The 121,474-nt window shown below is 45.7% G+C and overlaps 1 protein-coding gene across 4 annotated transcripts; it reads left to right on the plus strand.

The window, feature by feature from the left end:
- Positions 1-9,386: 9,386 nt before the first annotated feature.
- On the plus strand, positions 9,387-90,202 carry RCAN1 (regulator of calcineurin 1). Of its 4 annotated transcripts, none has more exons than XM_020284703.2 (4): positions 9,387-9,739; positions 83,151-83,324; positions 85,159-85,318; positions 88,395-90,202. In XM_020284703.2, exons 1-4 carry the CDS (start codon positions 9,497-9,499, stop codon positions 88,565-88,567), a joined length of 750 nt encoding a protein of 249 aa, XP_020140292.2. In that variant the 5' UTR covers positions 9,387-9,496; the 3' UTR covers positions 88,568-90,202. The 4 variants fall into 4 exon arrangements, with proteins under 4 accessions (XP_020140292.2, XP_020140294.1, XP_012638392.1 ...); XM_020284705.2 differs by lacking the exon at positions 9,387-9,739 and adding an exon at positions 10,090-10,258; XM_012782938.3 differs by lacking the exon at positions 9,387-9,739 and adding an exon at positions 80,281-80,562.
- The last annotated feature ends 31,272 nt before the right edge of the window (positions 90,203-121,474 follow it).

A 121,474-nucleotide genomic window follows, 5' to 3' on the forward strand; every position in this document is an offset into this window, starting at 1 on the left:
TTCCTGCTGCAGGAGCTGGACAGGAAGTTGTCCTGCGAGTGCACTAGGCCTCCTGATGGGTACTCAGGTGCCAGGTACTGTGGGTTGACACAGCTCCACACATCTTCTCTGCTTCCAGAATTTTGCTGTTATTGTAAATCCCAAATTTCCACGAAGAGGATTTGAAAATTATAGCCTCTAGTTTTTAACAGAGCCAGTCCACCCAGAAATGGACATGTGCCTTACAAAAACACCTGCTAAGGAATGGTAGGAAGGTGCTTCTTTTTATTACTATTATATATTTTTATTTTTTAGAGACAAAGTCTCAGGCTGTCACCCAGGCTGGAGTGCAGGGGCATGATCATAGCTCACTGAAGCATCAGACTCCTGAGCTCAAATGATCCTCCTGCCCCAGCCTCCCAAGTAGCTAAGACTGCAGGTGCACACCACCAGGCCTGGCTAATTTTTTTTTTTTAATTTGTGTAGTGCTGAGATCTTGCTGTGTTGCCCAGACTGGTCTTGAACTCCTGGCCTCAAATGATCCTCCTGCCTCAGTTTCTCAAAGTGCTGGGATCATAGGCATGAGCCACCGTACCCTGATGGAAGATATTTCTAAAGAAACAAGCAGAGATGAATGACAAGAAAGGGACACAGCTGGCACCTCTCTACTCTGGGCATGAGCAGGAGACAGCCAGGTTATGAGGTTTGAGCCGCGGCAGGTTTAAACTAGCTTAAACCTTATCCTGTGGGGTCCGGGTGACATTTAACAATGAGGAAGACAGTAACCACTTTCTCCCAGAAAATTGCACGATAAGAATACTTTGAAAGCAGAAGGTTGGAAAGATTTCTGTCATTAAATGATTTTATTGCCAAAAAATGATGTGCGACATCTATAAAAGGTCTCATATCTCACACTTTAAAACTTGGAAACAATTTTTCTGAGCTGTTAAAAAGCTTCCAAAGGGTTCTGTGGGTTTTAAAATCCATTGGTGAGACATAAAAACGACAACTTCCACTTACTTTGTAAGAACTACTCATAGATATCAAGAAGCGTGGACATTTGCTAACTGTAAGCTCAGCACGCAATGCCACACGTGGTTTGCCATGATTTTCCAAAGGGATGGAGCATGTTTAACTACATTACTAAGACATTGTTAGTAAGCAATTGAGGATAACACAAGATTTTTCGGAAAACAAAATCCTTTTGATTCTAGATAAATAAAGTATATTTTTTATTAATGTATTTAATACATATTTATTGAAAGCTCCCTCTATACCCAGGACACTCTAGGCTACACAGAGCAGTGATCAGGATAAAGATCTCATTGTTAGGTGGTTAAAGCTTGGGTTTTATAAGCAGGGACGCCCGAGTTCAGTCCTGCTTCCCCAACTTATTAGCTCTGTGACCATTAAGTCATTTAGCCTCTCAGACCCAATTTCCTCATTAGTAATATAATGATTCTGTTTCACATCTGACTGCACTATCGTGAGGAGCTGGTGGATGAAAAGCCCTCAGCAGACCAGGATATTTTTGAAATTGCCCTCACTGCCCTTCCATTCTAGAGGAGATAGGAATAAAAACTCAAGATACTTTCAAACTTGTGTTTATGTCTCTTTTCTTCTACTTTCAAAATTCCTATTTCTATTTAAGTTTTACAACATGCACAGAATATATTACGAACAAAGGGGGGAGACAGATAATTCATAAATAAATGTGTTTTTAATTGTGCATCACAGAATGTACACAATTTCATAATGTTATTACATATATTATCTGCCTATATTTCTACATTCATTATGATGTATGAACATATATTTATATACATATTATATAGCATACAGTGGATACTATAGATTATAATTATATTGTAGTATACATTATATTATATGTGATATATAAATATTATATTTGTTTACATCGATTAACATATATGCATATATTGTAATTATATGCAAATAGCATTACACACAGACACCTGTTATACATTTGCATGTTGCATGTGTATATTTACAAGTTATATACATAAACTATGCTCATACTACATTCGCGTGCATATGTAACACTCCTATATTTTTCTAATCCATTTGCTCTCCCACTTTCCCAGATTACTTCACATTTTCTTCTCTTTCCTTAAAGGCTCAATGTCGCCTTGCTTGCCCTCACGGCGGCTTCCTATTTCACTGGGGCGATCTAAGCAACAACAGGGAGCTCTGCCCAGCCCTCCCCCTCTATTCCATCACCCACCCGCCAGCACCCAGCTGGTGCACGGGGCTACCTTCTCCCAGTGGCGATGAATGGATTCGTTCCTCCACCGGGGCCGTCCTGTCCACTCACGCACAGGTGCCCTCCACGCCCTCCTGCACGGAGGTGGCTCCAGAACTCCCTCCCACCTGGTCACCAAGCCTCCCTCTCTGCTGGACCACCTCCATCCGCCCACAGGCCGGGCGCCTCTCCCCTCCATAAACAAGCTCACCCTCCCCTCACTGCGCTTTCCCAACCTCTGCGCTCCATTGCTCTGTCCCTGCTGCAGCACAGCTTCTTGAGACAGCTGCTGGAATTCATCTGCAGCAACTCCATCTCCAGTAATTGGAGAATTCATCTCCAATTCCCCTTAGTTTTTACTTCCCACAATTTCTCCAGAATTTCTCTTACCAAGGTCAGCAATGACCTTCCACACCTGGAAATCCAAACTCAGCTCTCCATCGTCCTTAAAACTGACCTTTCAGCAGCCCTGGACACGGGGGACCCTTCTTTCCTCAGGAAGCCCTTTCTGGCCTTGGCTTGCAGGATGCCCCCCGACCTGGTGGTTCTCTGCCCTCCCTCCCAGGAGGCCCTGCTGACTGATGTCTGAGCGCCACTGTGCCTCCCGTTCAGACCGCCACTCTCCTCATCTACAGCCACACTCACTCCCTAGAAATCTCAATGGCCTGGTGGCTTCAGATGCCATCTAGCACCGAATCTCCCACATATCTGACTCCAGACTTCTCTGAACTCCAGACCCTCTAGCCAGCGACGTCGATGACAATGCCACTTGTACCTGTAAGGGGTCTCTCTAGCCTGAATGGCCTCAAGGTGAGCTAATGACAGCTGCCCCAACTTGCTCCTCTTGCAGTCCACCGTACCCAGGTGAGCTCCTTCCTCATAGCCACTCAGGCCAAAGCCTCAGAGTCAGCCTCGACATCTCTTTTTCTCTAAGTATGGCAGAGAGAGTAATCGTCCCCCCAGAGATGTCCACATCCTCACCCCAGAACCTATGAATATGATGCCTTCCACGTACGGCAAAAGGGGCGTTGCAGAGGGGATTGGATTAAGGCTCTGGAGACCGGGAGATGGTCCTGGGTCATCCAGGTGGGCCCAGCGTAATAATCACAAGGGTCCTCAGCAGGGCAGGCAGGAGGGCCAGAGTCAGGGGAGCTGTGACGATGGAAGCAGAGGCCGATCGGTGACATGTGACTGTGAGCCAAGCCATGTGGTAGCCGCTAGACCCTGAACAAAGGCAAGGGAAGGGTCTCTCCTCAGAGTCTCCAAAGGGACCCAGCTCAGCTGACCCATTCTGACTTCTGCCTTCTGGGACTACACATCTGTGTTGTTTTAGCAGCTAAGTGTTCAGGAATGCATTGCAGCGTTCACAGGAAGCTCATACACCAAGGAAATCCTGTCGGCTGAGCCTTCAAAATATAGAAAGAACCTTACCGCTTCCTTACCACCTCGGGTCTTCCATCCCAACCCAAGTTCCCACCATTTCTCACTTGGATTATGGCAACAGCCTCCTGACCGGTCTCTGACTTCCACCCTAGTCCCCACGCGGGGCACTGCCCACACAGCTCCTGAGGGGGTCTCCCCGACAGTCCTGAGAAAGTTTGATCACGTCAGTTACTTTCTGCTCAAACCCTCCACTGACTCCCTGTCCCGATGAGGGTGAAGCCCAAAGTCCTTGCTGTGCCCTATGAAGCCCTATATACTCCGACCCTATCACGTCTCTGACCTCAACACTATTCACTGCCTTGGCCACTCGCCCAGCCCCAGAAGAAAGCATCACAGCCCCTGTAGTATCCCTTCAACAGGCTCAGCAGCTGCTGCCCCAGGGCCTTTGCACTTGCTCCTCTGCCAGGATGCTCTTTCTAGAAGTAGGCATGGCACTCTCTCCTTTCCCCATGGTCTTCCCTGGTTGCCCTAGCTGAAATCTGCTCCCCCACCCCACCCCTGCATTTCTAATCCCTCTCCTTTGCTTTATTTTTTGTTCCTTAATACTTATCACCATACATAACATCAACATCTACGTGTTGTATTTTATTTATTGTCCAGGTCTCCCCTCCACCTCATGACCACCACTAGAAAGTACACTCCGTGATGGCAGAGATTTTTGTCTGTTTTGGGCATTGTTATAGCTCCAGCATTTAGGCACTGCCTTGCACACAGCATCCCAATGAGAGTAGGAGTCCCCCAAGTCAAAGTCAGAATGACTGCTCTCACTTCGGCCGTCCTCCTGCCGAGTAGACAGCACTAAGTTGTCATTACTCAACACACCAGGCGCTGTTAGATGTTATTAGCAGCTAAGATGTAGCTCCTAGGCTATAGTGTAGAATCAAAGGAGGAACCCATCACAGCAGTGACAAACAATCCCTGAGGAGGGACCCAGGGAGAAGAAGTACTAAGGCCATCCTACCCCAACCCTTTAAAGGAAATCTCTCCTGTTGGAATAATCACGTTTTGAACAATAAAAGCTCACTGAAAATGCATGGGTACCTAACTTTCAGGAGTGGACACCAGTATGCTTATGTGCCCAGTCCCTACTTCTGATAGCCTTGAGATGGCCCCAAAACATAGCCTGGCTTCTGGACAAAATCACGGTCCAGCTCCCAGGCCCTCCCCAAGGCCAGGCTGTACTCCTGCCTTTGGCTTCCATGAGATGTCCTACATTTAAAATTAGTTTAAATTATTTCCTATTTAAACTGGTTTCAGAGGTTTTGGTTACTTACAATGAGAAGAATCCGAACTCACATAAAAGTCACACGAGTATCAATACACTTAAAAGGGAACTTAGAGGAATGTCAAACTCAGTGAACTTCTTTTCCAAACTTGGAAGGGCAAAGTAACCAAATTCCAATATTTTCCCCAAAACCAAATCTAGAATTGGTTTTCTGAATTAAAGAGTATAAGGCGACCATCAAAAATAGCAGGAATTTTTAAGAGTTTGTTTTAAAAATGAACTTTGAGTAGGGAAAAAAGGTTCCTTTCTCTAAAACAAACAAACAAAACAAGAACAACAACATACATGATATTTTCATTCATTTTTATAGGTGGTAACAAAATAGAAACTTTTGATTGAATTGTTTAAGGGGTTTATTCATTTGAGCAGCCTTTGGAACTGTTCACGCTTTGTGAAAGCAAACACGCAGAAAGTCAGCAATTTGCCTTCTACCTTAAATAAAATTTTTAAATGTCTATAATTTCTCAGAATGTGCAGAAATGCCTTTGGTTCAGTTAATAAGCTTTCAGCAAGTGCCTACTGCACGCAGCCCCCTTCAATTTCCAAACAAAATAGGAAGTAATTGAAAGTATCCTAGAGTCAAACTTTCCCACCTGGCAAATGAATAGGCTAGTGGTTTACCCACAGGCACATTTGCATGACTGGGCTGCAATTGATGTAAGAGACAGGTGCTAAGAACAAAAATAACCAAACGTGGCTTTCTGAGCACCTCTTCTCCTTTTATATTTGGAAATTGCAATGGCTGACATGAAGGACGTGTAAGGAGAGGAAATGAATGGGAGGTAGCAAGATATAGAAATTAAAATATGTGTCCCTACCTCATTTTTTTTAAAGAATTGCTGGGTGTGTGTGTGTGTGTGTGTGTGTGTGTGTGTGTGTGTGTGTGTGTGTGTGTGTGTTTACCTATTTTGGTTCCTCTCCCTTTTGGGTATCTAAGGATCTGGATCAAATCAGCTCCTTTAAGCCAATGAGAAGGGAAGGCTCTCTAGTAGATGTCAAAGCAGGAAACAGGACTAGCGCTTAGGTTCTGTTGCCACAGCGGGTAAGAGAGACACCGTTGTCAACAATCCCCGAGGGATGCCTGAGGAATTTGTACCTGTTTTACGGTGGCACAGCCTTTTAAAAGACTGCCCCCAAGTTTAGTTGATTTCACCCTTAGAAATGTCTGTGATCTACTCAAGGAGTATGTTTTGCTTAGTTTCTGCCTGTGGTGTTGGCAGCTCACAGATTCTCTTGCATTTTCCTCCTGGGAAGAGGCCGTTGATGGTGTTATCAGTGTCAGTGACAGCACAAGACAGAGCAGTCAGCTTTTCTTAAACTCAGAAGGCATGACGAAGGGGCAATTACAACACAATTTTATTTTCTAAGTGGCAAGAGGAATGTGGCATTGTATTACTGAATATGTCACCTGCAATACGGCAAGAGTCCTGGGCGCCCTGTTGTGGGCGGCATGATGGTAATGCCATTTATGGAGAGCTTTCTGCCATTTTGCTCTGATATTTTGAGAGTTCTCTATCTCCCAAGCACCATGCCCAGAGCTGGCCCGGCTCAGAGCGTGCACGGCTGTGCTGTAGGGGCCCAGCTCCCCTTAGGACCAGCATCTCTGCTCCTCGCTTTGAACCTCACGCATCTCTCACCTTCTGTTCTCAATCTCCTTACCTCTCTCTTTCCCCTTCTTGTCCCTTCCTCTCCTTTTCCTCTGCCTTATCTTCCCTCCTCTGTACTTTTTGCCACCACATTTCTTTGGTTCCTCCCCATGTTCCTGTTTCCTGCAGCCCCATGGGGTAGAGGCAGTGCTGGAACGAGATCCCAGTTGGGTCCTGCTTTGCCACTTGCTGCTTGTTTGCTTGTCATTCAATCTCTAGGAGCCTCAGTTCTAAGATTCTGCAGTAATAACACCTGCTGGTGAGGATGATGTGAGCTAGCTTACGAGTACACCTATTAACCATTTAAGAGCTACGCAGAAGAGACCAGTATTACTATAGGGGTCAAACAGATAAGTCAGAGGTCTGGTTGGTGAACTGAGAAATGTCACCCACTTGGCTGCCTGGGGGACACGGAGAAGGGAGAGAAGGAGCCTGCAGACATGAAGGGAATATTTGACTTGGCTTGTGTCTGAGTAATGACCAGCTCCGTTCCAAAGTCAATGACAGGTAACTTTTTGTCTTCACCGCTCCTCTCTTAACACAGTGGAGAAAAACCAGCTGTGAGGGTTTGCTCTGCCTGCATTTCGGGTTTCTGTTTTGCTAGTGCTTTCCTTTCCCTCAAACGATGTGTCCATCAGGCCCACTTTGCGTGCCATGCCGTAAGCGGCTTACAGTAAGCCGGCAATGAAAGAAAGAACTCAGAACAACACAGACCCACCCAGCAACGGGTTGGCTGGCCATTGTTTTTCCAAAACTGGTGCCTCATGCCTTTGTTACCCTTTTCAGAATGCCTGGCTGAGTTTACAGAGAGCTTGCAACTCTGCAGTGTCATCTACTTGCTGCATTTCATCCAATGTCTCTTGGCCTTTTTAAAAAATACCAACCTTATTGAGATATAATTCGCATGCCATTAAAATTCATCCTTTAAAGTAAAATTTAATGATTTCTAGTAGATTCAAAAAGTTTTGCAAGCATCATTACAATTAATTTTTGAACACTTTCTTCACCCCAAAAAGGAACCCTGTACTGTCTAGCAGTCACTCCCCACTCCTTCCTTTCACAGACTCTAGCAACCACTAGTCTACTTTCTGTCTCTATAGATTTGCCTATTCTGGACATTTCAGGTAAATGGAATAATATGTGGCCTTTTGTGACTGACTGCCTTCTTTCACTTAGCAAATTTTCAAAGTTCATCCATGTCGTGGCACGTATAAGCACTTCATCCTTTTCATGGCTGAATAATATTCCACTGGATATATATATATGTATATATATGGTTTATCCATTCATAAGCTGATGAATACTTGGGCTGTTTTAATTTTTTTGCTCTTATGAATATGATGCTATGTGTACAGATTTTTGTGTGGATGTATGTTTTCATTTTTCTTGAAGAAGAATTAGTGGGTCATGTGGTAACTTTACATTGAACTTTTTGAGGAACTGCCAAATTGTTTTCCAAAGTGGCTGCACCACTTTACATTCCCACCAGCAATGTACTATGGTTCCAATTTCTCCACATTCTCACATCACATTGTATTTTATGAGTTATCTCTGCAGAGATATTACTCCTCCTCCTGGATTTAAGCTCCTTAAAGGCACAAACTGCTCTCAGATTGTCATAATAACAACCATAGAACCTTGCACATGGAAAGTTCTCAATAAATCTCAGCTATTAGTTGGATATAATTTTTGTTATCATTAATTGCACTTCCAAACTAGAGGGTAAATCTACTTTAGGAGAAAATACAAGTCTAATTTCACAACCTCCAAAGAACCTATCACATAAACAGAGCTATCATTATTAAGTACTTACTTAATTCTAACCAGATATGATCTTGTTTTTAAGATGAGGAACCGAAATTCAGGTTATTCACCTGAATTTATTTGTCCAAGTAATTAGTAGCACAGCTGAAATTCAGACCTAAGTTTTCACTGTATCATACTGACCTTCACAAAGAAGTAATTCTATTTTGCAGGAAGAGAGAGAGAGATCTGTTCATTTGAAGTCCTCTGTTTTCCCTCTATAAATTCCCCAAAGGAAAAGACCAATGTCTTACTTCTTTTGTTATCTCCTACTGTACATAATACGTGGTGGTAATTCAAAATATTACTTCTTTATATGAATTTCGGACAATGGCATAATGACTAATAAGATAAAATATAAAAGTAAGGTATTGCCATCATGGACTAGTTCAATTCTTATTTGCGACTGTATCTCATAATATACGGTAAGCATCTAACCGTGTGCCAGTGGCCACAGAGCCACAGCCAGGACCAGATCTCGCTTAAATCCCCCAGAGTTGGCCCATGTGCCTCAAAACGTCACCTCATGGGAACCACAAAAGCTCTGCCTCTCCAGTTATAATCCCAAAGGTCCAATGGCCCACGACCCTGCCCGTCGCCCTTCAGATGGCACCAGCTGTCAGAAAAGCGGAACAGGCTTAAGAAGACTCTGCCCCTACACAACATGGCCGCTCTAAGGCTTCGGACTTCGGGCGGCAGAGGGAGGATCACGTGAAGAGAATCCTGTTTCTTTATTGGCCTTTTCTCCTGGAAGGGCGGGGTGCAATCACCCAACGAGGGCCGGCCTTAAAGGGACCACCGCTAGAAGCGCGGGTGGTGGGCCCCCGGGGCTGGGCGGGCGGGCGGCCGAGCGTGGTTTCTGCCCCGCCCTCGCGGAGCGGAGGCGGGCGAGCGCGGCGCTCGGAGGCCGGGTCGCGGGGAGCGGTGGGAGCGCCCGCCGCCGGCCGCCGCGCGATCGCGAGGAGGTTAACCGCGGAGCCGGCGGCCGCGGCGCGGGCTGGGGAGCGGGAGGCTCGGGCGCGCGGTCCCGGCGCAGCCGGCGGGGGCGCACGGGGACGCGCGGGCGCGAGCGCGGGGATGGAGGACGGCGGGGCCGGGCCCCGGCTCGGGGCGGCGGCGGAGGCGGCCGGGGCGCCGGCGCGGCCCGGGGTGACGCTGCGGCCCTTCATGCCGCTCTCGGGGGCGGCAGAGGCGGACGAGGGCGGCGGCGACTGGAGCTTCATCGACTGCGAGATGGAGGAGGTGGACCTGCAGGACCTGCCCAGCGCCACCATCGCCTGCCACCTGGACCCGCGCGTGTTCGTGGACGGCCTGTGCCGGGTGAGGGCCGGCGGGCGGGCGGGCGGCCGTCGGGCGGAGGGCGGACACTTGTTGCCCGCAGGAGGCGCGGGGCAGCGCCGGGTCGGCGGCAGGCGTGGCGGGGGGCGAGGCGGCGACGGCTGGGGACGCCGCGACCCCGGCCTCGGCCGCGCAGCCGAGCGCTGGCACGTCCCCGCGGTCCCGTGTCCCCGGCACCTCCGCGGAGCGCCCGCGACGGTGTCCGGCCCGCGTTGGGCAGGGCTCGTAACCGCTCCCAGCGACGCCCTGCCCCGTGTCCCTCGGGCGGGGGCGACGGAGCAGCGGACCCGCGGGGAGGAATTAGCACCGGAGCGGCCGGGGAGCTCGGACCATCCCCCTGGGCGGTCGCCGTCGCCCCGCTTTTACCCGCCGGAGGAGGGGTCGCCTCGTTCGTAGGGACGAGGACACAGACGGTGAGCGGCGACGTGACTCACTGTTCACAAACAGGGCGACGGTTCTGCATTCTCAATCTGCACTCCTGGAAGAAAAGCCAATGTTTGGGTGAGGATCTGTGGTTGCTCATTAGCCTGCGGTTGGCCAGTTTTGGTGGAATGGTGTTGGGGGAAGGGGACCGTCTTGTAGGCCTTTGGGGTGTTTAGTCAGGAATCTTGCTCCCTTGAAAGGTGTGGCATGCTGCCCATCGGACATGACATACACTCAGTATGTATAATTTTTTTTCGTCCCAAATCCACACAATTTAGACACTTTTGGAGGGTGAGGGGGCAGGTATGAGTAATCAATGATGGTGGTGGGGAGGAGGAATTTATTTCAGATCTGTAATTACCGTGCAGAATAAAATTTGGACAATGTAGGCGTTGCAGAATGAAACCTGTTTTTGAGAGATGCCCCATTAGGAGAGCAGCTGTCAAAAAAAAAAAAAAAGCAATGCTTTCAGTGCTTGGCTCTGGGTCTACTTAGACTGTCAAAGAACTGCAGTTGGAGGCTGCTGCCAATTGAACACCATTGTGGAACATAGCATGGTGTGCTTCAGTCTCATTTATATATAATGTATATACCCATTTACTTTCAGAAAGGAATTACAATGACTACATCTTTAGGTAAGCTTCCGGGCATGCTTTCTAGAGCAACAATTGTCAGGAACTTAGGCCTTACTGCTCTTACTCTAAAACGTTTTCTTCTCCATGTGGGCTAAATGCTAGCCAGCATTTCAGACCATTTTCCAAGGGTCCTAGTCTATCTTTCTGCTGGAGCAAGGTCAAGTCATGTAAAACTACACTTACTTGCTTGGGTATCTAGCAATTCATAGTTTTGAGTTCTTTCAGTGTTGGGGACAATCCCGAAATTGTGTTGTATGAAAATTTGCCTGTTTTGCTGGCTATTCATTTTAACAAATGTTTAGAGACTCTACTATGGGCCAGGCCTTGGTCCAGGCTCTGAAGCTACATCAGTGAATAAAATAGCATTCCTGCCTTCAGGGCTGACATTTTTGTTGGGGGGAAAAACAATAAACAAATATCAAATACATCGAAAGGTGTTGGGCTGTAGGAAGAAGTAAGACTTGGAGGGCTGTGGGAGGGACTGTGCAGATCTGGGAGGGGAGGAAGATTGCTATCTCTTACATCAGTGGCCCTGGAAGGTCTTACTGATAAGGTGATATTTGGAGCAGAGACAGTGGGCTGGCCCTGGTTCATTCATTCATTCATTCATTCTTTCTTTCTTTGCTATTGATTGAATGTTTACTATGTTCCAGGCACTATTTTAGGCCCAGAGGATAGAGTGGTGAACATAACAAGCTCCCTGCTTCTAAGGAGCTTAGGTTCTAATGGTTGAGGAGGAGATAGAAAATAGGAAAAATCAAGTGAACGAGGTCATTTCAGATCATGATAAATGTAATGGAGAGAATAACACAGGATAATAGAGAGTGACAGGGAGGGGGCTGGGTGGGAGCGGTCAGTTCCCAACAGGGACAGACACTATGGGATTCCAGAGGTCTTGTTGAAGAGCTGGTGACTTGGGGCAGGTGGAAGGGAATCAACAAGGGATGTCCAGGCCTGCAGCCTTGGGCAACAGCCAAAAGCTGGAGCTGGGAGAGGAAGTCATGTGGCAGGGACCCTATGAGAGGAGATGCCTGGGGAAGCCGTAGACTTGTAGGTACGGACTTGAGATATTAGGCCCTGGAGAAGGTGCAGGGAGAAAGACCCAGGCCTCTGGTCTCATTGGCAGAGCTCAGCTGGCAGCAGGGAGGAGGCAGGGGAGCTCAAGCCGTGGAGTCCATAGGTAGAGTCAGCCTCCCAGGGCCCAGAGAGGGATCTGGGGACTGTGTGGATGAGAGGAGTCAGCGTGGAGCCACTTTAGGTGGAGTGGCCTGGGAAGGCTTCTGCACAGCCTGGGCTGGGCCGGCAGGAGGAAGCTCCTTGGGGAGAGGTTTGTGTGGCCGGCATCCAGAGAGAAAGCAGATGCAAGAGTTCCAATGCGGGTGGACTCAGTTTATTTAAAGGGCACCAAAGAGTTGGCCAGGCAAGTGTTGACTGGGGGTGGGGGGGCGGGGGGTGTTAGGTGGGATGAGCAGTCAGGGAATATAGGAATGTTCCCAAGGAGGGCCTGGGGGCTGGAGAATGGCGTACGGAGAGAAGGTGGGTGGGCTGGAGAGGAAGCCGGGAGACCAGCTGGGCGGCAATTGCTACCGTCCAGGGGAGGTGGGGAGGCGATGGGACTAGGACAGTGGTGTTGGAGGTGGAGAAATGGACAGACTCACCTCCTCTCTGTGTGGAGGATAAGGAGCTTCAGAATGGGGGTGGGGCAGGGATTGTGCACGAGCTACCCATTCCTGGGGTCCTGTAAAATGTGCAATAGGTGAACACCCCAAAACCACCTGGGCTAAGCGAGTCCCAGTCCCCGAAGGCAAATAGCTCCGTGCGATAGGCAACACGAGAGCTAAAACCACATCAGGCCGTTGGTAAGCCTTCCAGCCAGTAGATCATTCCTCATTTAGCAAAGCCATCCCTCCGGGTAGGAGGATGTGCCTTCTGAGGTTTCAACCTAACAGCCTTAATATGAAGTCTGGTGTGTCACCTTTGGGTGATATAATGAAAATGGGAGTCTACTGTAGGTTAGTAGTATCCACCTTGACTAGACAGATCATTAACTGCAGTTCTGACAAAAGCCCCTGTGGTCTGGCCATCCCTTCTCCTCAGGCAATCTGTTGGAGGGACCCCTGGGAGAGAAAAGACCAGGTCAAACTTCTTTACTTATGTTCACATGATTCTGTAACCTTAGTCTTAAAGGAAAGAAAGAAATTTACCTGAACCACTCATTCTTTTGAGAATTGACATTGGAAGCTGTTTTGTAACTAGAACAGCTTGGTCTGATATGTAAGATTTGTGTTTGTTAGCTGGATCAGCATCAATATTGTAAAGAATTTATAATGAATATCTTAATTAAATGTTTATCTAAAAAATAAACTGTATCGTCATTAATTTAAAATAATATTAGAGAGATTCATGCTGTTTGTTATAAGTGAATGAAAACTTTTATTAAAATAATATTATTTTCTGTTTGCACAAATACTTGCTTGACATATTTCCTTACAGTACTGTTTTTGTGAGCCTTTTTTCTTTTCTTAGAAAAGCAAAGTAGTGCTTCGAACCAGTAATTACATGTGCTTTGGACTGCTGGCAATGGTTTGTTGGTTCCCTAGAATAAGAGTTTATTCAGTCATCACCAAGCTAACCAAGAATTTAGGAGTTCCCAAATAGTATTCTGTTAGTTTCCAAGCAGTAAATATAGTTGTTTATAGTATTGGAAGCTAAAACTCCTTTTTCAGTTGTCTGAAACATGAATGTATATTTGATTGATGGAGCTTTGCTCGAAGGCTAAGTCAAAATCCTAGAAAAATTTCCTCTCTTCTAGTGAATAAACTCACTTTTCTTTTTTTTTTTAAAAAAGTTCACTTAAGATTTGTGATAGATGCTTTCATGAATTTCTTTTAATAACAAAATGTTCTGATCAGCATCAAAGGAGTTTAAGCGACATCCTTCAATTCTTCATATCAGTGGAGTGCTGAGCATTGCTTCCAACCTTAGTCATACATTAGAATCTTTCAAAGTGATCTTTGAAAAATTCCCGTGCCCCTGCCACTCCAGCCCGATTCCAATCTCAGGAGCTGGGAATCGTCCGGAAACCTCCCCAGGTGATTCTAATTGTTATTTGAGACTGAGAACCACCGTCCTAGCTGGAAGGGGTTTTGCCGGACCAGGGACATCGTAATAGCCTGAAAGATAACTGAAAAATTGATAATCGGGTTCCCGTTCTAGCCAGGTAACTTACCTTGCTGTGCCGTCATTTCTTCGAGTTTGAAATGGGAGTCAGGCTCTCGGTCTGGAGGCTTCCTTCTCCTCGAGTGTTGTTTGACCTTGTAGGCTGAAAGCAGGCGTACTGGCCGTCAGCCGGACACATGAGATCAGAGCATTTTGCTTCAACCTGGGGCTGCTCGCTCCCCACCCAACGGACAGATCATGGCCTTAGCTTCCCAAACTGGTTTTTTGGTAGACAAGACATCATTCAACAGTAATTTGATGATTGAAATGTTTTCAAGACCTAAAGTGGCACAGCTGATGTATTAATACATAGTTTCCGCTCCTAAGGTTGTATATACTTGGCTGCATTTCTGCCTGTTCCCATTCTAAGTCAGTCTGTCGTAGCATATTGTGAAATGTGACATCCTAGCAGGAGAGTAACAGTTGGGTTCTATTCCACTGGAAAATCCAGGCAGTTTTAGGCCATTTTCACTTTTCACCCTAGTGTGAGGGTGAGGCATGTGGTTTTTCAGACTTAAATTATGAATCAAATTTTCCCTTAAATGATCTCTCCAGTATGGTATGGTTTAATTTATTTGGGAATGTTCAGAATGCTGTATGTTAAAAAAAAATTCTGCTTATGACATATGTTCAGAGTTTATTTGAGAAGTTATTCACTATTTCTCTAATTTTAGAATTTCTGACTTTTAAATAAATGTTTTTCACGCCCATAGGTTATTTTAACACCTCCCTCACCGCTCGCCCTGCTCCCTGACAAGTGTTTGGTTCCTTTTCAGCTCGATCTGCCACCACCATACATTGCTCAAAGCATTTTATCTTCCGCTGCAATAGCTTTAAGCGTTCCTGCCTGCAACTACAGACTTTTCAAGCCTCAGGACAATTACATAAGGGAACAAAAAAAAAAATAGGCTTTGTGCTAGAGCAGAGGCTGTTGGTTCCAGTGTTCATATTTCAGGCTATATTCTCCGTCTTTGTTTCTTTCCTTTTGAAAAAACATTTGATCTACTCTTTTTTGTGCATGTCACTGGGAGACCTGTTCACCCAGGTGTGTGAATGCGCCATTCCTGTTACAATAGTGATAATTGTGCATACATCAGTGTGCGTGGTGGATAGACCCCTCACTGTGAATTTTGTATGCAGAATCATTAGGACTCATTTTGAGGGCTGTGGGGGAGTGCCAGTCATTTGAAATACAGTTCAGTTGTGAGAGGGAATTTTTTCCTTTGTAAATACTAATCACCATCAAAACAGGGGGATGCTGACATTCAGTGAGACGGCTGATGACTGTGCTGTGTTCTCTGAGCACTGAGGGGCCATACCATCGCAATAGAAAGGAAAAATGGCTCTTCTGCCCTTCTTGGGAAAAACAGAAACATTTTCAAAATACAACATCAGGAGAATGCTCCTTAACGAAAACTTTGATATTGAGGAAAGGATTGATTGGCCTTACGTTGTGTAAATTTCAATCATTGTAGAAATCTTTTACTATATTTGATTTAGTTGGGGTAGGATGTTTTTATTTATTTCCCCCTTCAAAGATTGAATTGGGTTTCATATACCCATGTTCCCCATGGGGTCTGTACATGAAGAGGCAGTGCAGGGTGGTTAAGAGTGTGGGTCTCAAGCATACCTTTGCCACTTACGCTGTGTTATTGGGAAGCTTTTTACCTGGCCTGTGCCTTAGTTTCTCTGCCTGTGAAATGGGGCTGTTAATAGCACTTACACCTTATGATGCTCATAAAATACCTGTCAAAGTGATTGGGTCACAGTAAACATACAAGATAGGTTAGGGTAACTAACCCAACACTTAGTGCCTCGAAACAATACATGTTTATTATCTCACAGTTTCTGTGGGTCAGCAATCTGGGGGCCTCTTCGGCCTCGTGCCTCTGCCTGAAAGTTTCCCCCACGGCTGCAAGAAAGCGTCAGCTGTGGTCTCATCTGAAGGCTGGACTGAGGCAGACGTATCCGCTGCCAGGCTCACTCACGTGGCTGTGGCAGGATTGGATTTCTTGTGGTCTGTGGGACTGAGAACCTCAATGCTTTGGTGGCTGTTGGCTGGGGGCCTTCCTCAGTCCTTGTCACGTGGCCTCTCCACAGGGTGGCACACAGCGTGGCGGCTGGCTGCCCTCCGAGCAAGCAAGACGGGGTGGGATCCACAGTCTTTTTGTAACCTAGTCTTGAAGTGATAACCCATCACTTTTGCTGTGTTCTATTCGTTGGAAGCAAGTCAATAAGTGCAGATCACACTCAAGGGCAGGGCATGGCACAGGGGCGTGAATACCAGGAGGTGTGGATGCCCAAGGCCCACCTTACAGGCTGCCTACCACAGTTAGGTATTTATTAGCATATACTTTTTTCTTTTGTAAACTTTTTGGACTTCTCTGGAGCAGTTAAATGTTCAGAAATGTTCATTAAGATTTTTTTCCTAATCTGATTTTTTTTTTTTCACTTTAGCTTCGACTCCATAAAAGAATCCAGTTTTTGCCTCCACATGTTAACATAAAACAGCCCATTGATAGGATTATGGCCAGGTTATGAAGTTTTCGAAGTGTCAGAAGCTGTTTACCCACTGCATTTCTGAAGGAAGAGCTTGGGAAACTAAGCCTTTTGTGTAACATCTTAGAAAGGCCCAGTACTTTTCCTTTCATTGCTATTTTCAGCAGGTGCGGTCTGAAATTCCCACGTGCAATCATAATTAACACCATCGAGAGAAGTACTTGAGGTTGGCCTGGATTCAAAATCAAAAGACAAAAAATGTTATTTAATTCAGAAAGCTAATTTTGGATTTTTTCCCCCCTCGGCGTAACAATAGCTCGTCTCGCTTTACCACTGTGTTAATCTGCTCAGGCTGCGATAACAAAATACCAGAGACTAGGTGGCTGAAGCAAGGGAAATTTATCTCCTCGCAGTCCTGGAGTCTGGGGTCAGGGTGGCAGCGGGGTCAGGTCCTGGTGACGCTGCCTTCGCCGCTTGCAGGCTGCTGGCCACGCCCCTCGCCTTTCTCCTTAGTGTGGAGACAGCTTTCAGGTCTCTCTTCTTGCAAGGACGCTAATCCCGTTGGGTTAGGGCCCCACCCTTATAGCCTCGTTTAACCTGATTACTTCCTGAGAGGCCCCATCTTCAAATAAAGCCACAGTGTGTAGGAGGGTGGTTCAGGCTTCAGCGTTTGAATTTGGGGTGGACACAAGCATTCAGTCTATAATAATCACCTTCATATTTTTTTGTGAATCTTTGTGCTTTATTTTAAAAATAATAAAATAGCTTCTATTCATTAACATGAAGTGCCTTATTTTGTATCGTAAGTACCCTATTTGTGTAATGCATATCATTTTACCCTTACCAGAATCTATGAAATAGGAATCTGAAGCCAAATAACCCATCCCAGGCCACACAGCTAGTAAGTGTTGGTCCCAAGATTCAAAACCAGTTTCAGCTAGCTCCAAAGCCTGTGCTACCTGTCATTGTACAGTGCGGCATTAATGCACATGAATTTTTCACATACCTTTCATATCTCATTTAAATCCTAGGACAGCTCTTTGGAGAAAGTATTTTTATCCACAGGAAACCGAGGTTCACCCAAGTTACAACTCTTCATTATTCTTCCAGTCGTGTATTCATATCCAATGAATATCTGGTATCATAGACACAGTGGCAGCCCAGATGTGCTGGTGGAAGGCAGTGGCTGGACACTGGAGCCAAGTAGATCTGGCTTTGAATCCTGGCTCCATCACTTCACTCATTCATTCACTTCATTCATTCATCTATTCAACAAATATTTATTGGGTGCCAGCTGTGCTCTGAGCACTGTGCTATTTGCAAGACCAGCTGAGGACCCCAGATTGGCAGTTGGCCTCCCCAGTGTGAGGAGGGCACAGCCCCAGACCATCCTTGGCAAATGACAGACACCATCTCTACCTTTATGGAAATTCACAGTCTAGCAGGGAAGACCCAAAATTAACTTTTTTGGTATCGTTTAATATCAATGTAAATATAACTAAAAGGCTTAGTTGAGCGATAATTAGCTGTATGTCCTTGGGCAAATTATCCAACCTTTCCAGACCTCAGTTACTTCATCTGTGAGTTGGGCAGGTTGAGTCAGGTAGTTTCTGTGAGGTCATTTTTGGCCTTGTTCTCTTCTGTCAGTGGGACACCGCCCGTTTGCCCCTTGTTTCGCACGCCCCCACTGGTTAAATCGGACTTTTCCAAGTAGGAATTTGCCCAAAAAGCATTTATCCACTGTGATTCCCTCCCACCCAGCTTCTCTGCCATCCCACCCGTGTCCTGCATTGGTGAGTGGGAGGCTTGTGGCCGGAGGAGGTAAGTTTCAGCCATTCAAACCCTGTACCTTTAATTGATCTCAGCAGTTCACATAGGACTGATCTGAGATGCCCCCGTGTGTCAGAGATGGTTCAAATGACCCCAGCGCCTGGGGTCCTTCCCACCAGCCCTCTGGTTTCTACATGACTCATTCAATCATGTGTCAAATAATTTCCTCCCCTGTCCCATCCTCGTCCAAACAAGGAGGACGTCTAGAGTGGAAGCCAGTAGATCGGAGGTGGGTGGTAACAGTACACGGGGAAGGCAATCCCCAGGCTGCTGTTAGGGGGCTGCCCAAGAGCTGCTCCGGTTTGAGGACGGGACAGAGACAGAACTGTGTGCTGAGCCCTAGACTGATGCTGTTCACAGACCAGCAGTCGCCACCAGGGGGAAGTAACTTCATGTATGATTTGCTATGGAGCCTGCTTTATTTCAGGCATCAAAGACTGAACGTGCACTTAGAGAAGGGAGAAGTCGCGCCTTGTGCTGCAAAGAAGTTATTATAAAGACAAGTTTGTAATTGAAACTTTAAAGGAAAGCGACACCCTCACACATACACAGCAGAAAACCATGCAAGTGAGGAAGCCACTTTCCAAGTGGGCCTTTTCCCTGCTATGGGGTGACGCTGCCCTTCTTGGTTAGAATCTTACAAAGTAGGGGAGCCGTGTTCACCTACGGGGGAGAGTTTTTAAAGCAAAGACCCTCTGCTCCAACTCTGCCTCGGTACAAGTTTGTAAAATTTTCTGCCTCATACTCAGATTTCTTGCGACTTATTTGGAATATGACTCAAATTATCAGCGTAAAGAAATACAAAGAGAACTCACTCATTATGAGCAGGCTTCAGATATTAGGTTACTAAGCAGATTGCTTTGAAAAGGAAAAGCTTGTGCTGGCAGATAGGTCACCAGCCCTGTGTGGTGGGAATTGTTCTCTCTCCTGGGAGCACCTGCCCTCAGATGATTCCAGAATAACTCCAGAATTCCAGAAAGACTCAAGTCATGAAGTGACAAGCGTACTGGGCTGGAGCCAAGATTCTGAAAAATTTGTACAGATTTCAGCTTCCCTCCCTCGAGCTTCCTAACCTGTGGGTCTCAGATTGTCCGGGTCAGCAGTCTGTGAAACTCCTTTGCAGCCCCTGAAAACAGCACTCATCAAAAAAAAAAACAAAACAAAAAACCTTTGCTGGGTTACAGTTCATGAATAGCCTGGAATACTTGCAGATGTTTGGAAAGTGTTCGTACTCTTTCTAAAATAGCTAGATCCAGGATGTAGCTTTCAAAGTAGATCCAGGGCGAGGTGGGGTGGGGATGGAGAGCTTGGATGGTGGGAGTGGCTTCCTGTGTTCGGTGGCAGCACGGAGCATTATGTGCTGCATCAGTGGCTTGGACCGAAGCTGACCCAGCTGCCGCCTGGACAGCTGTGCCTGAGATTCTGAGCAGCTTCATCCTTGCATCTGTAAAGAGAGATCTAGATGGTGCCTTTGCCTTACTAGGATGCTGCGAGAATTATATATAGCATGGTCATGTTTGTGATGGTATCAGAAGACAGGAGATACTCAGAAGATATTATTTAGTCTTTATCAGGGATCTCAATGTCTGAGTATATTGTTAGAGGTTTTATATTGGGTCACCATTTAATTTTTGCTTGTTTGTTCATGGCCTTCCTGTTCATTTATTTTCTTTTTCTCCTTTAAATTTTGTTTACTGGCTAGCACCAGGGATTGCCCTGGCAGGATTACCTACCTGCAGGTTTCCTTGCTGCTGGGTATTAATCTTCCCAATTTTCATGGCTCAGCTGAGAGCACAGACATGTGTAAAGGTGTGTACACCTACGATTGTGATCATGCTTATCTTTGAGTGCTGACTGTGTGCCCACCTTTCTCTATGGACAAGTACCTACCTTAGTTTAGAGATGCACCTGTCCATACAGTAACAGTGGTTAGGAGGGTGGGCCCCAAAGCCCAGTCAGCCTGGATTCAAATCCCAGCTCTGCCAGAAACCAGCTCTGTAATCTTGGGCAAGTAACTTAACTTCTCTGTACTTAGATCTCCTAGCTGGTAAAGTGGGATAATAAAAGAACCTATCTCATGGGATTGTTGGGAGGACAAAAGGACATAATACAAATAAAGGGCTTAGAATAATACCAGGCTCCCAGTAAATGTTTAATATGGGTTAGTGATTTTATTAAAATGCAAAATTACAGTGTCTGTGTTTCTAACTGCTGTTTATCCTGTGCCTAGAACAATGCATGCCATGCAGTAGTCACTTAATAAATATTTGTGGAGCAGTAAAAGTAAAACGCTACCACAAACATGAAAATATTGCCCTTTTAAGTCCATTCAATGGTAGGCCTTATTTTACCAGGAGTAACTTAGGCACTTTCAGAAATTGGATGCGTTGTTTTAGACCAGTAGGGTTTGTGGCTTTAAAATTATTGCAGTGGCATGTGCATGTGTATGTGAAGTGAGCAGACTTAGATGTTTAGAATATTCAGAATCCAATAGGAAGGCACATACTGTGCCAACAGACCAGCGTGGCTTATTGTCACTTATAAATGCTTAGAAAAAGCTATGATTTCACGATAGTATATTGGGACTATTCAAATAGTATGTTGGGACTATTTATTAAAAGGATGTTTTAACATGAAATGAGCTTTGCTATATAAAGTCAAAAACAACTTAAGAACCTAAAATACCTTTTAGAAAATAAATCTCAAAAAACATAATGAATATGAAAATCCCATGCATTGTAAAGCAAAAATTATTTTGATGACTGGAAATCTTAGGTTTCTTTCTTATCACAATTAAAGAAAAATCTTATAATTAAAAAGTAAATGCTAACACTTGGTAGTGAGGTTCCCCCCACCTCTCCTTTCTGCTTTCTTCCTTTCCTCCCTTCCTCTCTCCTGCACTTCCCTCCCTTCCCTTTCCCCTCCTCTCTCATTGGTCTTAGAATACCTTTTAGGGGACAAAAAGATCTTTTCAGAAACACATTGTCATCTGCTAAATCTGTCATCTGCTAAATCTACTACACCAGCCAGCCCTAGCACCCTGCTAGAAGGTGGCTGCTCATTCATTCTTTGCCATAATCTCACCTTAAAAGGATAAAATCAACTTGTGACCATTCTTATCTCTGAATGCTGCCTTGTTTCCACAGACCGTGATAGGGAAGATGACCTTTCTTAACGAAATGCATGCTGCCTGCTTAGTGCACAGCACCCTGCCGTGCTTTTAATTAAATGAACCAATCTTTAAAAAGTGGATTCTTAGCCCTGCAGTGGCATGCCACCCGCAGTCTGTCCCAAGTGACAGTACTGTGAGCTGACTGTCACGGGGGGGTATGGGGGGGATGGAGGAGATGAAGATTGGAATGAGGGGCTTTAGCATAGTGTCATCTGGACTCAGAATTCTTGGGGCAAGTTCTCTGTGCTTTAGGTTCAGGACAACTCATCCTTTATCTTTACCCTTCTAGCCAGAGAACACAGCCACTGCAAGCTGACTTTAGCAAAAAGTTGGTCATCACTCGTGTTAGGTCTACACTGAGCTGGCTGTGAGACAATGTAATGGCATTAGGGAGAAATGGCTGAAGAACACGACTCATAATTAGTGCCATTTGCTGAGCCCCAACTATAGATTTTTACATGTGTTTAGATTGCTCTATGATTTGAAGAATAATGAATTATAAAAGTAATAGTCATAAAAATAAAAATAAAAGCATTTACTAAAAGTCACTCGTCTTCTCTCAACCTTTTCCTTAGAGATAGCCCTGTTTAGTTTTACGTGTTCCCTTTCACACACATGTATAGACGTACGTGAAATATATAAAGAGAGATGAATCCATTTAAATATGTACCATGTATGTAGGTTCACGATATTCTGTACTATTATACTAAATATTATTATTTTGCTACTTGCCTTTTAAAAATGTTGTGGCTATCTTTCTCATAGACCCAATGCATTTCATTTTTTACTACCTGCTGTTTCATTATTAGAACATAACACGATTAAACCAGCCATTTCCATTGATCGTCATTTAGATTGTTTCCTGTTTTTTCCCCATTATAAATAATGTTGCAAGCAGCATTCTTTTATATATATATTTTTTTACTTATGTAAATATATTTGTAAGATACATTTCTAGAAGTGTAATCTCTGAGTCAGAAAGTGTGGTTATTTTACATTTTGATAGGAACTGTCTGTTTGCTCTCTAAAATGTTTATAGTAATTTATATCACTGCCAGCATTGCATAAGAGTTCCTCTCTCCCCACATTCTTGCCAATACTGGAGGTTATAAATCATTTTGGATCATTGCCAGGATCTTTGATGGATGGAAAACTAGTATCTCTTAATTTGCTTTTCTTAGTTAGGAACAAGGTTGACCCTCTTAATATACATGCCTATTAGTCATTTGTTGCTTTTCTCCCCCCACTGTAAACTGATTATTTATATCTTTTGCTACTTTTCTTGTGAGTTTTTGGTCTGTACTTAGGAATTCCTAAGAGTTTTTTATTTGTTTATTAAGGAAATTGGTACCTTGTCACATATATTACAGATATTTTCTCTAGTTTGCCATTTGATCTTATGATGTTTTTACTCCACAGAAACTTTTTATTCTTTTTATTTGGGGTTCAAATGCGGGAGCTTTGCTCTCCTGTCTTCCGTGTTTATTTCTTACCTAGGCTAAGATATACAGGAGTATGCTTTTTCCTAGTGCTTATACCTTTTTGCTTTTGATATTTACCTGTAATTCACAGGATATTTTGGCATAAGGCGTGAGTGAGGTTTCTGGTGTCTTGTTTGCATGTTACCTGTGAGTGGTTCCAATGTTGTTTCCAAGCAGTCCTTCTTTCTTTGCAGATTTGAAATACCACCTAAATGGTCAAATATACTTGTATCAAGACTCTTCTGTTGATCCTTTAGTGCATTTCTGAACCAGTTTCATGCATTTTCATGACTGCAGCCTTATGTTTTAGCCTCTTTAACAATTAATAAGGCTAATTCTCCCCCATTCTTCTTCTTTTTCGGTATTTATTTTCCTGGACAGTGTCATTTGTTTATTCTTCATTGGGAATGTTGGAATCATTCTGTCACCTTTAAACTATCCTCTGTTTCCCTACAAGAAAGAAAACAAAAATGAAACAACCAAACCGTATCTCAAACTGGTATTTTGAGATTGCTTTGGGTTTATAGAACTACTTAGGGAGAATCGACATCTTTACATCTTAGGTTCCTATAGAGTTGTTCTACTTATGTAAGCTCTCTTCCATGCCAGCTCGGTATGGGCTTGAATTTTCTTTGTTTAGATCCTATTTCTTTTTTCTTATTTATGTTTTAGATTTCTTAATATAAATATTTGTATGTAAACTGAAATATATTACAATATGATATTTTTCCCCATTACACTTAATTTTACTTGTATATAGAGGAAATTATTGTTTTATGTATTAACTTTGTAACCAACCACTCATCCTAAAGCTTCTTACTATTTCTAATAGTTGATTCTTTTGCATTTTCCAGGTATACAATCATATCCCTTGCAAATAACAATGATTCTGCCAACTTCTTTGTAATATTTGTATGTGTTTTATTCTCTTTTCCAAGTGGCACTTAAACGTTAAATTATAGAGGCAGCAGATGATCATCCTTGTTTTATGGAAACGTGCTAGTGTTTGACCATTGACCAGAACCTCACTGTGGCAATATGGTGTTTTAACTCACCTTCAGGAATTTTTTTTTTAAGACAGGGCCTTACTTTGTTGCCTGAGCTAGAGTGCAGTGGTGCCGTCATAGCTCTCTACAACCTCTAACTCCTGGGCTTAAGCGATCCTCTTGCCTCATCCTCCTTAGTAGCTGGGGCTACATGCACACTCCACCACATCGAGCTAATTTTTTAATTTTTTGTAGAAATGGGGTGTCACTATGTTGCTCTGGCTGGTCTCAAACTCCTGGCCTCAAGCAATCCTCTCACTTCAGCCTCCTAAATTGCTGGGATTACAGGTGTGAGCCACTGTGCCTGGCCCACCTTCCGGTACCTTCCGTGAACCACGTCTTCATCTGCACAGCCTCGATGCCGCCCAGTGGGACTCTCTAGGTTTCTGGAAACGTCTGCGTCTGTGCTGTTGAGCACAGCAACCGCCAGCCACAAGCGCCACTGAGCGTTTCAAATGTGGCAGTTGTGACCGAGGAACCGACTTTTCATATTTATTCATTTTAATTAATTTTAATTTAAGTCACACGTGACTTAAAACGTAGCTAAGCTACTGAGGGACTGGCTTTTTAATTTTAAGTGTAACTAATTTCCGTTGAAATAGCCATGTGTATTTCTCAGTGTTTGCTCTCCAAAAAAAAAAAAAGAAATAGCCACGTGTGGCGGGGTGGCACGGGTCCCTCATGCCTATCATGGAGGGACAGGGTATCAGTGCCAGAAAGGCCCTGGGGCCACTCAGGGTGCCCAGAGAGGGCGAGAGGGGGCCCTCATCACACGGCAAGTTCATGGCTAAGCTGAACGAGGAGCCCAGCCTTCCTGTGCTCAGCCCTGAGCTGTTCTCACACCGCCCGACCCCACCCTGCCCCCGTGTCCCTCTGCCACCGTCAGCACCACAGTGACCGCCGTCCCTGCGTGCGCAGACCCGGGACCCGCACGGTGTGCTCGCCTGAGCCTCGCTGACCCTCGCTGTGGCAGGTTGCCCAAGTGGCCCTGCGGCGACTGGGTTTGCAGCCGAGTGACCTCCCTCGAGGTCCGTGCCGAGGTCCTCTGGAGATACAGGCCAAGTCCCCCGGTGCTTAGCAGGGGCGAGAGCACCGTGGCGCTGCGTGTGTGCTCCGGCATCACCAGGAAATGCCACTGCCGGGCCGTTTTGGTCTGAGTGTTCTTTCTAGCCCTTTTCACAAAAGATTTCCCACATCTGTGCTCCTAGCACGGCGGCGGCAGGCGCTGGCTGCTGGCCCCGTGACCACGCCAAGCCTCTCAAGCCCTCCGCACGGGCCGCCGCGGGGAAGCGGGTGTCTCAGTGAAGGGGAAGCCACAGCCCTGCTGACGAGCCACTTGGAGTTCTTCCCGCTGCAGCCAGCCCTTTCTCTCCTTCCCAGAGGGGTGTCCCCCGTGTTGTCGCTGGGACCCCATGGCTCTCCTCAGCTTCCCTTTCCCGTCAGGAAGCAGGACTGAACCACCCTGTGAGGAAACCTTGGCTCTGGGGGGCGGGCGGGAAGGCCAGGCGCATCCTGAAGGTCATCGTCCTGAAGGTCACTGTCGGAGCTCGGGGGCCACGAGTCCCGGACGCCCGGGCGTCACCCCAGCACCGCTGCTCCCTGGCCACATGACTTTGGGCACCTCCGCTTGCCCACTTGTAAGACTGGGGGGTCACAACAGCCACCTCACAGGACTCTGGTGACAATGACATGAGTCCATAGCTGGACCAAAGGGCCCAGAGAGGGTCTGATGCACCCATGCACCCTCCATAGATGTCAACTCTTAGGCGCCTGCTCTCCTGCTTCAAAGGCAGGTGACCTCCGGGCTGGGTCCCCTCGGCCTAGGCGTGCTTGGGGAGCATCGCCTGTGTGTGTGCAGATGGCTGGACCACATGCCTGTCCCAGCTCTGCAGAGCAGTGGCCAGGTTTTGTGACACAACAGGGTCCCCAGGTCCTCGGGGCAGCCTGCCCAGCCCTGGTGGCCTCTCTGGAGCCGTCCAGACAGCGTGTGGCAGGCGTTGGGAGCAGTGTCCCTCCCCTGGCTGGTGAAGGCAGCGAGTGTGTTTGAGTCTGCTTGCCAGTGAAGATGCCGGCCCCTCAGGTGGGACACAGGCCCTGCTCCTGGGTACCTGAGCAAACCCCACGGTGTCCCTTTCTCCCCACGGGCTCCCGCGCTGGCTTATATAACAGCAGCCACCTACAGAGCCCAGGCGCCAGGATTCATTCCCCAGACACTGGAATTTGTGATGAATAGATGGGTTGTGTACACTCCTATCAGAGAGTCAGTAATTTGCCAAAAGGTCAAACTCAGCTTGATCAGAACACAAAATTACTAGGATTCTATTCTCTCTGCAGGTGTTGCTCCATTTTTTCCCCCATGGTCAGGGAAGAGCCTTGAAGAACTTCCTTTCCTTAGAGCTTAAAAGCTAGGCAATTTTTTCCTCCCTCTCCGATGAATCTCTTTTCCTGCCTCCCAGCGCACCCCCAGAAGGGAAAAGGCTGTGATGAATTCTCCAACCATTTATTCCACACCTGCTATGTGCCAGTCACTAGAGCACCTGGTTTCCAGGTGTGTGCTTAAGCAAACGCTTCTGCAGTGTTTGTTCTGCACTGGTGCCAGGCATTGTTTGTTGTAAGCACTTAGAAACATGAATGCATTTCATCCTCCCACAAGCCCTGCGAAGGAGGTGCCTTTTTTGTACCCATTTAATGGATGGAGTAACTGAGGCATCTGGAGACGAAGTAACTGCTCAGGGCTGCACAGCTAAGTGGAGGAAGGGGGCAGGATTTGGCCCAGGCTGTCTTGTTCCAGAGTCCGAGTTGTTGACCACTGCCCTCCGCCGCCCCTCCAGCCTGGTCCCCGTGGGGCATGCACTTGTTATTAATTCCGTTTCCCAGCAAGGACACAGAGGCCTGGAGAGGCCAGTGTGCAGGCCAGTGCCTGCCTGGGATTCAAGTGCAGCACCTGCAGGTCTCCCTGCAAACACTTCTTCCCCGAGCACCTGGCTGCCTGTTGGTCATTGCCATCTCCGAGCACCCGGGACTGTGCCTCACCCTGTGTCCCTCATATTACGCCCCTCAATCGCAGTGAACTGACTTTAGGGGACTCAGCACTCCCCTAAAGGGACACCTCTCCACCCCTCTTCCGTGAAGTCTTCTCATTTCAGCTGTGTCTCCTACTACAGATTGCTCGTTTACTAGTTCTGTTTCCTCTTGTGGGTTGACTATTCATATCCTTTGCCTGTTCTGCTGTCAGACTGTTTATTTTACATAGGTTCATTTTCCAACTCAAGGGTCAGGACTGAAATTCCTCTAATATCGATCAACATGTAACATTTTGTCTGTCCCTTTCTGTTTTGCGACAACTCTGAAAACAATTTCTTGCCTATAATGCTGAATGCAATTTTACCCCCCCCCCCACCCCATCCAGCCCCAGAATTAAAAAATAAGTGTGAACTAGCAATTTTTTCTTACACATATTATCGAATTCTAGGTCTGTCTAGAGCAGCGGGCACTTGGGCATAGACCACTGCTCTAGACTAGCCGTTCCCAATCTTTTCGACACCAGGGACCATTTTCATGGAAGACAATTTTTCCACAGACCAGGGAGGAGGGGGATGGTTTCGAGATAATTCAAACACATTATATTTATCATGCACTTTATTTCTATTATTTTACGTTGTAATATATAATGAAATAATTATACAACTCCCCATGGGTTGGGGACCCCTGCTCTAGACTGAACTCCCGTTCCTTGAGGGCAGGGACTGCATCTGGTTCACTTTTCTAGACGTTTTCCATTTGTTTATTTTCTGTGCACATCCTTTTTCTGTGCAACAGTTGGCTCGGAGCCAGAGCCTCAGCCCCGCCTCATGGCGCAGTGGGGCCCAGCTCCCCGGCCTGGGGCTGGCTCTGGCTTTGCAGGGCAGGCCCAGGTGTCTGGCTCAGGCTGCCTGTCCCCTCCTGCGCTGGGACGTGCCAAGTGGGCTCACGAATAAGAGTTCTTTGAATTCTTAGTGAACGCACAGGTGGCAGGTCTGCCAGCCTCGCTTGGCATCCCTTCCTAACTTCCCCGGGAGGCAGGCTGGGTTTATGGTGGCACCTCCACCCACCTCATATAGCTCAATCTTGCCCGTGAAGATTCGATTCTTCGATAATTTGTGACAGTGTATTGAGAGGCTCAGTCAAGGATGAGCCTCGCACACAATGAGGATAACCGTGCCTATTCCGGCAGTTATAGGCACTCTGTACTGTAGTGGTTGGGTGAGGGCACATGAACTTGCCGTTATGTGAGCATTTTTGACCCCAAAATGTGGGTACTTCACTATTGTGCCTCCCTCTGCAATCAGGTTTTTCATGTGAGACCATCTCATCATGAGCTGCTTCCTAACTACAGCAAGACTGAGAGCATCGCAAGGCATACCAGCCCGTGGAGGCTAGGGGTCACATTTTATTATAATCTAGGTGAGGGGGGATTCAGCTGATTCCATGCAGCCCGGGCATGTAGCCACTGTGCTCGGGGTGTCTCTGCACGGAAGCCCTGTCAGGTGCTCAGGTCCCCGTCCTCTGTCCGTCTATTCCCACTCGCACTTAGAGAACCAGCACTGTGTCCTTTCCCACACCCTCCTGGGGTTCCAGTTAAGTCAAGCCAAGGACATTTTCCTGCAGTTGTAGATAATTTGATGTCTCCAAATTAATCACTAGAGAACACAGACATTATATAGCAAAGTCTGGTCAGGGACGAGACAGGCTCAGCTAAGAAGTGTTTTTTCTTGTAATCGGGAAACACAAGAAACAGATGATTGGTTCTATTCACTTTTGAAGGGGACATAAGTCAATGTGGGTTTGCTGGAAAATGATTCTCCTCTTGTAGACGTGGAGTCCTGGTGGTGACTGATGGCAGGGATCTGGGCGGCTTCAGGAAAGGGGCTGGGTGAGAAAGGAGCCCAGGGAATCTGTGTGTGTGTGTGTGTGTGTGTGTGTGTGTGTGTGTGTGTACAATCGTCCCATCACTTTCCGTCCCATCCTAGTGCTGGGAAAATGGGACTTTCCTCCCCCTGCCCGAACCATAATCACCTTCTGACCGGTGTTGATATTCAGAACAGCAGCAGCCGGCACTGATCCCTGGGTTTTATGAATTCTTTTTTTAGCCCCGTCAATCAGAGGACGGTGCCAGGAGGGCATGGGCACACGGCTGGGTTCCACCTCAGGGACTAACAGAGCCAGGCAACTGGTGGGGTGTGCCCGACCCCTGCAGGGTCCCTGCAGGACCCGTGCCCACGCGGGCGGAGGGCGGTCCTCACGCCCGGGTGCGCTGCAGGGCTGGGAGCTGCCCCTCTCCAAGTAGGTCTTCCCTCCAGAATGAAGTTCCGGCAATTTGCACAGTTTTCTGGAGTTTTCTGGCTCCTCGCCATCTTTCATTCTAAACCCAAATGGAAGGAAGTCTGATCAAGACAGATATAAAATTCTAGCAGGGTGCCAGGAGGGGGCGCACTTCTTTATTACATTTGATGGCCCTTCCCCTCCCCCAGCTTTATTAAGGCGCAAGCGACAGACTGAACTGTACCTGTTTAAGCTGTGCCATGTGATCTGCTGTACGTGCACATCCTGAAATGCGCGCCACAGTCAGGTTGCCTAACGCTCCCTGGTGGCACTTTTTAGAGCTGAATCCCAGTCGTGTCGCACTTGGCTGTGTAACCACTCACCCCGCAATTGGGGCAGGGAAGGGAGGACGGGTCCAACAAGGTGATGTCTAAGTTCCGAGGACCCAGGTAAAATAATGGACATTTGGGTATTAACACAACAACCGAAGGAGCCACCGCGGGATGATCTTGGAGCCTTTCGTCTAGATAAATTGATTCATTGAATTGGCATTCAGTGGCAGTTTAAAAGACTTAAACTCTCTTTAGTCTTAAAATAGTTGTACGTAAAGCTCAGCTTTAATTTCCCTCCACTTTATCCTGATCCTCCGGGGTTTCCCAGGTCCAGCCGAGCGGGCTGTGTCCCTGCGGTAGCTGGCCGTCCCCTCGCCGGCCCCCTGTGATGTTCTCTGATCGCACTGTAGTCCCATGTCCGGCCCCTTCCCTCCTCCTGGAATGGTTTTCACCCAGAAGGCCATGGCTCACTCACTGCCTCACCCGCTTCAGGTCTTCTTGGCTCAAAGGTCACCTTCCCACGAGACCGTCCCCAGCCATCCTATTTCAGTTGTGCCCCATCCCCTGCCCTTTCTGTCCCCGGCCTACTGCATTCTTCTCTGTGCCCCCTGTCCCCACCAGGCACACTGTGTGTTTCACGTATTACCCACTGCCTGTCTCTTCCTGCCACAGTGTGGACAGCATGCGGGAGGGGGTCTGGTTCACCGCTGTGCCCCAGCTCCCAGAACTGTGTCTGGTGCACAGTAGGTGCATAAACACACACGCTAGGCAGCGTTCGGGAGTGAGGGCTGGATCAGGGCTCTGTGTGATTCTGTGCCCTTCATAAGGAAAATGGCTTCGGTGTGTCCTGGCAGGTCTCGTCTTCAGAACACTGCAGAGGCATCTCTGGGCACAGGTCTTATGGGTGTTTATTCCACAAACAAACCCTTGACCGTGACCTCCCACATCAAGACATGGAACATTGTTGTGTCCCAGAAATTTCTGGACCATCAAAATCAAGTCATTCTGATCACTCCAATATACAGCCACTATCCACTAGATAGACTTTATGTTTCAACAATGATACAGTTTTTTGTGTCCGTGAGATTCCAAGATTCTCAAGTAGGAAACGAATCTTCTAGTCCTCTTGTCGCCCTCCTTCTGAAGCCCTGCACTCAGGGACCGTCAAGGATGTGACAGGTCAGCCCTTAGCCCCTGGCCGCAGCAGGAGGAAACGCTGGCTGAGAGCACAGAGGTGCTGGGTAGGCGCTCGGTTAGGAGGAGGTTTATTAATGGGAAAAAAACGGATTTCGGGATATATGGAGAAAACGCTCACTTAAGGAGATGCAATGCAGAATGTGGTCTTCCTGTAGGTTTCCGGTTCTTATTCTTTTCTAGATCAGAGTTCTGAAGTTTATATTCTGTGAGGCGTGCTCATTATATAGTCATTGATTCACACATTTGTTCATTCGGCAAATATTTATTGAACTGTTCTGGCAATGTACCGAGACCCAGGGGAAAAACAAAGCGATGTCTGTGCCCTCTTGGAATGTACATTTTCGTGGGAGAGACAGATAATGTATTCTAAACATATTGGTTATAGATTGTGACTCCGGCTACGAATAAAGCAAATGGGGAGCTGAGATGAATGCCAACGGGGCACCTGCTGGGTCCCTGGAGAACGTGAAGAGCCAGGTAAGGGCCAGGCAGAGGGAACGGTTGGCGCAGAGGCCTCTGGCATAAAGAGCATGGTATGTTCACACAGGCAGCCAGTGTGAGCTACAAAGAGGAAATGGGTGCGTATTGAACAGTGTTTGCTAGTCTTCTGTCTTAATCAGTGTTCTCTAGAAAAACAGAACCAATAGGATGTGCATGTCTCTAGAGAAAAGTTTATCTGAAAGAATTGGCTCTTGCAAATCCAGAATTTTCAGGATGGGCTGGCAGGCTGGAGACCCAGGGAGCTGATGTTGTCATTCAGGTGCGAAGGACTTTTGCTACAGATTCCTTCTTGCTTGGGGGAGGCCAGCCTTTTTTTCTACTCAGGCCTTCGACTGATTGGATGAGGACAACTCACATTATGGAGGGCAATGTGCTTTACCCAGAGTTCACCGATTTAAATCTTAATCACATCCCAAAACACCCTCACAGAAACATCTAGAAGGATGTTTGACTATGTATCTGGGCACCATGGCCCAGTGAAGCTGACACATAAAATCAACCATCACACATGTAATAGCGATTAGTTCATTTTCATTGTTGCTTTTGTTCTGTGGTGTGAATATATTACAGCTTATTTGTCATTCTGCCATTCATGGCCATTGGGGTGTCTTCCAGTTTGGGAGTATTACCATCATGCTACTGTAACATTCTGCATGTCTTTTGACATGTGTATTATTTACATTTTCTTGGTTGTGGTGCAATATTCTTTTTCATAACTCTGGCTCTCTTTTACTATTATTTTCATTTCATAATTTCATATTTATGCTCATGAGAGTAGGGTGATAGTTTTTTTCTTTTCAATATTACTGTCATGTTTTAGGATCAAAGTTAAGCTAAAATCGTAAAACAAGTGGGAAGAGTTCCTCTTTTTGTTCTGTTGAAGAGTTTACATAAGAATGATATTATTTCTTACTTAAATGTTTGGAGGATTTCACTCATGAAAATATCTGGGCCTAGAGTTTTCTTTTGAGAATGTTTTTAATTAGGGAGTCAGTTTTTAAAATAGATATAGAGCCAATTGACTTTCTCTTCTGTTATTTTTGTAAGTTGTATTTTTCTAAGAATTTATCCATTTTATTTAAAATTTTAAATATATTGGCATATTATGTTTATAAGCTTTTTAATATCTGTAGGACCTGTAGTTATGTCTCCTTTTTCATTCCTGATAGTGACAATTTGTGCTCTGCTCTTTTTCTCCATCAGTTTTGTCAGAGGTTAATTACATTTATTAATCTTTTCAAAGACTCAACATTTGACTTAATTTTTTCTATTTTTTATTTGTTTTCTATTTCAATGTTTTCTGCATTTTTTCCTTTGTTTGAATTTAGATAATCTTTAGAAATTATTCAACTTTTTTGAAATTCTCTCACTAATTCTCCTAGAAAAGAATGAAATTTGTTTTAAACAAGAATTTTAAACAAGAAATTTGTTTTAAACAAGAATAATTTATAAATTATTTTAATGATAAAGTAACAGTTTGTGTAAAATATTAAAACATTGTCCTTTCAGCGTACTGAAGTGGTGTCTGTTAAATGCATATCAAAACATGACCCTCAGATAATTCTTGTTTTCATTTCCTGATGCCACACATTTACATGAAGCTGTTAAGGGCTCATGGTTAGTACGTATTTAATTTTGTTATTTGGATTCAGGATGCTCTGGTGAATCCTGGGGTCAAGGTCAGACTTAGAAAGGAAAGTGTATGGGGTGCAGGTTTACTTTCAAAGAGACTCTGTCACCAGGCAAGCAGGTGCATGCTTCTGCAGTGGTTTGTTGAAGCCTGACCTGTGACCTTCTTTTAGTTTGTAAGCACACGATCCAACAGTAAAAGGAAAGTGTTAACTTCTCAGTATTTACCTCCTATGGACTGATGTCCTCTGCATCCTTTGTCCCTAGTTCCATCATCTCATCCGGCAATATGATGAAAACCCTAATAGGCGTTAATGTCAACAGGATTATATTTCATAATGGAATGTCATTTTCCACTGTAGTCAGCGATGGAAAAGGAGTGGTTTGTAAGAGAAAACCTTTTGCAAGATGGATGTATTTGAGGAGTTATTCACAACAATGAACTATAATTATGAAGTTTTATTTTTGCAAGGTACAATGTTCTTTTTTAGTTTAATTTAATTTATCTATATATATTTTTTATTTCAGAATATTACAAGGGTACAAATGTTTTGGTTACATAAATTGCTTGTATATTGTTTGAGTCAAAGTTATATGCGTGTCCATCACCCAAATAGCGTGCATTATACTCGTTGGAAGGCTCATTTTTCATCATCATTTTACTTTTAAGTTGTTTGGTGAATTCATTCTGAATGAGACGTTTTGGATGTTTCTAGCACCACTGAGTTTCTGATTTCCCTCCGGATTCTTAGTATCTTCCAAGGGCCAGGGAGGAGTATTAATAGAGATCACTTGAAATAAGGTGTGAGATTTTTCTGCCTCTAGAATATGGGCAAAAGACTAAAGTCAACAAATTGTCGCATGATGATAGCAGCAGGCTGGGGCACTCCAGGTGACTCTTCCGAGCTGCCTCTGGCCAGCCCTGTGCTCAGGGACCCAGACGGGGTAGGAGCAACCGTGCCCTTCAGCAGAAGGGTCTGAGAAAAGTTGTTCCAAGGTAATTGGGACGAGACAGGAGCTCGTGGTTAGACTTTGTTATTATAATCAATAAGAACATTGCGGGTCTGTGTGTGTGTACGTATGCGCGCGGGCACATGCAAAGTAGGGGTATAGTTTGTTTTTGTGATGGTTAAACTTCAGGTCTCTACAGTGGCCGTTCTGGTCGTGGGATCTCTGTAAATTGTGGTGACCTTCATCAACCTGTAGAGATTGGGAGCAAACTAGAGGCATTTGTATCAGTCTGCTTGGGCTGCCCTGACAACATACCACAGACGGCGTGGCTTAAACAGCAGAAGTGTCACAGTTCTGGAGGCTGGAAGTCCCAGATCAAGGTGTCAGCAGCTTTGGTTTCCCCTGAGGCCTCTTTCCTTGGCGGGCAGGTGGCCACTTCTCTACTCTGTCCCCACGTGGTCCCTCCTCTGTGCGTGCACACGTCGGGTGTCCCTTTGCATGTCCAAATTTCCTCCTTTCACAGACACCAGCCAGACTGGATTAAAGCCCCACTCTAATGGCCTCATTTTAACTTATCATAATAATGACCTCCTTAATGTCCTATCTCCAAATACTGTATCGTCACACTCTGCAATGCTGGTGGTTAGAGCTTCCACACATGGTGGGGTGGGGGTGGGGGGACATGAACACTAGTCCACACATGGGTGGGGCTGGGGGGACATGAACACTAGTCCACAGCACGGTTGGAGTAACCTGAGCTCTCTAAGGTATATCAAGAGTATCTGCAGGAACTTATTAGCTAGCGCTGTTGCTCCTAAAACAGGCAGCAGGAGGTTCTCTCTTTGACATTGCTCAGAATGGTCACAGCCTCCTCCACTACCCGTCACCCGGCTCCTGGCCCCAACCGTGCAGCCAGCTCAGCAGCAGGGTCCTCTGGTCCCTTGAGAAGATGCCCTGAGCTCACACACTTTCCATCCCCGCATCTCGCCCCACCGAAGCCAGCTTCGTCTGCCCCTGGGTCCCTGCAGAGGCCTCCTGGTTCCCGCCTCCCTCTTGCCATCCTGGAACTCTGAGTCTCCATGCAGCAGCCAGTGGAGGTTTTAAACTGTAAACCAAATCCTGCCCCTCCCTCCCTCGGAATCCTCGGCAGCACCCCGCACATACAGGCAGGCTCTGGAATGCTTGCCTGGGACTGCGCAGTTGCCTGCCCGTCCTGACTCAGTTCTTCCGGTCTCTCTTCTGTCACCGCTGGAGCCACCCTGGTCTTGTGACTGCTGCTGCAGGGTACCACATCCGGCCCCTCCCTCAAGGCTGGAATTCCTGGAATGTTCGTCCCCAGACTCTCCCTCTTGGCTCCTGGGTCTCCGCCCAGATGCCACCTCCTCCGGGAGGTCTTCCCGAGCCCTCGCTAAGCCAGCGGGCATCCCTCCACCCTTCCAGCCGGTCCTTGCAGCTGTCTTCAGAGAGCACCGGTCACTTCCTGGCACTCAGGTACATAATCGCCCATTGCCCATCTTTGCTAGAATGTCACTGCCATGAAAGCTTTCGTCTTGTTTGCCGCTAAGGACCCTACACCTGGAACAGCGCTTGCTTCATGAATATGAATTAAATTGATCAATGAAATTTGGTGGCGCAAGTGAGCCTGTGGTGTCTAAGACTGCGGTGGGCAGACTGCCTTTGCTGACAAGCACAGACCCCTCTTCTGGTGCAGAGGGGTCCCCGAAAGAAACCCGCACCATTTCCTACCTTGTACCTGGGGTACACTTGGCCTGGGATAATGAGTGGAGAAACCACCCGCAAGGCTAAATGACCTGTCTGCCTTGTGGGGGATCAGCCCTGTTGTCATTTTGATAACAAGTTTAGAGCTGGGAGGTCACTGATGAGGCTGGTCCCCACTTCTGCAACCTAAACGGAAAGGTACTTGCTTTGCAGGAGTGCGCAGAGCCCGTGGGGCACACCTTCCGAGCCTGCCTCCCAGGCCACGTTTAGGCCACTTTCTGAGCTCCCTTTTTTTTTTCCCCAAGATTTTTTTCATTAACACTGTGTTGAAACTTTCATGCAAGGAATGGTTATTAGAGACGCTCAAACACTTTGGTTACTTAAACTTCCCAGCCTAGACGGCATTTCAGTGCTTCTTTCCCACAGAGACTAAGCAAGGCATCTCTGGGGCAACTCTGGGTCTCTCTCTAGAAGGGCCTAGAACTCTCAACTCACTGCTCAGCACTCGTATTTTTTTCTGGGTTCTTTTCCTAGTGCTTGTCTAAAGGACATTGTTGAAGTTTTGGCCTCAACCTCTCCTCTTCCTCCTCCTCACCAGTCCCTGTGCACAAGGATCCTCTGCGTGGCTCGCCTGTCCGCACTTTCCCCGGGTGGACAGCCTGCATGTGCGAGTGTACGTACGTGCACGAGGGACAGCCAGGTGGTGGGAAGCTTGCAAGGCCAGGTGGGAGGTGCGCAGGGCCCAGGTTTGGGTCCGCACTCTGTGCAACCTCCAGCCGGTCATTTGATCTTTCCGGGCCACGATTCCCTCTTCTACAGAGTGGGGTGAAGACCTCTCGGGGGTCGTGGTGAGCTATGCCCCGAGGTAAGGAGCCTCAGGAAAAGCATCCAGGAGCGACAAGGGCGCTCCATAGGTGTTTACACAGGCAGTAACCACACCATCTCGCCTCCTCGGAGCCCATCCCAGGCCTGAGATGCCAGCACTGTCCCTCCAGCTGCTCCGGGTGGCAGCATCTCATTCCCGAAGCCCGGGGGACGGGATTGGATCGCAGCCGGGGGGACGTGACTGGATCGCAGCCGGCCAAGTGAGCCGCAGTGATATTTCAGCATGAGCCCGATCCGATTACCCTCTGCTCATTCAACCCAAGGCGACCATGGATTCATACTTTCCATCCCGCCCCTGCCAGCCGGTTTCCATATCAGCCGGGGCCTCGGGAAAGCGGAGGGACAGGGACACACTGTCATTCTTTCCATTTAGCACGGACTCTGCTCGCTGTCAGGCCCGAATGCCAGCAGGTTGAGCTAAAGGAAGTGGCAGCCGCTGGCCAGGCTGCGCGGCCCTCGGGGACAGATGCCACGGCCCTGGGTGTTAAAAAGCCGGGGTCGCCTCACCTGGGAAAGCAAAACTCACAGGGCCTCCTTCTTTCTTCCCGGGAATCCTCAGGCAGGTTCTCTTTTATTCTGCAACATGGAAGTGTTTGTAGCACAGACACTTTGGGTCTGAAAGTCATACAGTGTGACACTCTCCCCTCCGTCCCGACACCTGGTGTTAGTGGGAGAAAGCCAGATTGATGGCAGATTCCATGTGAGTTCTCCTCGGCAGCCCCAGGAAACAGGTTGGTGGTGGCTATTTCTGTCTTACAGAGTGGAAAGGCAATGAGTCAAAGTTATAAGAAAAAAAAGTTAAAAGAAAGAAAAAAAAAAAAAGTCCTTCTGCTCAGGGTCATAACTGCAAACCAGTGGCCCAGCCCATGGCCCTGGACCCGCCAACCTGCCACCTCCCTTTGCTGAGGACAGGGACCTGATTGACACTCTGTTTCAGCTTTAGGAGATTTGGACAGGTGTCTATTTCAGTGCCCCTGACTAATTCATTTCATTCCGCTTTCTACAAAGCAAAAGAGTTATTCATCATCAACCATAAGTAATGCCTGAGTAATATAACTGCACTGCTAGGTTTTGAGACATGGCTGTTGAGTGGGTCATTAACATTTGTCACATATATGCTTTGAATCATTGTTAGGGCTGGAAGAGGGTTTAGTGATTATTTAATCCAGTGGTTCCCCTATCTGGCTGTTCATCAGAATCACCTGTAGAGCTTATTATGAATTCACACGCCCTGGTCCTACCTCGGCCCTAGGGTGAAAGATCTGGGCTCTGTATCTTTAACCTTGGACTCTGACCTTGACCCTCTTTTCACCTCTTATTCTGTATGTACTTCTAATAGTCGGTTTGCTGGCACGTTCACACCTCTCTGCGGGGCTCCCGGCCTGGCTGTCCAAATTCCCAGCAGACGTTCCACCAGGGCGTTCCACAGGCATGGCAAGCTGTGTCCAGAATCCGTCTCCGGATTCTTCCTGAACTTTCTGTTCCTGTTTCGTCCTCTCTCACCCACTCGGTTGTTCATGCCAGAAACAGAAGGTATTATTGACGCCTTCTCCCTCACCCCCCATGTATTCATCAGAAGTTTTGCAGATTTCACGTGGGAACATGTTTTCAGTGCATTTCCACTTCCCCGTCCCACAATGATGGCTTTCTTGCCGGAGTGTGCAACAGCTCCTGCCTGGTGCTGTGCGTCTCTCTGGCACCTCCAGTGGCCCTCTAGTCTGCTCCTCGAGTGATCTTTCTAAAAGCCATGTCATCGGCTCACTACCCTGCTTTTAAAAACTCTTCAGCACTTGTCCGTTCTCTGTAAGAAAAAGTTCAAAATCCTTGCTTTGCAAATAGGGCCTTTTGTTTGGTTCCCAGCTCCTGCTGCTTCCTAAGGTGACTTGTCGATCCGGTGGTGCTGAGACACTTGGGGTTCCCAGAGCACAGGGCACATCGTGATGAAAACTGCTATTGGCGCCTCCTGAGATACCCCAGCCCCCCTCTCCTGCCAGGTGACCCCTGCTGGCCTTCAGATGGCCTTTTCTCAGTAGAGGTTGACTCTCTTGCCAACTAACCTCTGATTTTCTGGAATGAAGAAACTATTAATAGCTAGCTTAGCATCACCAGCTCCTAGCATGGTTGTTGCCGTGTCGTATGTTATCAGTAAGAGTTTGGTGAATGGATGAATGAGTTAGCAAGTTGTTTAAAAACCAATCATGTAATTGAACCGAAGGAGAAAAGTATAATCCACTAGGTATCTTTGGGTCTTTTCTCTCCTGCTCATTTGTATTATGGAATTCATTTGACTGCAATAGATTTCTTATTGTAATTAGAGCAATAATTAGATTCTCTCTAAACTCCACCCTGTTTAAGCTTCAAAACATTTGTGTATATTTGCCAAGACGCGCAGACTTCTCCAGTATGGGTGCACTCTCCCCAACCTGTAATTGGTTCCTTCTAAAGACTACTTGCTGGGTGATTTTGTTTTGTTTTTAGTATTTATCATTCTTCTTCATGTGCCCATAGAGTTTATGAGCACACGAGACAATCGTAGACTGATGTAAAAGGAGAACGCCATTGATCCTGGAACCCTGGAGTTGGACTTGTGTCTGAGTGGGATGGTGTCCCAGGGGCTCTTTTTTTCCCTTGTCACAGGCTCCTCTGGAAGCTGTCCAGAGCCCTGCCCATGGAGGGTCCCCAAGTCTTGTTGCTGGAAAGAACACCTCAGGCAGAGGACATGGCCCCCAGAGTGGGTGGTGCAGGTGTGACCCTGCAGAGCTCCAGGACTTGGTCATTGCAGTTATCTGACAGAGACAGTGCAAGACCCTGTCCTTGCATTGGGGAACAGCAGGAAGAACTTGGAGGACAATCATAGAATCATAGAATCTTATCACTGGGTGGTGCCTTAGGGATCCTGTAAGGCAAACTACATTAATGAGCTCTCGAACTTGAGCCAGAACTTGCCTCGCACTCTCCTGCATTGTGCATTTCTTCCCCAGCCATCACATGTGGGGTGCAGCAGTTTTAGAGGATTCCACGGATCACCGGCTCACTCACTCTGAGAAACCCACACAGAGCGATGGAGAGAACCCAGGCCCTGCCGCTAGACAGGCCTGGGTGGGGCCGACTGCAAGTCTCTGAGTTTGTTTCCTTATCGGTGACACGGCGCCTACCGCAGAGTTGTCCCAGGGAGTGAATGAAATGATGTGCTTGACACCTTGTGCGGTCGCCTGGTGGTCTCAGCGCACTGCTGTCCCACCTCGGCTTCTGCGGTTCAGTTGGAGGATTTTTTTGTCCGAGTCCTTCCTGTTGTGTTTGGGAAAACCTAATCGCAGACCTTTTCTGTTAAATGCCTTCACATATTCTTCTCTCTCATTCCCAGGGACAGATGCCTCAAGCTCTAGGTCTGGGCTCCTTTCACATGGGCTCAGCTTGAGGACAAGACCCCGTGGCCACGTTCGTCCGTGTGCTGCAAGCTCAATGGATGGGAGGGAGCGAGGAGGGAGGAGGCAGGAGATGCTGTCACTAGCACGTGGGTGCAGCCACTCCGGACAGGGAGGAGGTGTCCTGTGTTTGTTTTCCGTGGAGGCGCGTGCTGAGGTGGGGCTGGGCTGACAGAGAAGGGCCAGATGGCCCTACAGGGAGGCTCGTTCTGACCACACACTCTGAGAAACCTCAGGACCGGATTTGGCAAGGAGTGACGCAAGCAGGCTGTTCGAAAACTGATTTGATGTAAATGGACCAAGTTTAGCAGATGCCCTCGGACTTTGCAACTGCGAGTTTCCACCCTCCCTTTCCTCTTATTTCTTCTTGATTCTCGTCTGCCTGTTAAGCTCCACCTCTGCCCGCCACTCTTTGACATCTGTGTTTGATGCCGTGACCATTGTCCATGCGTTATTCATACGTTGACTCTAAAAGCTGAAAGTCGGTAGGTTGGGTTTGTGCCGCTGCAGCCATAGCGCTGGGCCGGGCAGCTGGGTGGGACCCAGGCCTTCTGCGTAGGTCCTGCTCTGTCCCAGTGGGTGCCAGAAGAGAATGTCTTCGTGTCGGAAGCAAACGGACTCTCCATTTCTACACTCAGAACAACTGCTACAACCACGTCATGTTATGCCTTACTCCAGATTTCTTGAGCAGCATTTTTATTTTTCTTTGAGTTCCTACTATCTTTTTTTTTTTTTTCCATGTGCCACGTGCTTTATCAGAGCCTCAAGTTTTTGCATCTTCTCAATTACAACAAACATTGTATTACTCACGTTTTCCATTCCAGACCGGCTCTTCTCCAGGTCTGAGGCTCAACTGCCTCGTGGGGACTTTTCTTCACTTTACCTGGAGCAAGTCTCACACGTCCTGCATCCCAGGTTTTTCTCTTGCATGGTTTGTGCCTTGTTTTTTTTTTTTTGCTAGACTGCATTCACGTTAACTCCCTCCCAGAAAAGAGAAAACAAAAAGTAAACTGTCTGATTTCTTGAAAATATCTTAAAATATATGTAGCATTTCACCCTCACACTTGATTTTTAGTTTATCTGCATGTAGAATTCTCAAGTGAACATTGTCTTGTCTGAGCTTTTAGGGGACCTCAGTGGCTTCTGGCATGTAGTTTGGCCGATGCAAAGGCCGATGTCAGTCTGACACCTGCTCCCGTGTAAGGGGCTGGTTTGTTTTCCTGTTAAAACACCTCTCTTCCTCTTTGCTATTCAGAAATGCTTTGCGGCTACGTCTTCACGTGGTTCTTAATTCATAGTAGGCTTCATCAGGTGAGCCCTTTCCCACATAATGCTCTCTCCTGGAGACCTGAGGATTGTTTTTAGCGTTCCTAAGAGCTTCCCTTTCATTTATTTCTGTTCCTTCTGGAACTCCTAGTATTGTTGGGCCTCCTAAGTTGGTACTCTGCATGTTTTATCTTGTATTTTCCACCTTTATATGTTTTCATGACACCGATAATTTTGACAGTTTTCTACTATTAATAATTAGGAAAGCAATGTATATGGTAACAACAATAACCAAAAATCACAGGTAGGACTGGCTCCAAGGTGAAGCAAGGCCTTGCCGGAGGGGGCAGGAGGAAGCAGAACTGAGGGAATCAAAGGAGGCATTACCGTTGGGAGGAGGAGAATTTGCTTCTCACTGACACAATAGGGACGAGCCAAGGATGAGCCCAGTTCCAGAAACACGTCGTAGGATGGCGGAGAGCAGTGAGCTTAGGTTACTCATCCTCGATAGTCTTATGAAGCTGGAGTTGAGGTCGCCTACTTAGACCCAAAACTTGGGGTTATAAAAAGGAATGAACAAATGGTGACTGGAAGTGTGACCCAGAGCCTTGAAGACCCATCTGAAGTTAGATCAGACGTATTTGTAACACGCAGTCATGAGAACCTATAAGCAGGAGCAGGGTTGAAATTTGGCCAGGCGAGCATAGTAACGGGATATTTATGGGGAAACTCAGCCGGCCAAACATTTCCATCAGTGATGGCTAGTATCAGAGATCAGCTAGATAGTCTTGACTTTATCCAGGTTTCTGGCTTAGTCTCTCTGTCCCCTCCACTGCTGCACTACCCGCCATCACCATTTCCATGCCAAAGCTAGTCCCAAGAAGAACTGAGGGGGAAAAAAGAAGTTGGAAACTTTTGGTCCCCAAATTTGAGAGTCTCTGCACAAAATCTGTCCTTTTGCATCAAGTCAGCTTTCAGACAATGTCCTTGGACCGCGGGTATAAAACCAGAGCCTACCCAAGAGAATGATTTTTGTCTCGCACACAGAAATGCCAAGTGGCGTTTGCTTGGATCTAGGTTCAGAGTCCAAATAAGCCACATTCACCCACTCTTGTCAACTTTAGGATGTTGAAGCTGGAAGAAACCTTGGCGACCATGAAGCCCAGTGGTTTTAAAAGGGTTTCATTTTTTTTATAGTCGTTGTTGTCCTAAATGAAATATCTTTTTTAAATGAATTCTTTCACTGATCCCCAACCATAAAGTAGAGCAAAGCGGGGCTGCCCCATTGTGAGGCAAGGGTCTGTCCTGGAGCCCACGATTAGCTCCCCATCACCCCTGTGCCAGCTCCACCAGCCCCTGGAGTTGTCCCTTATGCTGAAGTTGATGAAACTAAGACAGAAAGAAGGTACACGGGGTCAGAACCACACCCACCCTCCCAAATTCTGTGTGCTGTGATCCTCTCTGCCACCCGAGAGGGACGCAGCGGGGCCCAAACCCGGAAGGCCAGTGAGTAAATCCAGACCTCGGACATCCTGGCTCCCCACTGGGGCAGAAGCAGCCATTGCAGGGGATTTTTTTCACCTTTAGCTCTTGTGAAATCTCTGGGTCAGAAAGGGACTTAACTGCTGTGTTCTGGCCCCACTGATATTCCGTGTGCCCTTAAAAGAACATGGAAGTGAATTCCACAGATTTTCCATCCTACCATTCTGGGAAGAGCTGGATGCTTGGTTTCCCTAGCGAAAAAAAGAAGGCCCTTCTTGCAATAAAATGATTATTCTGTGCCTTTTCTTGGTCACCAATTATGTTGGTGATGATTAAATTAGGCCTTTGATAGGCATGCGAGTAAAAGCTGTTTATTGTAATTTACCAAATTAAGTAAATTGTCTTAATGGTTTTAAAGTCATTAGAAATTTTTGTCTGTATTCTCTGTGTAGTTCTAATTTAAAACAAATTGATTGGCACTGTTAGGAAATTTGGTTTCTTTAATTAAAAGTACTTTCATGTTTGAACATAGCACTTATTTTTAAGAGATAGATATAATTTTAATTTTCATAGAACATACTTAATCGATTTTTCTAAGTGGTGCTTTATTTTTTTTTATTTTTTTTCAGGGTAATTTTGCAACTATCAGAACACCAAATAATGTTTTGACATATTTAAACATGTTCCATTCATTTATAAAGCAACTTCCCTCTAAGAAGAGGTCTTTTTCACTCTTTATCATCGGTATTAATTTTTCTGAGTCTTTGTTCAAGTTTGTAACTTGCTTGAGGCTGTGATTGGGGAAAGGATTTTTCTTTTAATATATTTTATACAAAGTCATGTAAGTGTCTATAAAAAGAAACCTAGCACTGTGCTAAAAGCAATTTGCAGCTCTTCTTTTAAATTGTATTTGGAGCAAGTTCACTAAGTACATGAGAAAATTAGATGTGGGTTATGGTCACATTCTATTTTGGGTTTATAATAGTGTTACTAGGTTGATCCTGCTCTTCATGTATCATATTTTGGTTTCAAGTGTTGGGGGGAAAAAAGCCTACCATCATTAAAAGACAGAGATGTTTTAGCAGAAAAAGATGTTACATTGCGACAGGCAGAGAGTTTTGAGGCCTGTAGCATGGATGTGTGGACAACATGATCCCTGTGTTTTAGTGGTGGGTGTCTCATTCAAGACGTCAGTCTCGTTGCTTTATAATCCTAACTCACATTGCCTAAGATGTTGACATCTACATCCTCTTCTTAGGATGTTTTCCCATATGTACCAGGCCTCTCGCACGACTAGTACTTAGTGAAAGTTATTTGCAGAAGCAAATCACTCTCGTCTTTTGGAGAATTCTTGTGTCCAAAAAGCTTTCTTTGTCTCTTCTTAGTTATTCTTCCCTTACTGGATTTATTCTCCCTTATTTTCTCCAGATCATATTTTATCTTTAACAATTTGTTTTTAATTCTGCATCTTTAGAAAGGAAAGGGCCTTTTTCACTGTCTAGAAGTTTCCAGATTTACTGTTAAAAAAAAAAAAAAAAATATATATATATATATATATATATAGGCACCATACTTATTGAAAACTCAATTTATCCAAGGGCTTAAGGTCTTCCAGCCGCCCAGCAGGCCTGGGTATAGGTTCGCCACTGCACAACCTCCATCCTTTCAACTTCCCCGGTCACATGCCCCGTCCTGGGAGTTCGGCCACAGTGGTGTCCCCCCCTCGGGCTTCAAGCGCTGACTCCAGGGTGAGGACCTGGACCAGGACCTTGCTCTTGAGGAAGAGAAAAGGACAGGCTCCTGCCTTGCTGTCTGAGCTTGGGGTGTTCCTTCCCATGGGACAATAGTCATAATTGGTTTCTTGTCTAGGATATGGTAACATGTAAAGAATCACCACAGAATAAAGGTAACATTCACTGACTAGTGTGTATATTAAATTATTTTAAAATAAAGGAAATGTGGGCCGGGCACGGTGGCTCACGCCTGTAATCCTAGCACTCTGGGAAGCCAAGGCGGGCGGATTGCTTGAGGTCAGGAGTTCGAAACCAGCCTGAGCAAGAGCAAGACCCCGTCTCTACTATAAATAGAAAGAAATCAATTGGCCAACTAATATATATAGAAAAAATTAGCCGGGCATGGTGGCACATGCCTGTAGTCCCAGCTACTCGGGAGGCTGAGACAGCAGGATTACTTGAGCCCAGGAGTTTGAGGTTGCTGTGAGCTAGGCTGCCGCCACAGCACTCACTCTAGCCTGGGCAACAAAGTGAGACTCTGTCTCAATAAATTAAAATAAAATAAAATAAAATAAAATAAAGGAAATATGGTTCTTATTTAAGGCCCAGTCTTTCCGGATTTATGGCAATGCCTATATAGCAATTCTTCCAACTTCAAAAATGAGTTTTAATCCAAAAATATCTCTCTGCGCACCTGCCATTTAGTGCTCGGCAGGCATTTCCCACAGAGACGATGCTACGGTGGTTCTCAAGCCGGCGCGCAGAAACCTATGCAGCCCATCCTGTGATAAGTCACACTGTTTAGAGGCTATTCCAACAATTCCACAGGAAAGATCTAACAGAAAGGAGGAACACTGAAGAAAAAAGGAATGCAATAAAATGTGACTCGAAGTGGCTCTGGGCCTCTTGGAGGTATCGGAAAGCAAGGTGGCATGGCCCTGTCCTGTGGCTTCTACCGCCAGACACTCAGGAGTGCGGTTACTCAGAGAAACAAGGCTCCTTTCTGCTTAGAGACCCTTCACATGCGATCAACGCGTAATCCCTCCAGCGGATGCAGAGAAAGACCTCGTGTCCCTGTAAATGACAAGGGGCTAAGGCGGTGCCAAAGCACATTTGCTCCGGGCACTGCTACCGGCCCTCACCAGCGGATACATTTTCTTAGGCTCCAAGTTCATTGTGAAGTTGGAAAACCGAATTCCCAAAGTTAACTGAAGAGTTAACACATTTGAGGGCAAGCCCTGACAGCTCATCAACTTGTCTTTAGCAAGGCCCTCTGATGGACTTGAGGGGGGACCTGCATCAAACGTGGAGCGCCTTCAGTTCACCTGTCTAACGTGAGCACAAAAAAGTGCCTCGCTTTCGAGGCTGGGCTCTGGTTGCGGCGGCTGAGTGGGGGCAGCAGGCAGCCTTGGCGCTGGAGCTGGGGGTCAGCTTTCTGCACGCACGCCGAGCTCCCTTCTGGTGGACCGCAGCGTGCTTTGCAGAGCTGGAGCAGAGGCCCCGAGCGGGAGACACGAGTCCCCGTGGAAGCTGCCTTAAGCGCATTGCCACACCGATCCGTCAACACCCTCGCTGTCCCCAGAGCTGAGCCACCTCCGTGCAGTTAGCCATCCGGTGGAATTTGGTCCTTACTGTGAGACTGACCCTTTAAATGCATGCGAGACGTCGGAAAATATCCATTTCACTCCAGTTATCTCCTGTCCCCATAGCAGAAAGAACTCGGGAAGATAAATGACAAACTTCCTCTTCTGTTACTACCGTGTTTCCCCGAAAATAAGACAGGGTCTTATATTTATTTTTCCTCAAGAAGACACCCTTGGGCTTATTTTCAGGGAATGTGTTATTTTTTTTAAGTACGGTACGACCATCTACATTTGTTCAAATATAGTTAAGTCGTCTTCTTCTGGAGCATCATCATAACTCTCCAAACCCTGAATTCCATCCTGAATTTCTTGTGACTCTATTTCCTTTAGAACCATTGGCCCCGATCTCTCATGTCGAGCCATAGAGCTCTCATGGGGCAGATGAGAAGGGCTGCTCGTCGTCTTTACCGCTCCGCGATGAAATGCTCGGGTTGTGCAGACGCGCTGCGTAGCCACGCCCGTCACTAGGTCTGATTTTCGGGGTAGGGCTTCTATTGCGCAAATGCTTAGAAATCCTGCTAGGGCTTATTTTATGGGTAGGTCTTATTTTCAGGGAAACACGGTATGTCATTACATTAGCAACAGCAACGACAAGCAGGAAATTCTAGTGAAGCCCACGTTGCTGGAGACTCCTTAGGTGTAGGCTAAACCTTGACATTTTCCCAGTCGGTAACTAGACTGAAGTTCTAAGTTTCAGAATAGATTTGAGATTATTCTGAGTGGGTACAGTTATTGTTTTCTAGCAGGAGGATGCCTCTTGGAGCTCGTGTTCTCAACCTTGTAAGTGTTTAGTGTTTCTTGTCAGTGGGAATTATCTGCACCTTTCTTACTTTGAAGCATCTGGTTTATGGCTACACGAGAATTTCAGGTTGCAGAAACACAAAGAACCACATTGGGATTTGTGGGGCAGGTGTTGGTGGGAGGCAGAGCGGTACCGTTTATCAGGTGTTTTCATTTCTAGCCCTCAGCTCAAAGTACGCTGGCATGAGTCTGCCTGGCGTGGTTCTGGCCTGCCCTCCGCCCTGTCTTAACGTGGCATCACATTCCAGTGGGGGGCTTGAGAATCCTGAATTTGAACTTGGCCTTCCAGGTCACTGTGACTGTATATTTTTTTTTTCAAGATCGAAAGACAGAAGGTATTTTATTTACAATTCGTTACTTTGAAGTATAACCTTTGGCCATTTAGACACGTAGCACATTGGTTAGCACTGCTTCAGAAAGGGCAGCTTGCCGCAAACCCAAGTAATATTGAGTGGATCTGGAGACCTGGGGTTGGGAAAAGACTTTGGAAGTCACTTGCCCAGAAGCCCTTGGTGCTGGCTTGCCTGGTCAGCCTCATGCCGCATGGTCGCCTGGCCTCTCCCTACTCCCAGCAGAGGGCAGCTTCCTCTGTCCCCAGACAACCCCCTTCATCTTTACACGGCTCTGAAATAACGTCCCCTTCCCCTGAGCCAGAAATATCCTCATTTCCACTGCGGTGTCATTTAGTACCTTCCAGAAGTACATTCCAGAGAGGTGGCAGGTCCCGCAAGAGGTGGAAAGTGCCCCTGTGTGAGTGTAGCAACCAGCCCTTGTTGCACAGGAGACCGGGTGTGACAGGACTGTCACCTGCCCTCCAAACATGCAGCCATGGCACTCTGCCACCCCACGCGGTGCTGTGCACATGCACACACACTCACAACGGTGAGCAAAAGACCAGATGTGAGCCCCACCCTTACGGAACTTCGGTCAGGTGTCGTTGGCAGAGAGGCACCATGACGCCCTTTACTTTTTTTTTTTTTTTTTCATCAAAAGGTATATCGTAGCTCTTTGTGGCTAGTATTTATTAAACGTAAGTCACAAATTTTGCAGAGAGCACATAGAAGGAATGGCATTGAATTCATCTAATACTGCCTTTTAAAATGATAAGAAATAAAGATAATCGTGAGGAAGAGGTTCTAGAGCTGTTGAATGGCACCATTAGAAATGGTACCATTAGAAAACAAGAAATGTTTTCTAATCCACTGAACAAGGCACTGTTTTCTAATCCACTGAACAATAGGCTCTATATTGCGACACACAAACGCACTGCTGTAAGTGATCCCTGAGGCCTGCCTTCCCCCAGTCCTGGCTGTGTTACTGTGTGACGTGACTGTTTGCCTCCTGCTGGGTCCTCACCATCCCAACCAGTGTGTCTCGGGGAGCAGCGGTCCCCACTTGGGGTGCAGGCTGGGGTAAGAGGCACTGCCCCCAAGTGCAGGCTGGAGCAGGCTGCTTTCTGCAGACCACCCAGCCCCTGGGAGCCCAGCCCTCCTCGAACTGTCCTTGAGGACCACCTGATTTTTGTTTCAACTTCCAACCTCTTGCCAGCTGATAAACGTAATATAATAAAAATGAATTGCTAGATGCATGAAGTAGAACAAAAAGACCTACAGAGTATAATTCCTAGCTTTTACTTACTCGCTCCAACAGACATACAATTCTTCTGATAAATTGCTTTTAAAGTGTCTAAAGGCTTCCTCTCCGTTTCTGGTCTCCCTCCTGGCAGACTGGCCCACACCCACAGATCACACTTTGGGCAGCGTTATCCTAAATGACAAGTAGAGTTCAAGCCCGGAATTTTATTACATAAAATATAAATTTGTGTATTTATAATTATGAGGTTTTCATAAACTTTTCAGGAAAAAAGAAAATCAGTGGCCATCATATTCAGTTTGCATTCCTTCAGATTTACTTGAAATCTTTTAGTTGTCAGGCTCCACTGTGTTTATATTCTGCTCCTATTCACCGCCCCCCACTCCCCTCCCTGGCTGTCTGTCCAAGCCCTCCTCTTCTCCCCTCCCCTCTGTGCCCAGAGTGGTCCCCCCAGGTCACAGACAGCCCTCTTCCTTCCCGCGGCCTCACAATTCTTATGGGACGTTGTCCAAGTACCTCCACCACTGGATCTGGCCTCTGCTCACCTCCCGGCTTCATTTCTTATTCATTTCCTGCCCTGTGACCCTTCTGTCCCACCCTGTGTGCTTTAGCCATGCCGAGCTCCATGCAGTTCTAGAAGGTTCTGGAAGCCTCTTCACTTCCCTGCCCTTGCCGCTGATAAACCAGCACGCAGCATTCAGTGAACAGTAGCTATTTGTTCTTAGGAAGAACAAGCTCCCCATTTTGCTTCACTTCCCCAGATGTTTTTCTATCATAAACAGCACTGACTTAAACATCTGTATGCAATTTATCTTTTTTAATGTAGGAATTAATTTCCCCAAATGGAATTATAGAGTCCAAGACCGGTGGACCCTTTATAAGTATCGTTGCAAATCGCCAAATGGTTTTTCCAGAAAGGTTGAGCCACTTTTCAGTGTCAGCATCAGTAAATGCTGAATTTTGACTCCAAAATGTTATGTTGATATTGGCCCCAAATTAAGTTTTACGCTAGAGCCTGCAGTGTGTTCTTCTGTTTCTGGTAGCTAACGTGAACGAATTGGCTTCCCGATTTAGATGTAAGTTCTTTAAAGGCAAGGCCAGTGTCTCCCAACATTCTTTTACTCCAAAAGCAGTGGACGCATAATCAACAGATGATGACAATAACGTGGGTGACACTGGGCCTGATGGGAGGTGGGTAGCAGTTAGGATAAAAGGTTTGTCTGTGGAGGAGTCCCCTTTCTGCGTGTCACACAAAGGTGGAAACAAAGAGTAACAAAAATAGCCAACTTTCTAACGAAGGTATGTCCAGGGCCTGCCGGTGGCTGCAGGTTGACATGGATGAACCATGAACAGGGTCTCTGATTATTGTGGGTAAAAGTCCTCTGCCACCTGCCCTTAATATAACAGTGCTGGGCGCTGTGGCATTTCACGCTTGCCTCACTGAGTCCTCGTGACAGCTGTACAAGCCAGGTCCCACGGTGTTACTATCCCGTTTTATGGATGAGAAAACTAAAGCCCATGGAGATTCAATAACTCTCCCAAGGTGGAGACAGAGTGAAGCTGGGATTCCATCTTGGGTTGGCCCAGAGCCCTGACTGTATCCCGTGGCAACGCAGTGCTTAACTTTTGCATTTGCCCGACTGGATGTAGAAGTGTCCTTTTGATTCAAAGTGTCCTCGATGTTTCAGGTGAGCAAACCACCTTGGGAGGAGGGACCGAGGTGGCACCGCCCACTCTACCCCTCGACTTCTCCCACATCACCCGAGGCCCTTTGCAACCGCCCCACCACCACCACCACCTTGGCGCTTGTCACCTGTCTTTTCCCACGTGCCATCTGGCTCCCCTAGGAAATATGCTGTCTTGGGAACGCCTGGCACGTAGCAGGCACACCATCAGCGATCACCAAATGAAGCAGAATCTACAGGGGAAACCATGGAATACAGAGTGTTTGAGTTTCCAGGAGCGTAAGAATGTGCCAGGAGAAGTCACTGCGGTGTAAATCGGTGTGCCGCGAAATCTTCGTTGATCTTCAGCCAAAACGTGGCCTGAAGAGGGAAGTGGAGCAGGACGATTGTTTCATATGGCTTCATAATGGAGTTCCCAGAGCATTCGGTCAGATTCCCTCCCAGTGCCCGTTCTGCGTAACCGCACAGAAAGAATGAGGCAGAGCTGGCCGTGCCCCGGGTAGTCTAGAAACGTCAGTGACTGCGGCAGCCGGGTACTGTGGTCATAAACGACCTGCGGTTTTCTGGTGATTCCCTGAATTGGGGTAAGATCTCCCTGTAACAAGCCAAAGCCCTGCGCCCTAAGTGCCTGCGGGAAACGTGGCGGGCCGGGGCCAGGCCAGCGTGCGTCAGCCGGTCTGAACAGTCGGGCCATTGTGGCCCCGCACGTGGGCCAGCGTGCACGGAATATTCCGGTTTTATTGGCATTGACGCCGCGTATGGATTCACGTTCAGCTTCTCTTCTTTCCAGAAACAGATTACTGACGTAACTGACTCTTATGTAAAATAATCCATTGAGAGATAAACGCTTTCCAGAAAGTGCTAGTTCTTGCAGTTCTGTTTTTAAGGACTGGAGCCAGCCAAGCAAAACTAGCTATAGTATTTTTAACTCTTGGAGGAAGATATAACCATTTCGAATGCGTTTTTGTTTATATAGAGAGCACTGGAGCAGTTATTTAAAATAAATGGGATATGCGGGCAGATCACTGTTTCCGGCATCAAAGAAAGTCCAACCATGACTTACAAATACACTTTGGGGATCATTTTTTCTTTGTGTTAAAAATAAAAGTTTGTGGCCGGGCGCTGTGGCTCACGCCTGTAATCCTAGCTCTTGGGAGGCCGAGGCGGGCGGATTGCTCAAGGTCAGGAGTTCAAAACCAGCCTGAGCAAGAGCGAGACCCCGTCTCTACTATAAATAGAAAGAAATTAATTGGCCAACTGATATATATATGTAAAAAATTAGCCGGGCATGGTGGTGCATGCCTGTAGTCCCAGCTACTCGGGAGGCTGAGACAGAAGGATCGCTCAAGCCCAGGAGTTTGAGGTTGCTGTGAGCTAGGCTGACGCCACGGCACTCACTCTAGCCTGGACAACAAAGTGAGACTCTGTCTCAAAAAAAAAAAAAAAAAAAAAAAAAAAATAAAAGTTTGTAAAGTAACCACTTGCCCCCAAAAAGTTTCCTGGTGCAGGAGAAAATTGCACAGATTGGGAACTTTTATCCTGTGTATTTGCTCTGATCATGATTTCAACACAGCATTAGTTTGTAAGTAATGTAGTCAGAATGGCTTTAGTAGACATGGCTGGTTTTTGTTTCTTTATTTGATCAGTAATTCCCCATTTAGCTTCCCCCGGGCTCTTGCTGTGCTTCCTAAACTGATGTATCCTTCTTGTGATGTCTTTGTGAAATCATGTCAATATTTCCCATCTTTAACACATGATTTTCTTTTTGTTGTCACTTCAACCACATTTTCTTCTGGCACATTCTAAATTATTATATTAAGTATTAAAATTATTAAAGAGTTGCAAAATAGTTTCCATTATGCAGCCCTATTTTCATCACTTAGAACTTGACAACAATCCTCTTTTGTGAAGATATTTTCCAGTAAATGAATGTCCCACAAAAATCAACAACCTTGACATAAATATCAAAAGGACATCCATTGTTTGCTTCTGTTCTTTTGCCTCAATTTTTATTCTTATTTTCTATTACTTCTTTGTTCTAAGTGTAAAAGATGGAGAAAGGATAGAGGAAGGTCCTGCTTTCAAATCCTTAACAGACGTCTAGGTTTCTAACCATACATGGAGCAGTCCGCAGAAGGAGCTTTATAATATCAGCCTCCTCGCAGAATCTTCTAGCTTCTCCCAGTATGGGTTCCTCCTTCCCGGCACTTTGGGGGGCGGCCTGCCCCACAGTCTGTGCCTGTGACCTGTAACACTCTCAGACTAAACCAGGCTTGTTAAAGTCTTACTAACTCTTGCGACCTCTGTTACTAGCTTAGGCAGATCCTGGGTTTGTGTTAGAACGCTCAAAAAAATGCCTAGGACTTGACTTCTTGGATTAAAAGATAAAATGGGGGAAAAAAGCTTTTCTAATGGTCTGAGGCTCCTCTCAGTTCAGAGCCTAAGACCTGCATGAGCTCACCAGTGTTCAGTAATGTTCACTGACTCACCACCGGAACCTAAGGGTACGTCAGTATACTTGGACTGTGCCTTTTTGGGGGACTGACTCAAAGATTTTCAAGAAGGAATATTTGAGCACAGCCATCCCGGGTAACAGTCAGAGAGGGCATGAATGTGAATGTTGATTTTGCAGGTTAGGAGATGAATGACCCCGGGCAAGCAATGAACTCACCAAACCTCCCTTATGCAAAGATAAGGATACTACTGCCTTCCTCCTATCCTCTCACGGGTTTAGGGATGCTCCAGTGAGTTGCCGCATGTAAAGGACCTTTAAAACTGCAAAGTGTAGGTTGAATGTCACTTAGAATAATTACCAGGCAGAGCCTGCGTAATCAACTGGAAACTGTGGGCTGTGTTCAGAAGAACGTCAAGATCCTCTGTGGGACCCAATTCCGCATATTTTGCCTGACTCAATCCACTGGAACAAAGGGATGTTTTAGAGCCTGGCATTTAAATCGTTAGGCTTATTAGACCATTTCCAACAGGACATTTGTGTACCTTACAAATGAGTTCTTTATCTTTTTCCTTGCCAGTGAAAGTTAAAGAAATGCTCTGATGGCCACCTACGTAATTGGATTCATCGAGGAGCTCTGTGTTAAGTCACACTTTTCTGAACTCATTCTTGAGCGCGTAAGCCGTTGCCCGGAATAGTGTTCTGCTGTGACGCCTTCACAGATCATATTAAACTTTCTGACACTACCTAATTTGTCAAGCAAGTTTTATTTTTTCCCTAATCCTGGCCTTGTTCCAAATTTTCCAACTATTCCTGGAATAGGTCAACCACATCCATCCATCTTTGCAATCGCACAATTTTCAGTGACCCTCACAGGAATTCCATGTAGCTAGAACGACAGCAATTCATGACTTCTTGCATTATGATTAATTGGAAGCCTATTTTTAGTATTCAGATGGAATGTTTTTATAGCGCTCCATTAGCATAGTTATTAATACACTGGAGTATTGACATCTCTGCCTTGCTTTCCCAGCTTCACTTATAGAAGCTGAATTATATTATCCACGATTTTATGTTCTTTCGGTCACATCTTTTTGCATTCCCTGGATTTCTCTGGAGCTGAAAGAGCCTTTATCATTGATTTTGCAATAACCAACACTGAGATCTAGGGAAGAAAAATGTTCTGCCCAGTGCAGCGTAACTTTTCATTCCCAAAGCCAGGGCTAGAAACCGGGACTTCAGACTCCTAGACCAGTGTCCTCTCAAAGATGCCATGGATTCCTTTGGAAGCGAGAGTATAAAGCCTCTACAACTCAATATCCTTAGGGAATAAATGCATTAAGTCATTTCAGATAACCAGGCTTTCTGCAGAGCTGAAGGGTATATGCCCTTTTGGTTGTTAGAAATTTAACGTTCAACCATTTTGAGATCGGTGTTTACAACGGGCATTCCAACTCTGCCCTCTGAAATAGAGATGAAAGCTTTGTTCTTGGCAATTCTCTTTCCTGGTCATTCTTAGTAATGCCTGTTCTTGATCATTCTAGCTGGTCAACCATCCCAAGTCACAGTTACGGTGCTTTGCCACAGGGGAACGTGGTGCACGGGGCTTGCTTCCCTAGAAGAGGTGGCTGGCCTGGAAACCTTTCCTTCTTTGCCTTTCTCGTGCATGTTTCGTCGTTAGTCTGTTAGCGCTGGGCTCCCGCGCAGGGCGGCACGGCGCCCTGTCTGCAAAGCGCTTCCGTGGCAAGTCCAAGGCAGCCTTCTGCCTGGGAGTCCTCTCGCCGTTCAGAGTATCTTTCCCAGAGTGGCCAGGTGTCTTGTGACTTGTCAGCAGCATTAAAAGCATTATCCTGTTTCCATCGGTAACGTGTGGGTCCCCAGGCACCTCCCCCACAGCTCGCACTTGTCAACATAGTTTGTCACAGGGTTGATGGATCCTTCTTCACTATTCCAGGCATTTGTGTCAGGCTGGGTACAATTTCATTGTAGCTTTGCTTCAAATTCTGATTCCAAGTCAGCCATCCAAGAGACTTAAGCACAACGTGTCGCCTTAGTGCTTCGTGTGTGAAAAAGCCACCGTCCCTGAGTCTTAGCGTGGCTGGGGGGCTGCGAGGGAGACCGTATGCTGGGTGCTCACGTCAGTCCCCGGCAGGTGGGAGCGGGTGGTTCATGACAGCTGCTACTTCGCATCATCTGCGTTGTGTCGTCACCAGTGGTCGCCCCTACACCTACCAACGCCATCTTCTTTTGTGAACGGCGGACAGCACCTTTCTCATCTTTCAAATATATTAAATGTGAAAGTCGTTTTCACGTTTACTATTTTTAAAGATTAACCTCGAAGTTTGAAAAGCCAACACATGATGCTTGCGAACGTGTCTCAATATGCCATTTGGTTTAGCATCTATCTCCCCCAGGCGTGGCAGAAGCACACACACTGGGATGGCGAAAGCCGCCTGCTGGGACTGCAGAGTGTCTGGGCTGGGCTCTTGTTCTAGCCTCGCCTTGGCCCCCTGCCCTGCCCTGAGCAATCGCGTGACTCATCTGCTCCAGTCTTCCCTACACAAAACAGACTCGTGCAGGCGGCCGCCTCCACGCCTCGTTGGCTGATGATGGGAAGTGTGAGTGAGAGTTTCTGCAGAGGGTGCTAGGATGAGCCATACGAGCGCGGGGTGTCTGGGTGGCACACCTGGGCGAACGGACATTGCCTTTACCATAGATTTAAAGGTGCCGTAAACGTGCCCAGGTGTTATCAACAGCAGTGCAGTGAGAGCGCCTGTCTCAGCTTTGCCCTTAGGCGTTTCGGGCGCTGTGATAGACTCATCACAGCTGGGCTCCGTGTGCTTCTGTTCCATCTTAAGAAACACCAACTTCAATAATACTTGCTCTTCCCCTGAAAGGTGCACTGAGACGCTTCTCTTGCCCTTATTTTCCTCGCCTCTCAGAAATTGTTCTCAATGTTTTCGCTACTGACTATATTACAATGATTGCAAAAATAAACTGTTTCCAAGAGAGTTCTGTTTTATACTTTTAGTGTTGTCGGAGTATGGGATTTTTCATCAGAGACCTCACTGTCTGGAAAAGCTACTGAAAATTAAATCATGTATTTTCAACATGTGTGAATTACACATTTTATTATGAAAGCCGTCTTATACCACATCTATTTATAATAGAATTAGTGTGGGTAGTACTGACCTTATTTTAAGCCCCTTATCAGGTCTTTGCTGCTTTTTTTTCTTTGCCTTTCATTTTTTCAAAAATAACTTTTTCTTATGGAAATTTTCAAGTGCACACAAAAGCACAGAGGGTATTCTATGAGCCTCGCATACCTAACTCCTGACCCAGTCCCAACAATTATCAATGCGTGGAATGCCCCTTCCCACCCTCACACATTCCCTCCTCCCCAGGCAGCATGTCATTTCACTCGCCTGCATCTCTAAGAGAAAAGGACACTTTATTAATGGAAATAAAATAAATAATAAAAGCACTCTCTTAATGTTCATCGAACCTCCATTCTGCATTCAAATTTTCCCAATCTGTTCATGAATATCTTTTTATAATTAGCTCGCTTGGCATATAAGCTAAATAAGATGCATTCATGGTGTCTGTTCGATCCAGCTCTTCTGTCTCTTAATATCTGGGTTCTCCATCCTCAGTCGTTTGTATTTGTAGAAACTGCTCCATTTGTCTGATGGCCTCTCCCATGATCTGGAAAGAGCAGTTGCCTGCTGCTAGCACCGTTTCACACGTCTCTCTGCCTTCCCTCTGTTTGTGCAAACTCGTAGGTCTGGGAGCTTGCCCAGAGATCAGAGTTTTTTTTGTTCGTTTTGTTTTTGTCTGGACGAGACTACTCCACTCGGGATGTCCTGTACTGACCATTCACTGCTGCACATCACGAGGCGAGTGGTGACTGTCATCTCTCCTTTTGTGCCGTGGAGAGAGCGCCGTCCCTGGGTCCAGGTGTGGTCAGTCTGACCCAGCGCATACACTTTCCCATCAGCCTTTCTCCCGCTGGCTGTGTCGTCGCCTCTCCCTCTGTCCGCAGCGTTGGGGTTTCCGCACCTAAAACCAGGCTTGCAGCACCCAGTACACACCTCGGTTTGAAAGCAAGAGTTCTAAAACAATATTCGCTAGTAGGCAGTTAGAAATACTGAGTGAGTCTAATAAAATGATGATTTTTTTTTAGGTGAAATTGATTGCCTAATTCCAAACATGTTCCATATTTTTACAGCTTAGAAACATAAAAATAATTCTAAGTTTCAAAGAAAGAAGACGAGCGTGAGAAAGAATCAGTAAAGACTTAGCTTGTTTACTTCCTCTCCATGAGCTCCAACTAACGATTTGAATTGTGCATTGTTTCTAAGAGGTTATTTTTTTTGTTTTTTAATCACAAGTAATTTTAAAGCATTTGTCTTCCTTAAAACACCAGCAAATCTAGGCAGCTTAGAGTACTCCATGTTCCTTTTGGTGATAATGTAAAAAAAAATCGGTGATTAAATACCAAAATGTCCCTTTGAATAAGGCACCATGACATGCCACCTTCCAGAGCAAGGCCATGTGTGCTGCTGCTTAGCCCCTTTGCACCTTAATCGTGTCCCTTCTTGATGTCAGACCTCTCTTTGGTCTGAGAAGAGTTTTGCTTTATAGCTTATTCGTTTTGCTGCTACAAGTAGCTCCGAGTCTGGAACTGAGCTCAGCAGGTTTTGATCCTGAGCCCAGCAAGGTGCCGCGGGATCCTCCCCTGGAATGTTTGGTGTCCCTCAGAACCAGAGACACTGGTTCCTCTTAGGATTGTGCAGCCAAAGGTCCATTTGGGATTTAGAGTTCAGATTTTAACATTGTACCTAGGTTTCTGGGCATTTTATATATATCATTCCTCTTTTTATGTGGAATAACCTTTGTCAGAATCATGTCAGGAAATGAAAAAAGTAGGATATGGTTGTGAGTCAGCTATGGAAAACTACAGCATGGAATGAATTAGTCAGAAGAAGGGTTTCAGTGGCCCAGCATGAGCCATGTGCTATCAGGAAGTGGCGTGACTTTCCATGATTTTATGTGCTGTAAATCATGTGGCATAATGATGCAGACACCTGGAGTCTTTTTTTTTTTTCTTTTTTTCCCAATTATAATTTTTGAGATACAATTGAAAAGTACCAATGGAGCAAAAGCACCGAAGCCCTTTCAGTAGTGGCTCATCCCTCCGGACGGCTCCAATGAATTTCCTCCCGTCTCCGAGCTCCACTGGGGATGGGGTCGTTCATCTGAAGCTCCCGTCCTGGCTGCTAGGTAGTTTCAGAAGCACTGGGCTCTGGCAGAGTCGCTGCTGCAAAGGAGAGGCATCCGTCTGCTTCTTTTGTTTCTAATATTTTTTTCTCATACCTCTGGTCTGGCTGCTTCCAAACCCGTGCCATTTATGGTGTGGAAGAGCGTTGCTTCTCCCCGTGTTATGCTGTGTTTTAGAAAGGTAGCCTGAAACTCAGAATGAGGCAGTTGCATTCCAGTCTTTTACCATCCTGTGAAAGACAAAAGAAAAACATGTGCAAACAGGGTGGATGAAAAGCTTGAGTCATGTAAAGTCCATAAAATTACATGTCTAGAGGAAAATGCCAAAAACATAGCCAACCACTAAAATTGCACATGGAGGGAAATAGTGTTGCTTTTATTGGCGATGTAAGTCAGTTAAAATATATTTAAGGCAGCCTGCTCACCATCTTTTATGATCGATAGGTGCGCACACAGGCGTTCAACAATTCCAGCTTGGTATGCGTGGTATATGTGTGCATAATTCTTTTTAACGAGCATATCTAAGGCAATTAAGAATGGAGCCTGCATGGGAGTAACTGCAGTCCTGTTGAACGCCAACGAATTCCAGTTGATTCTGCTGCCCTTGGCAACCTGGTAAACATTTTCTCTGGGAGAAATGCCGTAAACCAGGTTTGCCCTGTTTGCCTTTTGTGGCAGTCTGGCGGCCAGCTCCCTATGGAGAGTTATTGGTCCAGCAGTTAACCCAAGACGTTCTAATGTTCTCATCACAGAGTGTCGCTTAGCGATCAGACGGTAGCAATCGGCACGTTCTGCCTCCACCTCTACCCTAGACCGGTGCTTCTCAAACGTTTTGGTGCACGGGAGTCACCTGTGAATCTTGTTAAAATGCTGAGTCCCCTTAGTAGATCTCAGGTGGGGCCCAAGATTCTGCTTCTCTGACAAGCCCGTGGGCGATGCCAGCGCTGCCGGACGCTCTGTAATGAACTCCACCTGGAGAGCTAGCAAAACGCCGAACCCTAAAGCGTGTCACGGCCGAACACTAATACAGAGCCCTTCTGTGGCCAAGACCTTGAACCTCTTCACATCACATTCACGCCCTATGCCCAGCAGGACTGAGGAACACCCCAGGGTGAAGAGGAACACAGTAGGGACATGGCACGAGTCCTCATCCTACTGGCCTTCCCACCTGTGCCTTGAGCCTCTCTCCCTCCTCCAAGCACACGGCCGTCTGTCCCTGACTCTGCCGAAGCTTGTAAAGATCTGGTCATTTCTTCCTTTCTCCGTTGACTGGACTTTCTTAGCGTGAACTAAAATAAAATTTTAAGGCTCACCGCCTCCACCAGCTGATTGAATGGACCCCCTCCTGGCCAAAGAAATATCCTAAAACTAAATAGTCAGTCTGCAAGGAGGAGGGAGGTCAGACAGGCCTCATCATGCCCCCCATCCTCTCTTCTTAGAGACATCCTTTGTAACCCATTAACAGGCCTAAGGGTCTGCAAGACAAACCTGTAGGTCCTCAATTTACACAACAAATCTAAATCCGGTGGCTTATCTGATAAACAGCTCCTTATGTTGAAACATTCCAAGCCTTTAGACAAAGCTTGGTGTCTTTAATCAATTACAAGCCAAAGAATCTTTAAACCAACCTATAATCTCTAAGCCCCTGCTTCAGGATGGCCCACCTTTTCAGGCTGAATCAATGTATGCCTCCCACATATTGATTTATGACTTTACCTGTAACCCCTGCCTCCCTGAAATGTATAAAACCAAACTGTAACCCAACTATGGCTAGTCCACTTGCTCAAGGCTTCTTGAGCGTGGCTCCGGGTCATGGTCCTCAAATTCGGCTCAAAGTAACTCTCTCTAAAATTATTTTATAGAGTTTGGCTCTTTTTTTTTTTTTTTTCTGTTGACATTAGCAAGGAAGGTTTCTAGAACTGTCGGTCATCTAAGTCCCCCCCTGGAGACCCATGAGCCCTACTCTTAAGTCTTCATTCTAAGTTGTTTTTTGTTTTTGTTTTTTTTTTTTTTAACACAGCCCACTTGTCTTCATTCTCCAACATGTAGGGAAAGGGTTCTGGAAAGTTCAGAGAGACAAGAAGGGATTTCAACATTAGTGGCAAAAAGGAAAATGCCAGAAGCTCAATGAACAAGGGTTTAGGAGGTCTAAGAATTCCTTAAGACCTGAAAGAATCAAGAAAGAATGTTCACCAGGGGGTTGTCCCAGCGTGGAAACTTCGGGCAGCTGTAACTCAGAATCACCAATTGTCAGAACGTGGGTTTGGGACCAGCTGAAGACGTCGTTAAGCCTGAGTGGCACAGGGGCTCTCTGCCTCCTCCTGTTTTCCCCTGATTGCCCCAGTGGAAATAGGTTAATCTTTAATTGGTTATTTTAATACCATGGAATTTTCAAATAAACCAGCACATCGACATCATTATCTTAAAATCCTAGGAAATATGATTCAGGGTTTGTCATTATTTTTTTCCAAGGAAGAAACAATTATAGATATTTTCTGCAAGGGTAAATTTCTGTGACTTTTCCAGCCGGCGGGCCTTCTTACACACCATTACGCACCATTTGAAAAGGAACAGTGTTCGGGGTTTAAGATTAAAAATAGCTACTACTGGCATGCATACATTTTTGATATTTTCTCTTTATGTAAATGGGTGCCTTTGAAGCCTTTCTACGGTTTCTCTTGGGTCTTCAGTTAAAAAAAAAAAAAAAAGAGTTCCATTCCAAATGCTTGCCAAGAATGTGGCATTTGAAAAGGCGAGTTTAATCATTTTCATGGAATCGCTTGTCTTACTTTATCAACATCAGTGAGTTGTGTGGTTTTGCATACGCGGATGAGTTGCGGCTCGGTACTGGAGTGTGGCAGGATGTGAATTCCATCAGATACGCGATAAGGCTCTGCCCGCACCGCTGAATGCGTCCGCAGGTAGCTGGGTGTGCCCCAGCGGGGTAGACTGGAGCCGTCATTCCATTCGTGTCTAATCATTTTTTCAGAAACCTTTCCTTGAAAACATTCAAGCAAACTGTAGATAGGAACCTGGGCTCCTGCAGAAACCCTCTGTGACATTTTATATTGTTACCTACGCTGAAGTTGGAAGCTGTGTCTGTCTGCTTGGGCTGCCAGGACAAATGCCATAGACTAGGTGGCTTAATATTGTCTCAGGGACTAGGAGGCTGGACGCCCAAGATCAAGGTGATGGCCACGCTGCTTTCTTCTGAGGCTTGTAGGTGACACTTTCTCTGTCTTCACGTGGTCTTTCCTCTGTCTGGTGCCCCTTTGTGTGTTCAAATCTCCTCCTCTCACAGTGACACCAGGCAGATTGGATTAGGGCCCACCCTAACTGCCTCAGTTTAACTTAATCGCCTCTTTAAAGGCTTTACCCCCATGTACAGTCACTTTCTGAGGGACAGAGGGTTAGGACTCCAGTGTAGGGATTTTAGGGAGGGATGAAATTCAACTTATAACAAAGTTCATAGAAACTTCAATTTGCAGAACAGTTTCTCAGACTCGGTTATTTTGCTGTTCTTCCATTTCTTTTTGAGAATAGTTCTGTCTTCCTCTTGGTGGGGAGATTGGCAGATCTAGTACTTTATTGTGGAAGTAAGAATTGGAACAATTATAATTCTCTAAGTGACTTCTGTAGAAACACATCCAGGACATTCTGCAGAGAACAGGGTGGACCTTTGCCACTCAGGAGTCCTGGCTGTGCTTCTCCTGTTCTTACCTGCCCTGCTTCCCTGTCCTCGTGCTGCCCCGGAGCTGCCCCCTGTGGCAGGAACATCAGAATGCCATCTGGGTCTGTGTTCAGTAGCTCCTGGAGTCAATCTGGGTGGTCAGGTCTGCCCTGGGGAGCTACTGACTCCTCAGGGAACCATGGCGTGGTCATCTCTGGGCCCTAGCAGCAGCGGGCAGGGTCAGTGCCTGTAGTATTCATTGAAGTAATGAATGCATGGATGGGTGGATGAACAAATGAATGAAATGATAACATTGGCAAACCCCTTCCCAGCTACCTGCACTCAGAAGTCTCCCAGAACGTCAGCCATGAGGCACTGACCTCCTCCTGGTCTGCATCACTGCCCTGCACCTTGGGGACATGACCTCAGGGAGAGTGGCTGTAGGTGCCACCGCTGAAGTTAAACCTGGTTTTGCTTTACGTACATTGGAAACGAGGCAGGTGTCATGCAGTCCTGTTGAAACCTGGACTGGAGGGCCGCCAGCCCCACCCTGACTGTGAGAGAGTATTAATTTTCTCCGTTTCCCTCCCTCATTTGTCATTTTGGGGGATCCTATGTACTCACCACTAATGCTGATCTTGAGCACCCACAATGAATCATCTGATGATATACGTGTCTTCAAACTCGAAACCAGATTAGAGCATCACTCAAACCACCAACAGGCTAGAAAATGAGCATTGCTGTAAAAGAAGAAAAAAATAATAATTATATAATAAAGTCATAGGTTAAGCCTCCGAAAGTGCCCGCATGGCAAATTTTACATTTTTGCATGCAGGCCACCATAAGCGTGGCTCGTGGCTCTCTGTCTCCCCTTCTTTCACCCAGCGCCTTCGAGGGTCACAGAGGGCATGAGTCAGAACACGCAGCACGCACAGCACGCATGGGCACGCACCTTAGTGGCACAGTCACGCCTTCCTCTCGTCACGTGGGATGGAAACAGTAAAGAGCGTGAGCCACTGAAGCCACTGAGGGAGAACTTCAGACATGACACTATTCGGTTATTGGCCAGCGCCCAGCAAACAAAATCACATACACGGTCCCTGTCCTGGGTGTTGGACCACAACAAGCCAGTTTTTTTAGAAGCGCAATTTACCAAAACCATCAATCCTGCGCAAAATAAGTGCAAAGAGGAAAAGTATGCATTTTTTTTTGTAATTGCTTTGTACTCTAGGATAGTCCTTTACTTGATTTTATGATATGAGCTTAGAAGAAATATAATTTTTTTAGATGGCACTAAGACATAATTTAACATTCTTCTGACAGCATATTTTGCACTGAACGTTAGTGGGTTTATTGACAGATGTAGAAGTTTAATGGCTTCCTAAATTATCATGAATAATGTTTTTTAATTAAAGCTATATTTATTTTGATGTTAAGCAATATATCAATTTTGTCACACTATAAAGACAAAGATTTTATAAGTACTATAATGATACGTAAAGTATGCTCAATAAAGCTCTTAAAAAGCATTATACTCATATTTCAAAAATTTGAATATTGCAGATAATTTACATTCCAAGCATGTATTGCCTTAACATTTTTATTGTTTTTACCCTTTTGAAAACTCTACTTTCCCAGTTTAAACCTGAAAACTCAGCTTTCCCAGGTTAAGAGTACATTAAAGGGCTTTCACAGAAATCAGATATGTCACTTTATTATTAATAGGAGAACTGATTTGATTATTGATATGTTAATTACAAAATTCTTAAACACCCAGCACATATCTAGCTATGCAAAACAAATTGCATGTATAGCTTGGAAAACAAAAAGTCCACCGTTGGGAAAACACATTAAATGTCTTAATTCAGTGCTTCCCAAAAAGCGGTAAAATGCAAGTTGTTAAGGCTTAGGATCCATAGACCCTGGTTCAAACTCCTGGTTCCAAAACTGAGTGATGGTGGGTGTCTCCATTGCTCAGGCTGCTATAAAAAAATATCATAGAGCTGGTGCATTGAACAATAGAAATCAATTTCTGGCTGTGGTGGGGGCTGGAAGTCTGAGAGCAGGGTGCCAGCATGGGTGGTTCTTGGTGAGGGCTCTCTTCCTGGCTTGCAGACTGTCACCTTCTTGCTGTGTCCTCACATGGTGTGAAAAAAGAGAACAAATCGTTTGGCCTCTTTTTATAAAGAAGGGCACTAATCCCATCATAAGGATCCTACCCCTCATGATTGCACCTCACCCTAATTGTTTGCCAAAGGCCCCAGCTCCAAATATCATCTGTCTTTGTTTTCTGTCGCTATAACAAAATACCACCGACTGGGTAGTTTATAAAGAAGAGAGATTTATTTGGTTTACATTTCTGGGAGCTGAGAAGTCCACGAGCATGGCACTGGGATCTGGCCTGGGCCATCCCATGCTGGAAGGCAAGGACAGAAGTGAGCTCCCAAGACAGAGAGAAGAAATCAGGCCGAACTCATGCTTTTTGTCAGCAACCCACTCCCTCTATAGCTCACTCACTCCTGCCTTAATGGCATTCATCACCTCATGAAGACCCGCCTCTGTCACAGTGGCAATTATGTCTCTAACACACGGACTTTTAGGGGACACGTTCACACCGTCGCACCATCACGTTGCGGGTATGGACAGAATTCAACCCGTAGCAGTGAGCAAGGTACTTAATTGATCTCATTCTCCTGGCTTCTTCATGACAGCTTTCTACCTTATCTGTTGGGACTACTTTTTCCAAATGACACATCCCCTGGGGTATATTTGCATACCTGGCAGGGAGCAGGTGAGGTAGACGTGCCGTGGAAAGAGCAGCAAGTCGGCCGGGAACAGTGGCTCACACCTGTAATCCTAGCACTCTGGGAGGCCAAGGCAGGCAGATTGCTCGAGGTCAGGAGTTCAAAACCAGCCTGAGCAAGAGCGAGACCCAGTCTCTACTATAAATAGAAAGAAATTAATTGGCCAACTAATATATATAGAAAAAATTAGCCGGACATGGTGGCGTATGCCTGTAGTCCCAGCTACTGGGGAGGCTGAGGCAGGAGAATAGCTTGAGCCCAGGAGTTTGAGGAGTTTGAGGTTGCTGTGAGCTAGGCTGACGCCACGGCACTCACTCTAGCCTGGGCAACAAAGTGAGACTCTGTCTCAAAAAAAAGAAAGAGCAGCAGGTCTAATCGAGAAGCCTGCTGCAGTGACAGTCCCTCTTTTGGCTCCGCTGGAGACAGCCCCTTTCTCTCAGGCGTGTGAGACAGTCCTCCACAGCCCCTGAGCGAAGGGGTCCAAACCCTTCCCTGATTCCTCTGCAGCTTGACCCTGGTGGTGGGGGCTGCAGCCTGATGGGAGTTTGTCTGTGGCCCTTTGTGTGCCAAAGAAAACACCACCGGCAAAATCCACTGCTTTGTTCACTGTAGACCTCTCAAAAGTATAGACCCCAAAATAGGATTGGGGAAATATTTATTCATGTACATACATCTCTGTTCTCCAGAAAGCCATTTTTAATAAGTCATGTACTCATGACTAATCTTTTTCTCCACTTTTAAAAATTTTCCAGCTAGGACATAGTAATGGGTCAAGCTACTTATACCTTTCCTGTTTCCCCTTTTAATGGGAAAAACACACTGTCTTTCCGTATCTCAAATGGAATTGAACGTTTCTTGTAAAATATACATCTCAGGGAAAAACCCATTGCTATTCTAGACCAGCTTCCTCCTATTCTTCAGTTCCTGGTACGGTGGGTGTTGTTTGTACCTTCTGACTTCTACTTTCTTAGTTGGAGAGTTATAATTATTTGCTTACTAGTATTTGCGTGTGCATTGTTTATCTTCCCACTATAAAGATAGTTTTGCTTTTAAGCTACAATGGTTTTTCTTATTCACGTTGTGCTTTCTTCTTTGCATCCGCTTCTAAAATAAATAGGGGTTACATGTCTGTTGACAATCTATTAACAGCATTATTGGAATTTTTCACATAATTTAATTTCAAATAATTAAATTAAATTAAAATAATTTAATTGAATTGTACCAGTAAATGATTTTAAGTTAGAGCCTATGAGTTTGAAACAAAGAAAACAAGTTTTTTTCCTACATTTAAGAAAAAAAGGACCTAATGATAAGGAAGAAACTGCCAACAGATACTACGAAGTCAGCATTTTAATGTCATTTTCTCTCAGAGCCTGAGCATAGAAAGTCCCCGGCCTACTGGCAAGAAATATTGGCGGGAAGAGAGTGTTACTAGGTGGGATATTTTAATGGAAAGAAGTAAGCTTTTGCCCGGTCTGATTTCTAGCCATTTTCTAAATTACTGAAATGCTTGTTTTTATGCCTTTTATTTCAGTAAATTGCTTTCTTTTACCATCCTTCACATGGTCCAAGAGAATGGTGTATCTCTGAGGAATTTCATTTTATTTAAAACTGACTGAGCTTTCAACACCCCTATCTGTGTTTTTCAACCCAGCAGCTGAGATATGGACGATGTCATTGTCTCCTTTGGACCTCACGGAAGGGAGCTCTGTATTAAAAGAGCTCATTCTTTCCTGTTGAGCAAAGAAACTAAATGAATGCATTTGGTGTGTGGAGTTATTCTTAGGATGTTAGAACAACCTGCTAAATTTTAGATTCCAGGGTTGTTATGCTCCAAGGGTGGTGCTGCTACTCCTGGGGGGGTGGGGCGGCGTTTGAAAATCCCTGGGAGACTCTTGGACTGGGGGAGAGCGGCTGGCATTTGGGGGAGGAGGCACCGACAAGCAGGGGCGATAAACAGTCCAGAACGCAAGGGACGGGGCCACGCAAGGAGGCATTGTTTCCTCCAAGTGCCATCAGTGTTGAGAAACACTGAGAGGAATTCCAGCCTTGCAGAATATCAGAACCCACGGGAGCTTCGTGTCTGGCCCTCCTCGTTCAGGAGGGCACACTGACTGTGCCCGTCTGTCGTGTCAGTGTTTTCCTTTCTCTCATGCCCCACGTGGCAGCCGTTCTCGTCAGAAACCACAAGGAGCCCGAGACATACTTCCTCATTTCTGGAACGACTTTCTTTAGTCGTGGCTCATGTCAGTCTCTGTGGGGACCAACACACATGTACCCCACTAGCAAAACCTTCTGCTAGAAAATGTCACGCTGGTATTCAGATCGTCCTCCGGCCGGGTTCTGGAAGCGTGGGCCGCGTGGGCCACGCGTGCCACCGGCCGGTCAAAACTGCCCGTCGTGCAGTGCTGCCGTCTGCCCGCAAGATCAGGAAGCAAACTCGAGCTGACGCTGAGACAAGGGCAGTGCGGTGAGCCTGCTTCTGTGGCTTGGCTCTGCCCTGGCCTTTCGGCTCAGTCTCCCTGGGAGAACACATCCCGCCAAGAAGGCCCGTCCAGCCTGCACCCCGGTTGCAGGCCCGGGGCTCAGGACAGGTAGTCCCAGCGGCTCTCACTCCAGCTGACGGCGGGGAGCAGGTGACGTAACAAGGTTTGCAAACACGAAGTCACACATCGCATGGCTCCTTGTGTGTGACTGCTCCTTGGCCTTCCAGCATAGATCCTGAAGTTCATGTCATGCAGCCTTTTAGAGGCTTTCCTGCCCACAAGGTGCTCTTGTCACCTCTTCTGTGTGTGTCCCTCATCCTGCTGGAACAGGATAGGAAGCAGGAACCATGTCTTAGGCTTTTGGAGCTCCTAGTAGAGTACTGAGCGCCTGCTATTGGCTTGGTGAGTATTTCCAGATTGGTTTGAATGTGAGCTTTTTGAAGGAATAACCATAGCACTGTACCACCCTCCTCTCTGTGTCTCTGGCGAAGTCAGGTACTTAGCTGCATGCATTTGTTCAACAAAATATTTATGGAGTGTTTTAAGTGTTCCAGGGTCTGTGACTTGGTCTGCCCTTAGTGGAGGAAACCAATCAAAATGTGACAAGTGCTAAGAACTAGAGGTTCCTGTTGTTATAAGGATATATAATAGAAGTAATCTGACCCAGTCCTGTGGTTCAAGAAGGCCCATGGCAGATCCTTCATAAAGGGTGGCTGGACGAACGGAGAAATGAGTGATTTTCCTTTCGGCTTGGAAGTCTGTTTTTAACCCCAATCAGCCCACACAAGAATCTGTTCAGTGTAGGTGCTAGAACAATAGGTGTGTCATCTCCAGGTAGGCAGCACCCAGCCCTGGAAGACCCCACCTGTGCCAGGAATTTTCCCCTGTAACTGACTTGCTGCCTTGAATTCTCCCCTTAGCGATGCATTCCTTTGGGGTTGAGACTTTGATCTCCAGAATTTGCTGATTAGATACAAATCTCTGGAAGGCCTTGTTCGTTAAGCAGTTGTCATCATTAATGGGAAAACCTTTATTAGATAACATTCCAGTCTCGTTAGAAGGGAGATTCAGATGAAGGGGCTCTCCCGGGAGAAAGGGGAGGGCCTGGATGTGATTCTGGGACCGCAAGAAGAATGGAGAAAATAATGCAGATGAGGAAGGAGTAGATTTAGGGACAAGGCAATGACGAGAAAGAATTCAAGTAGTTTTGCTCAGAGAAGGCATGGTGCTGGGTTCATTTGCCATGCCCGGATGAGAGGTTTCCCAGAGAATGGCAGATACTCTCTGCTGGCCACACTCTGGGGCCTGCGTGATGCGCTTTTTGGGCTTTGCTAGCACTCGTGCAAAGCTGGGCCCAGCTACACAGCAGGACAGAACCAGGTGACTGGCTGTTCTCATGGCACCCACACAGCCCTGACCCCAGTGAGAACGGCTCAGCCAGCACAACTGATGAATCAGGTGTTTCTCCAGATAAAGACGGTTGGCAGGAGAGACCACCAAAGAAAAGCAAAATCAATATTTTCTAGTGAAAGCCCTGTTTTTAGAGATATTTAGCTAAAAAAACAGGATTCTTTGAATACCCGGCATTCCAAAATATTAATGGGTTAAAAACGACAGTTTGGGGATTGTGCATAATACAGTGCAAACAAATTAAAAGCCATGATACCAAACCACTGTGCAAAAAAAGGGGCAGGCAGGTTTTCTCTCCAGCTACCCTTTAACTTTACATGGTGTGTCTATTAACTGTAATTACCCTGACCATTGCAATACAACATGGGGGGGGGGGGCTTTTTTGTTGTTACAAAAGTAATAAAGGTTCACTGTGGAAATTCTGGTAAATCCAAATAAGCAGAAAGTAAAACATTGCAATCTTCTTTGATACTACAGCACACATTCTTTCCTTTCACCAAAATAGAGTCACAGCAGTAAACATTGCTTTGTAACCTGCTTTTTTCTTTTAACAGCAAGTCTTGAATGTCTTTTCGTATCATTAAATAGCTTTCACCTCCTTAACTGTGAGTGCTTCGATAGTCTACCAAATAGATTTAGCATATTTGTCATCTGGTCATGGATCATGATATTTTATTTGCATAAAAATATATTATTTGCAATGGTATTTTGTTTGCCTTGCAGGGACATATTTGCATCTAAATCTTTGCTCATTATCATGAGGGTTTCCTTAGAATAAAATCCTAGCGGTGAAATTATTGGGTCAATCTTCGGGGTTTTGGTTGACATAGTCTATACTGAAAGTTTAAACTGTTGCGTTTAATACTGGTTTTGCCCATCTTCCTTTTGAAGCTCCTTACATGGATAGATAAACTAATGATTTGGAATGGGATCAGTAGTATTTTCATGGTGCCCAGGTTAAAGGCTTTCAGATTTCTGAGAGATTCCAGATGATGAACTTAGGGCACAAGCCTTTGGAGCCTTCTAATTCCTTGAGCCTGGGTCTCGCTGCTGGTTGGCTAGTTGGTTGGTGCACTGGTCACAGTGACACACCCCAGGTCCCTTCAGGAAAAAAGAATTTATTCCCCAGCCACATTCAGCCCTGTTGGAGATTGCCTCGGCCGAGCAGAGCCACCTCTCCCAGATTCTGCCCCTTCTCAGGGTAGCCCCCATCCCAGAACTGACCAGTGTGGGGGCATCAAGGTTCTGGCCTCCTGCACCAATGAGGGTCAGCTTCCACTAGGCACCATAGTTCCACTGTCCCTCTGCCAAGTCCCACTTCCCCCGATCCTCTCTTCTCCCTACTCACCTCCCGCACAAGAACCTCTGTCTCAGCATCTGGAAGGAGCCAGCGACGCTGGGTGGCTGGGTGATTGTGTGGGTTGGTTGGCTGGAGGTTGACATAGTTGATCACTGTATGTGCCACATAATTTCCCCTCTCCAGACAGCAGTAGTGCCACCGTGACCTCCCTCAGGACAGAGGTGCCCAGGGTGGCTCAGACTAACAGGGAGGGTTTCTTAAAAGGATAGCATCCAGCACAATCTTCCCAACAGTTATTTTCAACATAAAATAATTGAAACAACAGGAAAAAAAACCCAGAAACAAACTGTATCCTAGATTTTTACAAGAGCAGTTCAAAATGCTACCCTTTTTTAAATGGTCTTTTAAAAAGCTACCTAAAAACCTCACCCTGAAAACACCTGGATCTCAGGCTACTCTCGGGTCATCTTGCTGTGTCTTCTATTCCTGGCGGTGACAAAACCTTTCCTGCCTTCATTCATCGTAAGCTAACTCTCTAGAGGTTTGTAAGTGAATTATGGTTTGGATTCTCAGGCATGCTGTCTACCACCCTGGTATGGCCCAGTCTTGTCTTAGTAAATAGTTGCTAAAGAAACCATATGAAGCATGGTTTATATATATTTGAGCAGAATCTAGGTCGCCCCTATAACTATGGCTCCACCAGTCCCTGGCAGTCACAGTATGTCAGAAGTAGGAGAGAACATTCCACCAATGCCCAGGGAGGCACCCATGGGAACGTCTTGTGCCCAGGAAGGGGCCAGGCCAAAAAAAAAAAAAAATGCATGTGTGTGTGTGTGTGTATATAAATATATAAAGAATTGTGGTGTAGGAGTGAGGGCCACACTCTCTAAATGCATAGTTTGGTGTAGATTATTCATAGTAGAACAGTTGAGCCATGGGTTTGGGACAGCTGCCCTCCCTGTCACCCCAGCCCCTCTTGCAGAGCCTGGCACCAGCCGGTGAGTAATCTATTTTTGATGAATTCCTGAATTAAGGTAGAAGCCAAAAATGCAGATGCCTTTGGGTGGCGATGGGCGGAGGGGCCGCTGGTATTTGCAGAACACGGGTCTGGACTCTGGGCCCATTGTTGCCAGATCTCCCCGTCCCCCCCCAAAAAAAAATGCCAGAAATTCTATTTCTATGTGAAACCTCTTCATTTTTAAATATTGACCAAATTGTTTTAGTGCTGGAGGGCTCCGCGTTCACCCCGAGCCAACTAACCAGCCCATGCTGGGCCTGGCGGGAAGGGGACAGACAGCTCTGACGTGCGAGTCACTGGGCGCGAACACCCAGACTTTCCCGATGAACGGAATTGGCACGATTGTTCTCTTTTTTTGCTCAATATCCAAGTCGCCTTGCTCGTTCTGTATTTATAGTTTATTGTTTGTCGAGTATGTGCTGAGCCGTTGCGTCGCCCTCATGAACACGGCAGGACACGCTTCCTCCTGCGACTTCCCAGCAGACTTCTCAGTCATCAGCAAGGAATGGCATGGGAGTGAGCGTGCCACGGCCCCGTGGGTCCTTCGCAGCCACAGACGTGAGGAAACAGGGCGTGTGGACGGTAATGGAAATAGTAGGTAAGAGCACATGACACGCTGTTCTCCCAGCAATTGGCAAAAAAAAAAAAAAAAAAAAAAAAAACTACTTCTGAGCTGCCTCGTGAGTTTTAAAGCTGGGTGTGGATATGACCCTACTTATCGAAGTCATTGAGAACCGTGTTTGCTATCTGGTATGGAAAGATTTCAGTCTTGCCTGTTTTTCCCCCTTGCCTCCACGACCGGCTGAGGGTTTGATCTCCTGGCTAAGTGTAGCCAGTGCCTCCCAGGTATGGGCGTGGTGTGTGCCTGGTCCCCAGCACTGCCTGGCTCCCCGGGAGAACCTCCCAGAATGAGATCCGCACCTCCTGGCCAGGGGGATGTTGTGCAGGTTCTTCCGAGAAGAGTCTGAAATACTGCAACAGAAGGAACGAGGCTTTGCAGGTGGTATTGATTACCACCAGGAGGTGGAACTCATACTGTGAACTTAAAGGATTGACTTGCTGGGGCTGAACCAACCGATTAGTGCCTGGGAGTGGACCACGGCTAGCCCACTCCTGGGTGACAGTCCTTGCCCAGGTTTCTGCCCCCACAGTAATTGTGCCCCTGGCTGAGAACGCCATCAAAGCAGAAGTTAAAATCAGTAATTAAAGCAAGGTGGATCTAGAAAGGACCATACTAAGGAGAGCAAATAAGGAGTGATTAATTAAGGTGGCTTTGGCCCTAGTAATCTCTAAATAAATGTTACCTCCCTTAATCCTCATCTGCTGGTCTCCAAGTCATTAAGTATAGTTTTGATTTGCCTATGGCTATTTTTTCATCTAAAACATTGCAAGCATTGCTTTTCCAAGAAGTTACAGAGGGGTGGTTAACTTTGTGTACCAAGGAAAGATTGAGGTAATAAGGAAACAAGTTAATGGGATTCTGAGCACATAAGGAATTTAACAAACAAGATGAAATCTGGTATGAGCCGTGGCCAATGTCTTAAGGTAGAAATTTGGACACACTCTTCCTCCCGACTTTTCTCCCAATAGATTGATGACTTTCTTTTTCCTTTTTCTTTCTTTCTTTCTTTCTTTCTTTCTTTCTTTCTTTCTTTCTTTCTTTCTTTCTTTCTTTCTTTCTTTCTTTCTTTCTTTCTTTCTTTCTTTTCCTTTTTATTTGTTTTGTCGTTAGATGATTGCAGTTTTTCTTTATCTCCACCTTAAGCTCTAACAGATCATGATTGCCATTCTGTTAAAAGATACATTTAGCATTTTCACCTTTAACAATATTTATTTAGGGCACCATTGCATTCATCGTTTTGGGCACTGGCATAAATAAGCCACCGTATTTTTTTTTCTTTAAGGAATTGAAAGTTCTGTGTTATCCCAGAAATACAAATTATTGGTAAACTCTCTTGTACAAATTTAATCAAAGTGCCAAATGATATTTCAGGCTTTTGTATTTTTTTTCAAAGTATTAAATATGTGCCCTCATTTCTTTTGTTTTCCTACAGAAGAGTAATGCTTATTTAACTTTAAAGTGTTTTTTCTTAAGAAGATTTTCTTATTTCACATTTTGAATTCTTAGTTGTCAGTCTCTGTAGTTGGAGAACAAATACCTCCCTTTTTTTCTAGGGCATTCTAGTTAAAACCTTTAAAACCCTTCAGAAAAAAAGGTTATCTGCTTTGCTTTACAATTTCTTTGAATTGGTGGCCCTTCCCTGTGGCCAAGCAGATTTTTCCAGTAATAAAGCAATACTAAAGCAATAAATTCCTGAGCCCATTCCCTGATTGCCCTAAAAGTGAACAAAAATAGAAATTCCTTTAAAGAAGGAATTCTTCAAAAAGAAGAATATTTTTTCTGTTCTCTTTCTTACACGTGCTCGACATGGAGAAGCCTAAAGAAAATTGCAAACTTAAATCACACTACTGCTTAGACAAATGGTCTCCAAATGTTTTTGATCATGAACCTCAATTGGTGAAAGGTTCTATAATACATCTGCCAGGAAAGCATTTTATTTGCAAATTCTGCTATGTACTGTGTACACCTTATAAAACATGGCCTAAAAGTAAGCATTTAAAAAAAGACAAGGTGAATGCATGTTCAGTCCAATTTGTTCTTCCTTCATGGCAAAGGATTGTTCTGGAAACCACTGCAGGGGACCCATGGGAAGAACACAGGCCTCCGTAGCATCCCATGTCACGGGTCCCCAGGCTCTCCAGGTGATGGCGTCGTCCGGTGCTTGGACATCCCGCAAGCCCCCGCACAGCAAGGACGCAGAGAGTACATCTGAGAATGTGACTGGCGCCCACTGAGCAAACACGTGGCCCCTGGGCACAGCGCTTTCCATGAGGCCTGGGAGCAAGTGCCTTCACCAACATCCCGGCCTTGGCTCAAAACGAAGACAGAGGATGCCCTTCAGCCAGTAATACCAACAGCCACCGCCCTTCGGTGCCCTGGTATATTCTGGCTCCTGGCCGGCATCAGACGGGCCCTCCCTGGTGCAGTTCCCCGAGTGTCTATGAGCATTTGTCTGCATCTCCAGGGAGCCGCACAAGGACCAGCATTGTCCCCATGAAGCTTTCACCGCAGTAGGTAGGCTGCCAAGTGAGGACGTTTAGTCAGGAGGGGGCTTTTTAGTCCTGGAGGCATCGTGGCCTTTGTGATGGGCTTTGAAGGATGCATAGGAGTTCTGCAGGCGGAGATGAGAAGAGGGAGGAGGCAGCTGAGGGAACTGCAGAAAGTGGGCACAGCAGCGGGTGTCCCCAGGGGAGCCGTGGACATCTGGCCAGAGCGGAAGGCGTCCCTGCCCTATTTGCTGCATTCTGGACACAGGCACCAGAGCGGTTCTGCTATCTGGAAGTCACGTCATGACAGCCCACGCTCCTCCTCCATCCAACACGCTCTGACGGCCCCCACCTCGGCAGAAGACAAGCCAGGGTCCTTCCAGAGCTAAAGCTCTCTCTTGTCCTCATTCCCAGTGACTTTATCCACGTTCCTCCTGGGCAGCCAGCTGGAGCTTCCTAGCTGGCTTGCGGTGTTCCAGGATTCTCCTGCCACAGGGCCTTTGCACCTGCTGTTCCCAGCACTCCCCACCTCCCTCAGGTCCTCACACGCTCACACGGCACCTTCTCAAGGATGCCTTCCCTGGCCAGGCTTGTGTCCCAAATCCCCTTCCCAGCTTTCCTATCCCTCCTGCTTTACCCCACATGCATCACTGTCTCGACATGCCATACACCGTACCCGTTTGTCTAGTTTATTATCTTTCCTCCCCATCTAGAGTGTAAGCTCCAAGAGGGCGGGAGCTTTGTCTGTTGTGTTCATCTTTGAATCCCCAAGACCCGGGACAGTGTTTGGGCAAATGAATGAATGAATGTATGAACAAGTGAATGAGTATGGATCATACTCATTTGTTCTGAGCAATGGACAGTCACTGAAGTTTTGTATGTGTTTCTTTTTAAAGCATGTTACCTGTTATTTATTTAAAATGAAGGAAAAAAGAAAATATAATCATATGCTTTTATTTGCATAGAGAAATACCAAAATAACAAAAAATAAGTTTAAAAAAGGTGGCAGGCAGAGTGGGAATGGAGAAAACAGGGACTGGATGAGGTTTCTCAGTGGATCCTACTGACTTTTATTTTATTTTGATCATGTGAACTTGTTACCAAGTTTTTAAAAATATCTGTTTAAATAAGACTGATGATTTGCCGGGTCTGGTGGCACCTGTCAGCCCAGCAACTCAGGAGGCTGAGGTGGGAGGATCCCGTGAGCCCAGAAATTGAAGGCCAGCCTGAGCAACACAGTGAGACCCTGTTTCTACTGAATAAATAAATGAAGAGTGATGAGGTGGGAGGGTTGCAATTTGCAGTGGAGAAGGTAAGATCCAGGCAAACTACCCAAACTTATAATCTTCCCAATGGTGGGGTTCACACTTTGTCTATTCTTTTCCATGGTATCTACAATCATACATGTCATGTACAAAAGAAGGCCATTAATTAAATATTTGCTGATCAAATGAACCAATGAGTGAATATACGAATGACATGACATGAGATGATATATGTCTTCCAATGTGTGAACAACTCTTGTGTCAAAAAGAAATCAGGCTTGGTTTGGGTTGTATATGATCAAAGTAGAACCAATGAATGACAGTTATAAGGAGGGAAAAAAAATCAGTTTGTTCCTTCCACAGGCATTTTTGAGAGACGGTTTTGTGGCAGGCACTGAGACTGTCAAGTGGCCTAAGACACAGGTTAAGCTTTCAAGAGGCTGACAGTTCAGACTCAGGTGTCAGGTGTGGGGACAGTCACAGCACACTGGCGCTGAAATGACCACGGTGCCACGGACACCCAGAGGAGGTCTGGGGAGTGCCAGACTAACCTTGGATGAGGGTATATGAGTGGGTTTGGGGTGACAAAGACTCTTTGCTTGGCCAACCTTTAGACAGGCTTCTGAACCTTCTCCTATGCCCACCGGTGCACTTCCTTGTAAAATCCAGTCTTAGCAAAAGAGTCCTACTAAATCAGCTTAGCAAGAACCCTGCACCCTCGAGATCTGATCAGGCTCCCCATCGGCCACTGTCCCCCTGGGTGACGTCTGATCATGCTGGTCTGATCGTGCTGGCCTGTGTTCAGCAAGACTCCTGCTGCGTGGTTTAGCCAGAGTCCCCCTTCCCCCTGATGTTTCCTCTCAGTGATTTTCCGTCACTAGCCACCCCCTGCTCCTTGGGTATCAGTGCCCTCTTGCCCGTGCTGCTTTTGGAGTTAAGCCCCCAGTCTCTCTCCCCCGCTGCAAGACCCCATCGCAGTGGTCCCTATACCTGTCGCAGTGGTCTTGAATAAAGTCTTCCCTGCCTGCCTTTAACAAGCATCACTAAGTAATTTATTTCTTTACTAGTGTGGCCATGGTTGGCTTCCTGGAGAACGACATACCTGAGCTCAATCTTCAAATAAAAAAAGGGAAGGAAAAGAAGGGGGAGGAAAGATGGATAATCCAGGGAGGTGGGGGGCAAGAGGGAGAGTCTGGGGACGGGGAGGGGGAGAGTGTGTTGGGGGGGGCGTAAAGGTGAGAGCAGCACTGGCAGGACAGGTAACAGCCTTGAACTCGGTGGGAGGAAGGTGATCCTAGCAGGCTGCCCGAACTAGGGAGGGACTGCTTGTCGCCGAAGTTGTTAACGGTAGGAGAGGAACGTGATCGCACTCGGTCAGCTTCAGGTAGTTCTATGTGTGGGCACTGCGCATGGTGTTGGAGCACTAAGAAATGGGCCACAATGAGTTCACTGAGGAAGGTACTGCCCTTGCGGGGGGCCGCCTGGCATGGTGTGCAAAACGAAGGGTGCTACCGAGAACCTGCAGAACTTTCCACGGACTGCAGGGCACACGGGGAGGAGGACATCCAAGATGCCCCGGACCGTGCAGAGAGATGGGGAAATAAGCTACGACGTCCAAAGCGCACTGGCGCCAGGCGGACGTAGCTCCCTGGAACAAGCGCGGACTCTGCAAACAAAAGACCAGGATGAGTTCTGGTTCTCTCAAACACAGAGGGCCACTCTGAGCCTCAGCATCATTATTAGTGAAATGGGAAACAGAAAGGTAACTGACACCCTTCAGCCACTGTGCAGTGTTTCAGGCACTGGGCTGGGCCCTTTGCCTCCGTCTGTGCAGTCCTTACCACAAGTCTGGATTTGATATTAATCCGTTCTACAAGTTGAGGACAAGAACGCTTTCCTCGGTTTATAACACCTTTGAAAGGGTGACTCGGCAAAGATGAGGAAGAGAGCAAGCCCTTGTGGTTTTGGTCTGGGGATTTAAAAAAAATTTTTATATAGTAACCTAGGTGTGGGAGAACAATGTGTCACATTATATAGGGAAGGGCTACAAATATTAAGTAGCAATAAAACTATTCCGCTAACTTAGAGGTGAAAAACTGAAATGAAATGTCAGTTTCATCGGCCTTCGGGATAAATGCGCTGACACCATTATTAGCTCAATGGAGTGTGTTGTCATTTGCCTTCACCAGAGATCTGTTGCAGATCGCCTCATTCTCTGCTCTGTGTCAGTTTGCACATCCAAGCCAGAACTCGGTTTCCCTGTTCGATCTGTTCATTTTGTAGAAAGTTCCACAGGTGGCACATTCTGGGTGCAGTTGCCAACTCCTTGGGGTTTGTAACGGACGTGCTGAGGTCATCCGAGCTATGCCTCAGGAATGCTGTAATGGGAATGGTGGAATTCATCATAAACCTTAATTTTCCCCCACCGAAAATAGAAACTTCTTAATGAAAATAGGCTCTAGCTGCTCAGAGCCCAAGGAGGTAAATGTAAGTTATAGAGAGATTCGTTTATGACTTTTATGGTGGGAATGGAAGAAATGCAAAACATCTAAAGCTGTGAGTCAACGAGAACATTTTCATTTCTTTTTTTTATCTTCTGGTTTCAGTTTTACTATGTGGAGTGCAATTGTTAGTAGGCTTTTCAAGAGTTCTAACGGGACACTGCTATGGGCACCGCTTTCTTCAAATCACTTCCATCCACTAGTGAACAGCAGTCAAGAATGTACTTGTCTCCCAAACCACAAGGAATATACAAGGAGGAAAGTCAACTTTTTAAAGTTGACTTTGGGTCAGTGTTTATTCTCAGTGGGGAGAGTCAGTATTGGCAAAGCAAATGCTTTTGCGTGGGACCTTTAGAAAGCCAAGTTCATGTATGCTAGACCTGCAGTCATCCTTATTAAGGATGACAGACATCCTTATTAAGAATTTCCAGATTAGCAGCTGAGGGTAATTGAGATGAGCGAAAAGCAGTCTTACCTGTGGGTACGGGGACAGGTGTCCCAGGAAGCCCGGTGCTCTGCCCCATGGGCCAGCCGGGGTGTCTGAGCACCACTGAGGATCTGTGCTCCTCAGCATGACACGTTTTGAAAACTGGAGTCTGCTCCACACCTCTTGCTTTGTAGCCGAGGAAACCCGAGGTGGCAGGTCCTAGGTGCCCTCCCTTCTGGCCCAGGGCTCCCGGGTATTTTGCAACCCCGTTGATTTTTTTGCCAGGAAGCCTCCATTCCAGCCTCCTACAAAATCGCAGCCTCCACTTTGACCTGCTCCTGTTCCCGATCTAAAAATGGAAGTGCTAAAGCTCACTAAATTCTATTCAGATGGAGCCGAACAGTTTAAAGGCAGGTCCCGAATTACACGTTCTGTTGGGCTTTGAGGGCAGCCTGGTGAAAGATCTGTCATTTCTATGAGCAAATACCTCACTGTTCTCTTTAATTTTTTCCATCCATATAATGAAATCAAAATTGCAAATTTGGGTGAGCCCATGCTGTTGTCTAAAATGAACAGAAATGTTCCAGACTTGCCCACAAAAATGAACTGGAGCTTTGTGTCATGATTTAAAAAAAGAAGACGACAGTAAAATTAGCCTCTGTTGCCTCCTCCTGTGATCACCTTTAATGCAATTGCCCAGGTGGACGCCAGGAGAATGAGAAAAGAGGCAAAGGCTTGGAGAGGAGGGGGGGAGCTTCAGAGAGGTTCCTAGCCCCTCTGGAGGATTGAAATGCAGGGCTGTGTCTCCTATATCCCAGTCCCACCACCACAGTCTGCATGTGCCCCAGGACACAGGACCAGGAGCTGAGACTCCCTGCACTGAAAATGCAGTGTCCCCAAGCACATCCTCTCCATCTCCGAGCACCATCCAATAGGACCACTTCCCGCTGGTGTCTGATGCATACCACGCTGTTCTCAGTGTCCTAAACTCTGTTAGAATGTACGCATCTATGTATCTTGGGTGGGGAGTTGTGGGTAATTTGGCAAAGCAAACAACTGTAACTGGTTTCTTACATAACTCTACAGTTGGCTGCAAGGGACCACCCATCGTCGTTAAGCGACACTCACTCATCCAAGAAGACTCTGCTTTTCCTTTTTTTGGAAAGATAAATGCTCTGCTCTGTTTTTTCCTGTTGCATATATTCGTTTTAATTATTGGCTGACTTGAATGATTCTTTGAAGTTAATTTTTGAGTGTGAATGGCAGGGCTCCACTTAACTTCTGGAAGCTTAAGAGCTGTCCCTGTGTGCCCCTAAACTAGAAGAACTCCAATCACTTGGGTGCCTTTAGGTGATAATGAAATCGGAGCGAGTGGGAAGTACCTAGGACTCAGCTGCCACAGGGATCTGAACTGGTTAAGTGCTTAGAATTTTCTGGAGTTGCAGTGCCTTGGAAGCACTGGAGTCGGTCTTATATCACGGTGTACCTCTTCAGACCAGGCATCTTACCTGCAGCTTACCTTTCAATTGTAGTGCACATTCTTTCCATTTCTTCTTCCTTTCCTATTTTTGTTTCAAACATTTGCTCCATGAGTCTCTAAGCAGGACCTCTTAATGTTTCTCTTCTCAATTTCTAAGGCTAGCTTCTCCAAAGCATTTTTGTATCTTTTCCTGAATTCAGTAGCCCTTAGAAAATGATCAAAGTGTTGCATATTCCCAGTTCTCAAATTACAGTAATAAAGTTTTCAAATGAACCTCCTATTATTGCTTTGGGATCTTTTCTCACCATCCCGCTGTAGAGTACAAGTGGGAATTGGGACATTCATCCAATAAAGTTTAATTGGGGAGAAAAAATAAAACCCTGCATTTCAAAACGAATCCCACTATTTTTTTTTCTTTAAAAAACAAGAGTTTGTTGACCAAGACAAATTTCAAAATGTTTTCTCTACTGCCCCAATATTGAAACTTTGATTGAGGTTTTCAGGAAATTACAAGGATCAAGCAACTCACCAAGACTTTGGTTTCCAGGTTTTCCAAAGCCTTAAACTTCCCTGGAGGCTAATTGCTGTTTACTGCCCCAGACCTTCGTCCTTCTTCTTCCGTAACATTTTCCATCTTAAGAAGGGCTGTCCCATTCAGCCGGGGAGCGTGTTGTCTGAGCGGCTGAATGGAATTACTACCAGTGGAAACTATGCTGCAAGAGGACTGATAAAGCAGCTGGGCAGCAAACCTCAGCTGTTTTTTCCATTCTCCCCAAGCAAAGTTAATTAGCATAGGGAAAATGACTAAGGTGTTGACGTCACCTCTTTCCAGTAGAAACTTACACTTTGTCCCTGTCTGCCTGCAAGCATGCAGGACTTGACTCAGGAATTTGCTGTCCAAACAGGATGCTCTGGAAGCTGTGCCTTTTTTTTTTTTTTTTTCCCAGGGGGCTGGCCCTTGGTGCTTTATAAGTGCTGGCTCAAGAAAGAACTTACAGCCTCTTGGAAAGGAATCTCACTTGGGACTTGACTGCGTGGGTCTCTAGTGCTTTCGCTGTAAGAAAGCAAGATGCATTTTAGAAACTTTAACTACAGTTTTAGCTCCCTGATTGCCTGTGGGGCAAACAGTGATATCTTCAGCGAAAGTGAAACCAGGGTAAGGCTTTAATATAACGTGATTTTTGAGAGCTTTCAAAGCATTACTCTAGTGAGGACGACTGTGAACTGAAATACTTGGGGGTATGTGGCTCTCTAGTGGGTCTGGGGGTTTTGAAATTAATCCAAAGTACTTTGAGCCTTGAGAATTAAAAGCTGTGGCCTGAGGAATTCACTGTGAAGAAATTTTGAAAGATCTCAACATTTGAAAACATCCAGGTTCCTGGACCAACTAACTAGTAAGGCGGCGTTTTGGCAATTGTGTGTTTTTCATTCTGTGTTATGTTGTAAGGAAGCTTTTCAGAGGGAGGCCTGTTCTGAGAGTGAATAAGACATTTTAATTTTACAGGTAAAGTTCAGAATGATTTGATTTCATCTCAGGAGATAAATACTGTAGAGATATTTATATGTTTGTAGGAATGATAAGGGCCTGTCCTTAAGCTTTCAGAGCTCTCTAGCTAGAGAAAATGCGGACATAGCAAATCATAAAACTGGATAAATTAAATGTGGGATCGATGTGCCTCCTGGCAGCAGCTGTCATTGATAGTGATTAATATAATTAGTAATTTGAATCATTATACTTTTCTCCTTCGTTTGATTACAATGTAAGATTTTTTCATCTGTAGCTACCCAGCTGTCTCACTGATCTTGAATAATATCGTTTATGAATGAATCCTGTGTGTTCTGTTTGGGAAGTGGTGGTTGTGTTATCTGCTTTATACCCAAAGCCATACTGGGACATACATGTGAAGCTTCCTTTTTTTTTTAAATCAAATTTAACTCCATATGGTGTATGATGCTTATGGACTGGGACCAGAGTTTTTTGATTGTAGAACACGCTCTCTATTTTTAAAATGACAATGTATTTAATAGTAGCCTTACGTGAGTAAAATCATTATTTTTTAATTACATAGAGACGCTATCCAACAACTACAATAACTAGATATCAGTTGTTAGGACAAAGGAGATTATTTTATATGGGGAATGGCACAATAGCAATCTAGATCTACAAGATAATGTGAGTTCTCTTTTGCCTTGATCCTGAGCCCTGACCTGTATTCTAAAAATATTCGTCAGAGTCATCTCTCCCAAATTCTGAATCATAACTTCAAAACTACACAGTTGGTCACAGTGCCTAGTGATGAGCTCATGTGAAATTCCAAATCTGCACAGCCAACCTCATGCCAGAAACTTGCCTGTGCTGGAGAGAGGCAGGGAAAGAAGCCAGAGGTGGCCAGAGGAAACGAGCTGCCAGGCCTCTGCGGAGCCCCTCCTGGGAAAGTCACAGACATTTTCATAAACGGAGGACAAGCCAGGGAGTGCGAGGAGAGCAGGGCTGTGAGTTGTTGCAGCTCCTGCTTAATGACCTGCCTGGTGGAGACAGGCTGCCTCATCCCTACCCGAGTGGGGCAGGTGTCATTGCCGGAGCCTTCCTGAGCTTCCTAGCAGTGAATATTCCAGAAGACAGTCTCCGAATCCTCACTCCCGCTTTAGAAACACTGCACTTTCCATGGGTTTTCCAAGGTGCTCGGTGAGCTCTGCCTGTTCTTCTGTGCGGAGGGCAGGCTCCTCAGTTCCCAGGTCTGGGTCACCCCTTCTTCTCAGCCAGCCCTTCTGCTTTTCACATGGGGTCCTGACCCTGTCCTGAGAGTTTTGTCTGTTAAGAAGTCTCAGAAAACAGGGCGAATAGAAGCCCATGGGGTCTTCCTTGATGTTCTGTCCAGCTAGCTCCCTCTCTGGGAGGAATCCTGAGAATTGTCCTGGCCTCCTGCTCCCCCCACCCACCCCAGGACCCAGCCCAGGGGCTGCTCCCAGCTGTTCCCAGGAAGCTGATGAGCTATTTCCTGAACCTGAACTTATTCCCCAACTTGGGCTTTTCATTCTAAGAACGCCTGACATTTCCTCGTGTTCACTACCCCTTGTAGCACTAGAGCGAGGCATGCAAGTATGTTAAAATCAGCACACAGAAAAGGGTCTATTTGCAATACATTAATTTTTAAACCACTATTATTTTAGAGAGTTAAAAAATAACAGACTGAGATAAAAAAAAAAACAATAGTGGGAATTCTTAGAAACTACTTCTTTTAAGAAATGCAAGACTTTTTATTAATGTCATTATTTTCAATTCCATAAAGTTTTTTTTGGGGGGGGTTGTTTTCCAAATTAGCTGCAGTGCTTTTAAGCCCTAAAGAAACATTTGGTGGACACAGCATCCCCCTGAGCTAAGTGGCGGGATTGGAGTTGGCTTGCTTGGAAAGGACAAAGGACATAAGAATCACACCTCTTTGGAAAATGCTCATTCTACTTTAAAAAGAATATTTCTCTTGCCATAAGAAGTGTTTTAAGTATTAGTGATTGTTCTGCAATTAAATGAATTAGTAAATCATCCCTTCCTACCTTCTAGTAAGATCACCTGTACTAGGAATAAAAGGACATCATCCCCTAGGAGGGGAACAGTTTTTCCCTAAGGAAGAAGTTAGGAATTCTTGGAATGATTGACAATTCACTTCCTCAATAAGAAATGTAATGACGTCATGTAGTTGAGTCATATGCAGGTAACTTTTAACCTCTTTTGTTTTTATTTTTCAGGCCAAATTTGAGGCCCTCTTTAGGACATATGACAAGGACATCACCTTTCAGTATTTTAAGAGCTTCAAAAGAGTCAGAATAAACTTCAGCAACCCCTTGTCTGCCGCAGATGCCCGACTCCACCTGCACAAGACCGAGTTTCTGGGAAAGGAAATGAAGTTATATTTCGCTCAGGTGAGTCGGGCTCATTGCTGTGCCCGCTTCTCCCTTCTGCCTCCCACCCTGCTTTAAAGTGGCTTAGGCATTATGTTGTACATTGATCAGAAACGCTGAGAATTCATCTTGAGAAAGGCAAAATTCATACTCTGAATTTTCTCAGCTAGTTTCAGAAGACACCAAAGTGTATTTGAAAGCAGCCTCAGAAAGAGCCTCTGATGCTCTGGGGTTGATAACGGTGGGATCAGAAATGCTTTCCTTGTTCATTCAGGGAGCTTGTAGGGCGCAGCAGTGCGGGCTACTCAAGCCCCCTAAGATGTGTGCAGCAGGTGTCCATGAATTTGCTCTAGGTTTGGGGCTAAAACCCACTCCAGACTGAGCAGACCAGAGTGGTTCCTGCTCCCTCATGTTCCTGGGGCATTCAGTAGAGAATTGGGAGTCTGCAAATGTCCATGCAGATCAGCATGAGGCTGCCAGGCCTGGCTTGAAAGGAAAATATGGCTTAACCAGACTGGTAGCAGGTGCTAAGAAACCCTCCTGTTGGCAGAGGTCCTGGCCCCAGGGCCCCATGGTAGGAGGAGAGAGCCGTGAGAAGGTGTGCTTTTTTGCTGGCCTACCACCTTTCTAACCCTCTTCCGGGGACATTAGGACAGGTGACCCACCTTCCAGGCAGCCCCTAAAGTTCCACTAGATGTCCTAACATAGGCTGACAGATTGTCAGGGGAGGGAAGAGGAGCTTCTAGAATGCTGCTCCCCAGGTAAAGCAAGTCCCCATCAGGCTCTGAGTCTCCTCCCCTTGCCGGGGTAGGACAGACCCTGTCCAGGGGTTTCCTGACAGTGGGGGAAAAGCTCATCTGACTCCATGGCAGGGGGACAGAATACATCTTCCTCCTCAAAGTGACCAAGGCAAACTTTCTGGTCCCTTCCAGTGTAAACTAAAAGGTGGAGTGCGTGCCCTTCTCCCCCCCCCCCACTTCTGGCCTTGGGAACCATGGGGCTGGGCTTCGACCTTGGGTCCCAGAGCTTGCTCCGGGAGTACACTCCCTTTCTGCACTGGATGAGGTTCTAGGGAAATAATTAGTACTTCTACGACCTTTTCTGATTGTTAGAATAATGCATATTCATTGTGCAAATTTGAGGGGAATGGAGTATCAACGTGCAAAGAAAACCTAACCTGGTAAGCTTTTGGTGCAAAATCTCTCCAGATGGCCCCTCTAATCACTGGTAAAATGTTTAAGATCAAACTAGGATCATAAGTTATTGTTCCTTATTATCATTTCTTTAAACTTCCTGGAAGGTGGGGTTTTCTTTTTCTCCCTCACATTTGGCATCTCGTGGGGAGTCCCTGACGCAGGAGTGCAGGTGTCCTGCTGGGTGGGGGAGCCTGGGGGCCTGGTGGGTGGGGCCCTGGCTCCTTGACCCTGAACAGATGCTCCTTCTCAGAGCTGTTGCCTTTGGGCCTTCAGCATCTGCCTTTGTGGCTATGAGGAGCTGGGAAGAACTGATTCCAAGATATCTTCTGACCTCCATAACAGTGGCTTTATTTTTTTCCATGCGTATTAATATCATCTCTGGCGATTTTCTGGCACTCTGGGTCAAGCCTAATTACTTGCAGTCCCCGTGCCTGTGAGTCCCACAGCCCTGGGAGGGATGCATCCTGTTTGCACTATAACCAGAGTTCAGACACCTCTCTGCCTCCCCCTTAGAGACCGTGTTCCTAGTCATGCTGAACTCCACCTGTCCTGGTGCCTGGACGTTGATCCACCTGTCCCCGTCAGCTGCCATTGGGTGCTGTTGTCTTGCCACAGCTCTTCCCTCCCACCCAGTGACCTGTGTTTGCCTCTGTCCTCAGACATTGCACATAGGAAGCTCACACCTGGCTCCGCCAAATCCAGACAAGCAGTTCCTGATCTCTCCTCCCGCCTCTCCGCCAGTTGGTTGGAAACAAGTGGAAGATGCTACTCCAGTCATAAACTATGATCTTTTATATGCTATCTCCAAGCTGGGGCCAGGTAAGCAGTGCCTTTGGGTGGGAGAGATAGGGGTACTGACCTGTGTAGGGGCGCAGCATTCCCAGTGCCCCTTTTGGCTCTCCCGTGAGCCCATGCAGTTGTATTTTGTGAACTGTCTCCTTGCATTCTTCTGTGTCCCTGTCACTCATGCTGGGTGCATGCCTGCCTGCCTCTCAGGACTGCCTGCAGCCTCACAGACTGTGGCTGGTCACGGGACCTCTGCTCTGGGGCCCCAGCAGGGTCACCCAGCAGGGTGTCACAGGGAGCCCTCCCCGTACCCACGGAGCACAGCCTGCATGGGTGGCTGGAGCCCAGCCCCAGGTCCTGTCGCTTCCAGTGGGCATGAGCAATTGGACTTTGGAAAGGGCAAACAGAACCCCGCTTTGGAAATCTCATTTTTAGTCAAAGTAATTTCACCTTTTTAATGGCAAAGGAGAACCAGAGATCACAGTGAAGAAGGAGCCCCGGTCCTGCGTGCCCGAGCTCGCGGCCCCACGGGGTGCTCCCCTAAAGAGCCCAAGAAAGAGGAGGTTCCTGTCCTCTGAAGGGAACAGGTGCCTCGGGCTCCTTGTCCATGAAGGGGGCCTCGCCCTGTGGAACTGTGAGCAGTAGATCATCCTGGGGCAAAAGCACTTCACACCGCACCGGTCCCACAGTCAGTGCTCAACACGTGCTTTTTGGAAACGATACAGTGGTGGTTCTTGTCCTGTCTGCTAGGGTTTGGGTGAGGAGGCAGGAGCGAGGGAGGCTCCTGGGGCGAAGAGGTGTGAGCCCCTCCTGCCCTGTCGAAGGAGACAGTCTCATTAATGCTGAGCCCATCGGGCCTTGGCTCTCCGTGCCCAGCAATCTGATGTCCCTTTGGGCTGAGGGTTTTATTTTCTGGGACCATCAGCAGTTTCGTACTGCAAAGATTACATTTCTGCAAACATCGCCCAAACCGGAAATTCCCTGTGTGATATAAAGGGAGGCTCGCATTACCTACTGCTAATCATGGCGTGAAGGTCAAGACGGAAAATGACCAGTTGGAGGAAGCCTGTGGCCCCTGCGGCAGCTCTGGGCCAGGGGCATGAGCAAAGCTGAGCAGGGAGGTTACAGGGGCAGGAAACGGGTTCTCCACCTGGGGAGGGGCGTCAGGCTTTTCCAGTGGCAGGAGGTGCTGTTAATAAAAATTGTTCACACTCCAGAATCTACCACTCCCTTTCCAGAAGGCTCATTGGAGAAGGCTTTTTAGAAAATAGACATCATAAAATCAGTTTGCCCCCATTCACTTAACAATGATCTTCAATAATATTTCATATTTTGGCTGTGCTTTTCAGCCAGCAGGATTGCAGAGATTTTACAAGAGACTCTTTTTTTTTTTGAGACAGAGTCTCACTCTTGCCTGGGCTAACGTGCCATGCCATCAGCCTAGCTCACAGCAACCTCAAACTCCTGGGCTTAAGCCATCGTCCTGCCTCAGCCTCCCGAGTAGTTGGGACTATAAGGCATGCACCACTGTGCCTGGCCAATTTTTTTTATATATATATATTTTTAGTTGGCTAATTAATGTCTTTCTATTTTTAGTAGATACTGGGTCTCGCTCTTGCTCAGGCTGGTCTTGAAATCCTGACCTTGAGTGATCCTGCCGCCTAGGCCTCCCAGATTGCTAGGATTACAGGCATGAGCCACCGCGCCCGGCCTATAAAGAAACTCTTAATAACTGGTGTGCAGCCATCTGTCTGGCCTCCCTTACCTGAATTCTCTCTCTCAGAGAGCAAGAGGCACCTTCAGCTTTTCAAATGCAATTACACTAACATTCCAGTCTCAGGAGTGTGGGATTGAGATGAAGCTACCACCTTCTTTGTGAGTAAAAGTTCCTTTGGGGTTTAGAGGAGTAGCCAGGTAGCAGGAGGCTGGAAGCCCTGCTGAGCTGCTCTTTCCAGCTGGACTTCTGCCGGGCACACATTTGGGGGGCGGGGGAGTGAGGGGCCTCCTTGCCCACCTAGAGCAGCAGAGAAATGCTGGGTACCAAGCCCTGGAGGAAAACTCACCCCAGGCCAGCCTGGAGTAGAGCAAGCAAAGCAAACCTCCCAGCCCTGTTAGTTTCTGCAGCTCCCAGCATTCCACCAGTGAAATTCAGCCTCCATTCCTGTACAAAATTCTAGGTAACAGCGAGCAATTGTCTGGGAGGCAGGACCTAAGTGCTTCATGCTGTTAGCTCCACGGGGTGGACACCTTTGCCATCCTGTTTTATAGAGGAGGAGACTTGCGTGCACAGAGTGACAGAATAAAGTTCCTGGGAGCCCCAGGTACTAAGGGTTGGGCTTTAGGCCCACGTGTTGGCCACTGCCACACTGCCGCCCCTGAGCACCGAGACATAGGCTCTTCCTGTGGCCAGGCTGGCACCCTAAGGGGATGCCCCAGCTCCTTCATTCAGCATTTCCAGGCTCTTCAGCTGCAGAATGGTCACCCCACCCCTGCTGGACCAGAGCAGCCTGACCTTGACTGAACCCGGTGGGAGCCAGGCTGACACGGAACAGCAGGGCACTCCTGGTTCTGGGGGCTGGCGGTGGCTGTAAGAAAAAGGACGCCGTGGTCGGAAATGGTTTTGGAGCGCCTGGTTCAGTGTGGCCACCCGAATGTGCGTCGGGGCCTCCTGGCAGCTCGTGTTCCCTGGCGTGCACGGCTACCCACGGTGGGAGCCTCCTGGCGTCTGTTTCCAAGTGTGTTTATTCCTACGACGTCTTTTTGCTGAGCCAGCGTTTCTCATGCCACACTTGGGGAAACGCTGGCAAAGGGGGAGTCCTCTGGGAGTTAGGGTGTCTGGGAGATGTGCTAAGCATAGCCATAAAAGTGCATGCCTTCCGTACCTTCCATATGCCTGGCCCCGAGTGTCTGACTGGAAGCAGAGTCAGACACGGTGGGGATATGCCTTTTTCGGAATGAGGCAGCAGAGAAACACAAATCGAAAACTCTCCGGCTGTGTCTCCCAGCCCTGCTGAGCGTTCGTGACTCTCAGTGCTCTCCATAGACTCTTGCTCTTGACTCCCAAGGACTTGTCCGAGTGACCCCCAAACTCTTTCTTTCCTTTCCCCAGGGGAAAAGTACGAGCTGCACGCAGCGACCGACACCACGCCCAGCGTGGTGGTCCACGTGTGCGAGAGCGATGAAGAGAAGGAGGAAGAGGAGGAGGTGGAGAAGATGAAGAGACCGAAGCCAAAAATCATCCAGACCAGGAGGCCGGAGTACACGCCCATCCACCTGAGCTGAGCCGGCTCGCGGACGGGGAGCATTCCAAATCGCACTCACGGGGAGGAACCTTTTACTGTGGAAGTGGCCGGTCACGACTTTGGAGGTGGCAGCCGTGATCGCATGGCAGAAATTCCAGTTCATGTTGCTCCGAAGAGAATCAAGGCTCCGTTTCCTTGTTCTAATGCTGCACATCAGTCAATGTTCATGGCCCCCCCGGGGAATGTCTTGGGCCAATCACTGAGTTTGTGGTGATCGCACAAGGACATTTGGGACCGTCTCGAGAAAACCGGTCACGATAGTGTTTTGTGCTCGTCCTTTTCTGGTAGGTTCTGTTTTTGCCAAGGCCGGGTTGATCAGTGGGGTCCGGGGAGACCTTTCGGTTTCCGACCAGCCTTAGAGGGTCAACTCTCTACTGGTGGGAAGAGGCGCCACACAAAGCCGCCTAGCACAGAGAGGTTGTGGAAACGACAACAATGCAACGTGGAAATTGTGGTGTTTCATTTCTTCCCTCATGTTCTAATGTTTGTGCATGTTATATTACTGATTTTGGAGACTAACCTTTGTTCGAGTATAAAGTCACACCCTGTTGTTTGGCATCTTTTGGGAAGCTAGGAAAGCATTTGGAAAACGTGTCACCTTTCCATCCAGATTGTCAGCTCTCTTTGCAACAGCACTCGCACGTGGAGTTCCACCGGAAACACGCCCATTCAGCGCCCTATCCAGTGCAACCTGTAACTTGTGCTTTTGCAAAAAAAAAAACAAAAAAAGTTGATCTGAAGTTCCTGCGTAGAGTTTAGCTTATGCCATTCAGAGAATAGCAGTTTCACTGCCAACTTTTAGTGAGTGAGAAATTTTAGTTTAGGTGTTTGGGGTTGGACATTGGTTTCTGTTATTTCTTTCCCGTGGTGGTTTGTATTCATGAATCATAGCCAAAAAAAAAAAAAAAAAAAAGCCTTTTGGGGAACTGTTGGTTGAGATAGTTGATTTTATTTACCCCAGTAAGACATCAAGATAAACTTGTAAATAAAGCTGATCACATATATCCATACCTGTTGTACACTTGGGTGAAAAATATGGCAGTGGAAGAATAGTGTCAGATGTATTAACCTACCTGTGAGTCATATGTTGTAGAACATTCTGTTCCCATGTTTAACAGGACTTGAAGTCACAGCATGTAACGTGGATAGTAGCTCTGTGGTGATATGAGAGGGACTCAGTGCCTTTCCCCATTAATTCCTGATGGAATTGTTACCCTAGGTTAACATTTGTAATTCTTTTCTAGGTGTAATGTGTATGTCTTCTGGTAAATAGGTATTATATTTTGGCCTTACAATACCATAAGAAAGTTTGTCATTTTGAAATGCCTAATGCCAAGTAACAATGCATGCTTTGGAAATTTGAAAGATGGTTTTTCTTTGAGAAGCAAATATGTTTGCAATTAAATTCTTTGATTGTTCCTATCAAGAAATGGATTGAATGTTCTCAGAACCCTGTTTACAGTGCTTGGTAAGAGGGAGCCGGTAAGGGAGAGACCATTGCATAGCTGTTCAGGTGTTTCTAGTTAAGTGCTTTTAAACTGGAGAGGCTAACCTCAAAATATTTTTTTTAACTGCATTCTATAATAAATCAGCACAATATGCTCTTTACGGAAAAGTTATTTGCTCATCATTTTACTCCCGGGGTTAATCTGTGACCCTTTTGAATTCTGCAGGCTCAAGAAGACACATTCTTTTGTCAGTTTGAGCTTAGAAACTCCTAATTCTGTGCTGTGGTTCACAGAAGGAGGTCCACTGCACTAACAATATATCACTTAGTAAGGGGGAAAATGGACAAAACCGAAACCAGAAGGTCGAGTATTTCCTTTGTACAGGTAGATGATACTATGATGAAAGCCCCATTCACCAGCACCTCCACTAAACAACAGTGTTCTCAATAATTCCAGAAGTTTTCCTTTCTGTTAGAAAAGATGTCCGCAGAAGATAATACGTTATAAAGACCAATTAACGTTCAAAAGATTGGTCTGTGAGCCTTCTGTTTGGATCTCTGGCAGCCTTTTCCCTGGAACTATTTGGTGACCTTCCTGGGCCAGCCCACAAAAGCCTAAATAACCCAGCAGTTATTTGCTGAAATCTAGCAAATCACATTTATCTTGATCAAGATTAGCATTAAGCATTTTTCCATGAAAATTCATATAGTACCTTTTTTTCCCCGTTTATGAGAAGCACCATCCTGTCACTTCCCAAGAGCATTTATATATTTTAAAGCCATAAGTGTTCAAGGTTTAAGCCTGATGGAAAATCCACACTTCACTCAAGCTGGTCAATTCTGATTACTGAGCGGATTCACGCATTGAGCACCTAGGGAGAGAAGGGAAATACTTCCAAATAGATCTGGGGGGTGAGGCTGTCATTTATCATCATTTTGAATGACCAGGAGTACTGGACTGAGATGTGTACCAGCCCAGGATCCTAGCCCATAGATAACCCTGGACGCTGTCAGTTAGATTCCCAGCAGGTTCTCTTACATAACTGGGGTAGGAAGTCAGGGGTCTCACTGCTGGTGAAGCCAACAAGCCTTAGAGTCAAAAATACAAGTTGATGGACATCTTCACTCAGGACAGAAGATCTCTTTTGAGTAGGTCTGTGGCAGCCTCAGCTGAAACTCTGAGACCAATAATGCACAAAATTATTGGTTCCCAGGCTGATGGATTTGAAAGGCACCAAATCATGAACGTGCCCAGACTCACACATTGCTTTGTCTGAGAGGGGCTCAGTGAAATGCAAAATGACAAACACAAAAAACCGGTGGAATCATGAAGAGCACAGTCTTCACCATCGATTGAAAGTTTTTCTTAAATAGATTTTGATGGAATATATTAGTGATCTGATGGTAAGTAGCTTGGGGACATCCAAGCAAAGAAAATCAGCCCCTCAAAATGAACACTGACTGAGTCAAAATGAATGGACATCCACAAGCAGAGCAACTCAGGCAGCTGTTTAACTCGGGTTAGAAACGTTGATTTGAAGTCAGTGAGCATGCAGGATTTTACATTTCCAGAATATTGTGTGAATGAGAGCCCCCAGGAGGTTTGGGTTTTCAGAGAAGCTTTAATTTTAGGTGAAATGTACAGAACTCACTACAAAGTAGATAGGTTTTCTCAAATATCAAGTTACAGAAGAGTAAATGACCTGTATGGGCATGTTATGACCCAAAGGGAGCACACAGCTGGAATATGTCAGACTTGACAACGCTCAGGGAACCCTGTGGAATGTTTGCCTCACTATAACAAATAGGTGCATATCCAGTGGTGTTCATCAAAAATCAACAATTCAGATGGCAACTGCATAAATAATTTACCTTACAATTATTTGGGAAGAAAGAGTGGACTATGAATAACAAATATTCCTTCCTCCTTGAGTCTCTGAAGTAGGACACGGAGGGCATCTTTTTTAAGTACACTGCCCCCCACCCCTCCCCAACCCCTAGCAATCTTTAATCCACATGTGAAATTCTCACTCTGCAACTCACCAAGAGTTACATGGCAATCAGGTGCTTAGATCCTCTTCTCACACACCTCATTCTCTTCGGCAGGCTTTCCCTGCTGTTCCCGAAAGGTCGTTTCAATCATGGCCATGTTTATGATTGACAGACGGAAATTATTCTCAAGTGATTGCAATGAGCTGCCTGCGTTCGGCAGTTCTTCCCCTTTCAGGGTTCCGATGAGGGACTTAGCGAGGCCGCACAGCACCTGAGTGCCTTGTGGATGCCACGGCCGCCGCAGCTCGGGTCCCTCTCTCAAGCCAGGCCCCTCCCAGCTGACACCTGTACTCCGGCCAGGGGGAGCTTTCAGTGTTTCTAACTCATCCCATTCCCTCTTCCCTATGTGCATTTTGAATGTTCCCTCCGCCTAGAAAATCGTCTCACTGCCTCATCCCGGCTTCCCCCACAACCACATGCACCCCATGAGCGCTGGCCCATGTCTGTGCCCATGCCTGTGGCACTCAATAAGCCTGGCTGTGACAACGACCTTGCCCTTTAATATTTGTTCTTCAGGTCTCCCTCAGTAACGCCTCTTCCCCAGCTGCCCCTACTGGCCCCATTCTTCCCTGTTGTAGTGTACACTGTCTTTCTAGCATAATTGTTACATTATTTGTCTTTCCTATTAAAACATAAGTTGTGTGGCAATGGTATTCCCAGTAACCGGTGGCTCGCAGTGGCCATCCTGGTGGGTGGATGGGTGGGTGGATGGGTGGGTGGGATTGTGGAGGCAGAGGCGTGAGCAGACACCGAGAAAGAAGAGAAAAATAATGAAGCCTGTTCCCTCCCCGTAGTCAGGAGAGCCGGGCAGCGGCTCCGTGCTTTCATCCAACAAGTTGTCAGGCTGCTGGCGCAGCAGGAATGAAAGAGAGAAAGAAAGAGACGTGGTTGTGTTGGGGTAGGGCAATCGATGAGAAAAGAACAAAAAACCTTTGTTTTAAAAACTTTCTGCTCAATACGGGGTGACTGGCTAGAGGGTGTGCCTGGGAAGGGTCAGGAAAGAACGTTTCAGGGGGACGGAAACGTCCTGTATCCGATTGAGCAGGACAGGAATAGTCACAGTAAGGACGTGGTGGTAGTAGCACAGGTGTATACATTTGTCAAAAACTCGTCACACTGTTTGCTTACAATGGGTGCATTTCGTTATGCGTAAAGCATGCCTCAGTAAAGTTGATTTGATTAAAAAATCAGGATAAAGAAAAAAAAACATTAAATCTTGGCCCATGGGAAAAAGTTAGGGGAAGGTCTTAATTATCACCATCATATCCTCTAAAAAACATGTTTCAAGTGCATAACGCTTTGATAACATTCTTAAAACATAGTATTATATAGCAAAGCAAAGCAGCATCTCAAATTAGAGTGTGAACATTTTAATCAATATTTTCTGAAAGACATTGATATGTCTGTGACAATTTCTTAAATTTAAAAATCAACTTGGATCATATTTACTTCCTTAAAGTTTAATATAAGGCTTCTCATATGTTCAGAACCAATATGTTGCTACTTCGAGGACTGTACACACATGTACACTGCCATCCCCCCACATCCAAGTGTTCTGCATCTGTGGATTCAACCCACCACGGATTGAAAATATTATATTTGAAAATAAATAAATTAAATCGAAAATAATACAACAATAAAAATAACACACATTTAAAAAACAATACAGTGTAACAGGCACTTTCATAGCATTTACATTGTGTTAGGTATTGGACGTACTCTAGAAATGATTTAAGTCATCACCTATGGTTGAACAATATACATAGGCTGTATGTAAGTACTGTGCCATTTTCTATGAGGGACCTGAGCGTATCTGGAGTTTGGTCTCCTCAAGGGGCCCTGGAGCCAATCCCCGTGGATACCGAGGAATGACTATACATAAAACACTGAAAGAAGCATGGATGGTGATTTTTAGCCCTTTGCTTTGGGCCCTGAGTACTAGAAACTACTGAATTTCTTCTCAAGAAGGAAACTACACCATAGACCAACATTGCAGGCACCCCGAGCATCAGATGGGCCCTGTGCCCAGCCTGGCCGTGCCACATGGGCTAAGCAGGGGTTGAGGGCACTTCCCCAGTGGGTAAGCCATGTGGCAAGGGCACCTTGAGGGGCGTGCTTTGCTCTAAGCTCAGCCCAAGTGTGTTTGAAGCCCACTCATAACTTCTTCTTGCTGCAGAAGTTCATGGAGAGAGAGGAGGGGGAGTGTGGTGTAGAAGGGGGAACAGTCATGCAGGGTAGGGACAGTGCTGACCCAGCAGGTCAAACCTCAAACTGCTGCTGTGCAAGCCATCAGGACCACACCTGCAGGTGCCTGTGAGCTACCTGGCTGTCACGCGGGAGGGGCCTGGGACACCACCGTCTTATTGTTCCGTGCTGCTATAACATAATACTCCACCCTGGGTAATTTATCATGAATCGAAATGTTTTTGGCTTGTGGCTCTGGAGACTGGGAAGTTCAAGATCGAGGGCCTACATCAGGGCTCTTCTGACCACATCATGACGTTGTAGAAGCATCACGTGGTGGCGGGGGTGGGGTGGAGAGAGAAAGAGAGAGATAGAGACAGAGAACTCACAGTCTCAGTCTTTTATAATTCTGCATTGATCCCTCATGAGCGTGGAGCCCTCCTGACCTTAGCACCTTGAGTTAGAACCCACCTCTCAACACTGTTGCATTGGGGATCAACTTTCCAACACATGCAAACCATAGCAACCCCCCAGCAGACAAGCCCCTCAGCCTGTCCTGAGGGCGCAGGACAGTGTGGCCTGGAGCCCACCCCAGGGAGCTGCGCTCAGGAGGAAGAGACTAGACACTTAATCAAACAAAGTTCAGACAAGTTTCTAAGACCCCCTAAAGGGCAGGACAGGCAATGGTGTGAGCCCCACAGGGGCGGGAGGAGGCCTGGGAGAACAAGAAAGGGGGAGAGGAGGGGGCTGCCGCTGACCATGATGCCCACTCTCCAGGCCTCTGCCGCCCTCCTGGGCAGGGCCTGGCCGCCCTGCAGAGACCCAGGGCGGGAGGGAGAGAGGAGACCTGGGCGCGGGCAGGGCCTGCCTTCTCCCAGCGCCAGGGTCCTGACAGCCAGCCAGGAGAGGGCTGGAGATCGAGGAAGGTGAGTGGCGCTGCGGTGGCAGCCCACCAGCCAAGGGCAGCAGCGCCCCCTCCTGCCCGCATGGAGCTGAGCCTGCCCAGAGAGAGCCGAGGAGGGCAAGGAGGCAGAGGGCGGGGTGGGAGGTGGGCTGGGGGGAGGCTGGGGTTGTAGGAGGATGGCAGGAGAGGCTTCACCTAGAAAGAAGATGTTTGAGCAAGGCTTGGAGGAAGCGAGGGAGAGAGCCTGAGCGTCTCTGGTATCGGGAAGAGAGTTCTGGGCAAAGGGAAAAGAAGGGAGGCCGCCAGGCAGCCGAGTGCCCTGCACGTGTGGGCGCAGCAAGAAGGCCGTGTGGCTGGAGGAGGTGACAGAGGGGACAGTGGGAGGTGACCTGGGCGGGGCACACAGGGTTGCGTGGGAGAAGGTGAGGGGCTCTGCAGGTGGGCGTCCCTGGCCTGGAGAGATAGGATAGTCCCTTTGTCACCGGCACCAGAGCAGAACGTTCCATGGGCTCAGCTGAAGTCCTGCGGGAGGCCGTGTGTGCCCCAGCCAGAGGGGACAGGATTGGTAGGAATGGAGTTGGGATTTGGCCTGGGGGCTGTGAGGGCCCCCAACATGCCCACCCCCACGCCCAGGTGAATAGGCCCTGAGTAACCCCCTTGGGTGTGGCAGGACCTCTGACTGATGGGCTAGCATTCCCGGGATCACATTCCTTGGCGAAAGGGGTTTCAGGATGGATGTAATTAAGGCCCCTACTCAGTCGACTTTGAGTTCCTCAGAAGGAAGATTATCCCGAGGGCCTGATCAGGTGGCCCTTAAATGACACCTGAAGGGGCAGCAGTTGCTCCCTGCTGGCCTGGACATCAAGGGCCACCTGGCCAGGCCACGGTGGCGGCCTCCAGGAGCTGAGGACAGTCCCCAGCCAACAGCCAGCAAGGAAAAGGTGACCTCAGTCCCTGGACCACAAGGAAATGGATTCTGCTGACAGCTCCACGAATTTGAAAGCACCTCAGATGAGACAATAGCTCTGGCCGCCACCTTGATTTCAGTCTGGCGGGACCCTGAGCGGACGACCCGGCAGCCCATACCTGCGCTCCTGACCCAAGGAAGCTGTGAGCTGATAGATTTGTGTTGTATAAAACTTGTAGGCAATTAGCTCGGCAGCAATAGAAAACTAGCGCGGTAGTGAAATCTCAAAGGGGAAGTGTGGCCTCTCATGGGGGCCAAGGTCACGGGGACGCAAGGCCAGCCTGAGACCCGCACCTCTGGGGCAGGTGAGTGTCCCTGGGAGCCCGTGGCCCGAATGGCCCAAAGCTCTCCTCAGATGATCCGTGGACTTCATGTTTTAGGACATGTTGATTTAAACGTGCAGTTTTTGTCTCCTTTTTAATGTATGTACTTAGGAATATATTTCAGTAATCTCTTTCCTAAGCAATTTTGCAAAAGATACAGCTATGAATTGGGGTGAGTGAGTTTTGTTTTTGTTTGTTTGCTTTTTGGTTTTTTTTTTTTTTAAGGGTAGGATACTCTTTGATTATTGCAAAATGTTCAAAAGAAAGTTACAATGATTTTAAAAATCAGGTTTCCTATGATTATTTGAACTGGTGGAAGGAAGACTGGCCACACAGACAGTACTGTATCATAGACTGGTGATATATCGCAGTATTTTGTTAAATAATCATTCGCAGATGCATTGAGCATCCAGATGTGCGGGGAACTACTCACAGAGCTGGAGAGAAGGTGATGAAAAGAGCTGACGCAGTGCCCAGTCTCATGGAGATCAGTAGGAGTTAGGAAGTGTATAAATAAATATCAAGTAGCGGTAGACTCCGTGAAGAAGGTAAAGAAGATATATCTGTTTCCCATGGCTGCTGTAATAAATTTCCCCAAACTTGGTGTCTTGCAACAACACGAGTTTACTACCTTATAGTTCTGGAAGCCAGGAGTCTAAAATGGAGGTGGCAGCAGGCTGTGTTCCCTCTGGTGCCTCTAGGGCAATTTGATTCCCTGTCCCTGTGGGCTCCTACAGGATGCCAGCATTCCTTGGCTCATGGCATCTTCCTTATGTTGCCCCAAACCTTGCTTCTGTCATCTGTGTTAATCAACCCCTGCTCACGTCTGGGGAAGCTAAACACAACACACAACTCCGGACAGAGGAGACCCACAGTGGTTTATTAGTCAGTCACATATACCCCGCAGCCCTGGGAAGTGACACCACATGCCATGCAGGGCCACAAGGGTGTTGCACTCAGGAACAGGATGAACGAGAAGCTGTGGGAGTGAAGTGCAGGTGAGAGGTACCATGATCAGGGCTAGGGTGGAAGGAGTGGAGATGACAACAAGTCAGACTCAAGACACACTTGAGAGGAGGTTGATGACCCTGGTCAGCCTGCGTGTGCATCAGGATCGGGGGAAAGGGTGGAACTGGTTTTGATTTTTTTAAAAAAGGAATCAGGAATGACTGCTGGGATTTTGGCTTAAACACCTGGATGAATGATAATGCCATTTACCAAAATGCAGGAGACTGGTGGCGGAACAGGTTCGGAGGGTATCTTAGTTGCCTACTGCTGTGTAGCTAAGTACCCCAAAAGTTAGTGGCTTACAATAATACACATTCATTATCTCACAGTTTCTGTGGGTCAGGATTTGGGGCACAGTTCACCTGGGAGTCCCCCATGAGACTGCCATCAAGACGTTGCCCTGGGTCTCTCACAAGGCTGCACTGAAGGTGTTGACCAGGGCGACAGTCACCTCAAGGCTCCATTGAGGCAGATTCCTCTGGTCACCAGAGGGCACCCTCCGTTCCCTGTCTCCCTGAGAAGAACCAGAGAGAGGATGCATGTGACAGATGCACGTGACAGTCTTTCATGACCCAATCACGGAAGCAACTGCCATCACTTGTTCGATCACATGTTGGACTCCTTCTCAGTAAGTCCCAGGTGCAGCCCACAGTCAAGGGGAGGAGATGGCCCAGGCGTGACAGCAGAAGGCAGCTCACTGGGGCCACGTCCGTAGCTGCCCGTCCTACAGGGGTCTGGCTTGGGGCGTGTTAAGTTGGCGACACCTCTAGATACCCGAGGAGAGGTAAAGTAGGCAGGTAGACATGTGTGTCTGAAGTTCCAAGTTCTAAGCTGGAGAAACAATGCAGGTGGTGTTAATGCCACTTGATTTTAGCATGATTTCCCAACACCCAGGCGCACGGCTCCCGAGGGGCTGACCTTGAAGCCCTCCATGTCTGTTTCTGCTCCGTCCCTCCAACCCGGCTGGCTGGTGGCCACACTGGAGGGATGCAGAGGGTGAAGGCGTGTCTGGAAGCGTCCTTCCCCTCACAGATGCAGAAGATCTGCTTTGCTTCTGCTGTGATAAGGATGTCCCTCACCCCTCGGTGAGGTGCGAGGGGCTTTCTGTGGTCTCACAAATTTCTTTCAGAGCTTGGAGAGCCATTGGCTCCTATAAAACATAACTAGCAGTCTCATTTTCAAAAATGCTGTATGAATTGGGTAAGATGTCTTGAAATTCCGAGAAACTACAGAGACTTCTCTCTCCTTGAGGTTCCTTCCTAGGTCTTCTCCAAGGGGTGCTTGTGCCCGGCAAAGACACCCACAAATCACCTACCACAGACCTACGGCTTCCGTTCACTGTGTCGGGCACTTGGCCAAACCCTCCATGTACCTTCTGTCCTGTTCAGTCTGCGCAGAAACCTCTATAAGATAGGTGTTCTTGCCCATGTTGTACATTTGGGGAAACTGAGGCACAGAGTGTAAAGTGACTTGCTCAAGGTCACACAGCCAGGAAACGATTGAGATAAAATTTCAACCCTGACTCCAGAGCTGTTGCTGTAACCACCACCCCACACAGCGTCTCTGGCAGCCGCAGTGCACAAAGATTCCACCCAGGGATCCACACCTGCCAGCATGGGTGACCCGGTGATGTCCACGCCCATGTTGAGTCTGGGTTGGCTCTAGACCCTACTGAGCCCACAGAATGTGGTGGAAGTGACATTGGGCCCGCTCTGGGCCCGTGAAAGCCAGGCAGCACCTGCTTCTGCATCCCTGGCAGCCAGCGGTGAGAAATCCAACCTCCTTCTTGGGGAAAGGCCACCGCTCAGAGAGACTTGGGGCATGAGAGCCCTCCAGGCAGAGGAAGCCACAGGGAGAGGCACCAAGAGACGAGACATATGAGTAAAGAAGTCACCTTGGAATGTTCTAGCAAAATCAAGCCCCAGCTGACTTCATACATAAAAGGGACCATCAGCTAACACCAGTCAATCCATAGAGCGTTGTGAGAGAAAACCATGTTGGTTGTTTTCAGCCACTGAGTTTTGGGGTGATTTTTTGTCCTGGTAGACAATTAAAAAACCAATTTAAATCTTTTCTCAGCTAATTTTTGTGCCATTAGTGAAGCACAACACTCCAGACTATAGTGTCGCAGTCAGAAAAATCACCTGATTCTCTCTACGTGCAAGGAGAACACTTCAGTGAACATATGAACAAGAAAGGCTGAAGAGAGACCTCCAGTTGTGTTAGTACACGTTATGTCATTTCTATTCACGTCTGTGGATGGATATTTATATAAAACTGTCCAATGACTGCTTCCTCACTTTTTGCAGCTTTTCTATTTTTAGAAAATGACTTCTCTGTCATAATGCTCGATGATTCCGAAGCCTTTCAAGAGAGAGTCACCTCATAGATGTTCTTCCAGAGACACCAACAGCATGAGTTAAGCCTGGCCCTGCAGTCATGTGTTAAGCTCCTCGTGTGCCTCCGAAGAAAGACGGGGTGCAGTTCCAGGCAGGGGTGTCGTCGTGCTGAGACCTTGTTCTAAGCCCATTGTTAAAGCCCGAGTAGATGTCTTTGGGCTCTTTCAGAAGATGCCATGGCTGCTGAGTCACGGGCACCTTCTCACCACTCACCTTATTTATGATACAGTGGCGTTTTTAAAGCAAAGCCATTGTAGTAAGCGGAGCATGACCTGCTCAAAGTGTCATCTCTTTTCTCTAGGTCCTCTCCAATGCTAGGGAGATTTGGGGTACCCCATCCTCAAGCCATCATATAATCCCCCAATAAAGATATTCGAGGCCAGCATGCATGCAGATGTATGGTCACTTGTCACCGTTGGAGACGTGCTTTGCTGCTGTGGACGGACATTCTTATGAGCTTATTGGCCTCGGGCCTTTTTCACTTCACACTCTCCCACTCTGCCCTCTCTCAGCAACTCCAGGATGGCGTGTCCAGCTGAGCACATGTCCTCTGCATGTTTCCTGGTCTCAGTGATGGGCACCCCTATCCACAACGCAGTGACTCAAGCTAGGGCTGTGGGTGGTGTCCGCTGTGTCCCCGTCCCCCACTTCAGTCACTCTCAAGTCCTGGTCATTCTCTCTTCTGAAGCCCCCTGTGCTGAATCGCTAAAGCCCCTTTCTTAATTCAGCCCCTCAACATTTCTCACTTCATTATGAGCAAGGCCTCCCCACTCTGTTCTCCACAGTGCTGTCAGAGTGAGCTTCCGAAAGCTTCAAGTCTTCAACTCTGTGTCTGATCATCTTCACCTGCAATGCCTCCCTCCGACTGCCCAGCGTTGAGTCATTCTCCAGGACCCTTCTGGAGCAGCATGTCCTTTGGGGAGACTCGCCCAACACTCTCCAGTCCCGCCAAGCAGAACTGCACGTCCCTGCTCTGGACTCCTCCTGCAGAGCCCCTGCATTGCCCAGCACGACTCGCCGCACCGAACTAGACGTCGATGGTCGGCTTTCCTGCCCATCTGTCTGGCCAACCCATTTGCCAACGGGCTCAACTTATTTGCCTCCGATTCCTCAGCGCCTAACAGAAGGCTTGGAATGAAACAGTCACCCAGTAAACATTTGTTGGGTGCATCGCTTACAACCCAACTCAATTCTTTTTTTCTTTAACCCTTTGTAGAGGTGGAGCTCCCCAAACACTACCGAGCGGTGTCAGTGTGGGTAGCGTGACCTAAGGCAAAGTGTGCAGCACAGGGGTGGTTTCTCAGTGGAGACAACGGGTCCAAACATGGGGCCCTGGGCCTGGCTTGCCCCCGCACTGCCAGGATACGCCGGTCCTCATCCCTGACACCCCTGGCTGTGTTCACAGTGTGATCTGACCAATCTGTCAGGCCAGCGGGGTCAAGCTAGAGCAAGAAATCCCTGAGTGACAAGAAAATGTTTCAAAGACACGATCGCTCTAGAAACCCAGTAATTTTCTGAAATGATGTTCCCTTTGGATCTGTAGGGCCCAACTTGAAGAGCTGGGACCGAGGGGACATTTGTGAATTACGGACCTGCCATATGGAACTGCTGCAAACACATAATTCTGAATGCACAACGGCAATTCACTCCTGAGGAATGCTCAGCAGGGACTCACACACAAACTAATCCCCTGATATGAAGCATTTAACACACAAGTGCTTCTACAAATCACCAGAAAAAGAGACTACATGGTGAAATAATTTTTAAATAATCTTCTATTTAAAAAATACTGTAGCTAAAAGCCTTATTTTTTTTTTCAGAGTTCATTTTCTTGATGTGTCATTCAAGCCATTCAATAGACATAGAAAGTTCCAGCAACTTGGAGGTGGAAACTTTGCTTGTCCTGGGAGCCAGGTCCTTTTCAGGATCTAGTCCGGCCTCTCTTGAGCTACAGTGACTAGGGAGGGCATTGACAGTCACTTTCTCTCACTTCATTCCAGGCGAGGGGGCAGACGAAGAAGTGTGTGGACCACTTAGGACACATCAGCGAAGCAAGGGCAGGAGAAAGTGTCACGTGGGGATTATGCTGAGGGTTAGAGGATATTTGTTTGCAACCTCCACGTCAGCTGGTCCTGCCCACCACCCATGATTGGAGGGTTGGGAGTGGGAGGGGCTGAAGGTTAAGTTGATCAGTGGCCATTGATTTAACCAATCATGCCCACACAATGAGGCTTCCATAAAAACCCCAAAGGACTGAGTTTGGGAAGCTTCTAGACAGCTGAACTCCAGGAGCTTCCTGTGGGGACCAGGCCCGGAGAGGACACCAGAGCTCCATGCTTGTTCCCTCATGCCTTGCCCTAAGCGTCTCTTCCATTGGGCTATTCATATCTAGCCTTTGCAATATCCTTTATGATAATGCGTAAGCATCAGTGAAGTGATTCCCTGAGTTCTGTGACCTGCTCTAACAAATTAATTAAAGCCAAAGAGGGGGTCGTATGGACCTCATATTTGTGGCTGAAGCACAGGCCACAACATGGAGCTTGCACTTGGTGTCTGAGTGCGGGACAGTCTTATGGGACTGAGCCCTGACCCACTGGGATCTGACGCTATGTCCAGGCAGATAGTGTCAGAATTGAGTTGAATTGAATTGGAGGACAGGCAGCTGGTGTCTGCTGTAGAATCGCTTGGTTGGCTTGTGTGTGTGAAAAACCTCTACGCATCTGGTGTTGGAAGTGTGTTGAGTGTCGAGTGAGAACGGGAAAGGCACTTTGGGATTGTCCTGTCTCTAACAGTAGTCACGATGAGATTCCGATGGTAAGCTCAGAAACTCTAAAGTCGTGCTTCTTCAGGGAAACTGCTGCGAATTTAAGAAGAGTGTTGTGACCTCCCAACACGTGTCTTCACCAGCCTCGGCTGAATTTCAGGCTCAGGCCAGTCCCCTGAGCCTGTCTTTGCACTTCACATGTGCCAGCACAGAACAATGACAGCAGGTCCTCAATGCATTCTTGCTGACTGATGGAGAGACCAAAAGGTCAAGTCCTCAGGTGGAGTCAGGTGAGTGAGTGTGGGGTGGGAGGTGGGGATCAGCTTTCCTAACCATAGCTCAAGGTGAGCTCCGTCCAGGCAGGCACAAGAGGGAATTATTAGGAATGACAACAGGAACTCTAAAATAAATCCACACCCATATATAAAAGACAAGTCGTGTCCTGGGATGAAAATGCCAATCTTGTTTTGGTCTTTATTCCTGGTAGGTACAAAGAGATGAGAAAGTAGCAGGCTGGGTGAGTTTGGCAAATGGGCAAATCATCTTCAGGCTGGTTTCCTCATCTGTTGAATTCATTCATTCATTCATTCATTCATTCTCTAAACAGTTATTGAGTGCCAGGTAAGTGCCTGACACAGAGCTAAATGCTAGGAATAGAGAGGAACCAAAGTCCTTATAATCCAGACAGGGTTGAATGTGATAGGAACCAAAAGAAAGGATTGGTTCTTTTCTACCTGAGGGGGTCCAAGAAAGGTTCCCTTAGCAAGGAGGTGCTAATGTTCACTCCTGACACATGGAAAGCTCTCTGCCACATAGACCAAAAAAGGAAGCGTGCTTTAGACAGCTGGTGTAACAGCAAAAGCATGTGGAAATGGAGTGTTGGTCTCTGCCTCCAGTTCCCATGACATCAACATTCTTACTCTAAGGAATGGAACTTCCAGGTCCACACCCACTGGTTGGTGGTAACACTGAGTTCAGAGCCCACCTTGGGATCTAGTGATCCCCCAGGCTCTTAGATGTTCAGGGTTATTGTGGAGCACATTGTTTGTGGAGTCCAGGGTGTAGGTGGGGTGAAGATTGACTGGAGATTAGCAGACATCATCTTTAACCTGTAGAAGTCATGGGCATTCCAGCTGTAGAATGGGGGCCTGCTAGGGCTGAGATCATAGCTTAGGGTGGGTTCTCCTGTCTGGACTGGTTCTTAGGCACTGGCGTGGGGCCCACGTACTTAGAGCTTTCTTTTGTCTACCAACCCTTATCCCCTCAGGCTCTGCTGGTTCTTTAATACGCCCATATGCGAACCCACCTGCTGCCTCTTGGACCCAGGCCATAAACCTTCTCACCCACCTGCTTCCTGCCCTCGGGGTCCTGAAACTGTGTTGCAGGCCCTGAAACCAATAGGGATGATCTCATCCCCTTTCTCAGACAATTGAGTGTCTACCTCTAGGAAAATACAAGGGCTGAGAGCTGGGAATGGAAGTGTCTTTCCAGACCAGTGGTTCCCTGTCCCCACTTCTATGCTTGAAACCCCTTCCGCATTCCCAGAGGAGCTATCAGCAGTATCCCTCAAGTTCTGCTTGGGGAATTGCTCTCCTCTTCTGCCTGGAGCTCACTGCTTCTGTGTTTAAGAATGTGGAGGCCCTTTTTCTATCAGTTTTCCTTTGGGCAGTAATTTATGACAGTGGATAACCTTGACCTGCCTGGTGCTACCCTCTGCTGTAATATGTACATAAGTAAAGTCTATGGTCCCCCTCCCTAGAGACTGGAAATGGTCCTAGTGGTCAGCTCTTCTCACAGCAGGGCAGCTTCATACCTGGCGTTAATCCCACCTTTGCTGAAGCAAGAAATAGCAGCAGCAGCCAGCACAGGTCCTGGAGCTTCGGGCCAAGAGTGGCTGAGTCTCAAGGGATGTCCCCAAAGTTTTACCTTCTTCATTCACCCCAAGCAGAAGTTGGCAGGAAATTGTAGCACCTGGCCAGATATCAAGAGATAGGAGTTTGTCAGGTGTCCATCCGTGGGAGATTGGTTGAATGGATGATGGTGTAGTTGCATAACAAAATGCTCTAGAGTCATAAAAAAGAAGAATAAGGACTTTCCCCCATCAACTGAATGATATCCAAGATATATTGTTATGAGAAAAAGCAAGATACAGACAGGGTATATATAGTGCTATTTATATGAAAGATAAAGGTAAGAATACCTATGTGTTTGTGTGCATATACATGTTTGCTTATTTATTTTAAAGAAACACTGGAAAGATAAGCCAGAAACCAATAAAATGATCCAGCAAATAAATAAGAATGGGGTAGAGGGAGAGGGCTGGAAGCAAGAATTCCCTGTACTTGCAAAAATAGTTTTGACTTTCGAACCATGCAAATGTTTTACACATGCCAAAAACAAAATGAAATTTAAAATATGAGAAAAAGCCAGATCAAAGTTGTATACCAAAAGAAACGATACATCAAATTGATAAGACAATAACATGGCAGAAAGAATTATGTCAAGACACTGTCAGACAGTGTATTTGGGCTGTACATCCTTAGTAGGATACTGTCCGTGAACAAAAAGTATTGCAAATAAACTTTGTGCTTACTGGGTTTGTTATTAGTATTAAAGTTAAAGCATTAAACCAGATTGCAAAGTTATTATTATCATTTTGAGATTGCTATATGAATGTTGTTGGCTAGAATAAGAAAATACTACGTGTGTATATATATATATATATTTTGATGTTTTTAGGAACCATAATTGTCTTTGAAAGAGAAACCAGATACAACTATTAAATAATATATAAAATAAGATTAAACTAAAAACTCAGTAATGTTAAATTTAAGTTTAGAAATATCAGCATAAATTCATAGGTACATGTACGTGTGTGGGGGGGGTGATTAATAGCTCTTGAAATAGCTAAAGAGCTATTAATAGCTCTATTAAAGAGCATAGAAGTTAAAACATCTTAATAGCAATGAGCATACTTCATGCCCTGACCTTGATGTCTAAGTACAGTTCCCCAGGAAAGGGAGCCAAGGATCCTTATTGTAATGGCTAATTCCAAGTCCAAAGCAGATAAAGTACAAGTTGAGCCTAAGACACCATATTGTACCAGAAAATAAGAAAGTGCTCAAAGACTAATGGGATCATTAGGGACACCAGAGGCAGCTTAAAGGGGCTCCCACTGGCCAAATTGAGATAATTTGAATATTGGAAATAATCATGACGGTAATTGACATTGGATTACAAAGACATCTGTGAATTTACAGTGATACTCAAAAAAACACAGACAAATAAAAAACGGAGAGAGAAGAGGGAACTCTTCTTTAGGGAAGCCTTCCTCTAATAAATATAGAAGAAATTATTTACCTTGCAATCCCTGAAGAAGAAATAAATTCAGGGAAGGACCATCAGTGGACGCCAAACCTTTTGGGTGAAAGCTTGTTGAGGAACCAGGATATCAAAGTATAACTCAACAGATTACACTATTTACCAATTTCAGGGAGGAAAATGCACATTTACTATGAGAAATGCAGTGATTATCACCTTCAGTAGGTAGATCCGAGTGAGCAGCACCAGCAGGGGACAGCCTGTTGTTGTGGGCCCCTCTGTTTGTAGCATCATCTGTGAAGGATTCTTAACCTGAGTCCAATCCAGCCTCTAGACCCACAACCAGTTTCATAAAATACAGAGGAGAGAAGAACAAGTCAACAAGATCGCCAGGAAGCTAGGATGCGAGATGTTCCACAAGATAATTGAGCCAAATTCCAGAAAGTCATCAAAATTCAAAACAAAACACCTCTGTGAGGATCACCTGATGGAGGACCTCAAATAAAATTGCAAAGGAGACTCTGATCTCCTTGTTAGTTTAACCTTGTCCTGCATGTGCCCCCTAGACCAGCTTTTATCATGTTTCACAGTCCCTCTTGGTCCCAGGGTAACAGATGGAAGGGCCTGAAGAGAGAAAAAAAAACTTTCTGTCTCTTTAAAACTTCCCCCAGTCTTTTGGGGAACTGCAGCCTGGCCTGTATCCCTGAGGCAGGTTAAGTCCTTTGTTACAAGAGATGACTAACTCAGCCATCCCAGGTGGTGCCAGCCACCCAGCCAGCCCCCCAGGTGGGCAGCTAGCAGCTGGCAGAGTTCACAGGCTTTGTCTTCGGCAAAGATGGGAGATTAGAATCGTTAACTACAATAGCCTAGAACTGAGAGGCCCTCCCTTTAAAAGCTCTGTATTTCTGCTTATGTTCAGGAAATTTGGATTTTTGAGATGAGAAGGTCTGCCATTTTTCCTCCTTTGCCAGAAAAGTAATAAAACTTCTCTTTCCTTCTCCCCAAACCACTTGTTCTCGTTCTTCTGGTTCAGCCTCGTGGACAAGTGCTGAGCTTTCAGTAACACCAGTGACAGAATGTCCATCCTCTCCACACTTCTCACCAAGCACTTTGGTGTTCTGCTCGTGAGTAGAAGGGCCTCAACAGAGACTAGACTGCTAGCTCTACTGTAAGGGTACTTTTAGATTGTAGCAGCAGTTTCATTGCATATAAATTTAAAACTCAGACAAGCGCCTATCTGCAATGAATCTCCACTCCTCTCTCCAAAACTTAGTACCCGAGCATGCTACAGTCTGAGAAAGAAAAACTGAGGAAGGCAAGCCCCTTTACATGCCTCTGGGCCAGAGAGGCACTTAAACTGTAGCAGCAGTCATGTCTCACTCCCCCTTGAGCTAAATAATTACCTTTCGAAGCCACTTGCTATGTGGGTTGTAGACTAACTGGCACCAAGTGACAACACTATATAGCCAATCACTAACCAACGTTATTTCTGAAAACCAATGAGAATCCCCGGGGAACAACTTTTGTAATCTCTCGCTCTCCTGATCTGTCCTTTTTTTCTTTAAAAACTTGAGCTTCACCTTTGTTCTCTGAAGCGCTCCCCAAGGTAACTTGGAAGTATGTCCTGGGCTGTAGTCCTCAACTTTAGTCTAAATAAACCCTCTATATTAATTTTACCTCAGTTTCTTCCTTTCAGGTTGACATTTCCTTCTCTGGAGATTTGACACTCACCATTCCTGACAGGTGTCCAATGACTCCCTAGTACTTAGAAGTGGCACTGGGTCTTTCCTGAGCTACTGGCCAGCCCTGGAGCTGCCGTCTTGTGAGCTCTCACAAGGGTAGGGGAAGAAAGAAAATCTTTTCCTCTACCCATCTTAGGTTCTCCAACTGGGGCCCTATAAATGAGACTGGCAAAAGACAGATTCACAAAAGAAATGCAAATTTGTTCACATGTGCACTGCCCTTGTACACACAGGAGCACTCACAGATGAGTAACCCAAAGTAGTGATTAGAATTCCGGCTTAGATACCATCTTAGGCTAAAACAAAGGATAGGGGCTATGGTTTCTGGGTTGGGAGGAAAGTTATGGGACGGTGACCAGGAAAAGCATGGTGAACAAGAGATTCTTTAGTAACGTTTGTTTTGCAGACTTAAGTCTGTGCCTTCTTCATTGTCCAATGGTTAAGAAAGTTCTTCCTGAGAGAAGGAGACACCTTGACAATCCTTTACAAAAGGAAAACCCTGGAGCTATTTTCAGAGCTTTTCCTGCTGGTTCTCAATAGGTTCCAGCTCAAAATAATCCATGTCAACTGAAGAATCATAAGGTTATAAATTTGTGTGAACTAAAATAAAATCTTAAGCCCCTCAGCCAACTGAATGGACTCCCTCTTGGCCAAGGGAACCCCAGAAAAGCCTTCAAGCTGAGTTGCTGGCCGTGAAGAGAGGAGTGGTCAAACACACCTAGCTATGCCTCCTCTCTTCTGGAGTTATTCTTTGTAACAATGACACACTAAATCATTACAGACCTAAGGCCACGTAAGGCAAAGTTTAAACCACACCTGCAGGTCATCGATCTACTTAACAGAGCACTTGAGTCTCAGCATATGTGTGGTGGCTTGTCTCTGATTAACGGATATCCTTATCTTAAAACATTCTAAGCCTTTAGACAAAACTTCATTTCCTTAACCAACTGCAAATCAGAGAATTTTTAAACCTACCCATAACCTGGAAACCCCACTTCAAGACGTCCTGCATTTTCAGGCCAGACCAATATATGCCTTCCATGTATTTGTTTATGAGTTTATGTATAATTCCTGTCTCCCTAAAATGTATAAAACCAAACTGTAATCCAATCATGGTGGGACCACTTGATCAAGGTTTCTTGAGCATGGCTCTCCCGGCCATGGTCACATAGATTTGGCTCTGAATAAACCTCTTTGAATTATTTTACAGAGTTTGGGTTCTTTTCCATTGACATTTGGAAAGGAGAGCTTTATTTTTTATAAAGGGGGCCAACCCGCAGGCTGAGAAGTGTAGCCTCTGGCAGAAGCTGGAAGCAAACACTAAGGATGGGAAGGTTGAGACAGAAATTTGTGCTGGACAGGTTGGCCAAGTATACATATTTAACAACTTACAGGAGGACCTATGAATATTCACGAAGCAGTTGCCCATACATGTATAATAAGCAAACATGTATGTTATATACATCCCATGTTCACTTTGGAGTAGAGACTTAACATTTAAATGCATTACAGTTAGACTGTGTACATCAAAAGTAAAGCAGAGGACATGAAGGCATTCGGTGTGCAGCGTTGTAGACTGGCCAGAACCAATTCATGGTTGGTGTCTTCTTATCAGGAAGGAACGCTGGTCAGTTGCTGTGTCAAAACCTGTCCCATCATGGCCAGGAACTCAGTTTCTTAAGGTTTCTCTGGGGTTTCCTCAGCTGAAAGAAGGTTCAATCAGTTGGCTGGAGGGCTTAGGATTTTATTTTTATTTCTCACCCATATGCCATATGCCAAAGAGGCATATTTTGGAGAGGTGTATTCTGACACCCCTGACAAACAACCCCCCAGACCCATGTTCCCGCATTTTCGGGCCTTGGAAACACAATAGGCTTTCTTGTTTTTGACCCTTAAATTCAAAAGACTGATTATCAACTATGGGGAGTAGAAGGGAAAAAAATGTCAAGCCTCAAGGCAAGTTCCTTCATTTCTCTTCAGTTCTGAGATTAGAATACCACTCACTCTCCCACAGAAGTGCAGGCATCTGCCAATAGTTCAAGAAGGAATCACCAGGGCCTGGGAAACAAAACTGAAAACCCAGATACCTGGGACCCAGCCCAGATTAATTAAACCAGAAACGCTGGAAAGTCTTTAAAGCTCCCAGGATTCTAACGTATAGTCAAAGTTGAGAACCACACCCAAGAGACAGAACGGGGGGGGGGGGGGGGGGGCGGGGAGGTCTTCTATTTATTACTAGGAAGTCCGGAGTGGAGCCTTCCAGCAAAGGGAGGCCTTTGAAGCTTCGTAGGGGAGAGTAGAAATACCATTTGGAATTTTTGGAAGCTCCTCTGGTGGCCATGTGGAGGATGGATAGAGAGGAGCAAAGGGAAGGGATGGGCTAGGAGATTGTTAAATTAACCCAGGGGAGCACCATCCGGGCATGGGCTAAGGAGGGAGCCAGAGGAATTGGAAGAAGTGAATGAAGTCTGAAAAAAAATTAAGGAGAAGACTTGACCTCACCATCACTCAAGGTTGTCCTTTTCCGCTTTCCTTGCTCTTCACTTTCTGCTGTTTTTAAGGCAGTTCCCAGAAAGAACCAGAGTTAGTGTCCTCACCAAGCAGTGAGTTGGTGTCTCCACATGGGGGTACAGAGACATCTGCCTGCAAAACTCCTCAGAGTTGACCACAAGTGTTAAGTGTTAAGTTGACCACAAGTTCTAACAGGGCTATGTTAGGGTAGAGCAATTCTGGGTAACTTTCATCTATTCTCAATTTTGTAAATTTTTGTCACATAGTTACATTACTAAAGTAAAGGAAAACCAAACTATGATAATAAAACGTATCATTGAACAATTTCTCCTCATGGTGAACATTCCTGTGGCTGACTGGAAGTTCCTGGGTTGGGATAACTGAGGATTAGACGTGGAGGTTGCTTTCTTCCGTTTTCTTCACCCTGTTCCTAACAGCCTTTGAAGAATGACACGTTCCCCAATCTACTGGATAACAGAGGTTCCTAAACTTGGAGCCTTGAGTGTGAAACTTTGGACTACAAATGCCTGGGCTTGGGTTTCGGGTTACTGCAGTGTAAGATGCTGCTATGTAACCAGTCGTGGAATCCAATGAGGCTGGAAATTGCTTCTTCCAAGTAGGGGACAGTATTTGCTGTTCAGTGCTTGACTATGATGTGCTGTGACTCCTAGAAGGAATGAAAATTTCTTCTCTTTCTAGCTCACCCTGTTAGTTCCTATTTCCACCATTGCCTGAAGCCAGAGGAAAATGTTTCTTCTGTCTGCGGATTCAGCAAGAATGATGGTGGCGTCTCTTTTTCATCTGGAAAAGCTTTACCTGCATCGGCATCCTCATCTTCTCAGGCATTTCAACACTTGCTATAGTTAAACACTCCCTCCTGTTGGAGGCTTTATTTTTCTGACTTCCAGGGTGATGTTCTCTCCTGGTTTTCCTCCTGCTCTCTCTCTAGCTGTTCCTTTCCCGCTTTATTCACCTGAGAGACCAGGTATGCAAATGGACAACGGCCATAGCATATGTAAGTAGAACTATGACTCACGACTGCCCAGGGAACCAACCCCTTTATCTACAACAAGCAGCCCAGGAAGCCAACCTGCTGTAAGTCAGACTGGTAGGAAGCCAGACTGCTAACTCTAGTGACGGTCCAGGAGGTTAAGCAATAACATCTATAGCAATGAGCACCAAATGGCTAAGATGTGGTTAATAACTGACAGCTTCCCCTATTTTTGTCCTCCCTTCCAAATCAGGACCAACCAGAGAAAGCCAAATAGGTCTCCCTTAACCAAGAACATGGTTTGCCCTCCTTAAAGTTCAGCTACCTGTCATTTCTTCATCCCAACAGCCTCCAACCAGGGCATACCTGAAGCCTTCCCTTCTATCCACTATATAGCCTTCCCACACCTCTGCCTTCAGTCTTTGCCAAAACACAAGTGATGGCAACTGACTCCCTTGCTACGGTGAGCTCTGAATAAATAGCTTTTGTTGTTCTCATTTGGTTGCCCTTCATTTATTTATTTCTCTGCTCCTCTATGAAGCTCTAACCATCTCAGGACTTGATCCTCAGACCTCTCTTTTCTTCACTACCCTTTCTCCAGGACACAGGGTCCCACCAAGTCCCATGGCATTAAGCACCATCAATACACTGATGACACCCAGGTGTATATTTCCAGACTGATTCCTCTTTGAGCCCCAGATTCAACATGCAACTGACCGTATCTAGACTTGGACTTTGGAAGACATCTCAACCATCACATATTCAACAGACAAACTTCTTGAGTTAGTTTTCCTCGGTCTACCTAACACTTCCACCCTGCTCCCTATCTCTGTTAATGGTGCCAACCTCCACACAACCTGGCTCTCAAGTCAACCCTGGCTCTCTTTCATTTCTCTTGTCGCTTCTTGGACTCTGTCACATTTTTCAGTGCCATTCAGCGACTTCTGGAAGCTCTGCCTCAAAATGCTTCTCAGATCTGTTTCTTTCTGTGTGTCTCTCTCTTTCTGTCCCTCTATAACCAGCCTAGTTCAAGCCCCGTCATATCTTCTTACCCAGACCTTGTGAATGACTGAGCTGCTGGTTGGTTTCTCAATGACCTCCAATATCTGACTGTTCCCAGTGGTTCTAAACAGTCTTGTCAGCACATGCAATTTGTCTTCTGGGAAACTTTGAGATTACATGTCATGAAAGACATGAGGTTAACAAGGGGCTGGTGAAATGCGAAGGTCATTAGCCTTCAAGGTAGAACTGCTCTTGCTGAAAAAGAAGCCAATAGTTTCCATTCTGCCAAGGATCTAAGGATCCATCTACCCTCAGCAACACAGAGGACAAGTGTTGATGGCACAATACTTGTTCCATTTTCCTAGGTTGTTCCTGTTCTTAGAGAATTAGTTACATGTTCTTATACAGCATGCATTCTCTCTCTGTGTGTGTGTATGTGTGTGTGTGTGCACATATATATAATATTTCAAAATTAGAAACAAATAATAGGGAATAATATCATAATTACCCTGTAGTTGAACCCACTGTATCACAACTTAACATTTTGCAACAATGTTCTTCAAGTTTTTTTATATATGCAAAACAGTATAGGTAGAAGTGAGAACCTTCCCCTTAATTCTATTTTCCTTTCTCTGTTTGCAATGGTAACTGCTATCATGAATTTGATACTAATAATCTCAAGCATGTTTTTAACTGACACTAAATTTTATAAGTCCACAAGCAAGAATGTAATTTGTTTTACAAAGGGTAAATTTTAAAAATTGGTATATTTTAGATATTATTTTGCAAATTACTTTTTTAACATTCAACATTGCTTTTTAGGTTTACCCGTGTGGATACTCACAGTTCTGATTTGTTCTTGTTTTCTTTCCATCATTGAAGTTTATTGAATTGTACAAAAAAGTGCACAAATTATGAGTGTCAGTTTAATTAACATAAATGTAACCACCAATTGGATCAAGAGCTAGAATGTTCATTGCACCCCAGAATCTCCTCACATGACATCATCCAGCCACCGTCTGTCCCACTTCCCCAAAGGAAATACTTTCCTAACCTCTCACACCATACAATTCATCTAAAAATTCAGTATGAAAGGAATCAGAGCTTGGAGACAGCGTCTAGCTTCTTTTGCTCAACTTTATATTCAAGAGATCCATCTTTTTTTGGTGTGTAGCTGTAAGCAGTTTGTTCATTTAAAAAAATATGTAATAGATTTTATTTTCTATGACAATTTTAGATTTTCAGAAAAATTCAGATTATTCAGAGAGTTCCATATACCTCACCTCCAGTTTCCCTATTATTAATATCTTACATTTATTACCAATAATAATATATTATCAACAAAAATTCATAATTTACTTATTTTTTTTTTTTTGTCTTTTCATCCCGTCCCAGAATCCTACATTATATTTAGTTGTCGTGTCTCTTTAGGCTACTCTTGTCTGTGGCAGTTTCTCAGACTTTTCTTATTTTGAGGGTCTTAGGAGAACTGCCCAGGTATTTCGTAGAATGTTCCACTATTGGAATTTGTCATGTTCTTCCCATGATAAAACTGGGGTTGTAGGTTATTGGGAGGCAGACCACAGAGGTGAAGTGCTATTGTCATCACATGCTATCGAGCATCATACTGTCAACATGGTTTGTGAGTGTTGACAGTGGCCTGGGTCACCTGCCTGAGTGTGGTTTCCCAACTGTGAAGGCAATCTTTTTCTCCTGTTTTCTATACTGTTCACATTGGAAGGAAGTCATTATGCACAGCCCACACTTAAGAAGCGGGGAGTTTTAATTTTTCTCCTTGAAGACAGAGTATCTACCTAAATTATTTGGAATCCTTCTGCATGGGGTTTGTCTCTTCTTCCTCATTTATTAATTTAATCAACCATTTATTTATATCAGTGTGGACTCATGGATATTTCCTTTATACTGTGGTTTGTAATCCAATACTTCTTTCTTTTGTTGTTCAAATGGTTCCAGCACTGGCCATTGGGAACTCATATTTTTTTTTTAATGAACGAACTACTTACAGCTACGCACCAAAAAAAAAAAAAAAAAAAAAAGATGAATTCCAACTTTCAGTTGGCGTCTGTGCTCCTTTGAGATACTCTCAACAATGTGTTTTGCTTTCTTTTATTTTTGAGGTCTTCCTTACTTTCCTGCACTACCAGATTCTCTCATCTCATCTGCATATTTCTTACCCCAGTCCTAGAATCAGCCACTTCTTCAAGGAGCCCTGGTTCCTTTAACTGGATAATAGTATTAGAAATCAAGATCTAGATACTGTGCATGCTTATTATTATTGATTTGTCATTTCTTCCTGGCCCTCTCAGAAATGGAGCAAAAAATTGCATGTTTATACTAAATTGTGTATATACACATATCTATCTACACTTCTAAATAGGTAAGCATCAGTATCTGTATTACGCTAAACATAAGTTCATAGTGATACCTCCAACTCAAATCCATCACTACATGGATTATTCTAGCATCCTCCTCTTGCTCATCTATAAACTCCCACTCCAATGGTGAGAAACTGGCTCTCACCATCTGCCATCCATCTATGCAATTGCTCCATTCTAGTATACACACATAGCAATACCAGAATTGTTAACCAGTGCCCCCATGGGAAACAATTTTATCAACTAGAGTACAGTGCTAACATGCAGTTCCTTTCGTCTTTAATTTTATAGGCCTCACTTATTTCCAGAGATATTTAGGTCAGCATCTCCTCCCCTTCCCCACCCATCCCTTTCAGTGAGGTTGTTTCATACATTTGTAATACAGTTAGATTCTCTTGTTGTGCTCTGTATTTCTTCCTGCAATCCCTCAATCTCTTAAATTATTTTTTAAAAATTTGCATTCATTAATGTTCACTTGTTGCATGGATTTTATATAATTCTATATAATGCCATCTCCACCATTATAATAATTTTACTGCCCTCAAAATGCCCCATGTTTCCCCTATTCATTCTCCCCCTTAGCCCTGGCATTTGCTGATCATTTTGCAGTCTCTACAGCTTGCATTTTCCAGACTGTCATATAATTGAAATCATATGATGTTTTAAATGATTTATGTAGCCTTTTTAGACTGCCTTCTTTCACTTAGCCATATGCATTTAGGATTCCTCCATGTCTTTTCATAGCTTAATACTCATTTATTTTGAATAATGAATATTACTGAATAATATTCCATTATATGGATGTACCACAGTTTGTTTATCCATTCAGCTATTGAAGGGGATCTTGGTTGCTTCCAGTTTCTTTTTTTTTTTTTTTTGGCAATTATGAATAAACCTGTTATAAATGTTTACATGCAGATTTTTTTGTGAACATAAGTTTTCAAATCACTTGGGTAAGTATCCAGGAGTGCAACTGTTGAATTCTATAGTAAGACTATATTTAGTTTTATAAGAGGCAGCCAAACTGTCTTTCAGAGTGAATGTTTGCATTTTGCATTCCCATCAACAGTAAATGAGAGTTCCTGTTGTTCTGCATTTTTGCCAACATTTGGTATTGTTAGGTTTTTGGATTTTAACCATTCTAATAGGTGTATAGTGGTATCTTGCTGTTGTTTTAGTTTGGAATTCCCTAATGACAAATTATCTATCTATTATGTATCTATTTATTTAGAGATGGAGTCTATCTATCTATCTATTTATTTAGATATGGGGTCTCACTATGTTGCCCAGGCTGGAGTGCAGTGACTATTCACAGGTTCAATCATAGTGGACTATAGCCTCAAATTCCTGGTTTCAAGTGATGCTTCTGCCTCAGCCTCTCAAGTAGCTGGGACTACTGCACCAGGTCCTAATGATAAATTATGGTGGGTAATATGCTTATTTTTCATTCTATATACCTTCTTCGGTGATGTGTCTGTTCAGATCTTTAGCCCATTTTTAAATTGCAGTACTTATCTTCTTATTATTGGTATAAGAGTTCTTTGTATATTTTGGATACAAGTTTTGTACCACATATGTGTCTTGCAAAAAAGATTGTCTTAACAGTATTTTTCATAGAACAGAAGATTTAATTTTAATAAAGTATAATTTGTAGTTTTTTTCTTTCATGGATCATGCTTGTTAGCATTATGTATAAAAATTCATCAACAAACCCAAAGTCACATAGATTTTCTCCTTTTTTTCTTCCAGAAGTCTTAAAGTATTGCATTTTACATTTAGATCTATGATCCATTGAGTTAATTTTTGTGCAAGGCATAAGCTCTATGTTTAGATTCATATTTTTGCATATGACTACCCAATTGTTCCAGCAGCATTTGTTGAAAAGGACAGTTTCTTATTCCATTGAATTGCCTTTGCTTCTTTATCAAAGTTGACTACAGTGTATGTGTGTGGGTCCATTTCTGGCCTCTCTGTTCTGTTCCATTGACCTAAGTGTCTATTCTTCCGCCAGTACTATGCTGTCGTGTTTGCTGGAACTGTGTATTAAGTCTTGAAGTTTGTTGGGGAAATGTGATTGAGGAATTAATGAGATGTAGCTCATAAGACCTTTATTTTATTATATTGCCCAATATTGCTATATTAAATCTAGAAACAGGAGTTTGCAGGGTTTTGCCCTGAAGGAATATGTGAACTCAACGGTTCACTTATTAGAGGCTGCTATCAAGGGAGGGCTCTAACGGCTCTGGTAGGGATGTTTTCCAGGAAGGCTTCCCAGTATCTCAAAATCTGTGCACCTCTCTGTTTCCTTGAAAGGCAAGGCAGGGCAAATACGGCCCACAGGATGGGAGCAGGAGACAATGAGTGCACTTTGCCCAGAGACGAGCCCCAGTGGTCATAAACAACTTGTTTTGTAGAAAACAGGCTTCCTGCTCTCCCCTGACTGTTTGCCTTTAAGTCCACAATAACTAAATCAAAGAAATATAGGGTCACTATACCTCTTTTGTTATACCTTTGTTAATTGACAAGTACCTCTTAGAACTTATAAGTTAGTCCCTAAAAGACTTTGTACCTGTTTGTTCACCTAGATAGAGTAGAACTTGTTAGAAGCCCTTTGAGAGGACTTTTGACCCCAACCCACTACCTGTCTCCCCTAGCAACTACATTCTCTGATATGCAAATACGTTACCCTGACAACGTATGGTAATTGATATCTGTAATTATGAAAACCTGTGTGAATCTAACCATATGGCTAGACATTCATGGGGATATGTCTAGTCTCCTGAGTACCCCATTGTTATTCTGACCTTCTTATATAAAACTATAAACTATACCTTAGTCTCTGTGTATTCTTTTATTCTCTCTATTTCCTATCAATTTTCTTATCCTCTGTGGCGACCCCTACCTAAGGGACCTGGCTTCGTGGGGAGAAGCAGCTGATCTCCTATCAGTCCAACCTCACTTTCCCGCAGTTGTTGGTAGTGTCAGTCCTCTAACTTTGTTCTTCAGTATTGTGTTGACTATTTTGTGTTTTTTGCTTTTACTTATAACTTTATAATCACTTTGTTATTATGCACAAAATAGTTTGCTGGGATTTCAGGGGATTGTGTTGAATCCATAGATCAATTTACAAGGAATTCTCATTTAAACAATGTTGAGTCTTCCAATCTATGGACATAGAATATCTCTACATTTATTTTTATCTTTTTAGATTTTTTTCATCAGAGTTGTGTAGTTTTCTGCATACAGAACCTACACAGGTTTTTTTCAGACTTATACTTAAGAATTTTTTTCTTCTTTCTTTCTTTCTTTCTTTCTTTCTTTCTTTCTTTCTTTCTTTCATTCATTCTTTCTTTCTTTCTTTCTTTCTCTTTCTTCTTTTATTTTTTTGGTGCTACTGTAAATGGCATTGTGTTTTTAAATTTCTATTTCCAATTGTTCAGTCATGGTATGTAGGCAAGCTATTGACTTTTGTATATTAACTTGGTATTCTGCAACCTTGCTATCATCACTGCTAGGGACTGAATTTGCTCTCCTCAAAATTCGTTTGTTGAAGCCGTAAGCCCCATTACACTAGAATGTGATTGTATTTGGAGATAGAGACTTTAAAGAGAAAATTAAGTTAAAATGAGGCCTTTGGGATGGGCCCTAATCCAATCTGACTGGTGTCACTATAAGAAGGGGTGATTGGGACAGAGAGAGACACCAGAGATGCTCACACACAGAGAAAAGGCCATGTGAGGACACAGTGGGAAAACAGCCACCTGCAAGCCAAGGAGAGAGGCCTCAGGAGAAACCAAACCTGCTGACACCTTGACCTTGGACTTCTAGCTTCCAAAGCTGTCAGGAAATAAGTTTACATTGTTTGAGCCACCCAGTCTGTGGTATTTTGTTATGGCAGCCCTAGCAAACTAATACAAACACTTATTAGTTCCGAGAGATTTTATTATAATTAATTCTTTGGGATTGTCTATATAGACGATCATGTCATTTGTGAGCAAAGACGGTTTTATTTTTTCCTTCCTAACTTCTGTGCCTTTTATTTTCTTGTCTTATATTTTAATACAAGCTAGAACTTCCAGCATAATGTCGAATAGGAGTTACAAGAGGGACATCCTAGTCTGGTTCCTGAGCTTAAGGGAAGAACATTCCATTTTTCACCCTCAAAGATGATGTTAGCTGTAGGTTTTTTGTACATGCTCTTTATGAATTCCTAGTTTGCTGAGTTTTTATCATGAATGGGTTTGGATTTTGTCATATGTGTTTGCTTCATCAATTGATATGATCATAAATTTTTTTTTTCTTTAGCCTGTTGATGTGGTAGATTCCATTAATTAATTTCCAAATGTTGAACCAGCCTTCCATACCTAAAATAAATCCCACCTGTGTGGTGTATAATTCTTTTTATACATTGTTAGATTTGATTTGCTAATATTTTGTTGAAAATTTTTGCATTTATGTTCATGAGAGACATTAGTCTATAGTTTTCCTTTATTGAAGTGACTTTAACTGGTTTTGATATTAGGGTAAAATTAGCTTCAATGAGTTAGGAAATGTTCCTTCTACTTCTGTTTTCTGAAAGAGATTATAGAGAATTAATACTATTTCTTCCTTAAATGTTTGATAGAATTTACCAGGAAAATTGTGTTGGCCTGGTGCTTTCTTTTTGGAAAGTTATTAATTATTCAGTTTATCTAATAAACATGGGCCTATTCAGATTATCTATTTCTCTTTGTGTGAGTTTTGGTATTTTGTGTCTTTCAAATAATTTGTCCATTTCATTGAAGTTATCAAATTTGTGGGCATAAAGTTGTTCTCAATACTTTAAAATTCTCCTTTTGGTATTCATAGAATCAGAAGTGATGACTTGTCTTTCATATCTAATATTGGCAATTGGTGTCTTCTCTTATTTGTTCTTGGTTAACCTAACTAGAAGTTTGCCAATTTTATTGATCTTTTCAAAGAACCAGCTTTTGGCTTTGTTGATTTTCTCTATTTATTTCCTGTATTTAATTTAATGATTTCTGCTCTAATTTTTCTTATTTCTTTTTTTTTTTCTATTTGCCTAGGCTCAAATTGCTCTTCTTTCTCTAGTTTTCTAAAGTGGAAGCTTTAGATTATTAAGTTTAGATCTTTCTTATTTTCTAACATATGCATTTAATGCTATCAATTTCCCTCTAAGCACTGCTTTTGCTGCATTTCACAAATTTTGACAAGCTGTATTTTTATTTTCATTTACTTCAAAATATTTTTAAATTTCTCTTGAGATTTCTTCTTTGGCTCACATTTTATTTAGGTGTGTTACTTTGCCTCCAACTATTTTTAAATTTTCCAGGTATCTTTATGTTATTGATCTCTAGTTTTAATTCCATTGTGGTCTGAGGGCAATGTATGATTTTTGTTCTTTTAAATTTATTAAGGTATGTTTTATGGCCCAGGATGTGGTCTATCTTGGTGAATGTTCCATGGGAGCTTGAGAAGAACATGTACTCTGCTGTTGTTAGATGAAGTATTCGATGAATTAGAATTCAGGGGTCCTCAAACTACGGCCTGCGAGCCACATGCGGCCCGCTGAGGACATTTATCCTGCCCACCGGGTGTTTTTGCCGCTGCTGCCTGTCCTGCTTAGCAGCCAACTCATCCCGGGCCCACAATGCACATGTGTGGAATGTGCACCACACTCTCCAATGGCCCTCCAACGGTCTGAGGGACAGTGAACTGGCCCCCTGTTTAAAAAGTTTGAGGACCCCTGAATTAGATCCAGTTGGTTGAGTTCAACTACGTCCTCACCAATTTTCTGCAGGCTGCATCTGTCTATTTCTGATAAAGGGGTGTTGAATAGTGGATTTATCTATTTCTCCTCACAGTTCTACCAACTGAATGTTTTATATATTTGTTACACATATCTGCCTTTTATTTCTTGCCTTTTTGTTGGATTGATGGAATAGTTTTCTTTATTTCATATTTCCCCATAAACGTGACTTTGAATAAATATGAATGCAATCCAGAATCTGACCACTTCCGCCATTTCCACTGCACTTGTTTGGTCCTGGCCATGGCCACCTCTCTTCAGCCTCCCAACTAATGTCCCCTCTTCAGTCCATTCCCAACAGAGCAGCCAGAGTGAGCACATGGAAAGGTCAGTCAAAGCATAGCGTTCCTCTGTCCAAAACAACCCAATTTCCCCCTATTGTACAAAGGTTTATAAAAGTCCCTACAAGATCTTCCTCATCTCTTTCTGGAACACCCCCCCCTTCCCTTCTCCCTACCCACTGTTTCTTCTCTCCAGCTGCATTAAAAATGGCCTGTTTATTTTCCTAGAGCCAGACACTTTTATACCTTCGGGTCCTCGCACCTACTGCTCCTCTGCTGTCTCCAGGAGCCTGAGGTCTGCAGGTGCTTCCTTGAGATCTTCCTCAAATATCACTTTTTCAACGAGGCCTTCCCTTGTCACCCTATTTAAAATTGTAGCCTCCCATGACCCAGCCAGCACTCCCTGTCTCCTTCTCTGCTTTATTTTTTCCATACCGCTTCTAAATTTTAACATACCATGGATTTTATCTATTTCTTTTGTTTATTGTTGGTCCTTTTCCCTCCCTGCCGGCCACTGCCCCAACAAAATGGAAACAAGCTTCCCCAGAGAAGGGACTTTGTCTGTTTTATTGATTCCTGTCTCCCAATGCCTGAGATGGTGTCTGTCATGCAATAGGTGCTCAATACGTAGGTGTTAACTGAATAAAGAAACAAACGCTCATGTGATTTTTCTCCTTTGATATGCACTTAAGCATAAATTTAGTAATAATGCTATGTGTATTACTCAGGGTTCTCCGTAGAAACAGAACCAATAGGAGAATGCGTACAACATGATGGCTCATGCAC

The sequence above is a fragment of the Microcebus murinus genome, chromosome 1, assembly GCF_040939455.1.
Source record: "Microcebus murinus isolate Inina chromosome 1, M.murinus_Inina_mat1.0, whole genome shotgun sequence".
Taxonomy (NCBI): Eukaryota; Metazoa; Chordata; class Mammalia; order Primates; family Cheirogaleidae; genus Microcebus; species Microcebus murinus.

Excerpts from the sequence above, each read along its gene's own strand:
- RCAN1 (XM_020284703.2), top strand. The coding sequence starts at position 9,497 with ATGGAGGACGGCGGGGCCGGGCCCCGGCTCGGGGCGGCGGCGGAGGCG. Across the intron at positions 83,325-85,158 it reads TGAAGTTATATTTCGCTCAG|ACATTGCACATAGGAAGCTC; the intron begins GTGAGTCGGGCT and ends CTCTGTCCTCAG. Across the intron at positions 85,319-88,394 it reads TATCTCCAAGCTGGGGCCAG|GGGAAAAGTACGAGCTGCAC; the intron begins GTAAGCAGTGCC and ends TCCTTTCCCCAG.